The sequence below is a fragment of the Pagrus pagrus genome, assembly GCF_965226575.1.
Source record: "Pagrus pagrus genome assembly, chromosome: 8".
In the NCBI taxonomy this organism is placed as follows: domain Eukaryota; kingdom Metazoa; phylum Chordata; class Actinopteri; order Spariformes; family Sparidae; genus Pagrus; species Pagrus pagrus.
In genome coordinates this window covers 7974021-8117352 of record NC_140192.1, presented here as the reverse complement: position 1 = coordinate 8117352, position 143332 = coordinate 7974021, and the positions used below count along the sequence as shown (strand labels likewise).

Here is a 143332-nt window from a genome sequence, read left to right as displayed (position 1 = left end):
TGTGTGGCCATAGTGTCTTAACGTTTGCCTCTCCTCTTTCTCTTCTTCTGCAGGCAGGAACCTGGACAAAGACATTCTGCAGGAACAGTTCATCTCTTCAGTGATGCAAGGAGCAGAGAGAAATTAGCCACAAGCGCTTCTCTCCTCTTTTTTTTAGAGAAAACTGTTGATTCCTGAGAAAAAAGCTGTATCTTTGGCCTTCCACAGGTCTGGGACTGTGTTTCAGACGTTCACCCCTCTCCTACGTGACCGTGAGGTACATCAGAGGATGGCTGAAGTTACATTAGTGATAAATACAGTAGTTTCAAATTGTGATCATCCAATACTTCCTGCTTTAACAACCTACAGTATCTGTGTCTTAGACTGGTCACTTATCCTGCTTACAACCTCTAATATATGTGACCACACCGAGATGCGACAAAGGGAGAGAGTTTTCATCAATGACAATGTTTTTCTTATAAAGACAGCTTTGTTAAAACTGCAGTTTTTTGAAGGTTGGCATTGTTGGAAGTTGCAAATACTGTATCAAGTGTGGTACATTGTAAATGAAGTAGCCTTGCTTATGTTTCTGGCTTTTACCTTCCTGTTTTTCTTTTTAAATTATTCAAAATAAAGTCGTTCTTCTTTCTGAACATCTGCGACTGCTCTGGTATACCTAAACAAAACAAATGTTTTCAACCATTCCTAAATACGGCTAGTTGTAGGTGACAACGACAGACTGTTAACATGACAACAGGGTCAGAGTGCCTTTGTGTTGAAGTGGTAAGTTCACTATGATACTCAACAGAGTGTGAAGGTCCTCCAAGAGCATTAACATCTCAGATTTTATTGTTATGAGACACATACAGAGTTTAACCTCTGCATCCAGTCAGCAGGCCGTGATTGTGATAAAGTGTGATAACTTGAATATTGTGTGTAAAGTAAAATTTCCTTTAAAATTTACAAGAATTTACCTTGACAACAAACATAGTTAAGTCAACGAAAAAGTAAAGCAGCATAATTAGAAACCAGACAACTGACAACAAAATATTATAAAGACAAAATGTATTACTGAAAGAGCTGTACATCATTAAAGTGGCTGTTTGTTCATGAACATTTTGCTAGTCTTATGCAAACCCATACTACAGATCCAACATGTAAACTGGCTGATTCCTTTTATATATATTAAGTTTTCTACTACTTTTGTCAATTTACTACAATTTACAACTACTTTGTTTAATTTCAAAGGGGCTCTATTTAACAATTTGTGGCAATTTTCATGTTTTAATCACTTTTATTGGCCATATGTGAGCAGTTTGCGGCATTACATGAAGAAAGAGACCTCCTGTGTCTCTGGGTCGTCTATACAAGCCTGAGGACGATTGTTCAGTGCTGCTGGATTTCTTTGTGAAGGACTCGGGTTGGATTTTCTTTTAAATGTATTTTTTAATCATCTACTTGTGTGTCATCTATTTTTCCTCATTTCAAAACACTGACTTTTGAATTAAATCACTTATAAAAAAATATGGAAAAACTACAGTTATCTCACACCAGTGCCTCTGTTTCACTTAGGATTGCATTTAGGACTAAATGCAGATGTTTTGCAGCTGTGTGAGGTGTTGGTGCTCAGTTCAGTTTGTGCCTGTAATACTTGACAGCAGCCATTCCATATTCTAGTGGGCTATTTGCTGCTTCAGCCTCTATTGCTACAGTAGTGTGAGAACCATCTCTCACACACTCACTCAGTCAGGTGACGAAATAGGTGGAGTTTTCCCAACTTGGTCATTTGCAATGGAGATAGTTTAGCAGCACGGTTTTGTCACATATCCGCTGCTGGACGGGTTTGCTTTGAGGATGGCTCTGCTTATTCATCCCGGTCGTAAAGCCGAGCTGAGCCCCGCAGCCCAGGGCGCACCGTGCAGCTGAGCCGTTTCCTACTCGATTCTGATGCTGATGGCCTCGTTAAGGCGACTATTACCTCTTTTCTCTGCTGGCTGCGGGGAGCCCGACCACGGCCATTTTCATGGTCACGCCACCCGCAGGCATCCAGAGGTGGCAACCTAAACGAACCCGCGGGGGATCGAAGGGGGAAACACTTTAGTTCTTATCACGGGCTAGGCGTGGTGTTAAAGTTCCCAAGAACACCTCACCCCCCACTGTGCTGCTGTACGATCTGTAATGTCAGATGAGTCAAAACTTTAATCTTTAAAGATTTATGTTGGTTGCACGCACACATGTAAGACACCGGGCAGTGCCAACACCAGCCTCACATACATGCGCATACAGGGTTCACTGCACACTGAACACTGTGAATGTGTTCAGTGCTGCAGGGGATCAAAAAAGTGATCCGGTAAAATATCACGTTAGTGTTTTTGATCGTGTTTAGAGTTCATCAGTGGATGTCTTACTGCAGATGTATCAGCTTTGAACCAAAGTTTTCAGTTTATCTTCATTATTTTGAAGATTTTGTTTTATTTGATGCAATTTTAAGTTGACACTCACTCAAACCGTCTGACAATTAAAATGAAAGCTTTGCCATATTTCCAAAATACAGCAAATTATAAACCTAAACCTATAAATTCGGCTGTATTTGCATGAATAGGCCGTGCGCACTTCAGGACTCTCCAAAACCCCCCCACCTGTGTGCTTGCCTTCTCTGGCTCCCCGCGGTGAGGGGCCAATCTGATAGGTCCACAGGGTTAATGGGACTGGCCTTCAGGGTAGCAGCCTTCCAGCATATAAAGCCCCTGCCTTCATTTCAACAGCAAACAAGGTTTACGAAGAACCAGCGGCTAGATGCGCTTTTACGCTTGAATCGGGGCCTTTGGGTTTTTACGCACGGCGAACCATTAATGTCTCTTTGGCACAGTTGAGTTTTTTTACGCGTTTTTGAACATCCAGCGTGTGACTATGACTCTCTCCAGTGAATTTGAAGCCTCGCAGCACGCCGCCTTGCCTCTAGACGAGCATGAGATTGACATAGTGGGCGAGGATGAGCCGACACACGGGCGTTTGTATCGAAATGAGTGCTCGTCGGACCACGGCTCCTCGGCAGAATCCGGCGCTGAGTTTGACTCTTCAGAGCCGGACTCCTCGGGGGAAAGTGAGAACAGCTTCTGCGCAGACGCAACGCCGTCCAGGAAGGTCCAGAGCAGCTCGGTGAAGCCTCCCTACTCCTACATCGCCCTCATCACCATGGCCATCCTGCAGAGCCCGCTGAAGAAGCTGACGCTGAGTGGCATCTGTGACTTCATCAGCAACAAGTTTCCCTACTACAGAGACAAGTTCCCCGCTTGGCAGAACTCCATCAGGCACAACCTCTCCCTCAACGACTGCTTCATTAAGATCCCGAGGGAGCCTGGGAACCCGGGCAAAGGTAACTACTGGTCCCTGGACCCTGCCTCTGAGGACATGTTCGACAACGGCAGCTTCCTCCGGCGAAGGAAGCGCTTCAAGAGGAACCACCCCGAGCTCGCCAAAGACGGACTTATGTTTTATTCCAACTTGAACTGCTACCGGCCGTACGGGCAACCATACTGCGTCCAGGGCCAGGTGAGCCCCCCGCCCGCTGCTCCTATCCGGTACATGCCCCTGCAGGAGGGCATCATGATGCCTCCCTCTTCCTATCACCTCCTGCCACAAACTCTGAGCAGTCACGGGAAGTGCAGTGGGCCTAAAGACTTCAGAGAACACGCTGAGCCAAAGCCGGGTGCGCAGGCGAAGTGCTCGTTCAGCATTGACAGCATCATGAGCAAACCTTCTCCCATCACCCCACAGAACCCAAACCATCAGCAGAGCCGCCACAGCGCTCTCGGGTACGGTCACCTCATGTCGGGCCCCGCTGCCTGTTTGGTTCCGACGCTCCTGCAGGCTCCCAGGACTCCCTTCTGCCCTCCTGCCCTGCTGAGCACCGCTCCTTTACTAAACGAGCATCTCAGACTGTCTTACCCTCACTGAAGAAACTTTAGTGTCATGTTCGATGTGAAGACCCACGTTGGTGTAGCCCATTTCTTACAGAAATGTTTTAATTGCATGATATTTATGTGCGTTGACATTCAGAGTTCTGTCTTAAAAAAGAAAAGAGTGTAAATAAGATGAGTGGAATAATATATATTTGTGGAAGTTGCTGCGGTGGAGACTCGTTGGTGGATGTGTTTTTGTTTTTAATTAACGTGCTAAAATAAATGTCTCGAAAAATATCTGTGGGGTCTGAATCTCTTCATTTGTTCTGTTAGAGCAGTTTCATCTTCTGAGTGTTCGCCTGATTTTTGAGCTCCTTTTTCTATCTTGAGATGATGCTTCTGCAGATTAAACGGACAGTTTAGTTTAAACAAAAATCAGAGTTAGAAAAGTTTAATATCTCAACTTTATAATCAAACTTCAGTTAATATAAGCCTCTTTCCTCCTAGTCAAATATGGGCATAAACTCACTTGTACTGTCATTTAAAAAACACGACTTTAATGTGCAAACAGCAGATGTTTATTGGATAAGGATGATACCAACTCTAAACTTAAAGTAATATGATAAATGTGACTGTTTTATTGATTTTTAAAAGAATAAACTTACGCATTTTTACTTCCTTATCATAGTATTGTATTATTATCCTTACCAATTAATTTGATATTCATTTACAAGACAAAATTTAAAATAAGAAGACCTACACATATCTTTTCATCAGAGTAACGAAGTTTTTACTTCATTTTAACACACACATCTGCACTTTATACTCCTAACTTTGGTTTGAATGCATTTGAGGGGAATTATCGATGATTTACGAAGTTTCACCAACACAAAATGTCGATATTTGACGTCCTGAGCGCGAGATTCAACAATCGCGTCTCTCTGGTGCGTTCACGAACAGCTCGGACAAATCCAACTCACTCTACATTTTTGAATCATATTAATATGACGTGAGGTTCAGTAGCTTTGCACATAAATGACCCATAGAAATGTCCTTCAGAGGGATACTTCTTACTTTTAGAGTACATTTCAGAGCCTGTACTTTCTCCCTTTTACTCGAGTAAAACAGTTGAATCAGCACTTATACTTCCACTCGAGTAGGCTACATAATGTGTACTTTTGCCACCTCTGCTGTTCATTTAGATTATTTAAATTCGTTTTGTAGTGGGATCAAAAATCACAGCCTTTTTCTTTTAATTGCAGGAGAGAGTTCAGTTCTGTCTCCTGGCCTCAAGGTCGCACTGTTTACCAAAATATTGGAGCAGACCTTGATTCGGACAGATCCCGACGTCCATGTGAGGACCTTCCTGACGAGATAATAATTGCAGTGGCACAGATTTAAAAGCTTGAGTATAAATATGCTGAAAAACTGCAGATTATGTAGAGAGATCCTGAAACAAATATGGTACAACAGTAAAAGAAGAAACTTTACTATCCCTGAATGAAGTTCTGCTGTCACCCCCCTCTTATAAACCTCTCTAAGAGACTACAGCCGCTCTCATGCCTTCATACAGTCAGTGTGTGCAGCACAGACACAGGCAGTGTCCGGTTGCAGGCCGGTCCCGACACAATTCCCCTCTGCCATCAGTCAAAGGTCTATTTTTGGCCGGAGGCTCAGCTGATTGTGGGCCTTGAAGACTCTGGCCCTCCCTGATTTTTTTTTTTTTTCCTTAGTAGTAGTCAGTTGTTCGGGCTTATTAGGAAAAAGAGGGAGTTGTCTAGCAGCAGAGGAGAGTTTTGCTGAATGAGGGATGAAGCTCTCCAGGCTGTGACATTTTAACTTTAACTCATTGCGGCCAGCTGATCTCTGTGTGGGGCTGCTGTCACTGCTCTCCTCCTCAGCCCTACAGCCACAGACCCGCTCCATCTCTGGGCTCGGTTTCCCTCTGTGGACCACCACCAGGAGCAAAACTCCCCTCAACTAACTCTTTGCGCGGCAGTCCTCCGCGTTGGGTCCAGACGAGGAGGATGGAGACGAGCCCCATCCCGGTGGTGACGGTCCAAACCGCCCCCTTTGACGACCAGCGGCCCGGCACCAGCGGGCTGCGGAGGAAGACGGCGGTGTTCGAGGGGAAGAAGAACTACCTGCAGAACTACATCCAGAGCCTGCTGTCCTCCATCGACCTGCGGGACCGGCAGGGCTGCACCATGGTGGTGGGCAGCGACGGCCGCTACTTCAGCCGGACTGCCACCGAGGTGATAGTGCAGATGGCAGCTGCCAACGGGGTAAGAAGGGAGGGGGCGAGCACCAGACTTTATGTTCCACTGAAAACATTCATAAGATTGATATTTCTGTCATTTTTGAGATTTTAGTTGCTTGTCAATGCAGTAGAGACATTTATATAAACCTGCCAAGAGTTTTACCTACAAAATTAATCACATTTTGGATTCAGGATGTTAGTCTGTCTGTGTTGTAGCCCTGTGGTTCCCAATCTGGAGGTCAAGACCCCCCACAAGGGGTCGCAACATGAATCCAAAGGGTCACAAAATAATTACCAGTGTCGAAAATAATAATAAAGAAACTCCTGCCGCTCAAAGTTATGTTTGTTTCGCAAACTTTAATTCAAAGTTTTTGCTTTGTTTTTTGTAAAATGAGTGTAGCTTTAAATTTGGTCTGTAAAGCGATTAAAATGAAAATCTGAGAAGTGCAAAAACAACTCGATAAGAGTCACAAGAAAACTCAAGTGTAACTTTTAAAGTAATTCCAGAGAAAGATAGTTGATTGTTGAGTCTCATTCCCAGATTGTCCAAAACCAGTGACAAAGACCTAATTTGGTTTTTGAGGATCAGTGCATGAGACTGGCGTACCCCGCCACTCGCCCAATGTTAGCTTGGATTGACTCCAGCCTCCCACGACCCTGTGGAGGATAAGTGGGTTCACAGATGATGGATGGATGGGTGGGAAGAGACTCAATGATCATTTATCTTTCTGCAGAAACTTACATATTGTTGCTTTAATGGGTCACATGAGTTTTCTCCTGGCAAAATGTTCAATCAGAATTGTTATAGACATTTGTTGGCCCACGTTTGTTAAGCATTACAATCCTGTCTGACATCACTTGAAGTTCATGCAATTCCTCCTCATGCGGTCTCAAACATGAATGTTTCATCTTAGATGAAAGTGCTAATCTGTGATATTAACGCATCCAAACCTGTCACCCGTCCAAAGTGAGTCTTTAAGCGTCATCAGCAGATAAATGAAAAGAGGACGACAGGGTGAGAGAGACAGGCAGGAGTGAAAAATCCCCCCAGCTCGTTTTGAAACGCTTGCTCGGAGATCTCTGTGATTAGTTTGGACGGGCTCCAAAGGAAAATCTGAAGGGAATATAATTTGTTTTTGAGATCAGTCTGTTTTTTTTTTCTGCTGGCCCTGCCAAATGTCTCTTGATGTCGGCCTTATCAGCACTTCCATCCATCCTGCTCTATTTTCCTGCCTACGTTTGTCCCCCCCCCCACACACACTCGCTCTTTCAACCTCTCCTGGGCCAAACCTTATGCACTGGGGATCCCCTGTCAAATGGCCCTGAACCAAAAGTCAGCATAGTGGCAACACTTGGAGTGATTAATATCCTTCTTACTCTAATAATGTAACAATCTTAACACAGAGGGAAGTAACAGATTGTGTTATACACATAAGCAGACTTAATGTATTTGTATTTTATTAGATTTCTGAGGGTTTTCCCTCACTTTCCTCGTCTGTCTTTAATGCAACGTTGCCGGATGTTAGGAGGATACACTGACGTCAGGAGAATAAATTCCTCTCCAGTGAGCACACTTTTATTTAGAATAGCTGATATGCAGGGGAATTATGGGATGCTGGTGGCATTACCGCTTTAAAAGTAGCGTAGAAATTATAAATAGAGAGTGCAGCTCTGTTATTTAGGCATCCTCTTGGGGCAGATCGTTTGCCGTTTTAAGCTGGCTGTCAATTAGTCACCTGAAGAATGATGAGGCGCTTTGGGCCAGTGCTGCTTTCAGGGCCACTTAGATTTATGGACTCTTGAACTTTTTAAGGGTTTATTTCAGATTTTGTGTCACATCGAGCTCAAGAAACATACCTGATGTTACTTTTTTAGCTGAACCTTTCCCATATATGGTCACTTTTTCACACCGCAAAGCCTTATTTCATGTTTACAAAGCATCTGGAAACATCCAAGGCAGACACAAAAAAGAACGCAGCCTTAAAGTTTCATCTTATACGAACACTTTATCCTTGATTCATGCACAACTGACATTGCATCCGTGCTGTGCAGATTGGTCGTCTGGTAATCGGCCACAATGGCCTCCTGTCCACGCCTGCTGTTTCCTGCATCATCAGGAAGATCAAGGCCATAGGCGGGATCATCCTCACAGCCAGCCACAACCCCGGAGGCCCTGGTGGAGACTTTGGGATCAAGTTCAACGTGGCAAATGGAGGTGAACGCTGAGAAAGATCTGATTTTTCCAGTCGCCGCTTCCTCATGAGAATGTTTTAAGTCAAAGGGAAGTGTTTGAAACCATTTTAATGTGTGTCTTTGTGTATGTGGCAGGCCCGTCTCCGGACACAGTGATGGAGAGGATCCACCAGGTGAGCCGGACGCTGGAGGAGTATGCCATCTGCCCCGATCTCCGCATCGACCTGTCCAGGCTGGGAAGACAAGAATTTGACCTGGAGAACAAGTTCAAACCTTTCAGAGGTACAATACTGAGTCACTTACTCGTCTGTCACCAGTAAGTGCTCTGCACATTAAGACAAAAGTGACTTATATATATTTTGAGTTGGGTTTAATAAGTGTCATATTACTAGTACACTAGTACTACACACTTACTAATGCCTTATAGGTCAGTTATAAGCCATTAATAAGACTATCTTGGGTTGCCAGTTTGTTAAAAATTCCCCTTATGTCTTCTCTGGAGGCACAAAAGCAGTTGCATGACCCTTCTCTCTTTAGTGCACAAATGCAAACAAACAAAGAAGTGTCAAATAACAGTTTTATTACGTGCTAATCGTCTTCTGTCTGTGTTTCCAGTTGAGATCGTAGACTCAGTTGAGGTGTATCTACAAATGCTGCGAAACATCTTCGACTTCAGTGCCATTAAAAGTCTTCTCACGGGACCAGATCAGCTCAAGATACACATAGATGCCATGAATGGAGGTGAGATAATTCATCATCGATCTCATACAGCACCCTGAGGTGCTGTTTATGTCACTGGAGATAAAGCAGGTATGTTTTTCTACTCTTCTCCTTTCCTCTACACACCTCTCCTCGTGCTGTGTTGCAGTGATGGGCCTGTATGTGCGCCGGATCCTGTGTGATGAGTTGGGAGCTCCTGCTAACTCTGCTGTCAACTGTGTCCCCCTGGAGGACTTCGGAGGCCGACCTCCAGAGCCCAACCTGACCTACGCCACCTCTGTGGTGGATGCCATGAAAGGAGGTGACTTTGGCTTTGGAGCAGCATTTGATGCGGATGGGGTAAGACATCTGATGTATAGAATAAATATTGAAAATTGACATTTTTTTCTTATGTGGCGTGGTTTGAAGTCGGTGAAGTGATTTTGTCGAACGCCTCTCAATCACCACTGTCCGACACAAAACTCTCAAAGCTTTAATGCTGCATTTGTGGCCCCACCACTTGTTGTAATGCTGTAAAGTAATCTGACCTAAAATAATGTGTTTTTTTACCAGTCACTACTCAATCCATATGATTTAGACTCCACCCATAGATACCAGAAAGAGCCTGATGTATTTTTCATTTGTTTTTTTTTTTATCGTCGATAGCAGGAAGAAAAGGCAATGTGGGGATGAATTATACCGTGTCCATGATGATCCAACAAGCAGCTCACTTTTTCCAAGTTGTCATCCAATAGTCATTTCTACTGTATACACACACGCACACAGACACTCACACACACACACCCTTTGCGAACTAAATTAGCTTCGCATCAGGAGAATTATGTCACATCTGCTCTGTTTCTCCCACCAGGATTGGTATCTTCACAATCATTAGCACCAGCAATCTCACCGAGTGAACGTTTCTTTTTTCGGGGGTTGCTGTTACGTAATACGGCAACCAATATCTTCCAAACTCCAAACAGTAATTTTGCCTGTTGTACTGTTTTCAGGATCGCTACATGATCCTCGGAGAAAACGGCTTCTTTGTGAGCCCGTCAGACTCAGTGGCCATCATGGCTGCCAACCTCTCAGCCATCCCCTACTTCAGACAGCAGGGAGTCAGGGGCTTCGCCAGGAGCATGGCCACGAGCACCGCCCTCGACAGGTACATAACACACTTCTACACACATACTGTACACACTCAGTAGATCTAAAAAGGGTTTTGCCTTCTCTAGTCACACAACCTCAACCTCTGTCCCACCAACTCCTGCAGCAGCCCAATCTCTGGAGAGGGGCGCCACTCTCATATGGAGACTCACCCACTATGAATAAGAGTGTGAGGTCACATACGCACAACCCCCACACACAAATTTACTCACCGCCTATAAATATTGTCCGTTATGTAAGATGAGAGCCGAGCAGAGGGTGCTGAGTGAGAGGATGTGATCACAGCTAAAGTCATCCCCATTAACATTGTTCCAGCAGGAGGGATCCCGGCACTGCACCCCACTGAGGCTTCAATGGAAATGTGTCATTTAATACAATGAGGGAACCAGAAAAGATCAACTAAAGTTAGTTCAGATTGTATTTCAACAGATGATTGTCTTCAGCAAATGAATGGATGGGGCTTGGTCCGTACAGAAGTTCGGCCCAGATTAACTGGTAGTGTGAGGGGCGTACAGATCCAGCCTTAAATCTCTTGACCTGCTCACATACTTATTGGGGCCGATAACTATCAAACGAGCCACACACAGTAAACAGTCTAGCCCTTGAGGCTAACGTTAGCCATCATATCGCTGTTGAGATATTAAAACTCCGGTTCTCGCTGAAGAATAGACAATGTTGACCGCGTCCCTCCAAACATTTCCTCATCCAGACTTGTGTTTTCTGCTTTTGTCTTTTAACACTGCGTGTATTTACGTTACTGCAGCAAGTTGTTGCGCCACAGTCTCCATTTTGTTTACGTCTGCTTCCCCATGAGATCATTGAAGGGGTGCATCACACCCTCTGGCACGATAATCGTAGGATTTTAAAACTCCTGTAGTGTGATCCCGGCCTAAAATGACAGTTTTATAGTATTTTATAGTATTTCTAATTATTCTGAAATCTCGGTTTTCTTCATCCTTGGCATTATATGAGCAAGACAGTATAAGAATGTCACTCTATTTCCTGTATTGGCATTGAACACTGCCAGAAAACACACAATATATCATTAACCAAAATACTTCCATATGAACAGGATTCATAGGTCGCTGTATACAGAAAATGCCTGTCTGTCTTTGTGTCCACATGCGTGAATGTGTGTGTGAGTGAGTGTGTGCATTAGTAAGTGTTAGCACTGGCAGACGTGAAGGAAGTGACCTCACTGACAACCCCCGATCTCTCTGGGTTTCACAGTTACAAAGGAAAAGTGATGCTTAGATATATGAAGTGGGATGTTACATCACAGGATTATTAGTCGTCTTTGTTAGTGCAGGGACTCCTACACACACTCAGGCGTGCACGCACAACCGATACAAACACACATATCATTCGGACACTGTTTTGTGTTGTTGCACTGCTCTTCGCCCGAGGCCGTGTCTTATGATGTTGAACCGTAATGATAACACTGAAAGAGCTGCTTGAAAGTGTTACGCACACACACCGACTGAGCCCTGAGACACAAACGTTCAATGACCCACTGTAGCCCTGAGCTATAGACCTCTCATGCAGCACACACACTCACACACACTGTGCTCTTCTTATTACTTACTACTAAAGATATCTCCTCCATCTCTCTTTGTCTATTTTCTCAGCGTTTGCCTTTTTTTGTATTGATGATGATAGCCTAAATTTAATTTCCTGGAACTCGGTTGTGCAATCTGATGAGAAGTAGAATTACCTTACAGTATGATGTCTATTACAGATAATACCCAAACTACAGATAATATCATGCTCTGGGCTTTCTGACAAGCGGAAATAAATTGCATTATAGATGATGTCCTTTTTTTCCCAGTTAAACTTAATCTCACCAGCGTACTCTAGGGTATGTGGTTTTATGCAAAGCACACCTCATCTCTGAGCGCTCGCTGATCATTTACTGACTACATTCACATTCACAAAATAAACCGGTTTTGCAGTTATCCCGAAAAAGGCAATATTACTACTAAGCTGCTGACATGACTAATGAAAAAGAACATTCCTCTAATATTGATTTTTACACGCAGGCTTACATATCAGTTACGCTCAGCCTTCATTTGTTCAACCACCTTTTTGAAAAGTTCGACATCTCATATTTGTCCATATCTGTTGATAACCAAGTCTTTCATAATGTTTTAAAGTAGGTGTGCGTCTTCTTTTGACCAGAAATGTAGGCTTTTCTCTTGTGAATGCATCTCTACCCCAGCCTTTCAAACTGTTTGCTGGGCAAGACTGTTTCAAAACCCTGAACACTACTGGTATGTCTCACATGTCTTAATCAGAAAATGCTACTTTCAGAATAATAATGAGTAATGAAATAGAAAACTAGTATGCATGGACACGGGAACTACATGAATCTCGAATGACTACTTGTGATCGGATCTCACTTCTGCTCTATATGCAAAAAAACACTTACATCACAGGGACAAATGGACGTGATTGTTTAAATTTAATTAAATAATTTAATTTGCCGAATTACCAAGTAGGCCCAAATAATGAAGAATTCGTCATAGTCATCATTTCAAAAGGTTTATAAAGTGTATCCTAACTCAACAACTCACAAAATTGAGCGATTTTATAAGGGAGTCTGGTGAATTTCTTTTTTCCTCTTCATCTACTTTCTGATCTGGACTGTTGGTGTTTACCATCTGCTGTAGTGCAAAACAACCCTCTTCATCTCAAACTGTGACTGACTTCATGTAAATGTAGTCACTGACATAGCTGCAGGGCAGGGTCACTTTGTTCAACTCTTAGCTTCATAACTGCCACTTCAGTTCCTAACGTAGCATACATATCTGCATGTCTCTGACAATCTCCAGGAAGTGTTGAAGTACTCAGCAGTGTGGTGCTGGACCCTGGAGTCGGCCCAACTGAAGACCTTTTTAGGAGAGCGAGTGGCCCGTGTGTGTGTGTGACTGTGCGCTGAGTGTTTAGACTGAGCGACCCTCCCTGCTGTGTGTTTATGCGTAGTCAAGCAAACTGTGTTATAAAAGCCTTGATAAATGTGACGGTGTGTATACTGTACGTGGATGTGTGCGTCCAGAGGGAATACGGGAAAACAACACAGAGAACGAGAATGTTTTTGTGTTTGGATGAGCAAATGTTTTGCTGTGCAGGATGGACAGGAGGAGTTACAGGTGTTACATATTTTATTCTTTATTCTTTTACTCTTACTGAGTTGCCTGAGTGTCTTTGGGCTGATGTAGGGAGGGAGGGAGGGGTGGGAGGAAGAGAAGGAGGGAGGGAGATTTTGGTAAAGGAAACATCTGCCTCTCCTTTAACCGTTCCAAGGATGGGAGGATGTAGGGAGAACGAGGGCTGAGCCGCTGCTGTGCCTGTTACCAGGATCAAGTCCAAGTTCTTGTACTGAATTTTTGATTAGCGCTGCAGAGCAGAGGGGTCAAATGTTTAATGTTGTGCTGCGGCCGGACTGTTGTGCTGGTTACTAGGATGACCGAGGCAATCAGAGGACTGTATTGTGTCTCTCACAGCCGCCAGTGCTTGAGCCCTTTTAATAGACGATGTGCTACTACCACAGGGTGAAGGGATTTTTATGGATTCATTTTCATCCTGTTTGAGCATCGTGGCATTTGTGTCATGTTTGTCACGATGTTTGTTTCGAGAGAGGAAAAAGAGAAATAAACCATTAAACGACAAACACAATAGATTGGCACAGATGTAGGAGGTTTTAAGTCAAAAAGAGGGTCAGTTTGGGCTGATTTGGCAGGCAGGAGGCATCGTGCTTTTACACAGCAGCAGTTCCCAGCACTTTTTGTCTAATGTGCCCCCACAGCCATTTGACCTTGTTTTTATCAACCATTTTTCATGCCTCTACGGTGGAAATAGCCAAGGCATTGTGTTTTTCAGTTTGTGCATCCATCCATTCGTCCATCACGATATTGGAACGTGATTACTAGTACCTGCAACAAAAACTGACATTTAAAACGAATACTCAGCTACTCGAGTGCCCATCCGTAATATAGTTTTTATACTTGGTTAGGTATTTTCTTGGTCTGGACTCAACACTGTGCCTGATCCCTACAACACCATACCGGACCAGTTTTGGTAGGGCTGGATTTGTGTTCCCATGTAGAGTTATCAAAGTTTAGCTATTTGAAAAAATGACAGCAATGCCTTGAAAAAGCTACTAAGAAAAACTGTGAAATGCTGTCATCAGGCTCAAATCTTGTATTATACACCAATATTTTGTTAGGGAGCGAGACACAGGAGGTAGCCAAGTCAAACACTGGCATGACACGCACACTTTTCCCCCTGATATAATTTTATAAGACGGTAAATATGTTTTTGACACAGCTTTGGAATGGGCTTTGAACTGCTGTCAGAAAAGTATTTTGATACTGATTCAACAAAAAAATGTATGAAACAACTCTGACCATTTACAGAAATCATCTCAACTTTGATCAAGTATTTTCAGTGTTGGACACTATGGCAACCACTTCAAGGTATTAAACTTCTGTGTTGTCCACTGAGGGTCAAGAAGAACTCACATTTCAAGCCCGAGTAAAGCCCCAACATGCTGTGCTTTTTGTCTAAATGCCAGTCTAAAGCTTTTAAATCCAGGCTGAGCTCTTTTTCTGAAGGGGAGGTGAGGAAAGTGCGCACTGGATGCTATGTTTGGGTAAAATATCGAGCAAGGGCCGATAGCTGGCAATATTTCACTCCCTAGATGTAGAGGGACCTCATCCTTCACAGGATCCACTGATGCAGGAAGGAGATATACAAAGATAGAGACAGTGTGAAAACAAAGGAGATGTTGCTTGATACGCGTGTATTCATTCAGTCAGTGAAGCGTGTGTGTGTCGGTTTGTGTGTATGTGTGTAATCCTGAGCTTTGAGCCCAAAATGTGTGAGGATGATGGAAGGTAGATGAGTAACATAGCTGAGCCTGATTATGAAATCTCTGTCTGCCCCTTCACCTAATGGGAGCAAAGCATCCAAATCATTCTCATGACGAAGCTTTTCTACGTCTGTTCAGTTTCACTTCATCTGGCAGACAAGTCATTTCTTTAGTAGCCTTGTCTCTCTATATTCTTTTTTATTCTTATTCTTTATTTTTGTGCATATATATCAAATAAAACAAAAGAGAAGAAAATATGCAATAACATAAAAAGTGCACAGTTAGGACAAAAGCAACCCTGAGGGCTTGAAAACGGATCCCACCTAACACTGAAATTACAGACAGCTGTATACTCGCCACAAATTTACAAACAGACAAATATATTTAAAATATCTAAAAGCAGCCCATTCGCCAGGTTGACATTTGTAGGAAACGTGATATATCACCTTCATATTATATGCTCATTAGCCACCTTTCACATCAGGACGTGGAGCGGAGGGTGGTGGTGTTATTACGGGCCAACAAGGCGACCAAAATCGGCTCTTTATTCACGGGAAATAGGACCATCTCCATCCGTGATCGTGCTGATGTAAACCGTCGTTCTAAACCAAACCATGATGTTTTCCCAAGTGAAAATGTTTTTTGTGCGTAAACCAAACCAGAGCAAAAGTTTTCACAGGAGAGAAATAGAAAATTGAACGTAAGCAAATGTAAAGTTGCAACATAAAGAAGCGTTCATTTTTAACTTATCTGTAGTTTTGCAGAAACGTACTTAGCTAACAATATTCTGGCGATTGGGTTGCTTAAAGAGTGAGTACCCTGATAGCTCACCTGGTAGAGTGTGCACTCCATGTACTTTCTCCTGGCTGTCCTATCACAATAAAAGGCCAAATGTTTAAAAAATAAAATATCTAATATCTAAAAAAGATAAAAAAACAAAAACTATTTCTAGACAAAAAACACTTGAAGTAAATGAATAATATTAATAAAAATGATAATACAGAAACTCAACGGAAAGTATTAATACAAATTTCACATGTTGTAAAGTTGCATGACTAAAATATATCTGATTTAAAAAGTCAATGCTGCTGTTGAATTTTTTGCCTTCAACCTGAACTGTACATGATAAAGGCACTTGACCACATGTGCCCTCTTTGCAACAATTCTGCCTGTTTCTAGTGTGAGAAAATGGACATTGATACGCTGTCTTACAGTCGAGAGGTCACACCTACACACGGGGGGATTACAGCTCTAAATAGAAACCTTCCAAGTTCATTCCTCGTGGCTCCACTCACACTCATCTGCCAATTTATTTTTTTATTTTTTTGCTTTGGCAACGCCTGTGGAGAGAGAGGCTGCATCCACTGAGCCTGGCTGGTCTGAGACAGTGTACTGTATCTGTTTAAATATGCATGTATTTGTGGATAGTGTGAGGAAAAATGCTTTATTTCTGAATGCGTTCGAGGAATGTCATGTCATTAGCGTAGAGAAGGCCATGCGGAAATTTCTTGTTGTTTGTTTGCTCTTTTCTCAGAGTTTGCATCTGTGCATAAAAGCAATGTACTGTATGTGTGTATTTCCCTCCCCCCTGGGTTTATGCTGTTGTTCAGTTCAAGCTCAGCTGGTGCAATCACCAAACTTGAGAAAACACGATCCTCACTCTTCTCACACTGTTTGGTCCCTACATTTCTGCCACATTGTTTGAAACTGAGCCCCGCTAGGGTCAGTTTCAGTGCTTATGTTGGCCGCGGACGTGCCGTCTAAAACGTCAAAAGCTCGTCAGAGGGCCGGAGTTTCTGTTTTCTTTGTGGAATGCCAGGCTTTCCGTTCCAGCTCTCGCTTCCCCAGAGGGGAATAAAGCTGGTTACTCTTATTTGGTAATTTATCCCATCCTCGTGTAAACAACTACACTGGGTACAGTGGAGTTTATTTATGTGCGTGATGATTGTGTGGATGTGTACCACCACTTAAATAGTCCTGAAGCCCACCCATATCCGGATGTATTGCAATATGAATCCCTGCAGCATCCCACGGCAAAAGTATTTGAGCTTGACAGTTTTACATGTTTGTTTCTTCAGGAGCAACAACTGGTTTGTAGCCTTGAATATTCTGTCCATCAGTTTAGCCGAGTCCTGGGAATGTGTTTACATCTTGTGGCGGTTACTGAGGAGGTGTGGATGATGTGGTTGAGCAGTGATCCTCGGGGAATGGGAAGGACACTGGGCAGCTATCTGTGTTGTAAACTAAATATCTCCGCATGCTGGCATTGGGATGGTAAAACAGTACAATATTATGATATTTTGTCGCCACAAACATGGCTGGGGATGTCCCGACTTCCCCTCGAAAATATCCGGTTCTTGTCATCACAAACATTTTCCTGGCGAGTCCTTAAAAATATCCAGTGGTGTCACACTTACAAATGTTGAAACATACAAATAATGTGGTCACTGGCTTGGCAGTAACTCCACTACCACTCCCTCCACCTCCAGATATGAACAGTCATAAACATGTAATGTAATATTTCATGTTTTGTGGAAATGTCAATATGGTACACGGCCTATGAAACAAATGTGAATGTATCGGTGGTTTGTAGAAATGTTAACCGCCAACATTTTATCCTGGCGAGTGGGCAGGTCAGGGATTAACTCATTGTTTAAGTAAAAAGCTGTGAACGTACAGAGTTATTTTGGCCATCTGATTGATTTAGGTCCCATATACACTCTCCTTTAAGCTTTGATTTGGTCTCCACCACGCCCTGACGGAAATATATGGCTCTTTACAGCTGCTAAATGCTGCGATATGTTCACCAGCTAATCGCTAACTTTGTTCGTCCTACTACTACTGCTGGAAATTATTCTATGAGAGCGCTGAGAGTGAACCCAAACAGTTGCAGGACATAAAACCAAACAATGAGCTGAAAGTTGATTAAATGTTGCATACAGTGGGTTCAAGGCTATGAGTGAGGCTTTTCACATTTAAGTGATCATTTGATGAAAGTATTGATTATAGAGCTTTTAAAGTTACTGGCTCTAAAAAGCTTTTATAAATATACGTTTTATACTTCCACATGTTTATTAAAACCGACAGTTTCCAGAAGCAAAAATGAGGACATGACCTTACTGTCCTTAATGCTGAATACAAGCTCGTCCACGAGGCTTTGACGCCGTGCCAATGGCTGACTCATATGTCACTGCTGAATGTAAATCGTTATGCTCATGATAACCTATTACGGACTGAAAACTCCTTCTGAGTTGATGCTCGGGGAACAGAGGCTAGCTAAAAGAGAAGTTGGGACTCAGTGCCAGGATCTGATTATTTGAATTACAGCTGATTTTGTTTGTTGATCAGGTTTCACCTCATTTTCATGCTTTACTCTCCTTTTTGTCCAAACGTGTATCCCGTTTCTAAAAACACACTGTGATTCCATCACATTCAGCCAGCTACAGTACGTTTCTGCACTGAAAAGTTTAATCAGGCTTCTTCTTTGCTCTTTTCCCCTCTAGTCTGTTTCCATGCGCTCCCTCTCCTCCCACACATTGTACTGTCAGCACCTTTATCCCTCCCCGGGACCCCAGCATACACATATATTCACCTACAGTATATCCACACACATACATACCCTCCTCTCCTCCTCTCCCGTGTGAGCACATGGCTGAGGTTCAAAGCAAACATCAGCATAACAGTTAACCCACTTTGTTCTTGCTGCCTTTGCCTTATTAAGTTATTGGATGAGCTGCCGGCAGATTACGCCTGTCATACTGCATTTGGTTTGCTTTACTTCAAAGGTCATAGGGTTTTTTTTCTTTTATATCAGAACTAGGAAACGCTGGCATAGATTTTAGCGAGAGATTGTGTGTTTGTGGGTGTAAAGTAATATCTTTGTTTTTGTTTCTTGTCTTTCTCTGTATACGTTTGTAGGGTAGCCAAAGCCATGAAACTGGCGCTGTATGAGACTCCGACAGGCTGGAGGTACTTTGGGAACCTGATGGATTCTGGGCGTTGTTCCCTCTGCGGGGAGGAGAGCTTTGGGACAGGTACAGTCTATTATGTGACAGCACACTCACTCACAAATCCAGACAACACAGATTTGTGGATGCTGAATGTCATTTATACAGATGAATACTGATACAAGGCAGGTGCGAAAGAGAAGGTCACAAATTTGAATCCCTGGACCGACTTGGAAAATGTGAGTGGGTGTGAGAAATCCCCTCCCCTCAGCAGCAACTGTTGTTGAGGTGCTCGCAAACAAGGCCACCGCTAGAAGAAGGCGCTGACCAGCTGCTGCTAACTGTGAAAATGCACCAGGGAGCTGCTCAAATGCTCACACAGCAAGTCCGACTCCCCTCACAGTTGAAGGGAAATTTCAATTTATTACAAATTTGGCCATAATTTGGGAAGTTTGGTGATTATACGTTGATGTTGGTTATGATAACACTGTACTCAGCAAAGTAATTTCATACGAATGGGAACACGGTGACGTCACTATAATGAAGTCCAGTGGGGCAAGAAACACAAGCGACAGGTTGTAACCAGGTGTTCACACGGCTGCATTCGTAGGTTTGTTTAAAGCTCCAGCAAACTTTCATTTTTTTGTTGATTTTGGCGCCCCCTGTGGACAAAAATGATACATATTACATACATATTTTTAATACCATTATCTTATTTAAACGCAGTGGTTTGCAGGATGCATGATTATAGAAATAGAGAATCTTCTTGCTGATGGTCTCATTGCCAAGTCAGTCCTACAGAGACATCAGTATTAAAGGGTAACTCCGCCAATTTTACACATTAAAGTGTGTTTACAAGTCTTGGAGAGTATTACTGTAAATGTAAAAAAGTAGTATAAAGAATTTTGTGGCTCCAGAGGAAGCTGCATGTAATCTGCCTCCAGTGATGTCAGTAGCTTCGTTGCATTATGGGTAATGTAGGCACCAGGTTCTGAGATGTAGTCCACTGGTCTTTTGCACTCCTGTAATACTGTTGGAGTCATTGTGGACTTTTCAAAAACAAATGATAAAGATCAACACAGCAAAACCAGAGATGTCACCGTCTTTATTTCCACACATACTTCTTTTTTTTCAAAACCTGTTGCCTACGTTACCCACAATCCAACTTAGCCACTGAGTGTCATCACTGGAGGCAATCGATCAGATTACATGCAGCTTCCTCTGGAGCCACAGTAGTGCTCCCCAAGACAAAACACACACATAATTGGTGGATATACCCTTTTAATTAAGACTGTTTTATTGCTAGATAAAACTCCATGTAGTACATTTAAGGTACTGTGAGACAATGAAATATGATCCTGAAAGCCCAGTTGAAGAGTAGATTCATGAGTTGGAAAGCTTATCGCATGCCAAAATACTGCACAGCGGCTCGAATAAAGAATTTTACAACTCTGTAAAGTCGTTAAGGTGGAAACAATTTTGTCTTTCAGGAATGTGGCCAACAAAGTGCATTGCATTGCAGGAAAAGTTGAACCAGATTCAAGTTTTTGCTTGTCTCATTGAAAATTTACCTCAAAAGCTTCATAATCTGTCCAACATATGACGCTCTCTATCTTTATGGGCTCTTGAACCAGGAAGTCTTCCTATAAACTGTGATGGACCTTTACAACAAATTGTTTATGTAAAAATTATTATAATGTCAGTAACTACTTCTGTTTTATTTCCACTATAAGTTTGACACAATCAGGGTTTGTTTAAAACCTGTATTATTGTTTGAAGACTTGTGTTTCCTGCCTTGTTCGACTTCTTACCAAGTTTGCCAGATCTCAGTAATTAAGATCTGAGCAATGTTATCATTACTAATAGAAAAGATGACTCAAACTTCAAAAATAACATCCAAGTGTTTATGAAATCACCATTTCCATTTAAAGTTGAAAAATTTGCTTTGATTTTCCCGTCCGCCTCTCTTCCACACGCTCAGCAGCCCGTTCCAGGTCTCGACTTGTGAGCAGAGCATCCTGACTGCCTGTAGCTGCAGTCAGAGACGTGTAATAGATGTGAGGGCTGTGACCCTGACTGCATGTGTAAATAATCCTCATTCTTCTGCTATAAAAGGAGACAGGGGCTCCCTGAATCACTGCAACATGCAGACAGGCCTCCAGTGGCAATGTTTTCTATAAATGCAAACGCAGTCACACGCGGTCAGAAAATATAAACAACGTGCATGAACAAATAATGCCCTCCCTCTACGTCCTCCTCTCCATTTGCCTTGTCTCTTCATCTTTGGACAGCTCTGGCTTAGTTTTATCTCGCTCTTTTTCTTTTGTTCTCCTCCTTTGTTGCAGTCTTTATTTTAATTGGAGATGATATCTGACTTTTGAAAACACGAAACACAGGAAACAGGGTAGAAAAAAGGTCGACGTGAGAGGGAAAATGTTAGCAGGCGTGAACAGAAGAGCGGAGGGAGTTTGCAGAGTCCAAAATGTGAGAAGTATTGACGAGGAGGAGAGAAATGGAAGAAGCAGAGACTCAGAGAGCACAGAGGACTATGGGAGCTCACTCGTTGTCTACCCATGTAAGGCCAAAAGCTCAGAGAGAGCCCTCAGTAGTAAATCATCCGAGCTGTACGCCACTCCTGCTCTTAATACACTTACTTAGACAAACACAGCATGAACTATTGCAAGTGTTCATTTTGCCCGTTCTGTCCAAACTTAAAGCTAGCACATTATTAAAAAACAGGTATTTTCTGCTTATTATTATGTGTAAAATATGTTTTTGTGACGTTTCCTAAAGGCGACAACAGGTTAGAGCGGCAGAGTTGAGACGCTGTAATTACGAAATATTTTGCAGTGTGGATCTAAAAGGTCTGATTGCGCTTCGGTGGTATAATAATTAGATTTGTGCGTTCTACTAGGTGACCCCTCTGTCTCTTTATGTGCCAGAGAGCGAGACAGACGAAGACAGACGGGACAGTGAGACAGGGATTAAATAATAACAACTGCCAGTTTCCTAACAGCTGTATACTGCCAGAGCCGCACACAGAGCTTGGAAGTTAATGTCTTGTTTCCAGTGTTTGCGTATGCTATAAAATAGACATAATGACCCCATCATGTTTCTCTCATAAAAATAAATGTATGTGTAACTCAGAGCAGTTGAGTCCATTTTCTTGCCCAAAGCTCCGCCATGGAAACATTACTAACACAATCAATCTTGTTAAAATGTCAAAGCGTCCCCTTAACAGATACCTTTACCGTGCAGCTGTTTTCGAGAACAGACTGATCGCTCCCAAGTGAAGGAGACTGATCAAGTGTGTAAACTGCTCCGCTGTTTGTGCGTATGTGTGTGTTTTTTTTAAGGGTGGGGAGCAGAAGACATTCGTTGTGTGGGGATGTTTGGTGTGTCTCCAATCCCGAGTACACTCCCTGACCTTCTGTTATGCACGGCAGAGTTAAATAATTAACTTAATTTCAGTTCAAACTGAACTTTTCTGTATGTTGCAACTTTACATTTGTTTAGGTTGAATTTTCCTGTTCCTCTCTTGTAATAATGCTGTACTTATGTCCCTGGTTAGGTTTAGGCACGAAAACCACTTGGTAAGAATCATGGGTTAGCCTAAAGTATCTGTTTGGACACCACAAAAACAGCTGGAAACGCCACTGGTCTCCTTAAAAATATCCAGTGGTGTGACTCAAACTGCAGTTGACAATTTTCAATGGAAATGAAAACACTGGTGGCGCTGAATCGAACTGAGTCAAGCCAAGTCAGCACATGTGGATGAAAAAGAGCTAACAGTGGAGTGATGTTGTGGTGATATGTTCTCTCTCATCACCCCAGATCAGTTCTACAAGGTTTGTGACGATTATGAGAGTTGAACTTGTGTTTTCTTTCTCCTCCAGGATCGGACCACATTCGTGAGAAAGATGGCTTGTGGTCCGTGTTGGTGTGGTTGTCCGTCATGGCCGCCAGGAAACAGGGCGTGGAGCAGATCGTCAGGGAACACTGGGCCAAGTTTGGACGAAACTACTTCTGCAGGTAAAACGTCTAAATGACCTCTTTGAAAATGGAACCATGCTTTCACGATGGGTTTGCCTGTTTTTGTGCTCATTTGTCTCTTTATTGGTTTATTCTTGTTTCAATCAAGGAGCCATTTTCCTCCTTTGAATCATTGTATCTTGGATATATTTAAATCTACAACCCTCGAGATTGGCTTCACGATTCTGTTTTCCCAAAAGTCTCGATCCCTTGTATCCCTACCGAAGCCAAATATGTCTCCCAGGCCTTCACCTTCGTCCATCTCCCCTTCAGTCATCCTCACTGGTTGTCACTTGTTCTTATTTTAACCTCTCCCCTGTGAGAGGCACAGATAGTTACTGCAGTCAATGTTCCCACTGACAGTTGCTGCAGCTTTTCATGTTCCCACAGAGAGGTTTCCTAATAGGATGCAGATTTCCCACAAACATGTACATGGAGAGAACTTACAGCACAGGCCAAGGACCAGAACCCAAAACAGTCTGAAGACATAAACATCTGTCATCGTTTTGAGGAAATTCAACCAATCATCCTGACAAACCTCGTGTTTCGCAGCGAAGGACCATTTAAAGCACCATTTTAATATCATAAACTGGCTCTAGTTTTTGCCAAAAAGCAAAATGTAGGTTTATCTCTGTTGTGTTTGAACATGGTTACCCTATCTTCGTATGTGTGTGAGTATGGTGGGTGTGCACGTTTCTAACTCGGCAGTTATTGTGTCTCACAGATTTGACTACGAAGGCCTGGACCCCCGCGCAGCCTTCTACCTGATGAGGGATCTGGAGGCCGTTATCTCAGACAAAGCGTTTACCAGCCAGAAGTTTGCCGTAGGGGACCACATATACAGCGTGGAGAGGACCGACAACTTTGAGTACATCGACCCCGTGGATGGAACGGTGGCTCGAAACCAGGTAAGTCTCAGTAATGTACTTTTATATATAAGTAATATAAAAGGATCTGAACTCCAGATGGACCTCAGCAAGATTGGCCCTAAAGAAATGAGACCTGAAACATCTCTTTCAAAGCCCTCAGTTAGTTTGACGCTACATATTTAACTCGAAACCCAGCACCTGCTGTCTCCCACGTAGAGGACGAGACGTTCCTTCAAGGTCCCATGGAAAAGCAATGGGAAGCAGCTGTACACTGCTCTTCTACGGTGGTGGTTAACTAGACATTTGCTTGTCGAAGCTTGTTTGTGATGAAGTGTGGAACGGGCTTATTGCTGCCCCTTGTGGCTGTTGGGGGAATAAACATCCACTATAACTACAGATGTACCTGTGTTTGTGTTTGTGATCATCTCGATTAACATGCAGCGAGTGTTACTCATGTTCTCAGGTCAGACCAGGTCCTTGGGTTTTCACTTCAGCCCGACATACACACAAACTCACACCGACACTTTCGTACACATGCGCTCGCTCATCTGCCTCTTGCGAGCGAGACCACCCACCTAGCTTCAATGTTGTCTCATTCGAGAGGTTCCACGTTTGGCCATGACATGTCTATCTTCCATCTTCACACCATAAACACATGCATACACACACATGACATGCAGCACACATATCTCGACACACCACCGATAACTCCCTCGGTCAGTATACCCTCCCTGTCCTCTACCTCCCTCACTCCTTTCCTCCCCCTCAATCTCTGTGAGGTTTACCCAGCTGACTCCCTCTGTTCTGCCCAGAAATGTGTGTAAACTCGTCCCTGGCGTCGACACTTCTTTGCCTCTGCCCCGCCTAACAACACACACACGCACACACACTCTGCATTTCTGTGTAAACTTTGTGTCAGTCCAGTTGTCCACGCGTGAACACATGCGTGTCTACACGTGTTATCCTGCACTTGTGTGTTCGCCGGCAAGGTGGTGCCCCACGATTTGTCCGTCAGCCTCACCTTATATACCTTAAGGTCTCGCCGTCCCGCCTGTGACTTACTCCGGCGTGTTGCCATGGTTACAGCAGCTCCACAGCTAGTTATTCAGTCACCCCAGAATGTGATTTAACCTCACTGGCAAATCCTCAGCATCCCAGTCGCCCCCAGTGTGTGTTATTACAGCACACATTCCTCCCAGGACAGAATTATATCAGCTGTCGTCTCACTTGCGGTCTCTCCACTGCAAGTGTGTTTGAAGGGGGAAAAGTTGGCACACACACACACACACGCAAACACACACACACACACACACACACAAGACAGAGTACGGGGGATTTACGCAGCAGAGGCATGTCAGCCTTTTGTAGTCGACTACTGAATTCATTCTGCGTCGTCTGCATATCTCAGACAGCGGATAGACGAATAGATATGTAGGCGAATAGAAAATTTCCATTGAGGCTACATACAGAACATGTTTTTCAGCTTTCCTGACCATTAAAGAAAATATCCTTTTTTTTTGCAGTCCATAGCTTACAGAAGTTAAATGTCCCCTATGTTTTTTTGATGGTGTCATGTTGACATAAACATAAATACACAATATAAATGTTGTTAAAATGGTAGCTTCCATGGTTGCAAACATTACTAAGAAGAAGAATCAGAGGCTAAGTGAGATCTGCTAAGCTAGATGCCCTTAGCGAGAGTTAAGCCAAGTTTTTTTTTCACTATCATGACTGAATAACTGCGGCTTCATTTAGTCATGCGGGATAACTAACTAACTAAGTTAGTTAGTTTAGCTCCTTAAAATATATATTTTTTATTTGCAGACAACAGCTAGGGGAACAACAAGATACTTTCGCCGGCTAAGCTGGCTGTTTTCTGGTTCAGCTAGAGACCATTACTGTGTAATGGGGATACAATTATTTAATCAGGTCGCTTTTCTAGACTTTCCAAATGTTAACAGACCGAATTAATAAAATTATGACAGTGAAGCAAGTCATTTTGCAGGACCTGTGACACAAAGTGTATCCGCAGTTTTTACAGGCTTTTACAATGTCAGCTTATGGGAAGAAGTAATTTTGGGCCCCAGTGCGTCATGTGACGCTCCAATAACACAATGTTAAACTGGCTTCAAAGTCCAGCTCTCTTCATGGGGTCTTCGTATGCAATGTTAGCTAGCTTTTTGTATCCAGAACACAGTAGACTAAATCAACTTCAAAGCCAGGGTGCAGTTAGCTATTGAGATGAGGCTTCTTGTTCAATTTTTGTATTTGGCTACAAATTCTAGTGTCTTTCAAAGAAATTATACAAATATGCTATCCTAATTTTTATTTAGGAAAATAGTTAAGTCAAGTTTGGGCCTTATTCGGTTCAGACCAAAAACATAGCTATGTGTTTCGCCTTGGTATCGCTAGATAGACAGCGACAGACAGACACACTGTGGCTGGTATGCGCCCCACTTAAGGCTCGTAAGCTTTGCAGCCGACATTGTTTTTTAACAGGCATTAGTCAGCCTCCTGATAACTGCTACTCTATTGTTAGAGATGAGCTGACACACTCACAAAAAGAAAGACAGACAGACAGAGAGGCGGACGGACATCTCTTATTATCGCTGTCTCTCCTCACCCGGAGACCCTCACCCTTTGACGTGTTATGCTCCGGAGCCAAAGTCAGATTAGGAGGAAGGCGAGAGGACCAGAGTGACTTTAGTTATATTACCACAGTCTATAAAGGATGGAGCCCCAGTTTAACAGCTATTGGTCTGAGATGGGTTACTGGGCAGGGCACCCACTTGACTTTTTACTCCTATGATAGTGAGTGTTTTGACAGCACTGCTTTGGACAATTACAGTAGAGTCAGTTAGGGTAATGGCATGACATCGTTTCATTAAAACACCACTGGGACGTTTTTCTTATTCATGCTCCTCTGTTTCTCTTCAAAACATATTGCTGTCTTCCCCCTGAGCTTGACTTTTGCTCTAATGGGATAAGGGAAGAGGCGCTGTGGAATTTGGGACAGATAAGAGTCATCACGCAGACATTAGTCAAAGAGTCTTATCTTCCTTACGTCAGCCAGCCAGAGTTGTAGTCGGTTACCCCAATGCACCAATATCCTGTTATTCCCGAACATGTTGAGGTTAAGTTCAAAGAGTTTAAAGTAAAAAAAATTTGATGTTTTTTGGCTGTGGCTTTGGTTTGAAATTGTTTCCCATAGTCAGAATCTTAAGGGAGATGTGGAAGTGCTAACCCTACAAGCTACTGCACAAAATGGTCCGCAAAAGTGTCATCCTCCTTAATTTACTCAGGGCTGAAGTTCATAAAACTAATTGGAATATTACTTAAGTAATGGAGTACCGGTAGTTATGACCTTGTGTAACTTCATAGATATGGAGGATGTAAGCATGTAGTACATTGCAAAGGCATCCCAGTTCAACAAAGTATCAGCCTAACACACATTGATGGTGACATCTAGTGGATGTTTGCGCTTACTGCACATTTCTGCAGATTTTTTAGTCTTTACTGTCTCCATAACCTTTCCTGTTTTATACTGCCAGGATTGCTAATTTGCATGATCGGAAAATGATGAATAATTGAGTTCCGTCTTTAAATTATAGGAGTAGATAAACTTTTAACAGCTAATAATCTGACACTGAAAGATTCAATATTAAATGATGAAGCTCAGCATGGGTTTTTATGTTGTATGTAGAATGGAGTTGTAAATGTAATTTAGTATGCAGAGCGCTAATAGGATTATTCTAGCTGAAAATTTTCATTCCAACTTTTAGTCATTTTGATAATTCATCAGGCAGATGTGTGAAACTTTTGCTGGTTAAAGGCGGCAGAGGAGTTTTTCTTCATTGCAAATTATTATAAACATAATGTTTTTCAGCTGTTTGTGATGGTAATTATTACATTTTAAGGCCTTCTTTTTGTCAAAGAGAAAGTAAATCAAGTGTCAAGTTGATTTCATTTATATAGCACTTTAAAAAGCAAACAGGTTTGGCACCAAAGTGCTTCACAAAAACAGACATATGTATATACTTAAAGGCAAAAAGACACGTACGTATGTGTATGGTAAGGCAAGATTAACCATAAAACCATGAAGGTGCATAGCAAATGTTAAGAAAATACTGCAAGATTAAAACAAAACAATTTAACTATAATATAAAACCAATGGATGTGAAAAAATATAAATACATGAAATACAATTAACAGCCAGAGAATGAAAGTGAGTCTTGAGGTGCATCTTAAAAGCATCAACAGACTCTAACGGTAACGGCCTCTTTTAGGAAACACAAAACAAATAGTTAAATTGATAATAAAAGCTTGGTTCGTCTGTCTTCAGGGTTTAAGGATCGTCTTCAATGATGCGGCCCGCCTGGTGTTTCGTATGAGCGGGAGTGGTGGAGGGATGGGCGCTACCATCCGGATTTATGCCGAGAGCTTCGAGAGAGACCCTGAGAGACACAACAGAGAGACACAGGTAGAGTATATATCTGATCTGTGTGTGTGTGTGTGTGTGTGTGTGTGTGTGTGTGTGTGTGTCACATGGGGTTCTGTCATTTTTACAATGTTATGACCTGAAATATTGTTCACTCATCCAAAATGAACCTGATACGCAGCATTCAACCAGTTTAGTCCCCAGATAAAACAGATGTTAAATCTTTATTGACTCAAATCAGACGACAGCAGCAGTAATGATGTGACGGTGCTGTCTCCTCAGATTCGGTGGAATATACAGATTTAGATTTAGATTGTGGTTTGTATTAGACTGAAAAACAAGGAGAAAGGTGATCTTTGCATCTACAGGAGCAGCATCTACTGTGATAGTAAGATTCATGATCATGCAATATTGATGTGTAATGCAGCTTTATGTGGCTCTATTGAAATGGACTGACCTGTAGACTTTGAAGTGATTGGCAGCAATAGCTTCTCGTGTTGTTTTGGATGTTGGAATAGTGTACTTTAACCACAGCCAGGGGCTGTAAAGCTGCAGTCACGATTGCTAGACAAGCCTCATTTAGGTTTGGCAACCTGACCATATGACTGACGCACCAAACAGTGTCACAGAAATGCTGACATGAGCATCAATTATAGGATGTGAGCATTACCGGTCAGTATGAGCTATGATTTAAAGTGTATCCAGGTGCAAGAATCTGAACTTAAATGACCTAATTTGTTATCTATGTAATGAATGAAGACCAAACTGATAGTACAAATTAGACCCCCAAAGTGGGTTCATTCATCAAGTATGTTTAACACTGTCACTATGTTTTCCTTGTCCTTTTTGTGTGACCTACATGTATTATATTGGATCGTAAATTAAATTCCTCATCATTCTGCACCTTACCCGACACACATAAATTATCAGACATGATGTACATGACTTGACGACATGCTGCACATTCTTTCATACTCGCCTCCTTCAGACAACAGAGAAGCCACAGGCTGTGTGTATTCAGCCTACGAGACACCATTTGAATCTTAATTTTCAGCTTTTCTTTTTTACATTGCAGTTGTGTTCCCTTAATGTACACGGTACCATAACATAAAACACCTGAGTCACATTTAATCATTCAGCACCATCTTGTCATGAAGCAACTCAGCATTTCCTCATAGCTCATTGCTTTATCACTCCACTGTTCCTGTTGTTGAGATGTTATCAATGAATGAATCAATAACAAGTAACAATAACTGGCTACAAACTAGGCTAAGGGCGCATGTCCTGCACGTCCATGTTGACGCCATTTTTCAGGACTTGTTTGACATTGGCGAAACTAGGTAATCAGATCTGGAATTGGCTTTCAGTTTACCTGCACAGTGTTCTTACTCACACAATATCTACAGTGTCTGCGCTGCCATGCACAACAAAACAAGGACCAGGTCGATGTCTGCTCGAAAATGTGCTTAACAACTGTAATTTAGTGTGAGACCCTCAGTGTTAAGGTCTCATTGTTAAGTAATGATTAAGCCGTGCTGTGGGTGCTTAAAGTATAAACAAACGCATATTTAAAGATAATGTTAGAATTTTTGCAAAATAACAACTACGTTAGATTAAATGTGAAGATGGACAAAGGCGCAAAATAATACAAACAATACGCAGAAGCAGTACAAAAGAAAACACACAGAACAGAGACAATACCAAAAAAACTGCTAACCTCAGCTAACTTCTTCCAAACTAACCGTCCATCCTATTACAAATGAATGATTAACCCAATGACCTCAACTGATAGGAGCTCACGGTGACGCTGCAGGTTTACAGGGTCACGAACAGTAAAGATTTATGAAATGTTGCTATGTCCTATAAGAGTTTTGCTGTCCAATCCTTCAAGGTACAATGTGTAAGAAGTGGCCACCTGTTGAATTCAGGGGCTGCGTATGACTAGAGTAACCGCTACCTGCTGCTAACTGTAGCTGCAGTTAGCTAGCTCGCTCAGTACGCATGCAGGCAGTGGGAGCTCGGAGCACCAGCGAAGCGTTGGTGTTGTTGAGTTATAATATCGGACAATAGAGTGGTGTAGGGATGACGTATTTTTGTAGGCTTACACGGAAGTTAGCATCGCCATGGTCATTTAGCCACTTGTTAGCAACCGCCGTTTTAAAGATATGTTAGCACTTTATAATTCAAATGTGGGACATTTAATGATGTATTTTATGCCATACAACAAAATGTGTACACATATTAAGCCTGTGTTAACCACAGATCTTAACTTCAGGTCTTTAACTGAATACTCATTCAAAAAACTCATTGACTTTGAGACAAGGGGGCTGGAAGTGCAAAAATGCTAACTGCTTGCTACACCACTCTATAGCCACAAGCGGTACATAGTTGTATTACAAGACAGGACGGACCAGGACTAGCTGGTTAGCATGCTAACTTCAGTAGATATCTCTGCAAAACAATACATAGACATCTCTGACATAATGTCGCCATTGTTTCTTCACATCCTGTTGATAACTTTTGTTACTTTTTGAATGATAAGACTAAAATTATGACATATTGCACCTCAAAATTAAAATTTTCCCTCCCACATGACTTGAAACATTTGCACTCATTTGTGAGTTTTCATTGCTGAAATGCTCTGTGATGTGTTCCTCACTGCAGGTGGTGCTGGGTCCTCTCATCGCCATCGCTCTGAAGATCTCCAACATCCACGAGAGGACAGGACGCCGTGGCCCCAACGTCATCACATGAGCAACCGGGAAAAGACATGCAGGCACACACATGCATCTACCTGCTCACATCGAGAAAAATACCTTTTTTTCCTGTGCTTTTCTTTCCTTGTCTGTAGCTTCATTCCCATTTTTCCATTCTTCCTTAAATGATGACTAAACTGAGGGTGCTTTATCTCTTTAAAAAGGAAAATGAATGTTGCACGCTGTTCTCAGAATTGTTTATCGACCACTGTTATCTGTCGTCTTTCGGAAAACTTCAAATATTCAGTGTCTAAACCAGGAAGGCTATTTAATTACTATTGTAAACAGCAAAAATATGAATGTGCAGACTGACTGTTAATGTTTGTGCCTTGCTTTTATCCAGACGTTTCGACTGAGGGAGCCTAAAGAGTCATTTTTGAATTCACCGTGCCTGTTTTTGTATAACAGTGCAGTCACTCCTCATATTGCTTGTACCCGCTCTCTTATATATGTCACAGTGTTTTTCTTTTTCATTTCATGCAGAAGTAATCCAACTCTTGTCTAAATGTAAAATAAAACAGGCGTTGCATCACAACTAATATATCAGTGAACTGAATTTCAATTAGCGTTCATGCATATCTCAACTCGTGTTTACCCAAGAAATGTAAAATAACAAAACAGCAAGTCACAGGTAATGAAAAAGGAAATATATACTTTAGAATCGTTAACTGATTGGGCTTTTCCTTTTTAGTTTGTCAGTTTAGGCCTTTCGGGATACAACTATATTTGAATATATTATTTCTTTTTTTTTTAAATCCAAATAAACTTTGTTTTGTGTGTAGTGCTTGCCTTCTTTAATTGAATCGGACAGGTCTAATGGGGACAAATAAAAAATACATCAGCGAGAGATATGCTGCCCTTAGGCATTTTTGGATTTTAATTAAACAAAATTCTTCATAATTAAGAGCACCGTGTTGTGCTGATGCTATATATCACGCGGTGATTGAACGTCCTCGAGGAGAAAAGGAGGCTTTTGTTTGCCGAGCACAGCACCTGCTTTTGAACCGAGCGCGAAATGTGTCGGAGCTGTTGTGTTGAGATAAGAAATGAAGAGGGTTGATCTTTATACGGCCTGAATGAGACACGCAGTGCAGGAACTCGTAAACATGCTGATTGCCGTCATTATGAGTTGAGGATATGCCAGTGGATATCCGAAAGGATGTGTTCACTCAGTCAGCCAGACGTAACCTGTCAGCTCTTACAGGTTATTGCCCCTATCCAACTGTTTTATAATGTCAGGGGTTATTTCTGAGGTTGGATGAGGATCAATGCAGTTTATCACCTCTGAGTTTGTCGCTGAGAAGACAGTTTAGCTTTTAGCTGGAATTGCTCATGTGTCAGGGAGAAGTATCTAATAGGTGGGGGGCGTGATTAGATGAATACATTTCATGGTATCCAGCCTTCAAGGACAAGCTGCAAAGTTGCAGAACATTGTTGCTCCACCGGCGTCTTTATCGTGGTGAACTTTTCAACTGAACTAGGAGTGCTTGGGAGAGCACTCATTATGTATTAAAACAGTTTGTTAGGACAAGTCATGATGCCATACACAGAAAGCATGTGCAAATACAGACTGTCAAGACTTTGCCTCACAGGTCAGAGACATTATCAGCCTTAGTAAGGACCAACCAACAAAAACATTATATATGCCAAGATAATCCATCCGCCTGACACGTTGACATATCAAGATGCCAATTACACAGGTGTGCCATGGGCTGGTCACAATAAAGGTCAATCCAAAGTTTTATCTTGAAGAAAAGACATTTATTAGGCCCTGAACTATGGATTTCACATGACTGGGGCCAAAGATATGCATCATTTGCATCAGCTGTCTGGGTTTGGTTGGTCTCAGGCAATCTTACAGGTGAAGCAGCCAGATGTGGAGGCCCTGGGCTGGCGTGGTTACACGTGGTCTTAGATTGTGAGGCCGGTTACTGCCTCAAAACAACATCCGAGATGGCTTGTTTGAGTGAAGCATTCAGTTCACATGCAACAGATCTGCTGAACATTCCTGCAAACCAGTATGCCAAAAGCACACGCCCTCAAAACTTGTTTTGTGACAGAACTTCACATTTTAAAGTGGCCTTTTATTGCGACCAGCCACAGGCATACCTGTGCTCCACACGTGTTCTTCAGCACCTTGATATGCCACACCTGTCAGGTGGATGGATTATCTTGGCAACGGCGAGAGGACGTCACTAATATGGATTTTTAAGCAATTTAAGAGAAATAGGCCTTTGTGTGCATAGAAAGAGTCTCACATCGTTTGATTCAGCCCATAAAAACAAAAGTCCAGAATTTATAGTTATTTTTAGCGTGTATGACCAAACTGTCTGAGTGAGGGAACATCCGTTGCTTCCCTCTTTCATCTCTTAATTTGACTTCAGCTTATTTGATTTTGTGTAACGAAGTTTCATTATTGTTGCAGCATGATCTAGAGATCTTATTGTCATAAATATAGTCATTCAGTAGTTTAGAAAATACAATTTTGAGAGTTGGCTCAGCCTACTTTGAAATTACATCAGGCTGTCTGGTAAGACTCAATTATGAAAGGTGCTTCCCTAAAATGTCTTGAAGCGTATGCAAAGACATCTTCATGATTTGTGAAGTCAAACAAGTCTGCCAGTGGTTGGCTCTGTATTGAGAAATAAACATTTTGAACACAGGGACTACAATACAACAACATGATATTTTTATTCCATAACACAAATCACGCCAGGACAGGGGTAACATCATTCCCTCCCATAAAAACAGTTGTATTATTCCAGTAAACATACAGTGAGTGTTTGGAGCTACAGTGCAGGTAAAAGCGTGTTGTTTGTCAGCTCAGACATCCATCGATCCGACTGGATTAACTCTATTTTCATCTTAAACTTGCCGCTCATCCGTGCTTTGGGAAAGAGACAAAAACCTTTTGAGCCGCATCAACATAAAACAGTTTAACTCAACAGGCTGTAGCGCTTTAAAGACCCTCTGGACTGAAACAGGCCTGTTAACATTGGGTCAGCACAGACATCAGAGTTCAGAGGCTGAGCACTGGGATGTCAGCACGTCTCCAAGGTCAATTCATTTGGTAGCTGAGCGATCCAACCACATTTGGAGGCATCTACCATTCTTCTGGAGCTTTCTCTCTCAGAGTGATCTCCATCCAATCCATTCTCTCTGGGCCAGTTAGGCAAAAAAAAAAAAAGGTTTTGCCCTTCAGTGTGCAGACAAGACCTCTGCATCCACCTCCCCCTGCTGAACACGCTCTACCTGACTGTACCTAGGAGGCTGCTCCCAGCTCCATGTGCAGTCTGGAGCCTCTGAGCTGTCCTGGCTGTACAGAGGAGGAGCGAGGCTCATCACCACTTCCACCTCGTCAACCACCACCACAAACTCAGGGGCCGAATCAGGACACATCCAATCGCCTTGGGACTCCTCGTACGATGGAGGGAAGGAGCTTTGTCTGCAGAGGAAAAGACATATAAAACATTAGGGGCACTAGTTTAGATTATTACGTTCATTTTACCAGGATGATGTTCACTGATTCACAGATAAAACCTAGAAATTGATTATTTTCCTTGTCAATCAATAGGCAGTTTTTTCCACTGTTGTTATCATTTCTCTTCAGTGGTCACATGCGGTCTTACCTTTCAATAGTGTAGACCTGGATGTGCCGTTCATGTTCTCCTCTGTGGTACATCTTGCTCCTCATGCTGTGGCAGATGGTCCAGAAGACTCCGATGATCACGGCCAAGAAGCCGGACACGATCATGATGTAGGCTGGGATGAGCCTCCAAGTGTACCCGTACTCCGTCTGCAGGGACACCAGGTAGGCCCCGCCACAGGTCAGCACAAATCCCACTGCAGGCACGACCATATGGGCCACGGAGCACAGCTGCTTCTTCACATTCATGGTCATTTCACTCACTTGTTGCTTCTTTATCTGACTTTCCAGTTGCTTTTTTCTTCTTTTCCTGTCCTCTGACGGAGAGAAGTACCTTCCCAAGTCGTGATGACACTGGTATCAGGCAGGAGGAATTTAAGGAGTCCTGTGGTTTTGATCTCTTTAAGTAGCTGCTCTGTGACAATTTTACTCTTGCCTAAACATAAATAAATCCTCTTACCAGGTTTGAGGGTGAACAAATGCTGCTGCAGTTGAAGGTGTGTGAGTCTGTGAAAATGTCTTTGCCTCCTCAGACATAAGAGGAGGCGGCTGGGATGTTCCCGCCCTCCTGGTTGTATATTAATACAAGTTAATTAATCTGGTCAGAAGGAAGAAAGAGGGCGTGGAGTGAGACAAAACCACAGTCCAAGAAAACACCTCGGGCTAACATGACTATATGTAAAAATCATAACAGAGAGGTGTGGGCTCCAAGTCTCAACATATTGTTTAGTTTGTCTGATATTGGGCTTGATTTTTATTCTAAATTAATAATTTTTACCCTATATGTTTAGCAGATGCTGTTTTTACCTTCAGTAGAGGTAGTATAGTAGTTGTACTTGGAGTAAAGTGAATAAAATATTAATTTGGTAAAAGTAAAACTCACCCAGATGAATAGTACTTGATTAAAAGTCTCATACTATTTGATGTTAAATGTACTAGTAGTACTAGTATGAGTAGTATCAATAGTACGTGTAGGCCATAAGTAAATTATATACATATTTACATGTATGTATATATTTTTTACTATGGGTCGGCTGATAATCAATCTGGCTGAATTCTGATCTGATATTCTGCATTTTTCTCGTTTGATTCAATTTGATAAAATTTACTGTATTTATTCAAACTATCATTTTATTTCAACCTTAACCTGGTGAAAAGGTCTAAACCGCCACTATTTTATAGTTTAACAACAGCAAAAGTCTGAACTCTGACTCTTGTAGGCAACAAAAAAGACCCACAATCATGTGATATTTCTGGTTTGCTGTGATCTTTGTAAATCCTTTGCACATATTGCCTTTAATCTATACCAGGACACCTTTTAAAATGAATGTAAATATTATGCAAGGCTGATGAAATACCTGTCAAGTTCAGCATTTGACCTCACTTAACCCTCCAACGTGGTCCCTAAAGTGTTATTTCCAAGTTTACCTGCTCTTGATCAAATTGCATGCTCTCTGCCGCGCCTTTATTGACTGTTTAAAACATACAACTGTTTACCTATACAAATGTTATTTCTGGAGCAATTATATTATGTTGATAGATTTAAAATAGCCTCAGTTATTCAGACCAAATCTGTTACCAGATAGTGGCACTATTACAGAACACCTCCTGTACTTACAGCAGAACACTGGACCCTGGACTCCTTCTACCTTTCAAGAAATGAACTAATGCAGTCGTATTTTAAGAGATTTTCCGGTAAGCGATGACTTCATGTCTATGTAGGGAAATAGATTTGATGATTTGACAGATGCGTCTTAGTTATCACAAACAGATACACGGCTGCCAGTGACCCTGGAGTGTGGGACAGACTGTGCTGATTAAATGTTTCAGTATTGCACAACATTTTATTTTTTTTTGACACAGCACAGCGCAGAAGTCACGAGGCTACTCCTCTATAAAACTGTTTTCATTGAGCTGGAAACTGGCTCACATGAACACAGCATGACAGAGGACAAATAGCAAACACAATTTACAGCATCAACTGAGCAAAATGCTCGTAATTGGCTGCATATTGTTTAATTTTTGTGTAATTCGATACAAGCATTTGTTTCTTTTTAAAGCTTTTCCTTGTTTTGTTCTCCTTCTCATATATGAGATTAGGTAAATCCCATCCGATGAATGATATCCTTAAATTCTCTGTGTGTACTTCAGCCTTGATGCTTGTCACAAACTGCAATGTTCAGACTTCTTTTACAGTGAAAATATGACTCGCTTCTGACATAAAGCTGAATGATAAACTGTGCAGTAAGCCAGCCGCACCTGGAACAAGGTCAGGTGCTCAAAACACCAATCCTATTTTCCTATTGAGGTCAGTGAAGGTTTTTGCATACTTTTACATGCACATCAAACACTCTAGGTTCAATGTGGGAAAAAAACGACTGCGCAACTCTTTTGTGCAATTGTTTTATGGATTACTCAGTAAATATACTAAAATTTGAGTTTTGCAGAGATGGATTCTATAGAAACAATCTTGGAACAAGTGAAGACAAACTCTTGAGGAAATATATATAGGGAAAACGACTGTTGACTGCGTGTGTGTGACTTTACTTCCTCTTCCAACAAACGGTCTCTTCCATGCACCTTCCTCTTTCCTCGATCAGAGGCATCATTATAAGTCATTGCCTGATAAAACCATTTGTTATGAATGGCTCAGCAGGCTATATCTGGATGTCGCAACAGTATGAATGAACCCTGTCCACGCCCCCCTCAACGCTTGCTTGGAATGCAGCACAGTCATGAGAGCTGTTATTGGCACTCTGAGAAATGGTTTTATGAATCTTATCAATCTTATCAGTGTGGAGTTAATCCCCTGAGTTCTAGATATTGCACCACGACGATGTTTTTCGACAGGTTTACACACCCCTGTGTCTGATGCACACGTCAGATACAGTATTAGCTTCTCGATAGGCGGGAATTACCAACAAATGACGGTTAATAGATTTGTGATCTTTGTGGATGATCTACACATTCAGCACTCTGATGCCGTATGCTCCCTGAGATGTCAAACTGTGATACTTTCAACAGTCCAGGTACTTTACTCTGTTGTGAAAAAAAACTACATCCCAAAAGATTTCTGACAACTCTATCGTGTTATAAATCATCCGGCACGAACGAGCTGACCTGTTGGAAGAATAAACCCCTGAAAAACAGGAGAATGACTCCACAATCTGCTGCACATACAGAGGAATAATCAGAGCCAAGTGTTCACCTGTGCCGCGGTGTAATTTTCATCTGGGAATGCTTTATTGCTCGTGGGGATTTCACTGTCTGTGTCATTATAACAGATCCACTGTAGGAAAAAAAAAAAAATCAGATTTCAAAGCGTTTTTTCCTCTGCAGGCTCGTTTTATTTGTATAACATCACTGTATGCGGTTGTGTGTTTTGGGGCCATGTTGGAGGGAGCTGTCGTTGGTCTGGTATGCATCTGTTTGGCACACTGCTGAAAAGTGGGGATGAAGAGGAGAAATAAAGGCGTCTCATTTTGAAGGTCTCTATTATGAACAGATCAGTTGACATTATCTCTGGTATTAGCAGAGCATTACAGCCGCTCTGCACAGTGGCTAGAAGATAACAGAGGCTGTTTTACACACGTTCAGTCAGCTTTAATTGAAACAATACTTAGCGGAAATTACAAGAAAACATATGGTATGTTCTCAGTAATAGGATCCAGGCATGCAGCTACAGGGAACTCAAAAACTATTTGAGCATTTACAGACTTGTAGAGGCCGGCTGATTTTCATGCTTGGCGCTGCTTCATGTTTTCTCCACTGTAAGGGCACCCTGGCAAGCACTATATCATGTTTTATCTACCATAGGAGGCATCCAATAGGGCACTTTTGCTGCGCTCCCCCCCACAATTTCTGTACCTTGGTACCACTGAGTCCACCAGTGATGCCCAGTCTAGGCCTGGTCAGGGACAATTGTTGAATATTGCTCCCAAACTCTCATTTTCTGTCCACTCTCTATACCGCTTACTCGATTATTAAAATGTATTAAAGAATAAAGAAAGTTGAATGGAGTGAATGCAGTTTTGTTCTCAGCATTGAGATAGACTATTTAAAACATTCAAAAGCTACAAGTCTTTCTAGAAACAGTACCCCCTTTTACTTAAAGTGATCTACAAAAAAAAAAAAACAACAGTTTTTATCTCTGAAATCTGTTCTCAGTGTGTCCTTTTCTAATTTGGGTGTACTGACCCTTTAGATTGGATGTATTCAGATCATTTGCTGAGGTAAAAGAGGCGTTACTGCAAGATTTAGATATCTCCCTACAAGTAAAAGTCATGCATACACACTGACCGTTATAGCTTATTGAGTTTTCACTTGTAAATAACTGATACATTCAATGTGCAGTCTATTACACATGCAGTCTGTATACCCTTAAATTAAGCTCGCTCTTGCACACACACACACACACACGCACACACAAACACACACGCCCTCTCTTAGACCTCATTATTGAGTGATAATTATAGACAGAGTGAGACAGAGAGCCATTAGTTGTGAGGGACGGAGTGAAGGGCCGGTTATTAATCAGCTGGACTCTGATGAGGACCTGCCATCCCCTCCGTCATTAATACACATCAGGGTCGGACTGCACACTCAGCAGTACACAAGTTCACCACATCTGAAGACACACTGAGCAGGCGGATGTCAGTTATTAGATTGTGTATATGAGCATGTAATCATTTGCAGCAGTAGTACCATGACAGGTCCAGTGGGGGTGATGTTGCATTATTTTCTTTCACCGGTGCCCGCAGCTTCTGAGCAAGAGCCCTGCAGCACAGCTCGGTAAAAACAATGTGAAACTGGAAGATTTAAGATGCCTAACTAAAAACAATCACTCCTCTTCTACCACAGCGGGTCCAGTGGGTTCATCATGTGGAGTAAAAGTGTCTCTGAGACACACATGTAACTCTAATGGGATCCATTTGGAGGCAGGGGGGAAGCTTCCAAGCCTGCCTGGTTTCGATAACCGTGATGCTCTGGTTCACTTGGGATTTTGTGGTTGAAATTTTTCCCCATTTTGTCACAGATTATAAATCTCCTCAGCTCCAACATCTTTATACGGTAAAATCAGTCACTTACGCGCCAGATGAGGTGTTATTTTTATTATTTTGGGGACGATATTAAAGATAAAAGTGATATATTAAATGTGAGCTATGTATGTTGAAAGGGAAAGTGATCTTAAAAGCTGGTCATAAAGAACAGAAAGATAGAAGGGGAAGTAAAAGTTAAGTAGGCCAGAAGGAGGGGAGGGAAGGAAGGTTTTAAACTTTTCAAACTTTTTCATTCTCTCGTCTCTTCGTCTCCAAGTGGCTCTCTTACCGCTCTTTCCATGTCCGTCTTCTGGTCTTTCATGTGCCCTCGCCTGTAGTGTTCCACTGCTCTTCCCTGTAGTAGCTGTATAAACCCTCGCAGTTGTCTGGACTAGCCGAGGCAGGAGGGGATCAATGAGGAGATCGATAGGGTCCCTGGGAGTCCTAATAGCCCTGTTACTGCTCCCTGACTCCCTGCCTGGCTGCCTGATATAGCAGCACACTAGGGGTGGGGAGGCAGTGTGTGTGCGTCTGTATTGGTGTGTGTGTGTCATCCAAATCCTGTCTACAACCCCCTGCTGAGTCTGTACTTACACTTCAGTCATGATACAGCACAACAAGTTCAGTAATTGCACCCATCGAAGGAGTTGATGGCTGAGGATGTGTTCACTTTCAGGAAGTACAAGAAGAAGGTCCTGCAAAACAACAATGATTCATGAGTGTCACTGAAAGGAGGAATCATTAACACAACAAACATTTGTACTGAGGTACCTCTACTTTACTTAAAGAGGCACTGCACTAATTTTACAAGCCCTGTGTCCCCAGGAATTCACTTCATACTTGACATTTCTGCAACTCAAGCAGACCACCGATACGATTTGTTTGTGTCATATGTAACACATTGAAGTTTCTAAAATACATATCATATCATGTTCACGTTACACGTTAATGACCTGACCATCAAATCAGGAGATGGAGGCGATTTCCAGCCATGTTTGTGCCGACTAAACCGGATGCTTTTAACAAGGCCTCAAGGTTGGCAGACTTGCCAGCCTTGAGGCCTCAAAAATATGGATTCGAAACCAAAGACGGCTTCTAGGGGTCTTACCCTAGCTTCCTGTATTCTGGTGACATTTAAAGAATGAAAATAACAAACATGATCAGTAAAATGCAACGGCGAAATAGACGTGGCACAATTTGCATCGCCTTTCCTTCAAAACTTAACATAATAAATGGAAATTCATCTCTCCAGGGCGTCTGAAGTTTGTTTAAAAATCCTTTCTCCTTTATTTCTCTTAGCATCTCTCACTCACTGAGGAGGACGAGGCGCAACAGTACAGCAGGCTACACTCTGCAGTGCCAGAAACAGGCTGTGATAACCAAAAGGGGGAAAAATAAAGCAAAAAAAAAAAGAAATTTTATAAATTTGGAGAGATACAGGAGAATTGGCAATGAAAAATGATAGTCTCACAGGAAAATCTGGCAGGTACGACCTTGGAACATCTCCCAACGTGTTTGTGGTGACGAATGCAGGTATTTTAAACCAAAATATGAACTTTTCCTGACCCTAACCAAGTCCCTAAACCTAACCAGACTATAAGCACAGTGTTGAGGCATCATAAAATTGAAAAATGAACCTAAAGAAAAGCAAAGCTGCGACATAAAGAAATGTTAATGTTCTGGCAACTGGATTGGGTATCTTTATTTCACTTTAATCATACTGTAGCTGTAAAATGCAGATTGTAGACAGTGTAACATTTAAATACGTTGGCGTTGGATGTAGAAAAAAATGTTGTCACTGTTCAGCCTGCGAAAACAGTTGTAGCCTATAAAGTCTTCTGTGGCTCTGAAGGGACCTTAGTGTCTGAAGTCTGAGAAAATAACATGGAGTGTGAAAGAAGTGGGTGTTTACAAGTCAGGGAGGGTCTAATGAAAGATGGTATGCAGTTGCATTATGGGTTACAGGATGCAGTGTTTATGGAGGATTATGTAATGGATTAAGTCTCTGAATATCTTGGCCGCTGCTGCGTTAATTGGGATAATTTTCACCTTTTTTTTGTTACATTTTACTAAATGTGCGTCTGGTTTACATCTGTGGGCTGCATGTGGGTTCTTTACCGTCTTCAGGTGGGTGAGTGGTGAAATTATTTTGTTACATGTTGTTGTTTACTGCATACTCTTAATAATAATCTTATTGTAATGAAAATATATAAAATTGGAGTATATCAAATAATCTACTTTATACATTTCAGAAGGAAATATTGTACTTCTTACTTCGCTATATGTATCTGATAATATCTACTCATTGCAATAAAATAAAAAGTGTCTTTCAAATCATATAATCATACATGGTACATCCATACATTGTTACAGATTAAACTACTCAGTGGGATTAAAGTGATAATCCAATATTTTATATACTGACACTTATACACACACCTTCATGAAGGTTTTGATATTTAGTTTTTGTTGAAACTGTCGGAAAAAGGTGTTAATTCAATATGTGTTGATTTGGGAGGCTGCCATTTGAAATGTATTGGATTATACTGCAAGGTGTTTCTATTATTTAGTCACTGATATAAATGGAAATATTAAAAACACAAGACTTTTACTTGACTTTTATTTATAATGGAGCATTTCAGCATTGTGTTGCACTCCACTCCACGCAAGGCATACATAAATAACATTTATCTAATGTGTCTGACATGGCTTTTGCAGAAAAAAAGATTTTTAAAACATCATTACAATCCTTAAAGTGGCACCTATACGTTGACAATAGACAACTGATTCTGGCAGAGATATGTTAAATTGATTAATCTGTTTATGTGCCTGTGACAAGGATCAAAGATATATAGTTGAACGCAGTGGTCTGACTTAGCTTATTTTATGTACTGTGTTGCTTTGCTATTGTATTTGATCAAACAAATCTACCCAATGGTGAGATCTCACCACTGGTATGGACTGGCTAGATTACTTACCTGGTCCAACAATACATTAGTGAAGGTGTTGGCATTTTAAATGAATGAGATGTATACTCTTTGAAATAACATCACACACTGAGCGCAGAGAAACTTTCCACGTCCGGCTATAAACGTGAGAACAGCCTTCTATTATGGAACTCTGCACATACATCATTCTACATATCGAAGCTCAAACACTCAAACTGTATGAACAAAGAGAAAAATACATTTTTCTCTGGAGGAGGACTTTAAGTCAAGGGCTTGAATTCAACTAACACCCCTGGCTGATGACACATTTCCATCGCATTGATGCCCGCAGCTCCACCTGGTGTGCATTTGCCACTACTGAGGGTTGACGAGAACAAAGAAACTCAACGTATGTCTGATATTACAGGGAAGAATTTGTGCAAAACTTCTCCACAAAACTCCCAGAGAAATTTCTGATTTGTAGCTGAGATGATGAAGCCTACCGCATCGCTTGTGTCATTCAGCCCTTGTCTGCTACCCCCCTCTGAGCCTGCATTGATATTTACACCACGATACAGTGCAGGTTCTCTCAGTGTGCCCACTCGAAAATGAGTTGTGAAGAAGTACAATATATCAGGACTGCCAAAGCTTGCCGCTATCCGAACACCCCGCTGATTTCCCAGATTATCAGGCTTCACACTGGCTCCTCAGTTGTGGTAATAAACATGTGTAATGGAGGTTTGTTGTTGGTGAGAAAAGGAGCAACAACAAAGTGTGTCCAACTTAGGTGATTTTTTGCAGTCTGAATTTCAGGATCTTATTTGTACCAATTAGATCAAAAACCAGGAACAATGAGGGTTTAGTTTTGGAAGCAGATGTCTTTGCTGTCGGGTCATCGCTGGGTTTCCCTCAAACATCCAAAACAGATGGGTGAGCATGAAGAGGAGCCAGCAGGGAAGAGTTTTACAAAATGTGGGCTTTGCACTCAAATCCTTTAGCACATTTACAGTTGAGGTGTGGTTACAGGGAACAAAACCTTGGTGTGTTTCCACTCCAGCACTGCAGAGACGATGTTATCATTTCCAATCATTCAGGCATCAGTACGTCTAATTCAACGTAGAGATTATATGCGTCGTAGATCTACAAGGAATGCCCATGCCCTCATCAGACAATATGCCTCTGCAGCTCATTTTAACTCCCCACAAATACGCCTGTGATCCCAGCCATACACCACATACATCACATAGTGTGGATGTGAGGATGTAAAGTTCAAAGATCCGCAGTGGAGTCATGTTGAAGGCAGATGTTGCGCTATATATCAAGAGTTCCCGCATTACGTTCCTCCTGGGTAAGATGATAAGATGATAAGGCCAGGGCCGTCCTGCATGGGCCGGGGGGGAGAGGTAATAATCGCAGCGTATAATTCAGGGTAATGAAGGCTCCGCCACTAGATCAGCCATAAAGAATGATAGGGGAGGCAGACGGGGAGCCGCTCACGCGTTTGACCTCCACTGGCATCCCTCCACCTCCTATAAATTTGCGCTGTGGTCTGACTCTAGGCGAAGGGGAAGACGGGGAGGAGGGAGACGGGAAGGAAGGAGATGGACAGATGTGGAAAAGGAGGAGATGAGAGACAGAGTTAAAGATGCGTGTGATTTAGAGGTCAAATCACAGATCTTTGGAGAGATATACTGTACTTCTCTGTAGCTCTCTGAGATTCCTGGACCCGGAACAGTGCTCCGTAACGTGCGAGAGGAGAGAACAGATGCAAAGAAGAGCCTCTTTGTTTAATTTCTTGAGATTGCAGCACTGTGAGGCTCCTGTCAGCTGTGAGTGACATATGAAAACATCACTAAAATAAACGGTGGCATCGATTACCATCAAACAAGGAAACGTTGTGCCATCGCTCACACAAACCCTCTCTCCCACTCAGCGCTTCCCTCCCTCACCGCTTTCCCTCCCGTTCATCGGTATGCAGGCGGTGTGGCGGTGTACTGTGGGCAGACTGGGCCGCGTTGCTCTCCTCTACATGTCTGCTAAATGACAGTAATTATTTTCCTGGGCTGCAGGCGACTCATGCATGTTTTATTTCCACCTCCACCTCCCCCATCTGCCTGCATGGCGATGCATGGCACACACTGGTGAGATGGAAAAAAAATACAGCAAAGCATTTTATTTCTCTCCATACCTTCCTATGGGTCCCCACTGGGTTCTCCAGCCTCGGTTCCTTTACTGAGGGGCCCCGGTCTTTTATGGTACCAGAGGGGTTTTTTGCAGGGACTGACAGATGCTGTTAGGCTGGTCTCATGATGGTCTAGACGCAGATAAAGATACCTAATGGTGGTTCGGGTACACCGACTGCAGTTGTAAGCATTTTGCCACAAAATGGCGACCGTGTTTCAATTCAGCTCCAGGTGTCACTTGGGGTTCGGGTCGACATCCATCAGCGCAGTTTCTCTTCATTTCACCCAACCTACAGCAACTCCTCCGCTCAGACAGAACGGTCAACCGCAAACTAAAACTAAAGAAGCCAACGCCCGTCAGAACTCCAGGTTGCCTGATGAATGCATCCTATTAAATCCAGAGAAGGTTGTGTCTTTTTCTCTCCCCCTCCCCTTCATGGCACCGTGTTGTGTGTCACGCCGTCCTGTGACATGCAGCTCGTTTGGTGCGACTCAGGGGATCTCTAATACCCCTGCAGCTTTCATAATGAACATGTGGCTTCACTCTCTTGGGCACAATTTAGCGTAATTCATAAGCAGAGGACGGGGCATTAGCCAGATGGTGCTGTGGGTGGCATCCTTTCTCTGGCCATCCATTAGAACTGCGTCGGTGACAAAATTCCAGTGTGTGGAGACAGACAAGGTATCCGCTTTCAACATCCATTCAATTGTTTATGTGTGTGTGTGTGTGTGAGAGAGGGTGAGTAGTGAGGGTGTTATAAGTGGGTGACTGGGATCTATGTGGCTCAGGTTTTCTCAGGGGACACGAGTAAAGTTAGAGAAGTAAAAAAACATGAATAAATGTAGATGGGATGAACATTTTTAGAAATATACGTGCAGTGGCCGAGCTAAGGATGATTTAAAATGATAAAGCGTGCCTTAGGGAATTGAAAGTTGGGAGTTTGAAGAAAACAATTTATACTAGATTTATTGAGGATTTAATTTATCTCAATATGTCCAACCTAAATCAATTATACTTATTTTGGGATTGCTTTACGTCATATTCATTGAGCCCTGTACATCCTTGGTTATTTTTGATTGTTTGGAGGACACTTTAATCCTCATTACAAGCAAACATTGATGATGGGACTGATATTAGCCAGAAATCAGATTCTAAAAGTTGCATTAATCAATATTTTCATATGAAAAATGGGACAAATTTGTGTTTGTAATGTGAAAGGGTTGCTTGTAGTGATGAATCAGGAGATAATTATCACCCAACTGCAAAGGGAAAGAAGGAGAAGCAGTATAAAGAGCTACAAGTCTGCATAGAGAGGAGGTAGGGGATGATTGGTTGGATTAAACAAACCCAGGACTTTCATTCAGGAGGCCAGAGTGAAACCAGAAGTCAGCTGTGAGTTCTTTAATTTATATAACGTAACTCAGGTAACGTATGAACAATGTATGTTTAACCCAAACCAAGATGTTTTCCTAAACCTAACCAAACTCTGAGTGTACAATGAAGGTCCAATGGGCCTGTTGCTGGTACGCTGTAACGGCCATGTTGTTTTGAAAATGGTGTTATGTGATGTTTTGGGAGTCACTGGCAATCGACCTATTCAGTCATTTTGGTATGAGAATGACTGGTATTGAAGTAGCAGAGCATTGTGGATGGGCCTGGGTGGATAGCTGGACCATGTCCAGGATGTAGGATGGGCCTGAGCCATTCACAGCAGTACCAGCGACTTGAATTGGATTCGAGCAGCCACTGGCAGTAAGTGCACAGTGCAGAGGTGTGGTGTGGAGTGGACAGACAGAGCCAGTGATGGGCACAGTGCAGCCAGATAATTCTCACAGACCAGAACTACAGGAAGGAGGATAATGAAGATAGTTGTGGCTCAAAAACACAACTCCAGAGTGGCAAAATAGAGAAAAGTATTATCACTGTTAATACGGGTTTGGACACTGGGAAGCAACAAGTTCACCTGGTTTCCAAAAGTGGTTACAGTGATGTCTGTGACACACTTCCCCCAAGGGGAAAATATCCGTAGAGAGACAAGGTGACTTTCACTTACCTGGATGTCTTTGTGATAAAGGAACCACAATTGTTTCCTTTTGATTATAAACTCTGATGATATCCATCCAGCTATCCTTTCTTTCTTTCTTTCTTTCTTTCTTTCTTTCTTTCTTTACTTTCTTTCTGGTTTTCACAGGGCAGAGACAGTAATATGTTTCTGTTTCTGTTTGTAGATATGACACTAAACAACTTGCAAATAGAAACAGCATCAAAAAGAGAAGGGCTGATGAATAAAAAAATCAAACGTTTATATGAGCCAAAGATTTTTAAAGGCACCAATTATTTCAGTCTGCTCATGACTTGAGAGTGGTACCTACAAACACACACACACACACACACACACACACACACACACACACACACTTAGGAATGAATATCAGTAACAGACTCAAATGCATGTGTACACTCACACACACACACACACACACACACACACACACACACACACACACACATACATTCTGATCAGCAACTCAGCCTTGCGTGGCTCTCACTTCGTCAGTGGAGGTGTCAGGGTCCCCATGGCAACTGTATAATGGGGCAGGCCTAATTCAATCCCAGGGGCGAATGGTGGGTCTGGCGGAGCCGCAGAGGGAGAATTGGTCTGGGTCTGAAACCTACTCAAGTCAGAGCCGATGTGTTGTAGCTGCCGCATGCTCAGTCACCGAAGAGAAAACATTCTGTCTCCACTCAAACCCAACTTTCGCATCCACTCTTAATCTCTTCTTTTGGCATAAGTCCTCTCCGCTCTCCTCCTCCTTTGACTCGCCGTCTCTGATTATGCTCCTCCTCGAACCTCGCTCTTACTTATTCACCCACTTTTTCAGTAACTATTTTCTCTCTTCATGACTGCACTTCCTTGCCTTTCTTCCTTCCTCCTCACTCCCCTCCTTCTATCTCTCTCACTTTGGTCTCTGTTCGATCAATACCTCATACACTCTCCCTTCTCTCTCTCCCTTCTCTCCCTCTCTCTCTGACATTCAGACTCAGGAACCTGATAGGATTTCATTAGTACCTCTGGATCTTGTTGTATTATTGTTATCCCTCCCTGAAGAAGACAGGGATTAGCGCTGGGGCTGGAGACAACTTAAAGTAATAAGCCCGGCGCCAACAGTCCACAATCACACATACACAGATACGGCATACACACACACACACACACTCGTACACCCACAAAAGGTGAGCAGGGAAGAGGAGATCCACATGCAAACAGGAGGAGGCAGCCAGCACACTATTCCCGTATTGTTATTACCGTACCAAACCAATCACACAGCTTCATACATGCAGCCTAGTGAGAGCGGGGCTCGCAGCTTGTTAGGGAGGGAACAGGGGGAGAATGATGCGTAACTCCTGTCACTGGTTCTGCATATAGAAAGGCCTGGGACTGGCCTGGGGCTATCAGTGTTTGCAGATGGGGGAGGGGAGGAAGGAAGTGGGTAGATTTGCATCCCTTTGACTCTATATCTCTAAGCACCAGAGGAAGAGGAAGAGGAAGAGCGAGAGGAGAGGCTGTGTGAAAACACCAGAAATTATACTGAGAAAACTGTTGGTCGGTTGGTAGCTGTTGCTGATTGGTGCCGTCGAGCTCCACTCATGCAAGCATTTAATCCAATCTGATTTACATATTGTAGTGTTCGCCACAGTTGCACTTGACATAAAGTGTTTTCCACTGATACAAGCCCGGCCACACTCACGAGAGAGGGGGAGAGAGAGACGATGTAGAGCCGAGGCTGCACTGTTCACACAACCATGCACAGGCTCAGAGATTGGCCATTACATTGACTTGAATAGATTTCTTGTGTGCATGAATAGCCCAGTGAGAAGAAAAAAAAAAGACTGTGTTTCCTCTCCATGGGTTCATATTGATATTCATAGTGGCTCTCCACACCGAGAGCACAAATGTCACTGAAAACGGCCTTGATATATGCTCTCATTCTCTCCTCTTCCTGTCGCTCCATCCCTCTTTCTCTCTGTCTCTCTTCCCCCTTCTTTGTTCCCGTTCGCCGGACGCACGGTGCCTGCTGCTGCCGGAAAGGGGGAAAAAAAGCGGACTGGATGATGGAGCGAGTGGGGGACATCACGCTGTTACTCATTTAGGCTTTTAATCAACCAGCGATGGAATGTTAAAGCTATCTCTTCCCATGAAGCCTGCTAACCTTGACTATGGTGTTGTTTATTCCTGCAGTGCGGCCCCAGAGCCCGTGCACGCTGCACACACTATTAAATGTCACATCACCTGGAATTTGGAAGCTCTGTTTGGTTCTGAAGGCTATTCTGCGAGCATAAAGGAATGTGGAGATGGCATGAAGTCATTTTCAGCCCAAATTTCACATCTGTGGTGTCTGTATCAGTGCCTGCAACATTTTTGTCATTCCTATACTACAGAATATTGAATTTAAAAGCACTGCAGGCGACACGTCTTCTTATATGTGTGTTTTACATCTATGAAACATATTACAAGAGGGAAAGGGGAGTCAAGTGGGTTTTTCCTCCATTTCTCAGCATCCATTGTGACATTATAAACACTGGCTGACAGATTTAGAATCTTTGGACAGGCATCCGGCACAGTGTTGGCAATAACAATGAGAGATGAAGTGAAAGTATTTTTGGGTGGGAGCAGTCTGGTCGCAGGTGTGTAAATCTCTGTGTATTTGTTAATTGTCCTTGGAAACCAGATGACAGCACTGTTGGCTCAGGTTTCTCGCTCGGGCTGGGAAGTAGGCACAATATGGGGGTACAACCCAGTGGCAGAATAAAGGTTGGCAGTGCAGGTTTAATTAACTTTATGTTGTGACAACACTGTGCTTATAGTCTGGTTAGGTGTAGGCAGTGTTGTAGTCAAGACCACCTAAACCGAGACAAGTCGTGACCAAGAGCAGAGTGTATGGAAACCAAGTCATGACCAAGACCAGAGTGTATCGAGACCAAGACAATGCCAAGACTTTAAGGGGTTGAGCGCGAGATCAATCACGAGTACTACAACACAAGGTTTCAGATCTACCACTTAGTTAACATTAGAAAAAAAAAAATGTTTTGACTTACTTGATCCTGCTGCAAACTGTCCCAACGTCTCATCAGATATATCCAGTTGTGTTGCCACAAACATGGCTAGAAAATATCCAGAAGTCTCATTTAAAATACATATCCATGAATAAGCTTTGTCTTTCTCTGGCTGTTTGTCACACCATAAACCATGCCAGTACCTGCCAGTAGTTGCTCAAAGGACACTGATTGGTTCAACACCTATGCGCTCAACCACATGTGCTTTGCTGGAAGATTAAAGATGAAATCAGGAGCATATGTGATCTTGCGAATCCAGCTGCCTCGGAAGGTAAGGATAATAAGAAAGTCCATTTATTTGTCAGTATTCACAAAACTGTGACATTCTGACATTCACACCGGAAGATCTTCAAATCTGAGCACTAACAACAACCTATTTGGTCTAAGTCGTTTTTGAAACAGAATGAAAACCCTTATCATGCGGGAGGCATGAGTGCAATTCAGCTAAAATGATATGCATAAAACAAACACCAGATGAGGCCCTGCAGAGTAGCTGCATATTTCATGGAAGAGCTTCCCCGATCTGGTGGTAGTTCAAATGACATTTGGCTGACTTGTTATACATAGCTCAATATCTTCCAATAGCTTACAATGATTACCGATATTGGAACCAATAAAACATTTGTGGGCCAGAAATTGTGAAAGAATAAAATTAAATGATGTGTGTAACTTTGTTCTAACATTTTATGTCCCTCCAAGGCTCGTTCCGCTCTGCCTGAAAACGGCGAGAATGTCAAAAGAGGCAAAAAAGATGGCACCACAGTGTGTGCTCAGGGTGTAAGTTATGGCCGTAACTTTCTCACTCTGTCAGGCGCTTTAACCGTCTGTCCTGGAGGACACATTAACTCAGTATCCTTAAATAAAGTCCTTTAAATAAAGCTGGGGGAGTTAAATAATGAGAAAGCTGCTCCCACTGTCCTTTCTGCTTTTAAATGAACCTCTGCCTTTCTTATTAATGTCCCCTTATCGCTCATCACGGCCACTGACCCGCTGCTGTAACCCCTTTCCACTCAACCACATGAGAAGCTCCGGCAAGTGGTCGCCGCAGAAGTAATTGAGGGCAATTTTCAAATTAAAATTTAAACCCCTCGTCCATCTTCATGCGGTGGGAGGGAGCGGAGGAGAGGGGTTTCGGGGCTGATGACTTGATCAGCTTTTGCGAGCTGGGCAGGTACTCAGGCTGGGCGAGGTGGGATGATGAACGAGGGGCATTAATCTCTGTGACAGAGAGAGAGGAGTTAGCAGCGGTGATAGCAGCGCTAACGGCTTTAATTAGCATTTAATCAGACGCCTCGGGGCCGATGGAGGGGGAGAGAGGAGATCAAACTCCAACGGCCTTCTGTAAGAAGACGAGGAAAGGAAGACAGTCCCTGTGGTAGCTGGGCTGATGCTGCAGGCTGTGTTGAAGAACACATGCCTATGATCCTTTTTTTGTACTGCCGTAATGATAGCAAGCTCGATGCACCACAAAGGCCCTGAACCTTTTGCAGAAAGCTGTAGTGTTAAAAGAACATAGGCTGCACTCTCAGATACTGTAAATGTTCAGGCTGTGGGCTTTTCCTGGATAGTTCGACTCCATGGGTACTGGAAAGATCATCGGCGGGCTTATTATTTGCAGACAGGGGCGATTAAGGAATATTCAAAGACCCCTGACAATGAATATGCGTTGGACCCCAGATATACTGTTGATTCTAGAGTTGCAAAGTGGGAGCTCCATGCAAAGTTTAACCAAATTTTGAGGAAAAAGGAAATGCAAAGAATTATCACTGATATGATTATTATGAGTTGGTTTGTCAAGATAGAAGATTCTCCAATCGGTTGCCAGTAAAAGATCGTAGAAAATAGTGCAACAAGATATGAGGTGTGTAATAAATGTACAGTATTTATCATTTTTTAGAAACACACAAACTAGGTTTGACTCCTTGTACGCTAACAAACAGCATTCTGATGTATCTGTTCCTCCAGGTGTGCGAAGACTGAGCGGAGGGCAGTGGATATGGCATCCTCCGTGGATCTTTAGGCTCTAAAAGCATACTGGTGATGGGGATGTTGTCTTTGATGTGCCGGAGAACCAGTTTCAAGGAGCATTTACTGTAGCAGAGAAAAATTCAACGCTCAGCTTGAATTTCTGTTGCATGCAGTGTGCCACTCATAAATGCTAATGGCGAGTGGAAACTAAATAAAACTGATGGCCACAGCTGTGGCAGGGAAAAAGAAATGTGTTCACCTTTTCAACAAGGTTCGTAGTGAAGTGGTTTGTGAGTAACGTAGAGAGTGCTGAGGAAAAAACATGATTTGTTGAAAACATGGTATTATCCAGGAGCCTTCGAGACATTCTCAAATAATACAAATTTACTGTGGAGGACAAATACCTAAAGCACAACTCTATGTATAGCAGCTCATCTGGTTGGAGACGTCCTCTAACATAGGGATAAAACACAAGATATACCACATTTTGCTTTTGCAGCATTCGCCTGCCACTATAATCTATGTCTTACGCAGCACATTTGAAACTCAGAACCACTTTGCTTTTACTTTGACTTAAAAATATGCTCCCTATAGGTGAAACTATAAAGAATAATAGATCTATACTTCTACAACAAAATGTCAGGGCCTTGATGTGCTGTGAAGCCTTGGCGCAGTGAGGGTGTGTATGTGTGTGATGGTGAAAAAGAGAGGCAGTGAATGCTCCAGATAGGAGTTTTGATGGTGACGGTGAGGAAGAGGGCTTTTGGCATGAAAGGGGCCAGTGTGTGATCATGATGTCATTAGGAGTATACAGTGAGACAGACTGGAGGAGGCTGCTGTACCGTGCTGCACCCAAGGGACGTCATTACCAACTGGAACTGAGCAGGGACCTGAGCACAGGTCAGACACACAGGAAGTGGTCTCGCACACACACACGAACAAGTGTACGCTTACTTGCCTGGTTACACACACACACTTTCTCACAGGCATGCATCCATCACATAACGAATGGACAGCTCTGTCTGGCCTCTGACAGCGGACGGGCGCTTTTGTTGCTAAACCTGACGAATTCCTCAATATCTAAGTGGACACCTCTATGGACAAATGTGCCTCATTAATGAGCGCGCACAGATGGACAACACACACAAACACAGAGACGCGGACTGAGAGCTCGTGCTGTGCTAAGTTGCGGTGTGTATACCGGTGTAGCCGTCTGCGCTTCATTACTGTTCACACACAGACAGTTGCAGTGTTTTTGTGTCAATGTTTAATGAGGGGCTGGGAGTCTGGGGACCTTACTGCTGTCAGGAGCTCCTGTAGTCTGGAGCTACCACCTGTTCCCATTCGCTCCCTAAAGGCCTTAACACACACACACACACTCGCAGGAAGACAGACACAGAGGCATGCAAACAAGAAGGAGCACACACAAAAACATGTCTATACAAACACACACACATACCTGACAAACTACATACACTGATTTAGTCATCCTGTGGCACCACTGTCAGTGTTGGATGCATGTAAACAGGTTATTGTGGTTGGCTGAGCCTGGCTGCCTGACAGAAGCTACAAAGACCATGGGAATATCAATTGATACATTTCATATTCCTCGTCAGCTCGCCCGAGACGACAGCGTGAAAGCTGCTGCCAGCGAGAGTGATCCCTCTCTGCCTTTTTCTGACACCGCCGTTTGATGGAGATCTGAACCGTCCCGACTGATCGGCGCTGGCTGATACGCCGTCCGACACGAGCGTCTTCGAGCTCACAGGCAGCGTCCCAACACGATCCGCGACAGAGACAGGGATATGTTTCCTGTGTCGGGCCGGGAAAGAAAAAGAGAAACAGAAAAAGCAGAGGACATGGATATACATTTCAAAAAACTAACTTTTATTAAAACAAAAAACAAAAACAAAAAAATCAATTATTGACTCATTAACAAGATTATAAAACAGTGATTTAGTTACATAAATAAATTGATATCGGTGTATCAAATCTTAATTTCATAAGCATGTATACATGGGTCATTGTAATAAATAAAATGGGAGAGCAGAAGATTCCTACACAAACAAAAATAAAACAAAAAAAAATAAAATAAAACAGCTAGAAAGACTCAGAGGAAATTGTTTCTGAAGAGAACAAGAGACACTGGACAACGTATTTTTTTCACCAAACACACGTGAGGAATTGCTTTGTTAAAGCATGAGTTACACAGCCATTCACTTACTAATTAAGGACACTAAAGCTGGGACCAAGGTGGGTTGTCTCTCACCTCTTAGAACGCGTTTGGTTGTTAGATAGATCTCCTGTTTGGTTACTTTAAAGCGTTAAGACAAGGCAAGAGAAAAGGCTGCTTTTATCTTTAATAAACGAACACAAGATAGAAAAAAGATGCACAGAGAAAAAGAAAAAAAGTCGGACATGTAAAGACGGTAAAAAAAAAGGCAAGTGATGATAGGACAGCTGAACATTGCGGAGGAGACACTGGAAATTCTGCGGTGAATAAACGGGAGGCTCATTTTTTAATCTCAATGTGAGTCTTGATGAGTTGCACAATTATGAAGTTACTGTGACAAGGGTTACATTACTGCAAAATGAGGCAGACTTCAGCCAAAAGATGTCCTTAAATGCATGTAAGGCTGGACACAAAATACATGATTTTTAACCAGATTTGTCCCCAATTAGCTCCGGTATAAAGCACATTATAGTTATTTTTCCCCATAGGATCCTATGGGAAACTAGGCTAGTGCAACAGCTGACATGCATAATTAAGTACTTTAAGAAATCCTGTATTGTGTTTTTTCAAACATTTATTGACCAATTGCCTGAAGTAGTCTACCTCCATCCCCCTCTTATGCTGTAGTCAGCAGGAATGAACAAAAACAAACGTTTTCCCCATCACAATTGACTCATTTCTGACCGGATCCAGCGTCTCGAGAATGAACACATGACGGCCTTGTGCGTCCCAAAAAAAGCCATCGACAAAGGTCAGTCTAGTCCTTCTGATATGTTCTGTTTTTCAACAAAAGGAAGGAAAAAAAAAATCTCTGAAGACAAAAGAGAGAAGGAGAGCAAAGAGAAGAAAGAGCAAACTACAGCGGCTTCAAGTATTTCACATTACATAGAATACTCTGTATAAATTAGTTAACATATACTTTCAGATCCTCCATATTCAGACATATACTATGGCATATATACAGAGTACAATAAATGCTCGCTCATGTTGTGTGTTGTGTTTTTGTCTTTTTTCTTCCTGTCGTCAGTCGTTCATTTGTTCCGCCTTTTTGTTCCTGTGTTTGTGAAATCCCTGAGAACGTTCTGGTTGACAATTACTGAAGGTTCCACACAATGAACTATAACAGTAGAAAGTCTAATTTCTATGATTCACATGCACAGAGGGAAATGACACTGGCCTAGTCTGAAAAATACCATACAATGGTGGCTGTAGAGATGAGAGGGGGGGTGGGGGGAGGGGGGGGTGACTGACATACTGACACACCTTCCAGAGTGTGTGTTCGGGCCAATTTCAGGGGGGGTGGGTGTGTGTGTAAGTACCGATGCCAGGGCAGTGACGTACAGCAGAGCCGAGCGCAGAAACACCTCAGCAGGAATCTGACTCCACATCTCCTCATAACCTTGGTCTCGCTGTTTAATTAACACTGGCAGCTATCGTAGATGATAAATATCATGATAGCCAAGTAAAAAAGGAAAAATGGGAGCAGGTTCAATACCGTATCATGAGGTAGTCGTCTCCCTCCGGGTATCTACTTCAACTAGAAAACTCAACAGTTATTTAGTTCAAAATCACAGCTGTACTACATTACATTAATGAAACAATAATACTCATTATCTTTGTCTAATGTGCCATCACTGGAGCGCCTGCACGCTGTCCTCTGTCTACAAACAGGTACTCATTATGGAGGTGGGGGAGATTACAACGATAACAACAACACGAGTTAGCTAAGAGCATTGTTGTGTGTAATGACGCTAATGCCTGGGACCCAGAGAAAACTAATGGCTGCTCAAGTGCTGCTGCTGCTGCTGCTACTGCTGTGTCTAAAGAAATGCTGATGGCGGCTTTCTGTCAGTGCTAACCCAAGCTGTGCCGAGCCGAGCTAAGCTGTGCAGTGCTGCCCAGCGCCCGCCGGTGAGGGCCTGGGCAGAGGGAGGTGCTCTGTGTGGTTTAAAGCCTTAGTTTCTCTTTGAGGATGCCGAGACGTTGTTTTTTTTCTTTTTTTTTTTTTTTCTTTTTCTTTCTTCTTATTGTGTTTCTGTTTTTACACGAGCGCTATTGTAGAAGGGCTTCAGCCACTTGACAACATATAACCCAATATACACTGAAAAAGGGAAAAAAGATGCTTTAAATCATAAAAATAAAAAAGGAACCAAAAAAAAAAAAAAAAGCCATTTCACTTTTCATTTTTCCTCTCGCACACATGTAGAGAAATACGCACATTCACAACATGACAAATTTCCTCTCTTCTGAAAAATAAAAACACTTCTGTACACGTAGTAGTAATAATATTATAATTAATAATAATAGTAATAATGTTTATAACAATAACAACAGCAAGAACAATAATACCGCGTGTGGCTCTGTTGATTTTTTTGTCATCTTTTCCTTTCTCTTTTTGCTTCATTCTACAAGTCACATCCCTCTTTTTACTTGTCTATTTTATAAGTCCAAAAGAAGTTCAAAAGGCAGACTCAAGTTAATAGAAAAGTACTAGAGCGGGAGGGGAGCCTTTGGCGCCCCCTGGCCTCACCCTCAGCCGAACCTCTCCCTCACCAGCATCATTAGTTTCTTTTTGCCCTTGTAGATCTGTTTCAGGTTGTCTATGAACTGGGTGAACTGAATGTGTCCGTCGTGCGCCATCATGAAAGTCTCCCGGGCCTTCCCCAGGAACTCGATGAACTCGCTGTAGTGCCGCGGGCTGATGTGTGTGAGCCGCGAGTGCGTGGTGTTGATGTAGGCCCCGATGGTTGCGTCCAGCAGCTGCCTGAGCGGCGCCTTGTCCAGGGACATCAGCTTCCCAGAGTTCCTGCGGCTGTGCAGTGCCGACACCATACCCGGCGTGGTCAGCGTGCACCTCCGCAAAATGTCAGAGAGCACCGTGGCGCACTTCACGCTCTTCACCACCAGGGGGATGACGGCGGCAAGCTCGTTTTTCCCCAGCGAGTGGCTGAGCGCGCAGGCCCACAGCACGTCATTGATGGCCGGGTGAGTGTCCTGGTTGTAACTGAGGTTCAGGTGAGCCATGGCCGACGTCGCCAGCTTATACGCCCTCAGCGGGTAACCGCGGTGTTCCATGTAGCGTGCTATAGTGAACAGCTGCGTGTAGCTCATTCCTGTCGCCGCTGCGTCCAGTACAATCTGGTAGGCTGTCTCGAAGGCAATGTGGTCCTTTTCACAGAGTGTGAGAGCGGAGAGGGCGCAGTTCTGGGGGTCCTTCATGGCACACTGCAGGGCGAGGGTGCGGGCGGATGAAGCCAGGTTCTCCTGCTGATGGCAGTCCAGGTGGAGGCGTACGATAGTGCTGTTCGACATGACAGTGGTGGCCACGATACTTGTGGCTTCCGTGGGGGTGAAGAGGGTGAACCAGCTCTGCATAATGCTGTCCAGGGCGTAGACACCTGGAAGACAGAATGACGAGAAAAGTGAGAAGATAAAGCGGTTCGATCCGGTTCATCTTGAAACGACAGAAACAATTCAGAGGGCCAGGCGCACTTACCCACTTCAGTGGCACATGTGACTAACCAGCGAACCATCTCTCTCCTTCTCCAGTTTAATGTGGACAGAGTTATTCTCATCACCTGAGGAAGATGGGAAAGAAAAAGAGGGGGGATGAAGGGTGAGCTTTAGAGGAAATACTTAAAAACATTATTGTTTAAAGGTGTAGGATTAAGAAACATGGCATAGGACCGCCAGATTCCCCTAAATCCTACATAGTTTTTCATTAAAACTGCGCAAGGACACTGAAATGTGTCTACCATTCCCATTAAAAGCCAGTTTTAAATATTTTTGTTACCGACTTCAACCGTAATGTTGAAGGAATGTACTGGCAAAGATCAAAGATACTCGAACCTTCTTTCTGTTTCTGTTCACTTCACATTTGTACTTTTATAACTGGCTGAGGGACACGGCTGCTGTGAGCATGACTTCAAAATAAATACTTGAATAATGAAACGTATGGGGACATTGTAAAGAATGCAGTCGGTCAAAAGTCAGCTTGGTTTGCGACAGCAGAGCAGGCCTTTCCAGAAATGTTGAAGGCGAAAGAATGAATCAACTTAACTATCATAGTTCTTTACAATCAGCAATACAGCAAAAGGAACATTTTGCATTACAGTGTTTTTACTGTGACACAAAAAGAAGTAAATTAATAATTACTTCAACATTTTTGAGGCAAAATAAACTTGTTTCCTGAAATACATTCAATTGCAGACAGAAACTGATACTGTTGGATCTGTAACAGTATGGTAGACAACTCATGAGTGTCATGAGGTCTTCCAAAAATAAAATTTTATGAACACCAGAATAAAGTTATCCACAGAGCCAACACATCTCGACATAACTCAACCATCATGGCGTTTACTGTAGATTTCATCTTCCGGAGCTTTAAGATTTTACTGTAGAAAACTGATTAAATATCTTGTGACAGACAGATAATACATCAGGATGCATTTTAAGAATTTAAAGGAGCTTTACGGCCGTTTCAAATAAAAATTGTGGCCTTACAATGGCTTGATATGAGTAGAATAATCACATCACAACATTTTTAACAAAGGAACGTTATGGAAATGTGTCTCCCGGCTCAAATTGTGATTCTGCCGGCCTGATTAACACGCACAAACATTTACGACCTGTCCTGACAACCTTCTTAAAGACGAGACAACAAATACACAGCGGTGCCCATTTTGACAAAGGGCGTGGGCGTGTTTGCGCACCTGCAGTCCCAGCTCCAGAGAGACTTTGAGAAGTGTGATGTCAGGCAGGCTGTCCATCAGCGTGGCGATCTTGAACGCATCTTGCGCCAGTTTGAAGATGTGAGACGAGGAGTGAATGTTTTTCTGAATGGACTCCAGGACCGTCTCCAGCCTCCGACTGTCACCTGGAAAGGGAGTCGGACACAGGGATGCTTTAGGATGAAGGTAGAGATTACTGCTTCGCTTACTTGTATATGTGTGTGAGAGTCTGTTCCATCATGAGGCTATCGACTTGTCATACATATCTTCTGGTTTTACTGATATGGACATATGGACATGATCTCGGACAGACAATAACTGGACTGCAGTAAATTGTCAGTTAAGTAATGAATGACTGTACTCTTGTGCCAAACGTTTAATATTTATCTAAGTGCATTTTCTTTTAACAGGACCTCAGAGTCCATTTCATTTATTGTTTTGGTTGTGTGTTTTTATTTTGTTTATTTATTTTCTTCACATTCCAATAACAGTGTCTGATTAGGATTAAGAATTAAACGTTGCTCTTTGAAAGGGTTTACCTGCATTGTTATGCTTTAATTATAATTCAATAGAATCGTGCTGTTGATCACAATTATTACCAGAGCTGCAACAATAAATTGATCAACCTCAACTTAAAAAGCTTGTACAGACTGGATAATTGGATTGGATAATATCTATTCAAAGGTTTTAATGTTGTCCTTTAATATTTTGTTTTTCTCTCTGTGTTTTATATTTCCTGTTTATTGTTCTTGAACTCGCAGATTTTATTTAGTTTTATTTCTCTATGATTCGCTGTCGTTATTGTTTGGTCCTGTATTCTGTGAGGCACCTCGTAAGGCTCTATAGAAATAAAGTTTATTGTTATTAGTTATAAGTTGTTAGCTATTACATTAATAGTCCAACCATTTGACGATCAATTTATAATTTTTCATATTTTTTTTAAAGGAAAAACTAAGATAAAACTTCTCTGATTTCAGCTTTGTGTGATTCGAACACCAATTTACATTTTTTTTTAACCATTTTCTGCCATTTTTTGACCAAACAACTTATCGATTAATCGAGTATAAATAATTGACAGGATGATCAACAATGAAGTATAGCTTCATGTGATACTGTTGTGTGAAAGTCAAAATAAACGCCAGGCTATCTGTAATTTTAGAGTAAATGACACCAGAACCTTTGTAACGACAACAGTTTTGGTGACGAGTACCATGTCTTGTTTGAATGTAAGATTGGAAGTATAATGGAGTAAGGTACCTGCCTTTATGTATTATGTAAACCATCCATGTAAGTTAAAATTAATTTTGTTATTACAAAAAGATAAGCCAAAAGTTATTTATAATCTGGGAGTTGTTTTTAAGAATGTTCTCCTATACTTTTTGTATTTCAGCCACGCCGTGTGCTTTGTTTTGTCATTATTGCATTGTTCTGTTTATGCTCCATATCACGTGATCACGATCGTGATCATCCTGAGCCACATAAGTAAACAAAATGAAAATAATTGTGACCTGCCGCCCTGCTTATTACAGTGTCAATATATGATCCAAGACTGTTTTCTGTGTGTCATGCGTGCTCTGTGAATATATCAGCACCTTTGGCAGCAGTGAGCATGGTGGAGGCCAGCTCACACTGCTGAGACTCTATGTGGCTCAGGGTGAACCAGCGCGGGTAGCGGTTGGGCACCACCGACACGATGTGGTGGGGTCGTGACAGGTCGCCGGACGAGGCCGTCGACTCCAAAACGGGCAACCTGACGGAGAGACAGACACAGAAAATGGGATTTAAGCAACGCTATCATGCAGCTTGATTAAAATTTACTCCAATTTTTAGAACGCTTCAAATAATGATCTGTGTTTTAAAGGGATTTGGGGGATAAGGAAGACAGAGAAATTGAGAGAAAGATAATAAGAGAGGCAGAGAGAGAAACCAAACGTCCACAGATCATCAAAATCACAGCGAAATCACTTCTGTCCTCGTACAGTAACAAGCAGACACACAGACGGACAGAAAAAGTCTTCATTATGATGGTCTGAAAGTGACTTCAAAATGAAAATGACTTTAGTGATCACAGGGGGATTACAGTTAGCCTATCCCTGCAATTTACATCCAACCTAGTATTTAATCACCTAGAAACCAAGGTATAATTAGTATTTTCTTCACTCTAATTGGTCATAATGAAGTCGGAGCCGCGCAACACCTGCTAGCGGATGAAGGAGCTGCGCTACTTTCTCTCTCTCATTATAATAACACTGACAGGGCCAAGTCGTCTCCGGCACCACCACCAGCAGCACCACCACCATTACCACTGTGGCCGGCTCATCTCCTATTCTGCTTCACTTCTTCTTCCCTCTGCTCCCACCTCAGTTTCAAAGGTCTTCTTTTCCTTCAGAAGGCAGCACAACCTGGCCTTCTCTCAGCCAATCACAAAGCTAATTGAGTCCACGGGGAAATTAAGGAATTCACCTTCCAGCCCCATAAGGCTGGACACACATCAAACAAATACCGACACACATGAATGAAAGGAGTCGGCACGCTCAGATAGTCACACACACACCTGCCCTTTTGAAAACACATCAAAGCAGCCCAGTAAAAAGCAATGTGATGCTAAATGCCAGTTTCAATTTCAGAGCAAAGTGCATGTGATACTGTTGCCACCTGAGTGAAGGCATGCACAAAAACAGCCTCTTCCTCGCTCGTTTTATTTATTTATTTATTTTTTAAGCCGAAGAGGGCACAAGCGGGGCCTCGTCTCTCGGAAGAGAGGAGGTGACAAAAACCCCAGAGTGTGAACACTGACACTTGGTGTAAAACGGAGAAGTTCGTAGAAGCCCTAGCAACAGCCGGGTTCGCTCCGCACACACATCTAAAGAGCTGCTAAAAGCTTCCACCACACTGGGCCCTTCTGGAAGATTCCTGGGGTGTAGCAAAGCAAAAAAAAAAGAAAAAAAAAAGAGAGCCCTGGGTAAAGATGGAGGCCTCATCAACATTCCTGTCTTTGTTTGGTTTTCACCAGAGAGCCAGAGGCCTCCATTGGATAGGAGCTTGAGAGGCCTGGCCTGCTGAAAAATAACCTCCTCGAAACGATGGGAGGAAAATCCATACTGGGCTATTGTTCAATGGGAAACACAAAAAAAAAAAAAAAATGAGAAAAATCCTAATGGAGTGCTCTGAAGCATTCAATCCGAGCACGAGTACAGTGCATTTCCTGCAACGGGTGCGTTCTCATCCATCACCTTGTAAACTATCGCGAAAACAGAGCACGTGGGTAATAAACACGATCATCTCCTCTTCGCGGTGGCACTACACCAACTCGCAACGTGATGTCAACGTTGCGCTTAAAATATCAAATTAAACTCATATTTCTTAACAGCAGCGCCGCGGCTGAAAATAAACGCGCGTCATCAATGATATACAGTATAAAAACGCTAACAGAGTGAGCTGGAAGAGGCCATCAATCCCCGTGTGAGGCAGCGAGGGGGTGGGTGGGGAGGCAGCTTGGGTGTCAAACGGGTCCTGTGGCACTGTAGCACCCTGTCACATCTGAACGGGACACAGCAATACTTGTCGCCACAGAAATATCCAAGGCCGACTGTGTGGAGGGAGTCTGACAGGCACCCTCAAATTCACATATACGGAGATGCAAGAGAAGAGAAGGCGGAGGGGAAAGACGTTGATAAAAAGCAGTCCAGTCGGGTTTTACCTAAATCCTGAGGCCCTGCGGGTTTCTGGTCAGCATCACCACTACTGACCTCTCTACCTCGTGCTCCTTTTCCCCCTGCGACTGTAAACACCCTTCACTTTCATAATCCATCAACCTCATCTATCAACCGAGTGTCACATCCGCTGGAAGACCTCCACTCCAAACACAAACTCAAAGTTTGGAAGCTCTTAATAACGCCTGAGAGGAGGGATCAAGTCGAAAAGTGACCCGAAGCGTAACCCCGAATGTTAGTCCGCGCCTCTAAAGTGCCTCGGATGCTCGAACTGACGTCTACTTTGGGTGAAGCACCGTTTCCCAGATTATTGCGTCTTCTCTGTCAGGTGAACTCAAAACTCTCACTCTCTCAGTTATCCAGTAAAATCGAGTCATTTTAGCTTGACTTCTGCATTTCAGTAGTTTGAAACAAGTTTTAAGAGCACCAAAGGTTGTAGGATTTTCAGAGTCAGAGGTACATGTGATCATTCAGTTGAAAGAAAACATGAACACACACATTAAGCTACATACACGACAGTATTTCTCTTCTGCAGTACACGTTAAGAATGGAGCTTGTTCGATGTGAAACAGTTTGGTTCGGTTCAGGCACCAAAAGAAGAAAATCATGGAGTTCTACGCGACAAAGTCCACATAAGGACGAGGACCGGGTGGTGGATGGGTCAAACACAGGACTACAACCGTGTTATGTTTCCCGCGTGGAGCCGAGTAATTTTAACACAAACCAGGATTTATTTCTCTTTCCCAGCATTCTTAAAAACATACTGTATATATCCCGCGACTGTCACAAGAAACGGAAACATGAATTCACAGTACGAAGAACCACTCACACTGCATTCATCTGTACACTAATTAGGCAGAGTTAGCATGTTCTGGCCCGAGAAGACAGCCACCACCGCAGCTCTGTCTACTCTCTGGTGTTTATGTTGATGGTGACGTAGTTTTCATCACTTGCATATATACATGAAACGAGACACTGATGCTCCAATGCTAATAATTGTAGAAGAAGTCATAATAACACATAAATCACTGACATTGTGTCATCATGCTCATCATCGGGTAATCAGAAAGCATTTCAATTTGATGCGAAGCTGGTGGTTACTCACGAAATGAAGTCATTGTACTTCATTTATCTTAATCATTGTGTTGCCAGCAGCTCTCCTGTCTGTGTGAATGTTTCAGTCCTGTCCTGTTTATTCGGTTAATGATATGTGTTATGATGTAAGTCATTATATTGTGTGTCTTTTTATGTCACACGTTAAAATGTGAGCTGTTATGAGGCACCGTCACAAATGTAAAGCTTGTTGTGGACGCTGGAGGAGCAGCTGCTGAAATGCTTTAGCTAATAATCCAGAACACGGATGATTTGTGTTCAAACTTCATGCTACGTTTTGCCAAGACTTCATTCTATAGAACTAGGAAATATTGTATTTTTAGTACACTACATTTATTTGACAGCTATAGTTACTTGTCAGATTAGAGAAGCATAGAGTCAATTAGCTTCACCTCAACCAGCTACAACATTAAAATGCAGCTACATGTTAGGCATCACCAATGACGCAAAAACATAATTATATATCACTCTCAGGGGCAATCATGAGTACTTTTACTTTAATTTAATGCAGGACTTTTACTTATAATGGAGTAATTTTAGCGGTGTTTACTTTTACCGAGGTAAACAATCTGAATATTTCCTCCAGGTTTCATATACGTGACTTCCTTCTCCTCAGCACAGTCCATATCACTTACAAACTAGCATAACCCATTTCAAAACTAACACAACTGTCTGTTAAACTGTTTTCATTCATATTTTTCCAGGTTGTTTTTCAAGACACATTCTTCTTCTAATTGCATGCTTGGCTAATGAAACAGATTCCGACTCTGATGATCACATGATGGAAATGTTTTCACCGGGGGTGTCAGGCGGCGCAGAGCTAAACAGTTGGGCCAAACTTTAGGTGCAACTGTGACTCGTGTCATTGGTTTATCATTGTCACAGTTTAGCCTCAAACGGCAGACACACAGCGATATATATTCGGAGATTATGGATTATGCAGGGGATCAAAAGGTTGTGGATTACAGCGAGGATCTGCATTCATTAGCATTGGAAGACTCCTATCTCATATGGAAATCTCATATGATAACAGACGGCTGGGATTTGTCTCTTTGGCTTTCCAAAGAGTTGCGATAAGGACGGTCTCTGGAGAGGTTTCTTCCTCTTCTTCGTCTTCTTCTTCTTCTTCTGTGGCTGCAGTCAGGATTCTGGGCAGCCTGTGAACCAGTAGGCAGCTCCACTGTTTTTGTGTTGGCCGCTCACACCAAGCCATCGCGCGGCATATGCTGCTCTCGCACGCTTTAATTAACCTCGTGCGCGACGCATAAACACACACATGCGCGGGCATTAAAACACTCTGCTGCTACGTCGACTGGTTATGCATTCGTGCACGGAGGCAGTCTGACTTCTTCTCGCATTAAAATAAAAGCTGCTTTGAGAGCAACTGTGAAGGAGGAGACAAATAAGGAAGGCGAGGGGAGAGTGAAAAAGTGTGTGTGTGTGTGTAAATGAGCGAGAGAGCTAGACTTTCTCTCCCTCCTTGTATCAATGATAGCGTTATAATGGGTCCATTAAAATAGCCCTGGTTCCTTTACCACCTCCTCTATATTTAACTGTCCGCCGTCCCGTGGGAGCAGGGAGGTATATGCTATCATATTACACTACGCTACATTACACACATTCATTATGTGCTGAGTAGACACCCCTGGCTCCCAGGAGCACCCATAAGTGGCCATATTATTCTAAATCGCCGGTTTCACACCACAGCAGCAAGGATGGAGGAGGTGAGGGGAGGATATGGGGAAGGTGGCGAGGATGGGGAGGGGAGTGGCTGACTCAGGGGGGACAGGTTTGGGTTTTCGAGGCAAGGAGGGGACAATCTGCGCAGCGGTCGGGTGTGCAGCCATGACACCGCACAGCCGCTGCATGAGGAAGCAAACTGTGTTGTTTTGGTTTTGTGAGCGCGTTATTTCACTTCCTGACGCCTCCTGACTGGTTAACTGGAGGAAAAGTGCGAATGCTTGTTGTCCTTTTGTTCCGTTTGTCCGACTGCGACACACAACACAACTCAAATCGTTCACTAATCATCTGCCAGTTTTTCGCAGCGATGGACTCCGAGAAGCCTCGCTTTGTAGAAACACAACAAACATCTTCCCCACGCTGCCCTCTCCCTGTTGGCCCTGCATGTGTGTGTGTGTGTGTATGTGTGTGTTTGAGAGTGTGCGCTTCCTCCTCATTACAGCCACACTAATTACACTCTCATTAATGTAATTAATATTCACTGATCCCGCTCCCACTAGTCACAACATCAAAACACAGCAGCGCAGACTGATTAACACACATACACATGTACACATTGTCCACAGATGAATACACACAGGGGCTTAATATAGAGAGATCACATGAAAAAAACACACAGTCAGACCCAGAACAGACCCCAAATAACCACAGACAAAACGCTCTACATCTTCACCGTCCTTGTATCTCTAATCAAAATCCCCCTCGTGCCAAAAACACACAATCCTGTAATGTTTTTACAGTTCTGGGGTTTGGAAACTGGGCAAATTTGAATGCAGTGAGCTTGACTGAAACATGCAAAACAAGCGATGCAAAGTCTCTTTACGGTCAGATGAGCCTGGATAAGTCTACAATAAAGTTTCAGTCTCCGCTTTAAAAAAAACATCTTGCGAGTGGCCACCCTCTATTTAAGAGTTTTCCATTGCAATCTTTTAAAAGCCTCCATTAGCCCAAACTTTCTAATCCAAGGATCTGCGTTTAATTCTACAAATGAAAATCAATAAAATGTGATTTACAGGGTTTTGACATGATTACAGGCGCACACACACACACACAAGCACACAAGCACACACACACACGCACACACTTAGAGACCTACCGCATGGCTCTCAGTGCAATTTTGTACGCCAGTTCAGCGTCGTGAGGTAGGAGAGAGGTAAAGAGATAGCGGGCGAAGGTGTGCATGGGGACACTCTCTCTGTGGACGATCTCTCCGAGGCCGGAGTACGGACCAGCTGCACAGAAAACACACAAAAGGAGGTTGTTTTCAGTGATGGAACAACAAAGAAATTCATAAAGCAATTATCTGTCTCACCGGGTCAATAAATGTAATGGCACGGCATTGAAATGGATGATATGTACAGTATAAATAGACAACAACGAATGTACATTTTTATTGTGTTGTATATTGAGTTGTGCGTTTTCTACAGCACACTGTGGAGTGACTTATCCTCCTACCCAGGAAGAGACAAAGCCACGCGGCATTGAAAAAAACTGTGACGTCAGCAACCATATGGTCGTGTGTGCAGACTTGGCCTCGCGCTCTCTCCCTTCCCTGCCCCCATCCCTTCCTGCACTTCCCCTCGTCTCTGGTGGGTTATTTTAAACCCCAACAGGCTCCTAAGCCACAGACCACATCACACAGTGGCGCGGCAGCAGCCTCTTGGGGGCCCGCTGAGGCCTCGGAGCCTGGTGCTCTATTAGTAACGGAGCCAGAGGTGGGTGGTCGCGCCGGGGGCCGAGGCAGGGCTTGGGTTTTGGGTGGGGACTGGAGTGGAGATTGACTAGGCATCCTCCTCCTCCTCCTCCTCCTGCCTTTCCCATAACCAAACCTCATTCTGCTCCAGCCCCAGTCCTGTAAATGTACACACTGTTGTGTGTGCACGCATGTGTGTGCTGATACAATACCCCTGGTGTTACTGTGTAAAGAGCTCATTTTGGTCTGGCCCAGGGCAGCTCAGCCTCTATTTGCACCACAAAATGAAAGGATAATAAATAGTGAGGCAGAGTCCAATGTGTTTTTTCCTGTTTTAGCAAGAATGTGTAGGTTCTTGGTGCGTGGGAGCGAGAGAGAAGAAAGAGAGGAAGAGTTTCTATATGTGTTGAGACTGTAGTGACTGTAGACGTAGTGAAATAAAGGGACAATGAGGGTGAAATGTTATCCGTTAGCTCTCTCACCCTCTAGCAGAAAGACTGCCTGTTTACGGAAGATTTTGACCAAGGAGTCGTCCAGTTCCACTTCCTGCAGCTTGGCCAATAGCTGCTCTTCGTTGCGACACACCTTCTCTTGAGCGTACAGCCCGTCGGGCATCACCCGCTGCTGGCCTAAGCCGACGAGGGCCGTCTCCACTGCCAGCGCCACGTACGATTCACCGTCTCCTAACAATCGCTGCACAGGCATTCGCTGGAGCTCTGCTCGACTTACGACACTGGAGCAGTCTGCTGAGGAGAGAAAAAAGGAGGGTAAGACGAGGAGAAAGGGAGCTTGGCATGAAGTGGTAGTCAATGTCTGTGTTATTCTCTGAGGTTTTCGGACACTAGATGAGCCTGTCTCCTATGGAAAACCACTGCGTCAGTCACACAGTAGAGGTCTGAACCCAGCAACCATCCAAAATAAAGATCAACGCCTCAGGAGCATTCCTCGGCTCACTTCTCTACCTCAGAGGAGAGGGCTATTTCTGTGAGCAGAGGAGGCGATGAGGGACAAGAGCGATCGCGGAGCGTAGGAGAGGAGAATTGGAAAAGCATGAGAGGAGGCATGATAAGATAAGACAAAGAGACTGGAGGTGAAACTCCACTTAAACGACACTTTCTAACATCTGCGATCTAATGAAATGTGAAAGAAATCAAAACTATATCATATTACGTGGCTGCAAAGACAAAGAATGCGAGTGAAAATCATGCACTTTGTCATCCCATAGTAAAAATCCAACACTGGGAATAACACAGCATGTTGAAAAATCTAAATTTCATGTTTGTATTCTTCATGATTATAGCCCTGTTTGTATAATTCTATAATTACAGTATTGTTTTTTAAGTGGTAGCTATGTTACCCATGTAAACAGTATGTTATTATACAGAATACGCACATAAATATCATATGTAAATCATATAGTACAAGTATATGGCAGGCACAAAACACTCAGAATGACCTTTTTGGACTTCTTGTTTCATGTGTTTCCATAGAAGCGGAGCTATATTTAAGTATATATCTGTGAATTTGTTTGATTTGGGATGCCGGGTTCTGTCAGTCAGCAGCACCTGAGAGGTCTAAGCAGGTGTTGGAGCCCTCCTCCCCCACTCGTCCCGACTCTGTCAGGGTGCTGAACAGGGTACCGATAGGATCCAGGGGGTGTCCCACCCAGCCCTCCATGTTGGTTATGGAGGTATGGCCTTTATGGAGCAACTCTGAGACAAAAGAGAGCAGATAAAGACACGATGTTAAAACCATGTACTTCTTTCACCAGTTCTTAAATCAAGGATGCAGGATGGTGGTGTTTGTATAATGAGTGAATGTGCTTGTTTATATTCTGACGATAAAGTAAAACTTAGAAGAAAAAACGTGCTTCACCTTTCTTGTGTCGGCGGAAGTGCTCCAGTTGCCTCTGCTGTTGCCGTCGTAACGTGTTCACCACGGCGATGGCCAGTCGGAGGGCTTCTCTTGGGTAACCGTGCGAACGCAGGGCGTCCACCCTGGCACAGGCCGTCGGGACGTGTTCTGTTAAAGACGAAGAAAAACCCACTCTTAGTCCAACTTGGACACGTCCGCTCACAGACACACACACACACACACCCTCCATGCATGCACACTCACCGTGCCACAGTGGCCAGCCGCGTGCGTCAAAGAGGGAGCCCTCCTGGTTGTCATGGTAACAGTAGTTGGCATAGAGGTCACTGGCGATAATGTGCTGGAGGTGTCGGTCCTGCCAGTGCAGGTCGCAGGCCTCGATGGCCCGTGTGAACACAGTCCTGTGGGGGCGCATCTCTGCGGAGGGAGGAGGAGGAGGAGGAGGAGGTGTGAGAGGATTTAAAATCACCTTCATGTGGTGAGAAGAAGTCAAGATTATTTATACAGCACATTTCATACAACTCAAGGCTCCGTGTGCTTCAAAACAAAAAGCAAGAAAGTACAAATTAGACAAAGATTATACGAGACAAAAACATTCAAAAACATTTAATCATGTATTATTCTTATTATTAAAAAGTGAGGAGTAATTATAAGAATACTGATTATAAAATAGTGATGTCAATGTCACAGGAAGGAGCTCAGCTATTCATAGATTTAAAAACAATAAGACAATCAATTGTTTGCTTTAGAAGGCTGGTATGGCCAAATGCACAGTGTGACTAGGTTGCTCTTTTTGTTTTAAATGCCCTTGTATTTCGCTGTCTATTAATAACATAACATGTTAATTTTTGCCACATTAGCATAATTGCTATAAACAAACATCAACCATCACCTACACAACTTGCAAGATTGGCAGCCTGTACCAGCTTCTACCCTGCAGAAAAATCTGCTGGAGAGCAACTGTTTTCAGCTAAACCGCACAAAAGCTTTGAGATTGAGTGGACTACTTGGAGAAAATCACTTCCAACAAGATGATTGTTTTTTTTTTTGAGCAGGTTTAGTGAAGCAAAACAAAAACAAAAACAAGCGGGCAGATGCTTCAGACCAACAGTGATGTTTTCCCCGTGCGGAGAAAGATGTTGTGCTGTAGCGCGACATACATTATTGCAAGTAAACATGTTATTGACTGATACACAAAACTTGTCAATCGCTGACCTTGGTTGCCATGGGCACCCTGAGGAAGTGAGTGGGTGAGGTTGGGCAGCTCGTTGCCGTGGTTACCGTCCTCCCAGGGGCAGACGTCCACGCTGGTCCATCTGCGCAGCTGGCGCAGCCACGATGACTTCTGCTCTGGTTTGCAGTGGGGGTTCAGTACGATGCACATCCACAGAGCACCTGGACACACACACACACACACACAAGCACGCACACACTTCAGTCAGCTGCCCTACTTCCCAATGCGTGACAATGACGTAAGCAATGAGTCACACAGGCAGGTACACAGCGAGGTTTAAAATATCCTAAATACAGTTATCATGAAAGCTGGAGGCCGTTTTCAAAGACGTGCAGCATTCATAACATTGTTTCTTTTTTCTTTTAGCGCATGTTTTGTATGCTGCCGCCATCTTGCACTGGAATACGAAACTCTGAAAACACAGAACTTAACTAGTCCCGAGGCAACGCTGACTGCACACACATCATTTTGGAGTAAATTGGAACAAACAGAATATGAAAAGTGGCTACGTCTCTGGGGACGCAAGCACATTCAGGGATTTTACTCTCAAGACTGCCGGAGATATATAGACTCCAGTGTGTGCGTGTGGGTGTGTGCGACTGTGTTGTACGTACGCATGTGTGTAGAGGCAGAGAGAGTTTGGGAGAAGGACGAAGACAAGGACGGAGACAGAACATGAAGAGAGAAAAAGAATACAAAAGGTGCAGAACAGAGGGGGAGCGGGGAAAAAAAAGGGGGGAAATGAAACGGGAGCGGAGATGATTTGGACGAGGAGACATGGGTGAGGACAAGTGAATGAGGCATGGCTTTGTGTCTGGAGGAGAGGAGTAGCTGCGGCTCAAAGAGGAGAAAGACAAAAGAGGGGGAGAGAAAGAGAGAGGGAGTGAGTGAGAGAGAGAGAGAGCAGCGCCGAGAGGCAGCATTCACCACACATCAGGGGGAGTGATAAGGACTTGGGAAGAAGGGTTTGAAGTGTGGACTTCAAAGAGACCGTGCACACACACTTCCAAAAATACGTGGGATTGAAACAGATGAGATCACTGCGCTGTCCTCGCAAAGTGCAGAACAAGACCAAAGGGAGAAAAGGAACATCATCATCAACAGCGGCAGCAGCATCAACGGAGACATTAGAGGGAAAACAACAAGGACGGGAGACAACGCGACTGCTGTCCTGGTGACGGGCGTGTTGGTTTTGTGGTTTGTGAGGAAGTGTTTTGCTGTAGGTACAGTACATCTGTCAAAGAGAACTACACACCGTATCAAAACCGAACGACTGCAATGGCGGGCAGCACTCTGTCACATCAACTAAATATATAATGCGAAGTGTTTGAAAACATTACGCAGGTCGTAATATTTGGGGTTTTGTGCTGCATTAAACGGCTTATAATCCACAAAGACGCTCTCGCTGAAGCTGCCAAACTTGCATTCACAGTGAGAGGGAGAGACTGGGCTGTCAGTGACGAGTGTGTGTGTGAGAGTGTGAGAGTGTGTGTGTGTGTGTGTGGGCTGTCTTGGACAACAAAGGACAAATAAACACACAGGAAAAAAAAGATATTGCGCGTGCCTTTGTGTCAATGTCTGGGTTCAATCGACCACCTTGCTAAATCTGTCTGTGCCTGTGCATACTGGGTGTGAGAGGTGTGTGTAGGACAGTCAGTGTGTGTGTGTGTGTGTGTGTGTGGTGTGTTTTTCCTCCTCACCTAGCTCGTCCCAGAGCTGTCTGTACTTGTCGGTCATGGTGGTGCCCTGCTGTCTCCACAGAGCCAGCCGAGGGTCGGCCATGAACTGTTCTGTGATCAGTGTTAACATCCTCGCTCCGTTGGAGTCACGCATCTTCAGCATCTCCCTCACCTACAGGAGGAGGAGAGGAGGAGACAGGGGGGACGGTTACGTACACGCCCGCACACGCGTGGAGTTTATACAAACAGATTTGCAGAGGACGAACACACACGACGACGCAACAAACAGTTCTCAGACACATAACCGCACACACAAAATAAATGACAGATACACGAGAGAAAAGCATGTATGAGGCGAAGTGAGCCATTTTGCTTTTGTACATCCTCGTCATCTTATGTATCTTTTTAGTTTGGTTTTAGATATTCGCACAGCTTAATTAAACAACTTTTCAAGCACTTTCAAGGAACTTAAAAACAAAAACTTTCTGATTATCGTAGCCTTAATCATCACATCTAAATTGTCACTATAGATGCAATCGCAGAAAATAAAGTTTAAAGAATTCCTTTATGCCCGAAGCAATCAATGTATATTGTCACTTTGTTTATTTCACTGGCTGTTCATCGCGTGTTTTGATCATTATTTAAATCTTTTTCTGATTCTGACGCCAGGAGGCAACAAACAAATATGCTGACGGTATCCTTTCTTTTGAAATATGAACAGATTTTTGGTTTACGTGAGTTATTGTGCCGATGAAACGCCAGATCATGTTGAGATTCAAGTGTTTTTCAGCAGATTTCTCATCTTGAAAACGAATCGGTTAAACTTAAGCATTTTCCAAACTTTCAGGACCTTGTAGGAGCCCTGTCTGTATTTTCTAATGTTTTATATTCATTGATGCTTTCATCATAAATGTAGAAATAGAGGTATTTTTCGAGAAGACTACTTCATACTGCATCTTTTCTTTTCTACTGTGCGCACTGTGTTGATCCGAGTGAGGAGCTACTGCACACAGTTGTCCTCACAGGGCGGAATAAAGTTGAACTGAATTGAAAAGAAGAAACGTCTTCAAAAATAAACCCTGGTTATGTGAACGCACAGCTCCAGACACACGTCAGACAGCACTGTCTAACAATTTTTTGACACAAGATACTTCAAAAAGGACAGACCCACATCGCCCTTGCTCGGTTTATATACTGTATATTTTACAGGTGCTGCATGTCTGTGGACTAATCACAGGGTCAATGATCCAGACTGGGCCGTGGTCTAACATTTAACTTTTACCTGTTAGTGGTACAAACTACTCGAACTATTAATATTAACTCAAATCCGTCCTGTCCTTGCTTGCTCCCCAATGTCGCTGGGAGCACTTACTACGGTCGAGCACCACTCAACCTGTTTTACGCTGCCCAACTGAAACCTTAAGCGATATTCTTCAAGGTCACAAGACATATCCATTCACTTAAAACACAAACGGAGGGCAACATTGCGCTTTAAGGCTAAATATGTTCAGTATTTACTTCTTTTGGGAATAAACATTTGTCAGCGTTTGATGTGGGTATTTAAAAAAAGAGAAAATCTGAACTTAAAAACGATACAAATACAAAGAATACAAAATGCGTGTGCTCATAAATGCGTGCCGTGTTTAAATACTCCCCGGTTTTTCATCTCAGGTGCACGAACAACAGCTGCATTTTCTTTCTTATTTTCTCTTTTTCTTACTCGCAAGAGGGACTCGTTTTGTGTAAACTACGCTGGTCAGCATCTTCTGGCAACAGGAAACGCAGCCTCTCTTGGATGCATGCGTGGGGATATAAAATCCAGGTGAACGCTGCTTTTATACCGATCTCCTACTTCAGAGGATTCTCTGTATTTTTTAAGTGAAAATCCGTGAAAACTGTCTCTCAACTGTACTACAAACACAAGCAAAAAACCCTGAGATTCACGGACGCGTGCACACAAAAGCACACAAATCTTTTCTGTTTAATACACACACAGGAACACTTCTACACAAATGCTCGTACAGTACGTGTGTGTTTGCCGTTCGAGGGCGGCTGTATGCATGTATACATGACTCTCAACGTAGGTGTGCGAGTGGACAGGCATATATGTGGCTGTCAGTAGGCGTGTGTGTGCTGAAAAGGATAAAATGGGCATTAAAGAGCACGAAGCCGAGAGACATTTAAAAAGCCGGGGCGGGGTGGATGATAATGGCCTTTGCTCGCTGTCTTTGCATAGCACACAACACATTAACGCTAGCCTAGCTCCGCCGTCGTAACACCAGGCAACAGTGAGAACCACACATCTCACACGCAATCGTTTCATCGCGTACACGGTGCAGTATGTAGCGCAAGCTTTTCGTCTTCCTCCACCTCTTCCCCTCTCTTCATCTTACATTTCCTTTATGCAATCAGCTCCAGCTAAAAGGAAGCATGCCTTTTAATGTAAGTTGTTTTGTCTGGGAGTACTTTGAACGCAGATGACCTCTTTTTCAGAGAGAGGGCGAATCAGAGCGAGACCGCATATGCTGCAGATAGTCGAGAGAGTACGGTATGCGTTGTATGTGCGTTGCTATGTTCTGTATGTGGGTAAACACGTGTCGCTGCCTCCTAACCTTGCTGAAGAGCAGGTTGAGTTGCTTGCCCGAGCCGTGGTATCCTCCCTGGGACAGGAAGAGCTTGACTTGCTCCTGAACCTGCTCCTCGTCCAGATGCCAGCAGTTCTCGTCGTCCACGCTGGCTCCTGCTGTGGGGTCCGGGGCCCCTACACACACAAACATACGGACACATACAGTTATGTTATATGTGTATCAGGCCACTGTATTTCCATTAATTCATTATCTGTTCCTGGTGTCACTGTGACCTATGTACATCCTATTGTTATGAACTATAATTTAAACCTCATTCTAACTTTTTTTTAAATGACCTACCATTAACCCTAAATGGGTGAAAAAGAACAGCAGCAAAATGACTTATTCTCAGAGAATTGAAGTCTTTTTTCTGCACCTGTGAGGACATTTATTTGTGTCCTCAGACGCTTATTAATACAAGAACACGAGCAAATACACTGGCACTGTTTGGGGGCAGAGAGATAAAAAAGGAGAACCAAAACAATTAAACGATTTGTTTGTTTGCAAGAGAAAATTAATGTATTTCAATAATCAACTAATTGTTTTAGTCGTTTTTTTTAGGAATCATTCTCCAGCTCCAGCCTCTCAGTCACGAGGATGCGCTTACTGTTTTGTCCAATGTGACAGTGAACTAAATATCTTGGGGTTTTGGACTGGACAAAGCAAGCAACATAACAAAACATAAAGACATCACGATGGCCATATTTCACAATTTCTGACATTTTATGAGATTATTAGAGCACGAGTTGCAAGCTTACTACCGCACACAGTCTAATTTGCAAAAACACATTCATTTGCCTGATACAGGTCTAGTGCCGGGACGTTAGACGGTGTGTTTGCTTGCAACTCGCGGTCTATTCATCCCTCTCCTAAGCAACTGTCTCATGAAATATACATAAAAGTACTTTATTAGAATTATTAGAGAAAATGACAAAATAATGAGAGCATAATCATTAATCTAATTGAAAAAAAAAAAGTTAGTTGCAGCCCAAATATAGTGTTTCCTCTGAAACAGTCACTAGGTGCAGCAACATGCTACATTTACAAACGATGTTAGTGTTTTTAGCATTGAATAAATGGTTTTAAGCTCATTATGATAATCCTAATAAGTGGGGACATTTTTAGAAACAAACAGCAGAAGCTTCTCTGTCATTTTATCATAACACTTATGATGAAATACAGGCTGCAATCACTGTTTGATATCACTAACGTTTATGCTGCATACTCTCATGTAGTCTACCTCCTTTCACTGATACCATCTTCAGTTATTTTAAACAAATGATCCACTAAAAAGCACTACTGTAAGCAATGTCCCTTTAAACGTTTAATTTAATAACTGACACGCTTTATTGCTGCTTCAACAACACAACAACACATTGATTTTGTAATCCTACATTATGATGACGGTACAGTGGGCCTGCTCGTAACTCCTTTAAACTGCGAGGATAAGCACCGATTCTGATAAAGAGTAAAAGTAAATCCATACGAGCGCGCGCCTGAAAACTGACGCTTGGTTACATTAACTGCAAGGGAGTAATTCAGTTATATGCTTTAATCCAAATCAGGTGTTTTAGTTTTATAGAATTATTGACGGAAGGGCGACAAATCAATACGCTTCTTCATCACAGCACTCTCTACCAAGATCTCCCTCATTCTCTGAGTTGCTTATTTATGTTTTGTCCTCCATTCCCATAAGTTTCCATCTCTCGTCTGACCCTTTTCATCTGTTTCTCTTCAATTTCCAAAGTGTCCTGAACACCTCTATTTCATACTTCCCCCTTTTTGAATAACTCATGCTTTTTCATGGCGTTCCCTGTTGTATCTGGTTTCTCCGCTCTCTGTTGTTTGCCCTTCAGTTCCTCCCTCTTTTATTAAGGTAAGGAGCGAGTACAGTATCGATAACAAGAGATATGCACCTTTCTGCATCTCTCTGCTAACCTCTTTGTCTCTGTCTCTGTATCGTTCTCTCCCCCTCAGCGGTAAATAACGGGTCTATAGTGTTGATTAGAGGCGCACAGTCTCTCCTTTACTGTCTGGATCTCACTAATGAGTAACATTGATCCTGCCACGCTTTACCTTCATCGCACAGTCAATACACGCATGCATGTCCAGGCAGGAACACACACAAACACAACTGCATGATCACTTGGTCAGAAACACACACACACACACACACACACACGTTTCCTCACCATGGACCTGGTTGATCTCCGAGTTCTGCGACAGAATCTCGTCGGCCAGTTTCTGCGCGGTAGGCAACACTTCGGTGTGGTGGACTGAAATCAGATACTGGACAAACTTCTGCAGCTGGTCTCTGCTCATCTGGAACAGGGTTTCCGAGATGGGCAGGTGCAGTTTGACCTGCTCAGGCTTCCGTACTCTGTAAAGTGACAGCGCCACTACATGGGCGCAGTAGAAGATGTCTTTGTTGCCGCAGGTGCATGTTACCGCCGTGATCTTGCAGCGGTCGAAGCTGACGCTGACGCTGCAGACGAGCTCCGGGGATGAGGGCGTGGCGGGGTCCGTCACTGTGCCGCTGAGATGGAAACCTGAAAAAATGAGAAAGGGAAAAGAGAATTAGTTTTTTAAGAAAGACATTTTAAAAATAATTTTACAAGGTATGCAAAGGTATCTTTCTTTCCGTCATTACTTTAGATTTTAAAACAATTAGCACATTACCAGAGTAACTGTTGACTGTATTCTCTTTAAACATCCATGACTAGCTACTGTTAGCTTGTTAGCTCAGTTAGCCATGCAGCTAGGGGGACAAGTGGGGGAGTGTTGGTGTTTACACTGCTAGCACAGGAGCTTTTGACCGCTTTAAAAAAAAAAAGAGGTTTTCAGGCTCGGGGCTAGCTGGTTAGCATGCTAACTTCAGTAGTTGCAATACAAGTACATAGACGTCTTTAACATATTCAAAACATTAACAAAAACTATCAACAGAATGTGAAGCAAAAACAGTTTTGACTCTTGTTTTCAACTATTATTCTTACATATTGCACCATCAACCATTGAATCATTTAGCAAACAGAAATGCCAAAACTTCACTGGTTCAAGCTCTTTAAAACCACAAATTCACTGCTTTGCTTTGTCTTAAATGATAGTTAAATGAATTTCAGATGTAGCCCTGTATAAAACTTTTTCCTGACATTTCATAGAACAAAAGATGAACTGATTTATCAAGAAACTGATCCTCAGGCTAATATGATGAAAATAACTGTTGGTTTCAGTCCTAAATGACTAAATTCCTTTGTTTTACTCATCTTGTAATAAACCAATCCAGCTATTTTTAGTTATTAAGTTTCACTCTGAGCCACTCTGATTGTTTGGATAGGGAGTTTGATCAGTCGTGATCAAGTAAGACCAAGATTAGTTCAGGCATCTATCATCTCCGATCAGAATCAACAATTGGACAACGTATTGAAGATGCCCTTTAGTAAATGACATGATTGAGTTTATCTCTTTAAGAAAGAAGGCACTCAAGACGGAGTTGGAACAATTATATGAAACAGACTCAGTTGGCCACAGTCACCTGCCAAAGGCCCCATGTTCTCTTATCACGAGAGCATGATCAGGACCAGCTGTTCTGACTCTGAGCAGGAGTAAATGAGCCTGACAGAAATCTAGATGCAGGAACTCAGATTGAAGAGGAATTGAGAAAAGAGTAGGAGGAAGTGAGCAGTGAGCAGCGGCTGTTACGGCATGAATTATACAGCCTCGTGTTTGAATATAATGTTTGATCTTATCCTGACTGCGCTATCCGGAGGCGCGGCTAGTCATTATGCGAGGATGAATATGAATGAGCAGGGCGGGGTCCCCGGCAGTGGCCTAAAACACACACTGATGAGCATATGAAAGAGACGCACATGTACGCACACAAGGCGCCGCAGCGTGAGGTCATGCATTTATTAATAATGGGAGTGGTTAGGAGAGACAGAGAGTAGCTTATGAATGCATTGATGTGCTCAGGAGAGATCTCTGAAACGCATGCGGACCAGTCAAAGACATACATCTCTTAAATATGTTTATCAAAGGGCTGAGCACTTGCATCGCTGTGATATCAAGCATGTATTAACGCGGATATCAAAGCGGTTTCTGGGCCTCCATATTAGGTAGGGAGGGAGGGGCGGGGGTTGAATATTTCATAGGGTACAGAGGGGTGAGGGGTACACAAGCGAGCTGAAGAGAGGTCAAAGTAGCTTTATGTCCTCCTCGAGGGTTAAGAATGCAGGTGAATGAGAAGGAAAAGAAAGAGGGAAGTAAAAAGGGTCACAACCCTTGCCTAAAGAGTAAGCTATGCCCTCAGGAGGGATACAAAAATAAATCACGCTGCTTATATTTCTCCTTTGCAAGTTTAAACAGCCTATGCGCGAGCTCGACCGAGGCCCAATATTCCAAAAAGGCTCCATTATTAAGGATGTTGCAAACCTGGTGAACTGCAAGAGCATCAAAACAGAAATAGCAATGTTTTGTTATTGTATTGTAGAACTAAGAAGTGTTGGCTGCAAATGTCTAACAGTGCAGAACTGCAGAACATTGCCATGGAGATATGCTTTTTCCATTCGGAAAGCCAGCTGGCAGAGGAAGTGCATGTTCGTTAACAATATCCACAGAAGAGGGGTGTGGATCGAATATGGCAGCCACTCGCATCTGCAGTGATCAAAGCCTATACGTCTACAGCTGCGAGAGAGGCAGAGAGACATACTGAGTCACTCTTAAACGAGACAAAAAGGTTTACATGCTGCAGCTGGTTGTCGAAAAAGGAGAGCTCACTTATTTAGCTGTGTAACAACATGCAAATGAGCAATGGCTTTTAATACTTGCCGATACGTTTCGTGTGTGTGTGTGTGTGTGTGTGTGTGTGTGTGTGTGTGTGTGTGTGTGTGACACGAGCTTATGTTTCAAGAGTGGCCCCTGGTCCAGAGAGGGGAGAGAAAAAGAGAACATCAAAAACATGTGGGGCTGAGAGAGCTCAAAGAAAAATCAACCTCTGATACAAACACACACTCTCTTACGCGCGCACACACACACACACAAACACACACACACATATCAGAACGTCGTAAAAGCAGCAAATGTTTTCTTTTTTCCCACAGGGAAGATTAACAGGGATACTTTTTTAAAATTCAAAACACATGGAGTATGAAAAACTAAATAGCGATAAAAGACTTGTCCTTGTTTGAAAAAAAAAAAAAAAAAAAAAAAACCTCTGTTGTGTTTCCTTTTTGCTTTAATGGACACTCTCACTCTCTCGCCTTCCAAGCCCTTTTCATGCGTCCCTCCCTCCGTCCACATTCCCACAGCTCTTTCGCTCTCGCTCTCTGACAGATGGGTAGGTAATGAGTTTCGCCTTTCCCCGTCCAATCGTCTGGGCACCAAAAACTGCCCCCCACGCCAAAAATGCCCTTTTAATTTAGCCAAGCACTGAGTACAGGGATATTACTGTTTAGGTGCACACACACACACACACAAGCACACACTGCACACACACATACCTCCCATGACTCCTGGTTGGGTGGGTATGAAACCTTCAATGTCTCATGTGCTAGCTATTAAAGAGCCTGGTTTCCCCCTCACCCAGTCCACCCAGCTCCCCTCCCCTAGTGGTGCTCAGGGCTCTTTTCTGTGCATGTTCAAGAGGCCAGGGTTGGCTTTCAAAGTAACCATGGCGGCCATTTTTAGAACAAGGCCTCTGTGAGGTTGCCCTAGAAACCCCTTCTGACCGCCCTGGTGAAATCACACTTGGCCCGGAGAGCTGTGGAAGGCAAGCGCGAACAGTGTGTGAAAGAGTGAGTGAGAATTAGTGTATGTATATATATGTTCGGATCCCACAAAGGCCTGCGGACCACCCACACTCTTTGGGGGACCCACATCAAAGCATTCCCCCAAATAGCCCTTCGCTCCATCTTTCCCTCTGGTTTTTAAGTTGTATGAGTGCCGATAAGCCAGCGTGCGCTCTCTTGACCAGCTCGGACCACTTCTGTCCATTCAGACAACGAGAGGCCTCTGAAATACCGGACTCCTGCTCTTATTTCAGCGAGGAGAGGCGCAGAGTAAGACCAGCAGCTCCTTCAACATACATCTGCTGTGACGGAAGAATACCGCCTTTATACGCTCCCTATAAAACAGGATTTAGCTTCCCACATGAAGGCAGGCGGCCGGTATCGAGGCCGGGCCCTCGAAGGTTTGCTTGCCTAAGCACAAAAGCGCTCAATGTTCCAAAATCACTGGGGCAAATTAGATTGAGCAACATACATATATTTCCGCAATCAAATTAAGATTCCAAGTCAACGGAGAAAATTCAGGCCCAGCAGTGGGAAGGTCATTACGTTTATTGGCTGAATTGGTTCATGAGTGACTGTCACCTAAATCTAATATGGCACCATGCAGTTCAGACAGCGCACATTGAATTTGTGTGTGGGTTCGTGTGTGTGTGTGTGTGTGTGAGAAAGAGAGATTCTGAATACATGATTGATTTCAGTGCGAGAACTGGGATGAAACAAATGGGCGAGTGTGAAAGCAAGTCAACAAAAGCAAAAGAGGAGAAAGCAGAAAGATATTTAGGGCCCATTCGCCCGCGCCGATTCACTTTAGCCTCGCACATTAATCAAATTACCTCATAAGCTGCCGGCAAACAAAGAAGCAACACCTAAATCCGACTAGAGCTGACCCAGAGGGGGCCACCTGCAGTAGCTTTAACACGGGACTCTTCTCTATGCAGACCAAAGATAGCCTCCCCGAGACCTCACTGAGAAAAGGGCTACTGGACTGGAATCCAATCCGTTTGGTCGGATTGAACCGAGAGGCCCCGCTGAAAGGAGATCTGAACCACAACTGAAGAAAAGCAAGGCCCCGCAGCAGGTCGAGGCAGGGTCGGGGAATTGTTGGGCGACCCCCACCTCCGACGCTTCCCCCCTGTCCCACCCACAGCTAAAGGAGCATTTCCTTCATAGCGGCTCCTTGAACTCGCCCAATTAATAAGGCTGCAAAGGTAAATACAAGGCCTTTCAGCGTCGTAGAGGGGTAGGTCTGTGCGAGTAACAATGAGAACATGCGTGTGTGGTCCTATAAGGAAGCACCCATACAGAGACTATAAACAGAGATCAATGCTATTCTGCAGGAGACCTTGCTCCAGGCGTGTGTGTGCATGTGTGTGTGTGTCCTAAGTGTGGGACGGGCTGGAATAACACAGCTGAGCTCCAGGGGCGGCCATATTTATGCCTTAAACCCTCTGGTAGACCAAAAAGCCTTTTTTCTCCCCCGGTGTGTTTTCATCCACACATACGTGCACGTGTATAATCTCACAGTCTATCTAGCGCCTATCCCGACGGACACAAATGAGCAATACATTAACGTTTTGAGATATTCTATGAATTTCAATGCTTTTACTTCCACCCGAGATTTGTGACAGCAAAATCTGCATGCTAATCACAGGAACGGGAGGGAAAGAATATCGGCGTGTGCTTCTGTGTGTGTGTGTGTGTGTGTGTGTGTGTGTGTGTGTGCGTGCGTGTGCAGTGACGGCTGTCTGGGTGATTGGAGTTGTCATCAGCTGGCGGTTGAAATGACAGTCGACTACTGGGCTGCTGCCACTTTGTTGCCATGCGGTACATCAGGAATGACTTGCAATTTTCTAACTATCACTTTCAAAATGGATTCTAATTTTGCTGGATCGGGGCTGTCAGGCGGAGCTGGTGTTACTGCTCTGCTGACTGATCCCAACGGTTGGCGTTCAGAGGGCTGACCAGTACAGAAAAGACAGTGAAGCCTCTGTTCAGGGACGTGATCGACACAAGACAAAAAGGATAAAGTGATGTGAAAATGGGTTCTGTTAGTAATAGATGGAACACCCGGCGCGCAAAAACTGAAAATCAGGGGGAATGGGTCTCTTCTGTCAAATGAATAGTTTTGGGAAATCAAGTTTCACATTCTTGCTGACAGTTAGATGAGAGGATTGACACCAATGTCTGGAGCCAGAGGCTGGTTAGCTTAGCTTAGCACACAGGCTGGGAAGAAAGGGAAGCAGCTAGCCTGACTCTGCCCAAAGGTGACAAAATCCTACAACCAGCAGCTCTAATACATCATATCTCAGTTCAATCCGTACAAAGTAAACTGTAGAAAAGTTGTGGTTTTACAGGGGGTTATGTGCAGGACTGTTTTAGGACAGAACTGCGACTTCCTTTTTTCCTGCCTGTAGGTAAACAGTGTAACCTTCTGACAGAGCTAAGCTAAGCTAAGCGGCTGCTGGAAATAGCTTCATATGTACTGCACAAATAAAAGTGTCAGCAATCTTCTCTTTCTCTTGAAACTTTCAAGAAGAAAGATACAATCTTCCAAAATGTCAAACAATTCTTTTAAAATCAGATTACAATATTTTTTAACATGGCTAAAGACCTCAATGTACTAGATACCTTCATTTTAAAATAATATATTAAGTTACAGTATTACTGTCTGTGTAGAGTAATACGTGACTTATGACACTACGTTTTAGTAAATAACCTATATAGAACAATTAAATAGCCTAGATCTTTAAAAAAAACAAAAAAACAAATTGCCTTGGACACAGGGATGAGCAGGCAGACAAAGGATCAAAGTCTGATATATTATGTGATAGGAATAAATATTTTTGATTGTAGGCTTAGTCATATGAAACACAATAGACCTATACTTTCTATAATGTAGCCTATGATGACATGACAAGACAAAAAAAATGCTTTCTATGCAATTTAAATGTGAAAGTGTAAATTTCACATAAAGAAATGTTCATTCATAAGTGAATTAAGCCACTTTCACAAATGTTCAGTTCACAATTGACATTATTCTATTTTAACATGTTGAAATTTTAGCTCACTTCACATGTAAAGATGCAAGTTTTTATATGATTTCGTTTGTCGTGTTTTGTTCCCACATGTGCAACCTATTATCCAGTTCTGAAGTCACATGTGAAAGAGTACATTTTCATTTAATAAGTGAAAAAAGCCAATCAATTACTTGTGAAAATGTCCAGATTACAACACATGTAACAACATTATTTTCTTTTAACGTGTTACAATTTTAGTTCACATGTGAAAAGGCAAATTCCACATAATTTTCGCTGTATTAATGTGAATTTCCAACAAAGCAGGCTATGTTTGTCAATGTTAACTATTAAACACCTTAGTGTAAAATTACTATAGGTGTAATTTAATAATGGCACCTGCAGGGTATTGGGTGAACTGTCCCATTAGCTGCTATTCGAACAAATTCCTGTCACTGGAGAAGTCAGTAGCCTGCTAATTCCGTCTCCTGGCTGTACATTAACTATACATTATCCCAATCCATGTGCAAGGTTCATTAGTGTGAATGAAATTACAGCTGGCTAGAAAGCTGGAAATGAATGTGTGTAATTAGCAGAGGTCTGTCCCAGTAGAGCCACGCAAGCTATAGACAGAGGTAATGGGATCCATTGGAAAGTCATTGTCTGCTTCTTCAGGGTTTGAGTATCTTTCTAATGACAAACCTATACAGTCGAGACATTATAGTGTCCTTTTCCCTGTGAAGGAGGGGAGTATGGGTCGGTCGAGAAACTGCACAGGAAAAGAAATAAACAAAGAATACGGCGATATGTTTCATTGGTTTTTGAATGTGTGTTTGTGAGGCGGAGGCTGTGTTCGTGAGACCTTCCGCATAATTTGCATGCAGAAAGTGAGCCAAAATGACATTTGCTGTGCCTGTCAGAATTGATTACAGATGCGTTTCTCGTGCTTAATTTGAACTTTGCCCTATAAATCCTTTTGTGATTAATCTTTTTGATAAAGCGGCACTCAAAAATGTGTCTCGACATCAAAGCCCGAAACACAAAAAAAAAAAGGACAAAAAGAAAACAGAACAAAAGTGTAGAAAAACGATTCTGTAAAGCACATCACACAGACATGAAGCAACTACTGTGGAAAGCAACATGGCTGAAAGTGAAGGGAATTAATTTGCATATGAAAATAGCTGGCCACTCACAGCACTGGACTGGAAACTACAGCATGACTGCGTGTGCACATGTGCGAGTATGTGTGCGTTTTTAGGTCCACTTGTCCATGCCAGGAAATAACCTTACACTCTTATACCCTTCCCATTTCGTTTGGAAAGTCACCCGACACACTCCACCACACACACACACTCACACACACACACACACACACATATATACAACCCCACCCTTTGACACACACTCATGATGCCTTCATGCATGCACGCATACTGGCTTCAGTGACTCCCTGCAGTCAACCTCCTTCTGCTCACAAACAGCCCCACCTCTTTCCTTTTTCTCTCTCCAATAACTGACTCCTCCCCTGTTCCTCCCTCCCATGACACACACACACACACACACACACACACACACACACACACACACACACACGCACGCACACACAGAATTTTGCCTAGCCCTAAGCTGACCCGTTGTGTGTGTACTGACGTCACACACTAGACAAGGGGAGGCATCATTCCAGACAGACACACACACGTGCACACCCACACACACACACACACACATACACACAGGCCCCAGCCGAGGGGGAAGCTGCATTCCAGCACAGGCACACAGACACACAAACACACATCACCACGCCTGGCGGTGGGAAGCATGGGGAGCGCTCAGCTGTAGCGGGGAGGTGGGGAAGAGGGCCAGGGGAGGCGGAGGGAGGGAGGGTGGGGGGGAGTTTTCAGCGGAGGGAGGAGGGAGCCATGGCTCTGAGCCAGTGTTCCTCTGAGCTCAGCACTTCCCCTTTCAGCTCCAGCCAGCCGCCAGTTTGCGTAACGCAGCCCATGCAGCCCTGCCGGCTCGTGCTTAACCCCTTCCTTCCTGGAGTCACTGAGGTCACACCCGCTGTTCTCTGCCACATCCTGGCGTAAACCCTCCCCCTGCCCTACATCCCCCCCCCCCTCAACATCCCCCGGCTCAGGCTGTCCCATTATAGCACGGAGCACACTGGCCCAAGACTCATACTTCCACATTATCACCTGACACGGATGGAAGCAGAAACACACACACGTGCACAAAACACACACAAACACCATGGAGAGATGATGCACTCACCAGGAAGTAGGTTAACCTTTTGCATGCCACGTTCTTACAGTATATCTTTGCCTTACCTATGAATTAGAATGAACATGAGACTGAGTAAATGTCTAAATAGGTAGGTAGCCTGCCTTAGACTGACATGGATTTTCCAGCTTCAACTCTCTTTGAAGACAAAAACACTGCAATACAAATACACACCCATTAATTAGCGATTACCAAGCAATTATCATGGCCACAGAAAAACTAACCACCTTGTGACAGATTTGTTTGTATTATGAAATCACAAAGAACAAAGCATGTGTAATGAGGCGAGTAAGGTATGTGTGTCTATTCAGCTGTATGTCCATTGACCTTCCAACAGCTTATGTAGGCCAAAGTGTCCACTCTACCCACAGAGATGTGAGGCCTCGTACATCAGACGTGGCGCCTTCCCCCCTAAAAACCCCGATGAAAAGTGTCACAGCTCACACTAACCACTGCAGACACAGTCCACGGCGGAGGGATGGGCAGAGCGGGGGGGGTGGGAGTGAAGGAGGGAGGAGGGGGAGGTACTCTCACATTTAATATCACTTGACACGCGTCATCCAGCATCTCTCAAACAGCCGCTGAGCCTGTGTCAAAGCTGCGGCTTCGTCGTAGAAGCTGCACATGCGCACGCAAGGGCGCACCTTGTTCACGCACACACACACACACAAATACAAAACAAAGGCAACCCGAAGACAAATATCTCAGCCACCTGGCGCCGTGATCGACGGGCTGCTGCACAGAACGGGAATAACCGGGATGAAGACAAGTGAGGGAAAGAGGAGAGAGGGGGGGAGGAGGAGGAGGAGGAGGGGGGCAAGAGAAAGGTTGACTATGTCTCAGCTGAATCGCGGTGGTCGATTCTCTTGCCTGCGGGCTATTCCTGTAAATATTGACGTTGATGTTAGGACCACTCTCTTAAGGATAAGCTATAAAGCAAGGGGGTTAGATTTACTCCGTGCAAACTATAAGCATCTGAAATCACATGCTACGCTTGGCCTTCTCGGAGCGCGTTCAGGGGGAACAGCGAGAGACTTTCAGGGTAAAGAACTGTGACCGCACGAGGGGTCTCAGCTCTCCCGGTAGGTCCACAGCACACTCCTCTCCCTCTCTTGATGGTTTAGGTTTCAGCTCTCAAAGCTAAAAGCAGGCAGCTGACATCAAAACCTTCAGAGAGACCCCCATTTCCCAGAAAACAGCTCTTGTTTCATGTAAATAGCTGCCTTTCGTGGCTACATTGAGATAAATTGCACCCTGCTGGACAAGAGGGAGACAATGTTCACCCTGGAGCCTCTTTTGTTGACATCTGTGCGCGTTGCCATGACGACACGTGTCCGACCGGTGAGAGCGCATACGTACGCGCGCGCGTGTGTGTGTGTTTGCATTCACGGGTTGTATTTGTGGCCTTGCATACGTGTTGGCAAACACAGGCGAGGACGCAGGGGGAAGCGGGCAGGTCCGCACACATTGAAACGAAAACACAAATACCCCCTCTCATTCTTTCTCAAAACGCACAGGAGCTTGCGAGGAACAACACAGGAGCGTGACCAAAACTCTGAATCAGGTTAGCCTTGCTTCCAACTACCACATCCTCGTGGGAGGCTGCAGGCGGAGAAGTTTATTACTAATCGTCCTCACGTTAAAAAGGGCAAAACTAATCCAACTATGACAACACATTTTCCAGAGGCCCTCCGGAGTATTGTATGTGTCCGGTCAGCTGGGAATTAATCTGCTGGAGGAACGCAATGATGCTTGAATTCATTTTAATACAAGTGGGTTAAAGATGCCAGTCCTCCTATGGGACCACCATTGCTCCACGGACTGTAGTCCCCATCCATCTAACTTTGTGCAGGAATTACTGGGATTGTCTGAGCACTCACAGCACCTCGGCAATGTTTGATAAAATTTGCTCAAATTAGAAATTTTCATAGACGACAGAAGAATAATCATATCCGTGTGCAATTACGCCGATTATGTCTCTTCGGAGACTTGTGAAGTGAAGGACTATGTCACCTCTGAGACCACAGGAAACAAAGGCCAACTGCTTTGTTTATATTCCACCACGTGTCTGTACTTTGAGGTCCTCATTATGTTCATTTGGGATGCCAGTGTGCTGAAGGAGGACAGGGGGGTTCACTGGGGGATTAAGACGGGAGGGGGGCACGACTGAGGGGGTACACACCCAGTGCCATGGCAACCGTAAAAGAGGTTGAGAGTGCATATTAATCATAAAGAATATGTGTGCATGTGTGTGTGTGAGAGAGAATCCCCTCCTGTGGGCAAGTCAGCATTCACCCATGAAGTAGGTCAGTGAAATTTGCCCAAATTAGGTCAATGGCAGTCAATGGGTGCCATCCTGGACAAGAGAAAGAATAAAGAGGAAAAAGAGACAGATAGAAAGTCCATAAGGTTAGGAGAGCAGAACCAAGCCGCTTACTACATCTTAGCTTTAACACTTAGTTAATTACTGTTGCGCTGGTCCATGTAAAACACACACACACACACACACACACACGCTCCAAACACACCAAAAAAGCCTCAGAGAGAGGAACCAAAGCTCCCCCCAAAGCGGAGAGAGTTCTTTACAACTTCAAGCCATCACTTTTTTCTCCACTCAAACATCCCCAGTATCAGAATCAGTGCGCATCAAAAAGCCAGTTTTGACTGAAAACGCTTTTGATAAGCAGTCCGATTCGGTTACGGCGCTTAGGTCTGATTATTTAGCAACCCTCCTCTCCTCCCCTCCCTCCCTCCCTCCACCCCCCTCTAGCTGTGTGGATGGTAGCTCCTTTGTCATCCGCCTCTTGTTTCAACTAGCTCCTTCCCTCCCCATTTTTGAAGAATCCACATCGGGAAGAGAGGTTGTTGTGCGTTGTTGCCAATAAACGGCGGAACACAGGAACCTTTGAAGTCCGTGGCACGATGTGATTTGCTTTCATCGTCCCGCATCTGTCAGTCAGCGAGAGAAAAACGTGACTCCAGAAAGGGAAAACTTTTTGCTGCTTTTTCCTCCCCAATTTCCCTCTTTGCACATACACATGCACACGCAACCAAAACAAAACAACAAAAAAAATGACAACAAAGGCAGCCAGAACCACAAAGGCTGTATTGGGCATTAGACAGACAGGGAGTGGGCTGAATAATAATCTGCGCGGAGTTGCGAGGTGTTCCAGAAGATTCTGATGTCGCTTCAACTGGTGCAGACTGACTCTGCTTCTTTCTGCCCGGGCTTCCTTGGCCCACTTCCACACAAAGGGAGGTGTGTGTGTGAGTGTGTGTGCATCCCACTATAGCTGTGGGGTGCTCTCTGAACTTTATTCTGTCAGCCCTCTGTCGCTCATCTCACTGCAGTTGGGTGTCAGAGAGGAGGAAGAGCATTGACAGGTGTCTTCTGTGGGCAACGTCTGTTTGGAGGAGTGATGGCGGAACCTGGGCCTGCACCTAATCACACAAGCCTGCAGCCTTGCTCTGACAGCCACAGAGGGTTGGGGATGGGGGTGGGGGGCAGGGGGGGGACAAAGGCTCCTTTCCCTGGGCAGCGATCAAACTCGAGCCCCTGGCTTGCCTGGAGATGTGACAAGGCCCACTTCCCCTTTGGTTCCTTTTTCCCCATCCTCGCCCTGCTGCCAATCATGTGTCAGATGCTTCACGCTCTCGCACGATGCACTGAGCGTATGTGTTTGCGCTCAGGCTGAGCCTGTCTACACAAGTTAAAGAGATGTACAGAAACGAGAGTGGAGGAGACAAAGGGACGCACGTGGACGCAAAGAGCTTCACAGGAAGCGTTGAGCCAGAAACGAACAAATGTACAAGCTAAACGTGGCTCGGAGTGAAGCGAGCCACAATGAGTTACAGTGACTAACGTTACTAGCCAGAGAGAGAAAGATGCCTGGCTAGGGAGGCTGGGTATAGGAGCCAGAGAACTGAACTGCAGCCAACCTGGATGAGGCCTCAGTCCAGATAAGTTGGGACAGTACCAGGGGCCCAGCTACAGCCCGTCAGAGCTGGGAGGAGGAGGGGGGGCAAGTGAATTAGCAAGAAATACAGAGTGAAAAAAAAACAGAAAAAGAGAAAGAGAGAGGGCAGGCAAAACAGAGAGAGAAAGAGAGAGAGGGGTTTTGAGGCTTTTCAGCTCCGAAGTGGGATGGAGGGGGGATGGTTGGAGGGAACTGCTGAGAGTCAGGCAGAGCTGGAGCCGAGGCTCAGAGGCAGGGCCAGGGCTGAGCTGGGGCTGCTGAGAGAGGAGCCAGGGCTGTAGGCCAGAGGAAGGAGGGAGGGAGAGAGAGGGGCTGAGAATAGGAGGAGGCAGTGGCAGAGCTGAGGCTGGGGCCGGGGCCAGAGCCAGGGGCCCCAGCTTTAGATTTAGTCAGCTGTTCCCCTGGCCAGCAGCTGGAAGGGAGAGGAAGGGAGGGGAGGCAGCAGGGGAAAGACAGCGCAGAGACTTCAGGGGGAGAATTTTAACGGAGAAACGGAAAAGTGAGAGGAGATGGAGACGAGTAAAGAAGGAAAAAAATAGCTCAGCGATAGAGAAGGGAGAGAACGAGGAGAGCAGGGGGAGAGGGTGGTGTTGGAGGTTTGGAAAGAGGACAGTGGAAAAGCCATTAGATTCCTATGAGAGAGAAAACAGCGCTGAGAGCAGACAGACTGACAGAAGGTGGTTAAGGCTCACTGGCTTCGCAACCACTCTTCCCTTCCTCCCTCTCTGGTCCTCCTGCTCCCTCATTCCTCTCTTCCCTCCCTCCATCCTCCTCCTCTCCTTCCGTCACTGGTGCACAATTCTCTGGCTACCTCCGTCTCAACCAGTTGTGCTTCGGCAACAGCCCCGCTATTCATTACGCACGACCTGCAGGCATGACCCTAAACACACACCGAGATCCCAAACAGGTGCCCCACACACATACATACACACACCACAGCAGCAAAGGGATCACACATGACTGGAGGGGGGGGGATACGCAGGCAGTGTGGACAGAAGGGCTGAAGTGAGAAGAGAGACCTCTCTGTGGCTGCCTGAGAAGCACTGCAGGAGGAACAACAAGGAAAGAGGGATGGAGAGAAGAGAAAACATTGAAAGGAGGAGAGAAAAAACGATGTAATTAAAGCAGAGCGCGTACACGCTTTGTTTCCATAAAAGTGGCAAAATGAGATTTGGAGTAGGGGAGCGAGGGGCGAGGGTTTGCCACGGGGCAAGCAGCCACTGCTAGCAAAGCACTTTATGGCCTATTATATTCCATTCAGATGGACCAGGCGTCTGGGATAAAAGCATTTAGTCTGTGCGTTAGTGAGTGACTCAGCACTCGGAGCCTTCACAGGTGGACCCCCTCATAACTACACAATGCATATCAATGAAGTGGCTTGCTCTATGCATATGGATCACTCACTCCCACACCTATGCCTCTGGTTTTTTTTTTCCTTCCCCTCCACCTACGCCACCTTTTTCCTCCTCAACCTTTCACATCTCCTTGTGGAGACACTCTCTGTTGTTTACTCTCTTTTCAGCCGGATTGAAGTAATTCCATCGGCTCTTTTTATATAAAAGGCTTTATCATGAGTAGTAGTGTCCAATTGGGCAGGCAATAAGAGAGAATGGATGGGAGCCGTGTGCTCCGAAAATAAAAAAAAAAGCTTGACAAATGAAACCCTTCGCGCATTTCTTGCATCACATTTTTTACTCGGCTTTTCCTAAAAATTAGGGGGGAAGACATGTCTGTGCACGGCTGGAGCACCCACCCACCCACCTCTCCTCCTCTCGTTCCCTCTCATTTAGTGTCGAGATGGTAGACAGCCCCCCCTTTCCCTCTATTGCTTTCTCTCCATCACTCTCTTGTCTCCCTTCACCGATCTGCCCTTTCCTCTCCGTTCTACCTCTACGCCTCACTATCCCCTTCTCTCTTCCCCTTGGTGGTGGTTAATGGCACAGGGATCCAGCGTGGAATATAGATCAGCGCGAGATGGATGGGGCACCAGGAGCTCCGGCCAGTCCCGTAGGTCCCAGACCAAAGATTAACTAAATATTAGCTGACAGGAAGAGAGAGAGCGAGAGGCAGGGACACAGCTGCAGCTGCTGGTGCCACTGCCGGCAGAACAAACGACAGAGATTGTTTTTAACCCCCTTTGCTCTCGGGAGGGACGCACGCGATAAACACACGAGCGATGCAAAAAATACACACAAACGGGGTATACATGCTGCCACGCGTACGCACATGCTATCAGAGGCACCCTGGGAGAAGGAGTCCACTAATCACATTCTCTCCCACCCCCCCCCCACCCCCCTCTCTGCCCTGCCAAGGCGGATGGCGAGGGGGGAAAAAGAGGAATAAATCTTTATTAGGCGATGTGTCCCTGCTTTATCGATCGCTTCGCTCCTTCCCTTGCCTCCTCCCTCTCAACCCCCCCTCTCTTTCTCTCCCCTCCTTTTGTTATTTTAGGCGTGTGTCTGCCATCCAGTCCAATTGAGTCAGGCTGTACATCAGAGAGGACCATTACCCATGTCTCCCTGGGCTGGGCTGGCTGTCACTGGCTGCGAGGGGGGCAGGAGGTGAGGTGATGTAGCCACCCAGGAGGGACAGCTAGCCAGCTAACAGCTAGCCAGACAGACAGGCAGCCAGATAGTAGGTTTTGGGCAAGAATGCAGACAGACAAGGGCGGAAGACAGTCAACAACGCCAAGTGACAACAATGGTGGATTTAGATTTTACCTCCACTCAAGTCCTGCCTGGTGCTACGAGCACGGCGTAGCAGACACAACCTTATCTATGGTGCTAAATTCTCACTCGCTGCTAACCAAGAGAAAAAAGGGTCACAGCTTTTTTCTGCCAAATGTTTACAGCGAAGAATCTACGGCACGTTACCCACAAGAACACTGTAAAAACAAAGGGCTGGGTATGGTTTCAAATCTTTCATCACTAATTCTGATAACCCAAAGTAATACTTTTTCAGTGCCTTAGAAATAAGAACAAAAAAAAATTCCGTTTATTAAAACTGAAGAAGTCAATCAATTTTGTCTAAACAAAAGCAACCGTACAAGGACTTTGTCTGGATAAAACAGCCTATTTTTTGGGCCTTTTGTGGCTTTAATACGTAGGACAGCTTAGAGAGATGACAAGAAGTCAGATGAGAGACAGGGAGTGTTGTGGCACCCCGGTAGCATCATCCGTCCTCTCTCTCATCCCTTTTCCTGTAAAGTCTCCCAACCAGTAAAGTCATGAAATGGCTGAAAAAAACAAAAATCAAACGAGGGGGCATTCAGCAAAGGCCCACTGAAGAGAGAACACAGCCTCTGTACATGGACCACATACTTAAATCAGGAACTATCTAATCAAAGAATAAGTAAATAAGATTATGATTCTGACCACAGCTTCTTCAGTACATCACTGAAATGACAAATATATCTAAAGTAATAAAACCAGATGAATTGTTGAAGGGCATGGCATGCTGAACCCTGAAAAGGTCACAGGATTGCCCTCAAGGCCTGGAAAATATCAGGGTGAGGATCATTTAAAAACTTCAGAGAAGGACACCACAGTGAATAAGCCGAGTCCTGTTCCTCTCCTAATTCCAGGCGGAGGTAAACAGAGAGCTTCTAAATGTAGAAACAGTGATAGCCTCTGAGGTCTGGATGCAGACTGCTAGCACTGAGCAAAGAGAACAGGAGCTAGCTAGCCGGCTAGCCTTTCCTTTGGGAGTTTCGACACAGGAAACACTATGGAAACATGCTGTATCTAGATAGGGGCAGTGTAAATAAGATATGAGTTTCTATTGCCTGGCTTGGGAAATGAAAATGGTAAATTGAGAAGGGGAGAAAGAGAGACCATGAGAGCTTATAAACACAGGGAAGGAATGCACACAAAAAAGGAGGAGGATAGGCACAGGTATGGAGAGATTAGGGGTAGAAGAGCCAGAAAATAAGACGAGGGGAAGATGAAGGGCAGGAATGAGATAAGAAAAAAAAACGAAGCAAGTAAGGAAATGAACATGAAAGAAAAAGAATGAACCCCTTCAAGACAAAACTATTTCGAAGGGCAAACTAAATTCCATACTCAGTTGAAAGCCTTCCTATCCTTCCCCTTGAATCTCGCTCATTCTTTTTCTTGTCTGTCTCTAATGCCTGGAGAGCCTTTCTAGCTCTATTCAGCTCCACCACAGAGCAGTGAATGCATGTCTCACATGCCACACAGCCACGACATCGTTGGACCAGGCACAGCCAGAGGCACCTCGCACTCTCAGGGCCTCCTCCTCCGCATAGCTCACACAGCACTTGAGCCTGCCGGGCAAGGAGAGAGAAGGGGGTAAACTCCCCCTCTCTATCTGGCTCGGATTCCCGATTGTTCCACAAAAGGACAAAAAAAAAAAACTGGGCAGTCTCGAATCTCTCTCTCAGCCGGGCATCTCTCATGTGAGAAATTGCTTATTGGAACATGCAAAGGACACATTCAATCAAGCAGGCAGTCTTTTCCTTTGGTGAGGTGCTGTTTATTGGAAAACAATAACGTTAGCATTGGCCCGTCTTTCAAGCAGAGCAATCGGCCACAGGAGGAACAATCTGACCAGATTGACCTTTGACTTTAGTAAATCCCTTGGGGTCAAGTGAGGAGGTCAACACTGGGCCAGCTCAATTCTGGGGGAGGGACAAGTCGATGAGTGAACACCTCTGTCTGTCTGTGTGTATGTGTGTGTGTGTGCAATCGGGGTCAGCGGCAGGTAAACCCTCATCCTCTGCTGTTGTTTATTCTAAGGCGCCTAGTCGCTGGCACCGCGAGGCAAGTGTGTGTCTCAAAAGCATGTGTGCAAGCAAGTGTGTGTGCGTGCAAGAGTGGAAACGGGATAGGGTGAGAATGATGACAGACGGGAATGTCATCCACCCTCTTATCATTTACATGCCTCACCTTTATTCAGGCTGACACACACAGCCATAAACACGCTCGCTGAGCCATTAACACACAAAGTCCTACACGCACATGCACGTATTCACACACAGAGAAAAACGTGCCTCTACAAACAAGCCCGTGGAAGTATTTGTTGGGGAACATTTTTGCCCAGGAAGCAGTACTCCAACCTCAACCCAACAGTCATTTACAAAAACAGCAAGAGACAACGTTAGACACAACACATCTCTGTGGCCTTGGTGGCCTCTTTTCAGCAAGCAAAAGCGTACGGTGAAAGTTGGTTTCATGTAGACGATGCATTACAGGCCGAAGTCGAGATGGTCTTTGCTCTATCCTTAAATTTTGTCTGGGATGGATCAAAATATTGCCCTTAATCTGGGACAAGAGCAGGTAACTTTCTCAGTAACAAAATATACAGTGGTGTGATGCACACACAGACACACACACAGAGAAAGAGAGAGAGAAACACAGTCACACACATACTCAAATCGTTTGTAGCCTTTGGGCTGATCCAAAGCTGTTTGGCTTCTGGGGAGAAACAGCTGTTGACCAAAGTGCACAGAGAGGCTCTGTCCTGTGGCAACAGTGAAAGCATGTGTAGTCTTTAACACGTATTCTCATACTTATGGAGTAAATATGCACGCACACTACACATACATTGAACCTTCCACTGCAGTGAGCAGAGTCTTGGACTGCTTTGTGCTTATTTCAGCAGCCCATTGGTGCAAAGAGGAATTCATTAAAAAGAAAAAAGAGTGAAAGGGAGCATCAGATAGGAGAACGCTGAGTGCTGCATTCCCCTGTTGTTATTATTGCCAAATCGAAGAGAGAAGGGCGGCTGGTAATAAAAGTCATTAAATGAAATAGAAAAAACGGCTTTTAATAGGGCCTTGTCGTTGTGGATTTAGTAGCCTTTCTATCGCCTGCTCCCTCTGCTCCGCTCACTGTGCTCACGGTGAAGAGAGGGGCAGGAGCTCTGTGGAAGGAGCACTGGATTCCTAGACAGAGTCAGCCAGCCGAGGAGCTGTGCTGACGCACACCCAGCAGCCACAGTCTGGGACAGGAGACAAGTCAAACTGGAACGGGGACTGGGGCAGACGTTAGACAGCTCATGCTGGAACTTTATTACTTTAGCCGGTTTATTTTAACAGAGACGATGCAGGCCAATCTTGTACATTGAGTGTCTCTGAAAATGAGCCAGTATTAGCGTGCAGGGTAATTTTGAAATGTGGTCTTTGGGTAACTTGGTAATGGGCCTGAGAGTGTGGCAGACGCACGGTGGCTAGGGCTGGAACTGGGAACGGTGATTTAAGAGGGGCAGAGAGGAAACGGCTATGTCTGGGACCAAGAATGGGACCGGGAGGGAGGCTGGCTCCAGTCAGGTGGAGGGACTGGTAATAAGGCAGACCAAGCTAACTTGAGATGGCAGAGGGGCGGTCTAATGGTATGGTCCTACAGGAGAACGTTATGGCTGGGTGCAGAAGCTGGAACATGGCTGGCTAGAGGAAGTTATGGTCTGTGGTGGGAATGATCTATCTAGAGGCACATCTGGGTCTGGGAATGGTGGAAGTTAGAGTTTGGAGTTGGGGATGTGAGAATCATTGGACCTTCTGGAAACTTCTGCTGTTCTGGGAACGTGACAAAGCTAGCAGAAGAACCAGCGGTCATTCATCACTCTATGAACACAGCACTGTCGAGGTTTGCTTTATGGGTTCAATCCTGAAGAGGGCCACCCAGACTGAAACTGGCTCCGGCTGACTGTCTGCAAGTGATCGAAGGCGGAAATTGAGCTTGTGCTGAAACTCATTACGAGGAGAATGAAAGTAATTATCGCGTAAACACATTTCAGATTTACAGTTCACGTGGAAGATATTCTCCCTAACGAATGATTAACAAACACCTCATTACCTGGGCGATCTGTAAATCCAGCTATCGATCGTGGGACTGAACTGAAAACGTTAAAAATAGAGACGAAAGCTAACGTGTTTCCACTACGCGACAGCTGAAATGTATCCTATCTTACTTTTCCATTCAATGAACATAATGGGACAAAGGCCTGGAATCTGCTTCTCTCAGAGACACACAGTCAGAAACAGAGAGGGAGAAAAAGAGAGAGAGGAAGCACTTTCCCCAAAGACTCAATGTCTCTTCACATGGATGCGGTTGCTGCCCCTCTCTCTCTCCCCCTTGGACAGCCATTTGTTTACACTAGCTCTAGGCTCAGCCATGTTTCCATGACGATACAAGCCCAGGGATAGTCAGTCACATGGCTGGGGGTAGACCTGAGGCACCGGATCCAGGATCGCTGCTCCCCAAACGGTCTCACCTTCGAGCGAGTTGGAAAACAGCAAGACCGGCTTTAATGTTTACTTTGATCCTCAGAAAGAGCCTCACCGAGAAAACATGAAACATTCTTCAATAGTCCTGAGTCATATTGTGTCTGCATCTCTTTAAGCCCTGAGTCACAAGTTGAGTCTCTCTTTACAACACTGGTTTCACGCAGAAGAACAGCATATTCGGAAGCGTTCTGTCTTTGGTGGCAGGCATGTGGGCTCATTCTCGACGGGCATTGTAAAAAAATAAAGGAACTCTCTAACCTAACAGGAAAATAAAACCAGATCCACCCACATGAAAAGAAACGGCCCACACACAAACAAAAAGAACAAGCCCCTCAACCACCAAAAACCCAGCTCAGCCTGATAAGCGTCTCGCAGACAACACGCTCATGCAAGATTCACGTTTGGCATCTTAAATTCTGCACCTCCGTGGACAAAATGCTTGAAATGTCTATGTGGGTCCTCGAGAAGCCCTTTGTAAAGCCCTGTGAATTCTTAGTTCAAAAAAAGTGCAGAGCACAAAAATGTGTGTGTGTGCGCGAGTGTGTTCTTGCACAAACATGCTCGGTGTTACTCCACCTTTGTAAGAGGTACAGATTTCTCCTTGGCATTCGGCTTACGGCTTTGTCGCACAAACAATAACCTGCTAGTGTGCGCAAATATTCTTTGTTGTTTTATCAGCCTCTTTGTTTTGTGGGTGTTGTCTTGTGTCTGTGTGTTGTATTGTTGTAAATTATGTCCGATATTGCCACGATACTGCCTGAATGCTAAGCACACATGTGATTTAAAGTCAACAGGAAGAGACAGGTGGATTTACAGCTCCTCCGTTCGCACACCTAAAGTGTGCCTTTTAGGAGCTTAACGTAGAGTCTTGTCTTGTGATTTTCACCATCTGCGTTACAAAAAAAAGTGAGCGGGGTAACAAAAAACGAGGGGAACCTCCAGCCCGGTTGTTATTTCGACGTTTCGTTGACATCATGATAAAAAGAGGGTGGGAGAGAGAGAGAGAGTAGATGACGCAGAAACCTAATTAAGATTCTCCAGAGCGTGAACAAATTAACCTGAGTTATGAGCATGCAGAAGCGCAAGACAGACACACACGTATGCACGCACACACATACCGATTCGTCTCCGAAATAGGTGGAGCAGAGGAGGATGACATTCACACTCAAACAGGCATGACTGCCATGGACATTCAGTGATATTTTAGACGGGCGAAAGCAAAATTATTATAGGCTATCTGGTCCAACAACACCACCATGGAAAATACACCAAAATAGGCTACGGGATATGCATATCTACTTTCATTCTGCTTGAATTTAAAACAGCCTCCACAACGTGTCCAGCTCATCACTCTGATTTGGGGCAGCTGCATGATAAAATGACATGCAGCTTCATGTGAACAATTTGCCTAACAAGGAGAGCTGGATAAATAGGCTGTAGCATGTAGCTTACGCTAATGACATTGCAGAGAGCGACATATGCCGGGCATCAGTATGTCACTCCAGGGGGACATGGGGTTTACGGTAACAGGATAGTAAGAGTGAGGTGGTGTGTGTGTGGTGGTGGTGTTGGTGGGGGTGATGTTGTTTTTTTACCTCCTGGCACAAAGCCCTGGAGGCAGACAGGGAGGGGTGGGAGTTAGAAATACAGGGGTCAAAGGGAGGAGGAGGAGGAGGACAGTGCATGACAGAAATGAATGAGAGGAGAGGGGGTGAACTTGACCCAGACTGGAGGACTAAAACAGGAAGGAGGGTAATGAAGTGCAAACATGCTTTGTCATGCCATGTTAGAGCCATAGGATTAGAATTCTATAATTAGAGGACGGGGCTCCATAATACTAGCCTTCCTTTCAGCATGATGAGCTGCCGAGTCTAAATTACACAAGGGGGCCGCAGAACAGATGCTGTGATCAGAACAGGCAGCTCTGGAAGTTTTCTATACCGGTAAATGATGCTCAGTTACTGCACTGCATGGTCTGATTGAGAGAGCTAAAGAAAATGTGAAACTTCGGTGAGATCTACTGATATTCCTGTGATCAGCTCGCGACAATGTCATTTCCCCGACAGACAGCGGTTGTTATGGGACTGTTCTCCGGAGCGACATGCATATTTCATTCCATTCATTTGCAGTTTTTTTGATGTATTATTACACACGGAGCCTTTTCTCGAGCAGGTTGAGGGTTAGGTATGTGTTCCACTAGATGGTCAGCGGCTGACAAATTCATCACTAATCCGACAGAAGAAAGGGTGCGAGAGAAGGGCTGGAGCTGGGCTGTTATAACACCGCTATAACAGGAGGAGCAGTGGACTGCTAGATAACACTTGCATTCGTATATGAATATTTATCTGGAAGGCTGGCATTGGAACAGATGAGCTCGCATGGGAGAGAGAACAACCCATCCATCTCACTCTCGCCCCTTCTCTGCGCTTCATTCTTTACTTTCATACATCCCCTTCTCTGGCAATCACCATTTCAATGCCTCTTTCCTCTTTTGCATTTCCACCCACTTTTTCCCTCTAGGCTTCCCCTTCTTTTTCTTGATATCACCCGATCTATTGCTCTTCCCCTTAAACGCCATCCCCCTATCCGTTCTCTCTCTGCAGCACTGATGTATGGAGAGAGATGGAGCAAAAAAGGGAAAAAAAGCGTGTGATTAATGTCTTTGAGAAAAAGATAAATAATCACAGGAGACTGGGGGCTGGTAGTTGGCCTTAGGGGAGTAAATATGGAGAGTTTTATAGCTGCTCACTTGGGAGAGAGAGGGGAGGTGGAGGAGGAGACGAGAGGGGGAGGAGAGGAATACGGCGACAGCAGATCCATTCAAGTATATTAGCTTTCCCCCCCATACACAATAACCTCCGCATCTATTCTATTGCTCTACTGTCTTTCATCATCACCACTGAATCCCATCCCACTGACAGCACACACATGAGAAGCCACACAAAGCCACGCACGCTTGTGTGCACGCACAAACACACCCTCACAACCACCCTGCACTTTTTTTTTTTATCCAGGCCAGACCCACTGTATGTGTTTGATGGGCCAATACATGTGGTGTGTGATGTGGCTGACAGCCCCCTCCCATGCTGCCCTGCTTTTAAGCCCTCATCCTCCAGTGGCTGCCTGTCCCCTGGAGTAGATTGCATCTTTTATTTATCATTTTCCCTTCCTTCGCTTTATCTACCCCAGCTCAGAAAAAAAACAAAAAATTCTGGGGCGAAAATTGCAATCAGCATAACATGCCCTCCTCCTGCTGTGTACTCGCCTGTCATCCTCCACTCTCTATGAGCATGCAGGATGAGACTGACAGCCCGTGTAGACGAGGACACACACATGCACACACAGATGCACGCACAACCCCCCTCTGTGTTTATCAAACCCCCACACATACTCTCTTCTCTCTTTCTGTCTTTCACACGCGCACAAAAAACACAAGCGTTGGCCAAAGAAGATGACCCCGTTGCCCTCTTTGTCACTCCTTCTTACTATTTTCCGCACACATCTCCTCAGTGACGCCTCGCACCGCTCTGTGCTGAGTGCCGAGCTTCCTAAAGCCCCAAAAGAGTGAGCGCATAAATGAGTCTAATGCTGGGGAATCTGGTAAACAGGCCAGAGAGGGAGGGAGAGCTGCCTGCCTGTCTGCCTGCTCCATGGCTACTATTGTGCACTGCACATTCTCTGAGCCCACAAGAGCTGAAGCCATCTCCACACAGATTCTTTGGAGGGATAGTAAGCCAAGAAGTGAGCGAGGGAGAGGGAGCAAAGGGGGGAGGAGAGATGGAAGAGGGTGAGGGAGGGAGGGAGGGAGGGAGGAAGAAGATCATGCATAAAATCTTGTTTGCAGAATGCATTAAGATTCAGATGAACTGGGGGGGTTAATGGGATTAGAATCCTGAACCGTTTCCAAGGGTGGGGAGTCGGATTGACAGCTGAGTCTATTGCACTGACGATTGCAGTGAAATATTGTTGTACTGGCAAAGGCAGCCAGCCAGGCAGGCAAGGCAGGCAGGCAGGCAGGGGGTTGCTGAGCCTACAGCACCTCTGTTTACTCCGAGCATTACCACTAATAATGCAGCAGAGAGGAGGGAGAGAGAGAGAAAAAAAAGCATTTCTGCTTTTACCAGCTGCATATAGCCTGGGCTTTAACTGAATATTGGAGAGGCAGCCAGCAAAAGCTTCAGTCTGTCTCACAAAGGTGTTTGGCAAACAAAATAGAAGCACTGTGGCTTTAAATCGCCGTCCCTCCCACCCTTTCTAAATATCGTCTATTTAGCCAGCGGTGAAAAGATATAGGGGGCTTTTGTCTGCGTACCCATTGGTGGGGGCATGGAGAGCTGGAAAGACATAAAAATAGGAACAAAGTGCTAAGCTTCCAATTGGGATGGCTCTGGGCAATTCAATGCGCGCAGCTCAGTGGGCAAAAACAAGGAGAAGTGGGCTACTATTACGGGCTTATCTGAAAATAGGCTATTCTCACACAGCTATAGGGTAGACTGGTGTGGAAATACCCTGCATTGTTTATAATACACACGGCTATGGGAGGCAAACACAAGCCCTTTAAAAAGTCTGGCACGGTTCCATAGAAAAAGGGCAGACGCTGCGAGTTAGGTGTTTTGTTTATTATACGCTGTTTTCCTGCGTTATTGTAACGTTATAGTCCACTCACCGACTTGCAATACGTTGTCCACCCAGCCACCCTCTAGCAGAGTGACACCCCGTAGGAAAGGCAGCTGGGTCTCGTCATTATTGTCCCCGCTAGTTCCACTTTCCTCTCCTCCGGCGTTGAAAGAGGAATACATACAGATCTCCTTCTCGCTTCTCGGGAATGACCAGTATACGATCCTCCGCTGGACGGGTTCCGGGATCCTCTCGAACCGCTCCTCCACCCTCTGAAACGGCCACTTCTCCGCGACTCTGCGCGCCGCGATGTCGAGCAACGACTCGGGGTTGTGCGTTTTTCCATTCCCCGACCCTCCCGGAGCGGACCCCGCGCCGCCACACAGGACTCCTCCAGCCCGCTGCCCCTGCCTGCACGCCGGGTTGTAGCCGGGCCTGCAGCAGAGCCGCTTGGCTGGGGGCTGCTGGACTCGCTCGGCCATGATCGCACCGCTTCCAACCTGAAGCGCAGTTCCTCTCCGATCATATAAACGGGATAAGGAAGAGAAAAGGGCAATCTCGCACCGATTGTTTGCCGTACATGGAGAGACTGCCCTTATTTGGAAAGGTGGGCGGCGCTTGCGAGTTCCGTGAAGTCCTTTGTGTTGTCAAAGTAACCGGGATGGGCGGGATCCTGGAGCGCTGCCAGCGCACGAGTGGCGCTATAAAAGGAACTGGAGGCGGAATTCCCGAACGTCGGCAAATCCTTTGTGAAGCCGTGCGGGAGCGCGAGGGCGGAGCCCCGGCGGCCGACGGCCTTTGAAGTTTCCTTCTTATTTGAGTTTAAAGGCGGGGACTTAATCCAGGGGCGGTCCCGCAGTTTCCCACAGGGGTAAAAGGGGGCAAGAACACTGACTCTTTTCCTTTGGAGCCTGTGCTACCACCCCGGGCTCCAGCTTCTTCAATAACAACGTGATGGTTGTTTTTCGATTCTTTAGAGACAGAAAGGGCGTGGGAGGGGAATGTAAAGATACGGAGCTGGACATGCTTGTCCTCTGTAGTCACTAATCAGTCACTCCAGTCAGCTGTTTGGCATGGGCTTACTGTGCTGCAGCCCCATATAGACATTTAATCACAAGCACACTTTGAAAGACATGCTTTCTCTCTCTCAATTCAATTCAAAGTAGCTTTACTGGCATGGGAAACAGACGTTCACATTCCCAACGCAGGTTTGAAATAAATTAAAACAACAAAAATGTACGGAAACAGAAATATTATAACTTTTGCGGAAAGCTACATAGGCCTATAGAATAGTTATATAGCCTACTACACACACACAAAGAATATCTTTACTTTTAAACAGTTGCTTTTCAACAGCTGCTACACAGATTTTACAGTAGTGTGGAAAACACTTGTAGAGTAGTTGTTGATGAAGGTTCTCAGTCATCCACGTCATGGTAATTCTAAGTGCTGTATCATAGGCAACTGGACTCTCAGTTTCTTGGAGACGTTTCACCTTTCATCCAAGATGTTTCTTCACTTTTAGCTGGAGGGGAGTTAGTTAGTCCAGTTTCCTATGATACAGCACTTTGAAACTTGTCGGCTTGGCGCCTGCTATAGCTAGGGTAGAAGTTTCCATAGGTCTGAGAAAATAACTCTGATGATGTCATCAGGGTTATCTTGTATAGAGAGGCAAAGTGATGGAGTTGGTGACTGTTAAACGAGACATCACTTACAGTAGGCGACTGTTGTGTGCCTTTATAATCAGGTATTTTCGCATTCTTTTATTTCATTAGTTTTATAACAAACTGCAACTTTCTGGAGATGAAAAGTTATCTTTAAAATTCCAACATCATATGTATAATTCATGGCACAAGCAAACAGGATCAACAAATTATTTGGCGGTTGCTGTTCAATACCATACTTTTTTTTTTTTCTGAAATAAGGCCTGGTGGTCCACCGGAGGAGGCGTGGCTTTGCCTCTCAATTGGGACAATAAAATTTTAAACAGAGCGCCTGTTACAAACCAGGGATGTGGAGTTTGAAATGCATTTACCACCCATAAAGGCCCTTCAGTGCCATAAAGTTGTGTTATGTGAAGTCTAGGATCCTGTGTTTTTGATGCCTCACCCATACTAGTGGCTTTAGATCGAGATATGTGGGCCTCTGCTCCATTGATTCTCACCATTAATTTTTAAGCGTTTTTAGTCTCTCACAAGTCTCTATCAACTTTATGAAAGCGCAACACTAAACTTCTGTAATACCCCCTTTAACAACTCTGGGTCTACTCATGTTCTCTACTCTTTTACTCCTTGCAGTAGTTGAGTCTATCAAAAGCAAAATCAAAGGATGTTGAAAATTCCTCAAGGTCTGGCCAGACGAGCGGTTTTTCTTGTAACCATTATGACACACACCACTAGTGGAGCTGGTTAACTATAAATTGTGGTGCAGTCATTTTATGGTCCTCCTCCCTGTCTGTTGATAATGTTAGTTCCATAGCTGTGTCCTGAAAAGGGGGCCTACTTCTGTAGGAGTAAAATAGTCATCAGGGGTTTAGGGTGCGGCTTCATTGCCCACCCCCTGGGTTCTCTCCGCCTGGGGAGACATGTAGCAGAAGCAAATAATTATACGCATGTAACAAAAAAGCCACCAGATTGTGGATATTTTTCTAAATTGTCTATAAAACTTAGCCAAAACTATGCTGGTAAACCAGAATGTGTGTTTGCAATGTGCATGTCTGCATGTGTTCCCAGCTGCCCCTCTCCTTCCTCTGTGAGTAGGTCTAAAAGGCTGGCCTTTGAACTGCTCTGAAAGTGATCCATGCCGTATGGACAGAGCAGATGTGGCCTAACCTGATTTGGTTTCAATACTTCCCCACAGGAAGTTCACAAAGCCAGCAGGTCCTCCTTTGTTATGTTAGTCATCTTTCTCAGAAGGCCAGTGGAGCCTTTTGCGTTTTCACAGTTTTTTTTTGCCTCATTGTTAGCTTTATTCCTAGCAGTTCCACACATGATCAGAAGTTTCAGCTATGTCATCTGATTCTGTATCCAATAACACGGTGGCAGACATGACTTTACAGCATATTAATGGAATACATATTCAATATTTTTTCTGTATAAACAGACAAGAGAGAGCAATAGGCTCCAAATAAGTCAAATGATGCCATACACAAATGTTACTAAGATATGCTAAAGAATAGGGTTAACAGTATGTTTAAAAATAATGTTACCACCTTTCTGAATTTATTATATTTAGTATGTAGGCTTCTGCATGTTTATTTTTGTATGGTTTAATACATTTCCTGGATGTTCTTAAAAACCTCTGCTTTGTTCCTTTCAACAGATTTATTGTAGGGATGCTAATGAGCATAATGCTTCATAAAAGCTCTTAATTATCTAAGTAGATTTCTGTACTGCCACTGTACATTTACACAAATTGTTGGCTAAAATGTTACAGCAAAAGCACTGTATTATCGACTGCTTATTTCAAGTTTGTGTTTCCAGGAGAGAGGACAAGCAAAAATGGGCAACCATAGTCAGTAAAAAGGCAATAGTCTTTCCAAAGTCACAAAAAGAGAGCTTTATTTGGATTTCAGTAGCCTACCCTGTATTTTGACGGGTGAGGCTAAAAGACTACATTTCCCATGGTTGAGAATACACGTCAGGTCCAATCACGAGCAAGCACTAAGAAGGGTCCACACCACTTCCTGAAACAGGGAGGAGCTGGTACTTATTATCGTGTATATAAATCTCGGCACTTTGGTAAGTTTATTTAATGCATTTTTACCACCACTTATCATTATGAAACTATGTAATCGCTGTTTAATCGCATGCACACTCATCTTTGTCGCGCTGTTTAGCCGAAAGTCAGTGCTCTGGCTACTTAAAGTTAGGCCGTTATGGATGGGCGGGTTAGCTAGCGTTGCTAACGTCAGTAAAAATATAAGTCTCCCATCCAAATCTCAGAAATTCAGACCTTATCTTAGTGGCGGACAATGTAAATTTGTTTTCTTAGCTTGTTTGTACAAGGCTGTAGCCAGAGTACATGGTTTATAACGGGTTTTCTCTGAATACAGCTAACATATGCTCGTTAGCTGCTACTCGGGTTGATGCTAGTTAGCCGGTGGTCATTAGCAGTTTTATGAGGGGCCGTTTCAGATAGCAGTAACTCACATTAAATGGCTTGATAAAAGCATATTCATGACTCGAATTTTAATGGCAGTGAGGCCAGTGGGTTACATTGCGATAACGATGGGTTATGGAGTGAAAACCTCGAGCAAAATGTAATCTAAGCTTGCTATGTCAAATGATTAGTCAGGCCACTTGGTACGTACCTGCTAGCTATCTTTATGGTTATATACCAGGTCAGTTAATGTGTGACTATAATCACTGGACTTGTGACCATATATCTAGATATTTATTGCGTTTCATCTGACATTGAAATGCTGGTTGAGACAATATTGTGACCCATTGAGCAGATTAGTTACTGAGTCAGGTGAGTTTCCAGATTGACCTCTTAAATGCTTGAAATACAGCTCACAATGACTCCAGTAATGGCTGCAAATGTTCTCTTAAAAGTTATTTAAGTTAGATGTCTAGTTCTTGAATGAGTGACAACAACTTCAGTACTGGACACCCTATTACCCGGATGACAGAACAACTACTATATCTATTTCACTGCCTATTTTTAACACCACCTGACCCTCACCATGTAGTCCAATGTCATGGGCATCAACATAGATTTACTGAAAACAAGAAATCCTGAAGAATATCATTTTGGATTGGACATCTGATATCACCTTGCCAACTCTCAGTGATTTTGCTGTGTTGTCAAATACAGCAAAATAACCCTAACCCTATAAAGTTGCTATATGTAGTAATATATAATTAATAATGCTTTCTTTAATATCTCTAGGAGTAAATTAGGCCATTGAGGGCGATGTTGCAAATATATATTATTGGATTCTTTCTTTTAAGATTTGTTTTTGTGTCATTTTCACTTCACCTACATAGGAATCGAGGGAAGTGAAAGAGAGAGTGTTATGAAAGGCAAAAATGTGCATCAATATGAGAAAGTACTTCATTGAGTACTCAGGGATTTTCCTACCATTACAAGGCTTATGTGCAACACCCAAACTAATTTGGTCACCACCTGAAGTGAATGTAAAACGAACAAGGAGAGAATCAAAACCATCTTAAATGGTTTAAGTCACTCCCCAATGAACTTCTTTGGCAAGTTTTATCATTAAGCTTATTGAGTGTTGATTATCTATTATGTGCTCTAGCTATTCCAACTTCTGTACACATAATACTATATTAATAATAATGGTCTAAAAGGATTTCAGATCCCAGCCAAATACGGGTACCTAAACCTTCCACAAACAAATAGAAAATACTGGTATTTGCTAATTATCCAGAAAGGTTATGTAAATGTTTCAAGGCTAGGACTAATTAATATGTGGAAGAACCTCACATACCTTTATCAACTTGCTTCTTTGTGCATCACTATTAATATGCATCAATGTGAGAAGTTACCTTGTTGGGTGTTCAGGGTTTTCCCGACCATTATTAGCAGTATATGGCTTAGGTTGTTTTTTATAAGTTGTTTGGGTCTTTTTGAGTGTTTATAATTTATTATATTATAGTTATATAGTTTTTGTACATAGATATGGTAATAGTAATGGTGTAAAATGATTTGAAATCGCACCTTTTATTTAAAAACTAACATTTTCTCAGTGGAAGACACCAAAATCGTTGCCAAATACAGGCATCTAAGCCTCCTACAAACCCTGTGAAAACACTGGTATTTGCTTATTATCCAGAAAGGTTGTGTATATGGTTCAAGTTTAGAAGTAATTAATAGGTGGAAGAACCTCACGTACCTTTGTCAGCTTGCTATATAATATAACACATATGTATTGTATTATATTATATACGGTATAAAAGAGCAGCCTCACATCTGCATCAGCAGCTTCTCAGGTACAACAGGTGGACCATAAATGTACTATGACTATATTATTGACAGGTTGGTTATGAAATTGCATACACTGTGAAAGTAGAAATATGTATCCTTAACACCTACACACCCACTCCTATTATCATTATTGTTAGAGGGGACTTTCGTTATTGTTATAATTGTTTTTTTTTTCTTCATATCACACTGCTCTGGATATTCACTGATCCCTCTCCTGGTATCCTTTCTCAGGTTTGACTGAGCCTCATCGTCGCTGAACAGGATGATTGACGTTCGGGCATGGGCAGAGTATGTGGTGGAGTGGGCTGCCAAAGACCCCTACGGTTTCCTCACCACTGTCATACTGGCTCTCACACCTCTCTTCATTGCCAGTGCACTGCTGTCCTGGAAACTAGCCAAGATGATCGAGGCACGTGACCGGGAACAGAAGAAAAAGCAGAAACGGCAGGAGAACATAGCCAAGGCCAAGAGGACCAAGAAAGACTGAGCCTGTGAGGGTAGAACGAGGGCATAAGAAAAGAGGAGCAAACACCAAGCTCGCAGCCCTCCTTATTCCAAATAATGACACGGTGCCCTTCCTTGTCCCAGCCCTACTGTCAGCACAGGGCTACAACGCCTCATGTCCGGGGTTGGATGAGGGACACTGGCCCCACAGGCGTTAACAGTGCTGAGACGGACAGTACTGCCTGGAGGAAGCTCGTCCCAGTGGGACTTTGGTCAGCAAGAGCACAGTGGTCATCTGTATAATTTTTTTATACAGAGATCCGCTGATAATATTGCGCAGCTGTTGCAACACCTTGCATTCCATTGTTAGCATCCATGTTCTGCTGAATTGACGATGTAATGAGCATACTGGAACTTTTTTCGAGTCACTTTCAAAATATCCAAAATACTACTTTCTAATCAATAAAGTTTTCATGGTTGATAAGAAAAATCTAATTTCCTCTGTGTGGATTTAATATAAGAATGGAAGAAATGCAGCAAGTGCTTTTAATACAGTCAGTGTAAAAAGTATTCATCCCCTGTGACACTGAACCAGTGAGCATGTAATTAGGCTTCAATGCACTGACTCTAATGTCAAAGAGAAAACGATAAGGGTGTGACAAGTGAAGTTAGGTTAAATACTTCTGCGTTCGCACGGTTGGTTATTCAGTTTGTTAAAAGAACAAAAGTACAGTATGAAGACTGGAACATCCTAACAGACAGAAGAAGGATAAAAGACAAAATCTAAGGCGCTGAATATCCCTCGCCGTACAGGAAGGTCAAACAGAAAAACTATTTACAACTGTAAAAGACCAACTTGCTGCCAAAGGCGGCATTAAATATTGACTTGAAGGGAGTCAACCAGGATTGTTTTGGCCAGGTTTTATTGCTCTGCAGGCAATTATTTTGTGTTTTATATAACGTATGTTCATCTATTTGCAAAGATTTTTGTTCAGTTTGTTCATCGTTTTTGTTTATTAGTACTAAAAACTAATTACATTCACTGTAACTCAGTGTGAAATAATAAAACATTCAAAAGTCCCGTGGGATCATGAATACTTTTTATAAAGGTACGGTGATTCTAGGCACTTGTGAACTTGTAAAGGATCAGTTGGAACATTTTAAATACGGGTTTCTGCATATTCCTTTCCCCTTTTCTTTCACTTAAAGTTTTTATTAATACCTTGGTTCAGCGTACTTTCATCTCTTCGAAAATCACACTGAGCAGTGATACCATGTTCTAGCTGCAGTATCCTACTTCACGCTTCTCTTTGAGCAATGATCAAACCCTGCTGAACTTTGTTCAGCAACTGCACTCTGACCTCAAGTGAAAGAACTTCTGACTGGGGATCAATACGCTCTAACATTATTCATTAATTTGACTGTTCTTCATTTGATTTCGCAGCACATACCACCATCAAAAAGACAAAAACACTAACACTATTTCATGTAACTGCAGCTTCATGGCACCATCCTAGCTGATTTCAGAATTTCATGATTAAACATGCTTTTCCACATGCTCCTTCAACAAATCCTATTTATCACTGAGGGACATTTAACATTACTGCATAGTTTCTTTGGTTATAGCTGAATACTGGAGCGCTGTTCTTCTGATCAGCTTGAATGTGACAACATTTAGTCAGTATCAGTTTATTCAATTAAAATAGTCACAATTTATTTGAAATTCTTTTTTACATTATCACTTAAACATGACACAGAGTATTTATAGACTCCTGGAAGTACAACCATTTTCAGTTTATAAACAGACCTTTCAGCTACATTGACTCATTGTGGTCTCTTCTGGTCAGCTTCCAGAGGACTGATGGTTATTGTCTTGTGTATATAATACACGGAGGGACTGGAAAAATAGAAACCCTTGTATAATGTAATACTGTCCAATAAAACAGCCTTGAACCAAATACTTCCTCAGTTGTTGACTTGGATTGCATTAAACTGAAAGGTTCTTCTAACATTAAATTCAAAGTTTCAACTTAAAGTGAATATCAGTTTCACACTGGTAGTATTTATTGCAGGGCTTTTCTAAAAGATATCACATTGTATAGCAGTCTGAGTGTATGTGAATGTCTCTGTCTATTTCTTGGGATTGGGCATCCAGGAGCCAGGCTCGAACGTGTCTCCAGAGCTGGAGGGGTCCTCGCTGATCTCCTGTTTCCCGAAGCTGGTGCTGGATGCGTGGCCCTTGGCCAACGTCTTTGCAGGAGTGGCCACCAGCCCTTCCTGGTACTCCTTGGTCTGTAGGGCCAGGTCTCTTTCCTCCACCTCCTTGGCCTTCAGTTTGATCTGCTCCCTGTAGGACTCATTCTTCAGCAACTCCTATAAAATACACAGGCGGACATACGTTTCTATTCAGGGCTTCTGCAGTGCTCACAAAATTAAATTGAAGACCTTTTTAATACCACATAGAATGATATTATATTTTAATGGTCGTACCAGTCAAAGAAAAATGGAAAACCAGTAGGAAGGCCTGGAATTATTCATTAAGTATCTGAATTTATCGACACTCATATCACCCTTTTGTCAGTACTTCCAAGCTATATATATATAACAAGAATTCATAGTAACATAATGAATCAATTAACATGATCTGTGCCCAGATAAGAGGCAGGAGATTGATGGTTGGATCAACCAACTAACTTACAATTAACGTTTTTGCTAAAATCTACGCTTCCCTATTGGCTGGTGCCTAGTGGCTAGCAGTGTTTGCTACAAGTTTGTTGGCACCGACAGAAAGTCCACAAAAAAGGCTTGAACAGCCTCGAGAAACCGAATTCCTGTAGATACTCTGATATTATATGCTGTAGTCTCCGTATATGAATACTGGGCTTAAGGGGTGAGTGACATGGAAGTCCTCTACCTTGTTATACGTAATTTAAAGGGGCTCTGTGGAGCTCGATTGTGCTGGAAGCCAGTAGACCCCATTTCTAAAATAACACCTACTATTGCGTGTTACTGCCTGAAACTAAGAGATGTTGTGTTTTCATTAATTTACCGCCATGTTTCTACAGCCCAGAACAGACAAACTGAACACTGGTGCTAGAGAGGCCTTCGTTTTTTCAGTGACCACTATAGGTGAGGTTGAGACGAGAGGTGTTCAGTTGGTTGCAATTTAAAACCTCACAGCGAAATGCTGCACATTGGGCCTTTAAGGGACACCTACCACAGTATAAACAGTATGACGAATTCACTTAATTAAATGTCATTTGCTCTGCACTGCCAGACATCTTCTACCAAGGTTCTGAGGTGTTGGAAATGTTGAGGTGGCAGTTTCCTAAAGATTTGAGAAAATTGAGTACGACTACAAGATTACTTACTGGAACCTCCGAACTTTCCTGCAAAAACTGAACCAGTAATAATTCCTCCCCTTTAATCAATAGCCTCTGTTTTGTCTTGGAGCAAAGCACAAAAAGCCAACTGCTCACAAGTCAAAAGCAGAGGAGACATGAAGTTGCACTGGGCAGCTTCCAGGAACAAATGTGTTTATCTGTCGAGTATGAAGAAGGGCATTTACTAGAAAAAGAACGAGCGTGTTCAGGTAACCAATACTGGTCCAATAAACCCTGGTTAAAAATGTGGTGCTTGGAACGGGTTGTTAAACTAACATGGCAGGAGGCATTCGCAGTATAAACAACCATTCCAACTCATGGAAACAATTAGAAGCTGAACGAAGTCCACCAGTGGAATAGTTACCCACTTGAGCCACAGCTAGTGAGTCCAGTGATGTTAGCCTCTCCCCCTAGCATGGGAAACCAAAAAGGGAAGGACTGGGCATAATGCTGTTGTGTGCTGGCAGGACTGAAGGACTGGAAAAGAGAGGGGAGAGCTGTGGCCAAAAAGCCCCACTTTGAGGAGGGGGGGACAAACATACTGAGCTGCTTTTCCAGCCTGTTAATGACAGGATTTAATCCAATCAATTTATGTCGGCTTGGACCGGGAAGAGAGGGAGCGTGACAAGGGGTAGGGTAATGTGCTGGGAGTGAAGCCTTGGCCACATCAACACTGTCCAGCTGTCGATGGCAGCTATTGGGCAGACGCAAGGCAGAAAATTGGAAGAGAATGTTCTGGCAATGGAGGCAGGGGATGGCATTGGCCACTGGCAGGGAGAGAGGACAGAGAGATAGAAAGAGTGCCTGGTTATTGGCCTTCCAAGGGATTTCCTATAGACCCACATTTCGTCGGCCAAATAATTTCCAGCATTCTCACATTTAAAGAGCAATAAACCCAGTGAGAGGTACACGAGGGGAAAAACTGCACTCCTTCACCATTCCCATCTCGGAGACTGCCAGAAATAAAACACAAAAAAGCCGAGATGCAGGCTTTTGCTCGGAAAAAAAGAAAGTAAACTAGGACATGGTGTCAGTGAGCCCCTTGTTCAGAGGCTGTCTTTGCTCGCCGTCTCGCCATCAATGCACTTCAGCTGCTGTTTATTTTAACACCTGTCCCCCAAAGTTCCTGGATTCAGTTCGAAACTGTAAGATAAAAACAAATCAAAGCCTTTCCTTCTCCATCTTTGCTTCTTTGCCTCCCTTGTAACCAGTCCCCCAGAGTCCAACCATCAGCACAGCAGGGAGGCTAGAGAGAGAGTGAGAGAGGGAGGGAGGGGAGGGGGGGGTAGACGTACCTCGACGGAGGGGGGCTCCTTCCGTCTGCCTCGGATCCATGCTGGAGGAGTAGGAGAGAGGAGGTGAAAAAAGAGGAGAGTGAGAACACCCACACAAACATACGCTGCACTAACAAAACCTGCAGTCATATTTAAAGGCTGCAGCTTCGGTATGGCATCACTGAGTTTCAGGGCACTACAGCAGCTCGGTGCACCTACTGAGTAACCGCGCTGGTTGGGAAAATGTATCCAGGGTTTTGGGTTTGTTTTGTTTCATTTCACCCAGCGAACTACAGGGAAACATGCAGCATGGTAACACATCCAACACACGATGAAGTCAAAACACCGATAGCGCTTTAGTCTAAGCAGAGCAGGGCCACTGAGTGCTGTGTCTCAGAAGAGGAAGTGTGGATGTGCTCTGATCTTCGGATTTGAAAGTACACACTCTGTCATTCTCCATCAGTACCTCTGTCCTTCTTTCTCCTCCTGAGTAGAACTGTGTCTGTCTGTCATCTCTCTTCTTCTTCTTCTTTTTTTTTTTTCGCTCTTTAAGGAGCTCTATTTTGGCTGAGCTGGCTGCACAGCAGAGCAGGTTAAAGGGAGCCAGAAAGAGAGAGCGGGAGGGAGAGATTTTCTAACTCTTCCTCTAGCTAGCGCAGGGATTCTGGGCCTCTTTTATCCCTTTCTTATTTGCATCCTGATGAAAATGCATGAGGGATGGGGCGAAGCAGGATGAGGGGTTTAAGGTGGATAAAGCCAGTCTGAGACAGAGGGAACAGTTTGTATCCAGTTGTAAGAAATTTGAAACACTATTTTATGGTACGGTTGTATAACACCAGCAGAAGGCGTCTTTGATAACTCATGAATACGCTTTTCCCAACCCCCATCTCGCAGTATGATAAAAAAAAAAAAAAGAAAATCAATGGATTAGCCTAGGCCCCGATAGATGCTGCCATGAATTTGTTATATTTGTGCAGCACTTTGTGTACTCTGCCGGGTAGCTCTTTTGTTAACATTGTCATTTATCTCTGATAGTGATACTTAAAGTAACAGTGATGGTGCAGTCCAGACTTACCGTCCCACTCCATCGGTATGCTGCCTTCTATATATTCATATTCTGTAGGATTGGCTGTCTCTACCATCCGCTTGGCACGGACGACCCTCCCTGGAAGAAAAAAAAAAAAAAACAGACAGCGAGAGGTAGTGTGAGTGAGATGGAGATGCTCAACAATGATGCATAGAAAAACGCAAAGGAATACAAACAAACACAAAGAAGGCGCAGACACAATGCTCTCAGTCAGACAGACGCACAGACGCAGACAGACGCACAGACACACAAATACACAGAGGGATGACAGCACTGTGACAGGCCATGGATGATTACCTCGTGGCCCTCGGGCCCTTCTCCTCAGATCTCGCTGAGTGGCTCCAAATCTGGGCTAAGCCTTTATGCAAATCAGCCTCCCTTTAACCCAACCAACCACAGCCCCCCTCGCTGACAACCTCTTCCAATCACAGCGCTCCGGCTAACAATGCCCTCCAAAATCAACATCAAGCCGAGCAGGAGACAAAAGAGGTCAGATATCACAGAGAACAGGAGAGGCACGAGCTGCGCGGAATATTAAGTGCTCCTTTCCCTATCTGTATACAGCACGACGCTCGCTAGCAGCAAGGCCACCGCCAATTATTTTGGTCGAATCTGCTGATTAGACAAGTTTGGCTGGCACACAATGACATGGAGACGGAGGTAGAGGAGGAGGAGGAGGGAGGGGAGGAAGGGGGGACAATGGAGGGAGATAGAAACAGAATAAGAGAGAGCAAGTGAATTAAAAAAGAGCCGGTTGTGTCTTTGTGTGGTGCTACCGAGCTCCATACAGCGCTAGCTAATAACAGGTGCTGCGTTTCCATAGTTTCTCCTCGCAGGTAGCCGGATGTCCATCCATCGCTCCCATCCCCTCTGAGAAATGATGAGGCAAGGAAGGAGGAGGTAGAGGGAGAGAGGGAGAGAGAGAGAGAGGAAGAGAGAGAGAGAGAGTGATGATGCATGGCAAACATGGCTAGGAGGAGAGAAATGGATGGGCAAGGAAAACAACACGCTCCAAAACACAGACAATCTGTCAGGATTCCATCACCGTTTCTCCGCAGCTGACTGGACATGGACAAATGGAGGCAAGCACCTCCATGCACACCGCAGACTGATGGCCTTAATGTTTACTTCAGCCATGACAGATAGCTATGGCAGGGCGATGGATGAATGATGGCACTCAAAAGTGGTGGAGAGGAGCCTCTGCTTGTGCCTTCTTCATAAAAGTATTTATGTTCCGTTTTATTCTATTTCTTGGAAAAAAAAAAAGAAATCACGCATATGCTGTTCTGTAATTATGCCTTATGAGGATGATTCCTTTCCATACTTTATCCAGCCTATATAGTAATCAGGTCAGCTAATTAGGCTAGTATTGCTTTGGTTCTGCTTTGGTTCCCACTAGATTGTCACTATAGGGCCTCACAGGCTCCAGTTCTGCAGCTTTACTTTTCTTATATCCAGGTCTGACGAGAAAAAAAAACAAAACACTGCAAGTCTCTCACCTTATCTGCAAAACTAGCCCGGCAGTGTGTAAAGTACATTCTATGATCCCCAGCATTTGTTTACATGTATGCCTTAAAACGTCTTCTGAGAAACAGTTTCCTCGAAAAACCCCACGATAGCAGAACAAAAACAACTGCCGGTAAACAAAAGGCTGTGTTCTCCAGGCAATACTAACAAATACATTTAACAGGTATGCTAATTATAAACAGATCCTATCCATATTTGCATTGGGTGTGGGTGGCAGCACACTGAAATGGCACAATTACGACACAGTCCCCACAAGCAATGTGCTTAGCTGCAGCTAATGCCTAACTAATAAGCATAGAGAGAGGCACCCACTTCTTCTGTCTCTATCTCTCTCCGCTAGGTTGCATCTCCCCCTCTGCTCTCTGTCACACTCCAACATGGCTCTCCTCTTGTCTTGTTGCTTTTGCAGCATGACTAAACCCCTTCCACCACGGCTTTTATCCTTGGATTTGAATAACAAATACAGTATGTACATATATTTATGAAACACGGCTGATCCTCCCACCACATACACATTGGGAGGAGGCTTGTCAGTCTGATTGGGGGGTATCTCGCTCTCTTGGTAATATCTGATCTGGGACAACTGCGAAAAAAAATAAAACACAGGCCGAGGCTATATGCTATTCTGCAACGAAAGTTCAAAGGAAATGCAGAAATACTATAAAACAAATCTAATTACCTCACAGGAGCATATACAAGAATAAGGAAAGAATAAATACACATCATTAAGAATGTAAAACAGCAAACTTTCTTGTGGACGTTGGGTTTATTTATAAGAATATAATCACTGCGTATAGCCCCACTCCTAATGTAATCTAGCATAACAGAATTGACCGGCCTGGCATGGTATTTGCATACTGATGTCTCTTCTTAAGGGGCCGCCTGCAACTAACGATTACTGTCATTGCCAATTATTCTACAGAAGTTTTTCAAATTGTTCAAATCAAACAACCCACCAAGTACCAATATATTCTACTTTCAATTTAATTGATTTAAAATGTAGTCCATCAGCAGAGCTCAAAACGATGTCTTAAAATTGCTTACTTTGTCAGACCAATTAAAAAAATAATCATCACAATTTCCCAGAGCCCAAAGTGACATCTTCAAATGGCTTCTTTTGTCCAACCACAAGTCCAAAACCCAAAGACTCTTCATTTACTGTCATTAATGACAAAGCAAAACAGCAAATCCTCATATTTAGGAAACTAGAACATCACATTTCTTACATTTTAGCTTGAAAAATGACCCAAAAGGATCAACCAATTATCATAATAGTTGGAAATTAAGTGTCTTTCAAACGAATGATGGATTTATCGGCAACTTTATAGTAACCATCATTAAATAATGGTAAATTTATAGTCAATTAAACTTTAGTTAATAGTTTTTTCACTGTTAACAAAGAAGAAAATCCTCAAAACTATGTATCAAGTATGTCAAAGTAGTAATACACATCAGTTGCAACTTTACAGTAAACAATTGCTAAATAAATGGTTTATAAACAGTGCAATAACTTATAACTAAAGTTTATCAACTATAAATTTACCATGTATTAATGATGGTTATTAAAAAGTTCTACGGATTAATCAACTAATCTGAGTTGCTCAAGTGGCCAACAGTTGAAAGAAACCTAAAAGGTAAGTTGCTTTTTTTTACAATGCTGTAAAATAGAAAAAGGAAGAAATTGTACGTTATTATGATGTTTAAAAGCTTTGCAAACATAGGAAGGGCATTAAAAAACAAACAAAAAAAAAACACAAAGGACATCTAACCATTTATATGAAGGTTGGCCAACTTTTTCTTCTGGATGGACCAAAACAGAAACATAATGTTGGGCCACGAGCAATAGGCAAACACTTGTGTGTACTGTATTGTATTACTAAGATGCAAAAAATGGTGTAGAGTGTCACAAAGTTGTCTTCCTTACATGAAATGGAAGAATGTGAATAAATCGTCTCAGTAAGAGGATTTTAACCCAGCAAATATTTTGTATCTTTACTTGAAAAATAATGAAGATCAGTCAATTATAAAGCCACTATTTCATTTTTCTGATGATTGACTGGCTTCATATTGTCCATAATTTAGAATCTCTGACACTGACAGCCATCAAAATAGGTGTAAGCTATCAGACCTGCAACCTCCCTCTCCCCTACAGAGAGCGAGAGAGAGAGAGAGAGATGTATGAAAGGTGTTAGGAGCTCTCGATCTCAGCAGGCCCCCTTGTGACAGGTCTGCCTTCTCATCACTCACTAGGGGAAACCTACTTACCAGTCAAATACACACACTCATACACACGCACAGACGCGCGCGCACTGGCTACAGAGCAGGCAGATTAACCTGAGGGACAGGAGCGAGGACGCTGCCTCTCACCGTGAAGGACAAACGCAGCGCGGCGTTGGAGAGGGGGAGGGGCCAGCGGCAGGAGGAATGAAATCCCTACGCATAAATATTCATGAGCCATCTCACCTGTCTGAGCGCGACTCATCTGTGAGCCTAGCTGTGGAACCGGAGGGGGAGGGGAGAGGAAGAGGGAGGAAGGGAGGAGACACGGGGAGGCAGGATGGGTGAGGGGTTGCCGTGGCAGCCAGATCGAGAGCCAATCAAACAGCAGGTACGCCTATCCTTCCCGTTCCTTAGAATAAGACGTGATGCGCTCAGAGGGCTGCTCTTTGAACCCTGAACGCACCCCGCTAAACTCCATCACCTGCTTCAACACACACACACACACACACACACACACACACACACACACACACACACACACACACACACATACACACCCCAACTTCACACATCAGCTCCCAGGTGAGTACTGCTGGGGGGGTGACCTGAGAGGTTTTTCACCTCCACAATGTCATTCAGGGTGTCTTGGGCTGTCTCTCTAGCGGTGTGCACTCTGTCTTTGATTACAGATGCAAAGATGTCAGGGGAACACTCTTGGATTGGCAACATCCGGGTATGGAGAGCCCAATAAAACTCAGATAAAGCAAAACAGAATGAACTCTGCATCAGACTCCCAACTAGCGGACCTGTATCTGGTGCTCCTCGTCATCAACACTGACACCTATCCCGAGAAACACTGCGTTCACTTGTCTTTCACCTACAGCCGCACAATTCGTCGAAATATCAGCAAAGTGCAATGTTCAAATAGCAAGAAGCTGCCATTGTTTGATAAAGGTCATATGAGTGACAAAACAGCCTTATAATGAAGCACGGCAGTGCTGCAGAGATGCCCTGGGCTACAAATCTTGTTCTCCAGATTGTCTGATTCGAACCCCCGACAAATGACTCATCAGCATGATTTTTAATAGCTTCTCAGTGAAAATGATAATTATGATGCAAAAATGATCATCCCCACTAATGATAGTGATCATATCATAATCGCAATATCTGTCAAAATAACAACAATATCTTTCTTTTTTTTTGCCATATCATGCAGCTCTAATTGAACCACTTACAACCAGGGCTGGGTGATAGATCAATATTATATTGCTACCACGATATGAGACTACATAATGTGTTGATGTCCTGATATGGCTAAGTGTTGTCCCTTCCTGGGCTTTTGGTTAGTGCTTTTGAAGAGTACATATATTGTGTATTGCGATACAGCCTGCAATATTATTTCAAGGGCATATTTCCGGTATACCACCGTAAACCCTCCTACTCCAGTTCTGCCTCTCAATAGACAGCAGAGAGAGCAGCTGTCTCAGGCTTCATGGTTGTGCGAGGTGAAGCAGCGACTTTAAGGCCTGACGCTGTGTTGGAACAAAAAGCTGTCCGAACACAGCGAAGGCCATCAGCCTGGTTTGAGCCCAGTTTATTCCTCTCCAGCTGAGCTGTGCGCTGCAGAGGGACGGTGGGGACCAGCACGTGCATGGTAATGGACAGCTTTATGAAGATGGAGTGATCCGATAAGCATCAGTGATACAAGGACAACCAGGTACCAATACTGACTCTCCTTCTCTCTCTCCCTCCAATCTCTTTCCCTGGAAAAAAAAAAAAAAAAAAACATGGAGGGGATGTGTGAGGCCTGTAACCATGGTTACCCATTAGCCCTGAGCCTAGTGACGCGGGATGAGGTTTAGAGGGAAAAGGCCAGCCGTTGTTTTGCATCAGTCCTGCTGGGAGGAGGAGCTTACAGGCGTAAAGTAGGCCTGCTGCTGCTGCTGTACATTTTTTTTTAAATTCAGCCCTCATTCTGTTTGTCCCTGTTGCTGTCGATCCCGCCGAGGCTTGAGCGACTCACGGCAGAACAGAGGAGAATAATTCATATAAAAGTAATAACATGCTGGAAAGAATACTCTGATTTCCCTTGTGTGTTGCTTTTAACCAAGTGCGGGCTTACTTGAGGGTGGAAGGGATGCTTTAGCCCCCTTCCACTTAAGACCACCCATCCTCTTGAAGTCTCTTCCCTGCCCTGATGGGTTATAGAAAAGGTCCGTGGCGAGCCAGGAAGTCGGCGTCCTTTGTGAGGCTGTGGAGCGGTGTGTGTGGACACCCCTCCTTCCTCCCCGGCTCCTCCGAGGCCCGTGCAGCCTGTGATGTCCATACACCGAGCTGTCCACCCCTTTCTATTCACCTCCATCACTCTCATCCAACCCCCTTCCTTTTCCTCCCAATGCACCTCCAGTTCCCCCCCACTCTCTCTCTCCATTAACCTACCTCCACCTTCTATCTCTCCCCCTCTATCTGTCTGCCTGTTCCACCCACTCATTTCACCCTCTTTCTGTCAGAAACCCTCCTTTCACTTTCACTCTCTCCATTCTTCCCCCACTCTATAATTTCACCCCATATGTCAGCATCCCCCTTGTTCTTTGTCACTCACTTTCTATACCCCACCTTCTTCTCCACCCTCCGTGAGTCTCCCTCGGCCTTATCTTTCCTCCCTTACCCCTAGCCTGATTTCTCTCTCTGCCTGTCTGCTTTATTAAAATATTCTGAATTGAATAAGCAGCGGCGGGCTCCAGGAGATGTCTGCATGTGTGTCGGTCTGTCTGTCAGTCTTTCTGGCTGAGTTTCTGACAGACAAGGAGCCCCGAGGTGTCAAAACATCTCGCTGGCCATCTGACCAGAGAGAGACGTGAACGCATTGGACAGTGAATCACGTCCGGGCGAAATGGCAAAAAAAAAAAAAAAGTATTTGATTAATCATTAACTGTCTGCAAATGCTCGCCAAACTGCAAATCAGTTTGGAGGTGGTACAAACAATCACATTCATGTAAAATTTGTAGGTTACGCAGCGCTTAATAGACCTGCAAACGCTTAAACTGCTGATACTGGAGCTAGGCCCATTTGTAATGTTCCACCATAAGAAATAAATGTGCCTGTTTCTCATTTTCAGCATCTATCTTTTCAAATGCCTTTTTAATGAAGTAGTTAAGCCACTCCATGATGTTCCACCGTGTACACATACAAACACACACTTGGCAAACACTATACAGCAAGATGAGTTAAACCCACTTGGTTTCCCTATAATGATTAAACAACCTTCATTCAAACCCCATGCACAGCAAAGCCGCTGATCAATTAACATGATTTACTGTAACGGCTCCGGACATAACCGTTCCATGGTAAACACTGACTTGGTGTCCTACTGTAGGATAGACCTTCCTTCATCACACCCTGGGGATGACTTGTGGCAGAATAAACAGCCATTTGGACCCTCGTCTCTCTCCGCTGCGACTCTTTCCATGGAAATATGCGGCTTGAATCAACGCTCTGATGACACACAGCCATCTGTTGTTGTGTTAAGTGTGTTTGGGCATGAAGTGGAGAGAAAACACACAATCGCAGAATTTTTTTTTTTTTCCTTTTTTAAAAAACACAAAGAAGATACAAATGTGCGTGCACACTCACACACACACACACACCACACAGTGTGTAGACGTGATGCCACGCAAACATGTACACAATTGGAGATGAACACACTGGCACAACGACGCACACACACACCTCCTCCCTCTGTCCCCAGAGTCACCCATCCTGAAATAGCAGAACTGAGGCCTTTTCAGTTTTTCACTTCATAGAACAGAGCTGGGGAATCAAATAAATAATAGACAAAGAGAAGAGGGATAGTGATAGGACGACAAGTCAATGCATCTTTTCTCTGCAACAGTGTGGCACACCTCTGAAGAACCTCTGAATCCCTTCCATTCTCCACACGGTGGAGAGGACCAATAGATTAAAACTGCATGGCACACACTGCTTAAATGAATAGCGCTAAAAATACATCCTTTTCACTGAGACATGAAAGGAAACTGCCTTTCCCCTGTCCAGTATTGAGCAGCCATTGATTCCAAGACAAAGGCTACACCTCCTCAAAGAGGTAAGAAAAATAGCAATCATACAGGCAATTATTTTCAAATGTGCCTGCAGCGGCCGATAATGTCAGCGCGCCTCTCTTCCTAAATAAAGGGAGGGAAGGCAGGCGTCAAAGCTGCAGGCCCACTGCCCAAGACGAATGAGCCCATCCGCAGAATGCTTTGCTTTCATCCGGGCAGCATGACACGGCGCCCCATGCAGTGTGAGGCAGAGCTGGGGCCTCGGGGACAGACGCATACAGAAAGAGAGAAGAATATAGATTCTCTATTGAGCTCTATGGAGCCAACACCAAGGCAAAGACCTTCTAAAGACCAGTGGCCAGATTGCCAGTGGCTTTCTCTTGTAGCCCTGCCATAGATAACAATCACTGGGGCTCCACAGCCTATAGCGCAGTTCTCTCTATGGGGCGGCAGCACACAGTAGGCCTCTTTTAGCTGGACCTTTTCTAAAGACAGAGACAGAGGCAGACATTCTCCCTCTCTAGGCGTGTACTTCAGACTCAGGCCTTTTCATTTTGATGTGCAGCAGCATCTGAGGAGAGGGGGATAGAAAGCTCTCTGCTGGGTCTAGCCCTCCACACACTGCTGAACTCCTCTGTTGTGAATAGAAATCTTCACTGGACTGAGCTTCAAAGGAGGAAAATCAAGAGGCAGCGGTGAAGGGGAGGCGCCAGGGAAGGAAGGACTAACTGGAGGCAAATAAAGAGGTCAACCTGAGGAGAAATCTGGACAGTTGTTGAGACAAGATAGGACGTATTCACGCACAAAAAAAGAAAAGGAGTAGCTCGCTTTTATTTTTCTGTCTTAGCAGCCATTAACGTACCTCGTACACAGCCGACCACACGCGGAATTGCTTACGCCCCAGTTTTCTAAAGTTAACAGACTGAGAGAGGTAGAAAATGGGAGCAGCAAAGCATGGATAAAGGTAGAGAGGGATAGACCGAACGCTAGGGATGGACAAATGAATACACGAAGTAGGCAGGAAGAGAGCGAGAGGAAGAGGAGAGAGACTCCTCACCTCCTTCAACCACTACTCTTGCGCTGCAGTGGAAAGCCCTGCGGTCCATGCCTTAAGGCCCTGAGCCCACGCTTGGCCTATCAGTTTAAGATCAAAAAGAGCTCGCTTTAGCAAGACATATGGACTGAATAATGCATCTGCTTTATTTCCACAAGGCTGGACGGGTAGAGTGGCAGAAGAAAAGAGAGCGAGGCAAATGTGCGTTCCATTTATTTCTATTTGTTTATTATGACTGTATATGAGTCGGTGTGTGTGTGTGTGTGCGTCTGTGTGCCTGTTAGGTCTTTATGAGTGTGTTTGTTCGGAGCCAGTGTTTCCACAGGCCAACTAGCCTCTGCACAGTGTCAGTCACTGTGATTGGACAGTGAATACGCTAGCCTGTAGCGTGCTAGAAAATGGGCTTGTGTGATGTCTCATTTGAATAGTCTGACAGCCAGGGGTGGAGGAGCAGCCTTGTAATGAATTATAAATACGAGGTGGGCGCAAGTTTTCCCTGCAAACTGCTGAGAAAAGGTGAAGCTCAAAGTCAAGTTCAGTCAGATAGAGAAAGCAGGCTCGCGGCCTGCTGGAGGTCGGTTCCTCTCCAGCAAAACAAAAACACAAAACAGCTTGGGTTTGTCCTCTGAGGAAAGGACCGCTGACTGTATGCACTGTAAGATTTCTATTTAGCCTATGCAAAGTCAGAGAAAGATTTAATCTTTATATAACGTGGCACCAAGAGAGGGAGACAAACAAAAGCATATGTAGATGGGACACGATTATTCCCAGATAACTGCTGTGTTGTGCAGTTCTCAGATTAGACAAATATGGTTTCTGGGATGGGAGTCATAGCGCTGTAAGCAACAATTATTTTCATTATGGATTATTTTCTTGATTAATTAATTTATTGTCCAATAGAAATGCTCATTTAACTGTCAGAGAGAGTAAAGACACCAGAAAATAAATAACTTTCAAAAAGGTTAAAGCAGAAAAGGCTGAAATTAAAGAGAAAAAAAAATTACTCAAAATAGCAATTGATTAACTGATCAATCATTCGATCAAACTCAAGTGGACTCTAAGGTGTAATATCTTCGGCAAATATCATGAAGCATAACCCCTTTGTTACTAACAAGCCTGAATCCATGACTGGTTAACCAGCAGTATCATGTCTGGAGCAGGCAAAGGTCGTGCTCTTGGACCTGTGACCCCTGACCCGCGGCCTATAGTCTGGGTAGGACCCCTGCTGATGATGATTTATGTTGTTAAGGGGAAGGGAAAGTGAGATTTCTGGCCTGGATTCTGCTAACGAGTTAAAGTAGGAATGATGTGACTTACACACACTATGCTTCCCTCAAAACAAGCGTATGTGCAGGTCTGTGTATGACACAAAAATCGCAGGAATTTTCCACAATTTGTTTTTGTTATCATCTAATCAATGCAACAGTCAGTATCTCCTTCTGGGAAGTAAGGCTCCTGTGCCAGGAAGCCACCAAACCTCCACTCTCCGTGCTGAGATGAGTCATCATAATGGCCTCAGCATCTCCCCGTCCTAGACACACTTCTTTAAGAGAGGACAACTGGACAAGGACTCACAGTAAAGCCTGAGCATCGATTCGTGTCCTTGGCTTTCTAACAGTCATGGATGGTGTGAAGGACACCACTGGCGTTGCACCATGGATTAGCCCGATGACACACTTCTGCTGCTTGGCTTGAGCATTACATACTGTGGCACTGCCATGTCTCAGTAGGGATATGTGACCTCCTTCTAAATCCTCACCACAGACATGTCATCATTTCATCTTCAACAGTGGAGGACTCTTTCCTCTTTGAAGGCCGGTGACAGTGGAGCTGCCATCGCCTTTGCCCCCCCGCCCCCAGAATGAGCAAGATCCCACCTGCAGTGAGCTGAGAAGTCTTGTTAAAAACACTAAAAGAGGGAAAGCTCTTACTGAAGTGGTTGCTCCATCTAGTGGCCAGCTTTTCACACTACATGGGTGAAAGGGTAAGGGTAAAAGTCATAACAGCACATTGAAGAAGAGAGTGGTAACATAACATAAAACACAAAGCTAGCTTCTTTTCCACCAGAGTACAGTATCCGTTGCTAGCTATACAAAAACACTGGGGAATAAGAGGTAGGCGTGTCTTGGAGAAAACAACCATGGCCTGTACAAACAGAGGACTGTCAGTGGCAGACGAAATCTAAATTAAGTTTAATCCCTGCTTTCGGAGCCATCTTCATTATCTTCACCTGCGGGGATCAAGGTTTTAAACACATTAGCTAATTTTAGCTCAACAAGGCTTAACTTACCTGTCCATGTCTTCTGGTCTGGGACAGAGTAATATTTATTCCCCAAATGATCCGTCCCGACGTGTTCGCGCACTATTCCAAACGTACGCCGCAGAACCCCGGCGATTCTGCTCATTTTTACAGGATAACCCGAAGGTTTTGAGTTGTGTGTGGTCTCCCCTGTTAGCTGCCTGCCCTCTCACTGGGCTGTTTATGCAAGTGTTCGTGGGTTGGGAGGAGAGTCAATAAACCGTTCTGTGATTGGACGGCTATACTTGACCAGCCAATCATCGCGCTCGTAATAGAATGGGATACGACGTTCCAACATGGCGGCTCTTTGTATTGAACTGCTGCGAAGCCAGTTGAAATAAGTGTAAAATAAACAATAAATTATCAACATAGGGAACCTTAATAAGATTTAAATAGCACATTAAGCTATCACGGAGCTTGAGGTATGATACCATGCCTTGTTGGACGCCCAAACGTTCAGTATGGATTAAAAACTTTCTTCAATGTAGGTAACATGCTAGCCTTTGAGCTAGGTTAGCTAACGGTAGCATAGATTACATACTAGCCCTGCTCTTAAAAAACTGGGATTGGTGTTTTTTCAGGATTGAAGCAATGTTGGGGTTTTTGACAGCGAGGCAGGCTGGTCTGGATGACCCTCTGCGACTTAGACGTGCAGAGTCAACGAGAAGGTGAGAGAGGTGTTCATACATTAACGAAATACTCGGAGAGCTCGTAAATATAAAATGTCAGTATATGGAGTCATTTAAGGATCTATCAGGTTGTTCCATCTACAGATTAATACAAAAAGATAAAGAAAGAGAACAGTTGGTATGTCTAAATATTTGAGAAGCTTTTACTTGCCAACACTTGTAAATTTCACTCAATAAATTCTGTTTGTGATAATCCAAACATCAAAATTGGTCCACAATTAATTTGCTATGCATTGGCTAACTGAGTTAAATAAGTCATATAATGGTTTAAATGTTTTCATTATTTTGTCACATACAGTATGCATTTGTCATCTCTTCCCTTTGCCTCACCGTTTTCACTATTATCTTATTTTGAAAATCTCCCTGGGCTTCAAAGTTCTGATATGAATGAATGAAATGTCCATTGATGGATCGGTATTCCTCTCTCTGCTCCACAGGGTCCTCAGTTTGACGCTGAACCCTGACAGAGATGTGGACAGAGTCCACGGAAATGGCGTCAACGCCATTGACATTGATGCAGTAGAGGGCAGATAGTAAGTTTACGTAGCCCTTATTTACCATTTCTGATATACAGTGAAACAGTTTTCACCCTATCCATACATATTTCTGTGACAAGTTTTCATACTGGCATTCATACATGGCAAAGAAATTGGAAGCAATGTTGGAGGAAGTAGTGCAAGTGCACTGTGATGTCAACCCTCTCTGTTGTTTAGCATGTTGTCTGGTGGAGCAGACGGTGTAATCGTCGTCTATGACCTGGAGAACTTCAGTGGGAAACCACAGTACACCTGCAAGGCAGTTTGCACAGTCGGCAGGCGAGTCTTACTCCATTTACTCATTCTGTCCACTGGAGGGTAGCACTGCATCAAGTTCTCACAGTTCTATGTCCTTAAAAACTTTTTCAGAGTCATGTCCTTAAGACCACATACTTTACATACAAGTGAAATGACCTGAATCGGAAGGTTTATTCCCTCAGTTACTTAAGTCTGTTTTTTTTTTTTGTTTGTTATGGTGATGTGAAAAGATCCTGCTGAATCTTGTTGTGTACACTATGGCTCTGACTCTGATGGCGATCTAATTTGTGGCAGTGTGACCTCAGCCAGAACAAATAATCTGATATCATTAGATACTGCTGTTCCTCTATGAAACATCTGTCATGACAGCATGCACCGTTATGGCTGCACACGGCAACAGCAGAGCAATTGAATATAGCTTTATTGTCCACAAATGGCAGATTAATTTTTTATGCGCTGGTGCACTATTGTATTTTTTTTGTTTTGAACATGAATGAGGGTCGCACATCACAAAAGAAATTAAGCAAGAATCTGTGTCTATGAATGTGTGTCACATCTAGTCACATTTTATGATTTGTTTTTTGTTTTCTTTTATTCAGGTCAAGTCGACATGTGCACAAATTCAGTGTGGAGACAGTCCAGTGGTATCCTTATGACACTGGCATGTTTGTCTCCAGTTCCTTTGACAAGACCATGAAAGTCTGGGACACCGAGACACTGAAGGTAAAGCACAATGTTACATCATGTTAAATGTTACATACTTTGACTTATTCGTGTATTAGGTACACCTGTAGAATTAGTTCCCCTGTGTGCAAAATGCCAGTTGGGATGGACAAAACCAGAAAGACCTTTCAATATAATAGTGTCCAGGATAAACTTAGTTATAATGGAGCTGAATCAACATATAGAATTATACCATGTCACAACTAAACAGGTACTTTGGTCCATATTGGAGAATAGTTTATTAAGCGACTGGCTGACATTTGTTTTCTCATAGCTCCACCGCCCTTTCTCTCTTTTTGCTCTTTTCACTATCTCTACCCGTCTCTTTCTTATTTTCTGCTTCATGCTCTCTACCTTTCTATGCCACCTAGTCCCATATGGCAGGCCCTGAGCTGTGCTAGAGTTACACTGGCACCGCGGTTACCTCAAAAGGTCAGGGAGGGGACAGAAAAGAACCAGCCGCCCTTTCATTTGTTTTACTCTTTGTGACTCTCTGTCCCACAGAAACACACACACACACACACACACACAACAACACACACACACACACACACACACACACACACACACACACACATACCTGTTACATTATTTATCGAGGTTGTGTATTTCCACATTATTGTGTGCTTTGCATTGGCGTGCACATAGTGTATTTACATATTAGGTATTTCTATGCAAACAGAGCCTTCTCTGTGTGTGTGTGGTTGTGTGTCCATTGGCTGAGGCCATGCTGGTGCTGGCACTCGCTGACAGATGGGGCACAGAGAGGCTTTTTATATTTGCTGAAGAATTTGCATTGTAACCGCCGCTGCTCGGGTGAGCTGCCTTCTGAGCTCTGAGCTGTTGCCCCCTCTCTCACTCACTGCTCACTTTTTTATTTTTTACCTAATTTTTACCTAATTCACCCCTTCCATGCACTTTGCTGAATTTATATTACAGTAAAATTTAAGGCTGCAGCTTCATTTAAGGTCATGCTTGTATATTTTATCATAAAATTAAAATGTTCATTTGGCTTACATGCACAAGTATACATAACACTAATTATACAGAAAATATCTAGCGTACTGACCCTCTTTGTCTGTCCATCTCCCCGCTTTCTTCAGCCTGCTGAAGTCTTTGAGTTTGAGGGCAATGTCTACAGCCACCACCTGTCCCCCATCGCAAGGAAGCACAGTCTCATTGCAGGTGTGTGAATGCAGCCACAGTTTTTTGCTGATCTCTGAATAAACCAGCTGGACTTAACATTTCTTTCATTGCATGCTAGAAAGCACCGAAAATAAGACAAAAATGTCATTAGTTACCCCGTTTGTCAGTTTGTTTCTCCAAGCAGTGCTCCCCAGGCAGCACACCACAGACACCGCCCCGGTTTTGTACCCTTTGTACTCCAGTTTTTACCCCGGGTTATAAAGTGACATGTACCTGGAGGGGACAGAATAGGGCCAGAAGCTGGGTACAAATGGATTCAGGTTCAGAGTCAGATTTCTGTAGAGAAAAAAAACCATAGGAATCTGGGTGGGATGTCACCATGCCACCAGGCTGGACCAACAGGTTACTCGAGCCTGCTGGGTATGTGCTCATAGATGTGTGCACAGGTGCTCCCTGTTACTTACACACTGTCTTTGACACACCTATTTCTAAGCTTGGGACAATCACAGTGTCTGTTTTTTTTTATGCTTCCTTCACTCTCAGAGGTGTTACATGTGCTCATTAAACAAGTTGCGTACACCCCTAGAGTTTTCTGTTTTAACCAGCAAGACACTCTTCAGGGAATCTGTTCCTGAAAAGCACCTGTAGCTCATTAATACTGCATAATTTGGGCTATTTAGATTTTAATGACATCCAGATTATCTTCTTTGCTCTGTTAAATTTCACCAACAACCTTGTCCTCCTTCTCCTTTTGTATACATGCTGGGTGTGTTGACTCATGTTTATCAGAAGACAGTATCAGCGAGTTTTCATATTTACCACACCTTTTCTGTGAGAACCTGTTTGTCACCTTGAGGAACACCTTTCCCTTGTACACACGCTGTCACAGATTATACCCACATGTTTATTAACATCTGTAAAACGTTTGCAGTATTGATAAGTAGTAATGTAATCATAAAACTGTAAGATTTAATTGCATTTTTAACTTTTAAGAATCCTTGTAATTCCCCCTTTTTAGTGTTTTAAACAAAAAAATAACGGCAGGCTTTTGAGTCTCCCTCAACTGTTTCTTTGTCTCTGCGGTTTCAGTCGGCACCAAAAACCCTAAAATCCAGCTGTGTGACCTGAAGTCTGGTTCACGGATTCATGTTCTTCAGGGTTAGTGGCCTGGCGCACAAATACACACACTTACTTTCCTGGTGTTTTTTCTCACGCACATAAATAATAACTATCCCCCTCCAGGTCACAGAGCAGAGGTCCTGGCTGTGCGATGGTCGCCCAGATACGAACACATCTTAGCCACCGCCAGGTAGGCACCGTTAACTGGAGATTAACCCTCTGAAACCATCAGCTAGTTTGCCCTCAGAGCCCACTTCAGTGAATAATGCCAGGTACAGGACAATCCCCACCATGCTGTGTCCCAGCAGTTCTTGTCATCTCAGTTCCTGCCCATCTGGCCGCATCGCAACCCTGAGTCAAGGATAATGTCACCACATCACATGCTAACTGCAGCACTCTGGTAGCCCTGTCAGTAAAGCATATGGTAGATACAGTCCCCACCTGTTTTATGCTACATTAGACATGCTAATTAACCAATTGGGATCAGTGTGCTGTTGTCTCTGTGGACTGTAAGTGATTTTGAAAACAACTGGCACTGAGAGGCGCTCAGATATTCTATTACAGCGCGGCATGTAAATTCCCAGTAGAAAACTGACCTTTTGAAAACAAACACTGGCTTCCAACACTCGTGTCTATCAAGTTTATTAGTCTGAGCATGTATTGTGCCTAACAATCTCTATACAGGGTTGCAGCGATATAGCGTAAAATATTAGTGTTATTAAAAATGTCTATATATATTTATAAGTTTCATGTCTGTCAGGACATAATATTTACCGTAATTATAATTGTTTGTTTAACCAAAAAAACGTGTGTTTTCTTTAAGGTTCATTGTAACAGATAACAATACTAATGGTAATCATATTGTAAAAAATCTGTTGCAACCCTATCTCTATATTGCACTTGGTTGAACTTGTGCTTATTTTCTATGGTTTAGAAGATTATATTTAAATTAACCAGGAGAGTGTAAAATAATGCATTCCCTCCTTTTCCTTTTAAGTGCAGACAGCAAAGTGAAAGTATGGGATGTGCGTCGGGCTTCCGGTAGTCTCCTCACTCTGGACCAGCATAATGGAGACAAGACAAAAGCCTCCTCTGAGGCAGGTACTGTTACCTCTCCCCTTCTCTTTCTTATGCTGTGTGTTTTTCCTCATTCAGCCTTAGTTAGCTGTGCTCTCAGTAGATACATTTTGCTCTTATATAGAGATTAAAAGTACAGAAGGTGATGCAGTGCATCACCCTGTCTTATATTTACTCTTCCTCAACCATGATAATCTACCAATTACTGTTCAAGATGTCGATTAAGAAACCCCACACGATAGCATTTACACTACACTTGTGCTGCATAGACATACTACATGCATACAACAGGAGCTGTGGTGCGCTTAAGCCCAAAAACGTCTTGAATTACAATTTGAATAAACTGTGAGGAATTAAGAACAAGTTTTCTAGTAACTGATGCTTCTAATGAAACATTTTGGAAGATGAAAATTAAGTAATATGCCTCCTCGGCATTTCCTCCCTTTGAATGTGATGTAAATGAACTTTCAAGTCATACAGGTAAACATAACGAGCAGCTCTCTGGAGGAGAGGTGAACATTCTGCATGTACAGTATCTGTTTTTCTCGCCTGAGGTCCTGTTTGTGTACGAGCAAAGGAGGGCATTGTCTAGAAGAAACCAGTTTCCTGTTTTGTTTTTCGAGTCGTTGATTGATTAGTATGAGAAGTGATTTGATAAAAGATGTGCTGTTGGTTCTTGATAAAGATGAAAGAGGAAAACAATGACAAATGGATGTCACCATGTTTTTACCTGTGTTTAACCAGTGAACACAGCTCATAATGGCAGAGCGAACGGCCTGTGCTTTACGGGTGATGGCCTCTACCTCCTCACGACTGGAACTGATGACCGTATGAGACTATGGAATAGTGCCACGGGGGAAAACACACTGGTAAGGTTTGTGCATGCATGTGTGTATGTGTGAGAAAGAGAGTGTAAATGCTTTGTCCTCATAACCTACCTGGATTGACACTTTGGATTTTGCAAATGTGGCAGCTGCACCTCATTTGCCCTTCCCAGGCGCTTCCTAGATACCCAAAATGTCCTACGTGATACCCTTCAGTCTGGTTTTGATCTCTGAAACGCAGGCTCAGCCCAGCTGTCTTTCCTGGATCCCAGTGCTCATTTTGACACCTGTTTTTAATTTGATAGTACCACTCAGCACTGGTTCTGGACGTCCCTGTATATCAGCAATATGAGACAGTATTACATGTGGAGTTTCACAAGTTTAATCTTTGCTCCTGTTTCAGTGCAATTTATACATGTGCACACTCATATGATGTTCTGTAGAAACACAACCTTACAGTCGACAGGCAGGCTGTCGAACCAAAACACGAGTTATGTAAGGCAAAGCGCCACATATAGCTGAAGAGTTTGATTAATTTTATAACAAAATATTGATCGATATTAGTTTAATGTGTTTTGGAAGAAACAAGTTATTCTTGGCAGTTGTGGCCAGTCTCTGTTGTGTCTCTCAAGAAAGCCAGAAACAAACAAGCACCATAGATTATGACATCCTTAATCTTAAGTTCACTTTCATTACTAGCAAATTAGGTCACAGTGTCTTGTCCTCAGGGCTACCTAAAAGCTTTAAAGTCTGAGCTGATACAAAATGCTGCTGCACGGGTTCTAACTGGGACAGGAATCCAACCCGATCAACCCAGTTGAGTAAGATAAATCTTTACACAGCCCTCCAGTGATTGGTTGCTAGACATGACATTTTTACAACATGGCATGACATTTTTATTATTTCTCAGCGTCCATCATTCAGTGTAACTGAGGCCATCTTAGTACTGCATATAAAAGAGAGATTGAAATTTCTCAGATATGTATGAAAATTGTCTGCAAATTGAGTTATTTTTTTGGTTATTTTACCAAAAAAAAAAAAAGTCTTGAATTTGGTTCAGAATTGTTAAGTATGATTACTTTCCCTCAATTGTTGTCGGTTTTCAGAGGCACAGGAGAATTATTATTAACATAATATTAACATATTACTGTCTAAAACTTTTCAATTTGGGACGCAACTAAGCAAAACAGATGGAGCTAGTAAAATAATGATTGTGTCAGGAATATTGAAGTGGGAGAAAGTAGTATGTTAACAAGTGATACAGGAATTAATGGTTAACAATGACAAGCACCAGCCAACAAGCTGCCACTGTTAACTAAATTCGACAGCCTCGTTTACATCACTCCTCTCACAGACTCTTCAGGACACACTCTTTGAATATTTTAGTTTTTGGTGATGATAATAGAAAAGAGGTGACAGTAAGTCTCACACTGAACCCTTTCAAATTGTTTTTTTTTGTCCAGACTGGACCAACAGGATGTCTTTACAGCATTGGGTCTCCATAAAATAATGGAACATTTGTATATCCAACGCCCTACACAACACCACACCACAGGAACATAAGCTTACCCTAAAGCCATGGCAAAGAAAGCCATGCTATTAGTCGTACCCGCTCTCACAGTCTCCTGTTCTAATTTCCTGCTCTGCTGGCTCATACTGCAGTTGCCACGGTGGGCTTTTTTCCATTGTCATGCTAGCTCAAGACAACGAATGACTCAAAGGATAGATGACATTCTCCTGGGCGAAGATAGGAGTGGGATTGTGGGGGTTTCTGCTGCACAAGAACGTTACCTAATTCAAATCTTTAAACAGGTTTCATGGTGTAACGTAGACATGAATTGAGCCTCATAAATCTACAACATCAAGGTGACGAAATGTGCTTGTTTGTACCTGTTTGTCTTCATTTTGAGGTCTCTGCAAGTCCTGGAGAAGGCTTTGAACAGGTTTGAATAACCTGAGAGGTGTTTCATTCTGTCATTCTGATTTAGAAGCCTTCAAATGGTGGTTTTATTTTTTGGCTGTCCTTTTCAGGTGAAAAATAAGGCATCCCGTTGAGCTTTTGACCTCTATATTCCACTGATTTCAAAATGGCTGTAACAGGTCAGGAAATGCAGCAACGCCTCAGCAAAAGCCTGGTAGAAGAAGGCTGAAAACGTGTGAACAAGGATATACACATACAAGATTAAAAATATTTTAAAAATTGCCTTTTGCAAATGTTTATAAGGAGGAAAGGATGAGGAAAATGCACAGAACACAATGTGTTTTGAAAGGGGAACATGTTTTTCATGTTTGTCTAGTGGGTATTTTTTGATGCACTTAATGGCTGGCTTGTAACAAAAAGTTATGAAAAATAAATTAAAAAGATTGATAATTATCCATAAAACCAACACACATTGTTTGGTGTCATAAGTGGTTTATATCTGGACATATGCACACATGTATACACACACACATCTGAACCTTATGTGCCTTCACTGTTTGTCTCTCAGGTAAATTACGGGAAGGTCTGCAACGAGAGTCGTAAAAGGCTCCAGTTCACAGTGTCACGCGGCTGCAGCCCGGAGTTTGTGTTCGTGCCATGCGGCAGCTCGGTCGCCGTGTATGCCCTCCACACGGGAGAGCTGGTCACGATGCTCAGGGGCCACTACAACAACGTCGACTGCTGCGAGTTCCACACGGACTACCAGGTGAGACGCACTGTCCCAGGGTGGTGGCTGTTCCCCCACATCCGGCCAAGATACCCATCTATCTGCAGAGCTGCCTTTGTTTGTGTTTCCATCCAACTAGGTATTTGTGTTTGCTCTGCCAGTCAGGTCTAGCTGGTCTGAAGAGAATTTAGGTCACTTTCTTTCTGCCCATCGTCTCTTTAATTTATCTCTTCATGGTGTTGTCACTGCAGTAAGAGCCATTAGACATTGGCAACCATCATGGGAGTCTCAAATGAGCCACTTCCCTGGACAGATAACAGGGTCAAGTCAACATTTCCCAAGCTATATTGAGCTACTATAAATGCAAATACAGTCACACCCAAGTGAATGCTCCCAGCCTAAATGTCAGCTGTGGCTCTGTTATTTTCAGGAGTCACATGGTGAAGGTTTAAGTGTAATGCCATCTCCTTTAGCAGAGTCAAATATACTCTATGTGCTACTTTAGTTTCATCATTATTGTAGCATTGCATGTGCTTTTTGCCATGTGACGATTGATGGATGTCAGAAAGAAAATGGCTATCATTAAGATGTTATTAAGAGTGTCTCCCTGTGATGCAAAACAGCAACATAACAAATGTACACTCAGCCGCAAACATGAGGTTCAGCACTGCGAGATTAGAGTATCACAGGTGCAGATCCTGTTGACATAACAAGTTAAACATGTAAGATAAACATGCAAACAAAAACCAAATGTACAAGCAATAAAAGCTCTGTGTATGTAAGTGGCAGATGATGTGTGACAAAATACCGACAAATCTATCTGAGGATAAAGGGAGTTGACTTTGGCAAACAGATGAGATCAGCCTAAATTTTCCAAGTTTCCTCGCAGGTAACAAACAGAGGAACACAGCCTTTTCTAACAATATCTTTAAAAATAACAAGTACGTTTGATGTTTTAAGTAGCGGAAGACAAAACAAAGCCTAGGGCTTTCTTTTTTTTTAAAAAGCTGATTCAATATGCACTATTCTCCTGCCCATATTTGATGATTCCAATATCAATACACAGATTTTAACAAGGTACTTACTAAACAAACCTGCCAATCCCACAAATGGCCAAATATTTACCTCACAGTAATGTCTGACTAAAACTAGTATTTGTTTTCATTCAAGCCGTTGGCAGCAATCAGTCAGCTCCTGAAGCATCTTAAAGTCCAACTATGATGCTTGTTGATCATATCATTCTTGACAATACAAAGCTGTTAGAGGTGAAATATATGAAATTCATTGCCACAAGAGCCACCTCAGACCTAAACAAATGCATGCATTGTTCACTCAGTAGAGTTGGTAGGAAAAAAAGAAAATGGTATCTGCTTACAAAGCTGTAGCTGTACTGTATGTTAAGCTATAATATGAGAGTTTCATACCAGGCTGCAATGTTGAAAATGGAGGTGGAGAGGACGGAGAGAGGCTCACGTGCACACTCGTGCACATGTGGCCAGCCTGGCTACCAAACAAAGAACAGAGAAGCTCAGATCACAACACAAGCAGAGTGAAAGTGATGTCATTTTCTGTTCCGCATGCCATTACTGTTTACGCCTTTACATAGCAGATAGTTGTCTGCTGCTGTTCAAGATCTGATATATTTAACCTGTAAAATTCTTTATTTGTTATGTATTTATCCTCACGTACCTTTTAATAACCTCATGTAATCAAAACGATTGTAGAGGGATCTCCAACCCACGCTCTCTATATTAGCCAATTCAACATCCGGTGACAAACACGGGCTTTGTATGTGTGAGACAAGAATGCAGTTCAGCTGCTTGTCACTCCAAGGAGTTCCAGGAAAGGACACCTAGTCCTATCCATGTCCGTTTCATCGGATGTAATGACACTGATCATTCCCATGGCACTGGCAATGTGTCCCATGAGTTCACTTACATTGCGCGGACCCTTTTGAGCTGATTAATTATTTTACTCCTGATCCACATCACGCTTGTTAATACGGGATTTCCCCTGGGGCTGATGTCATTGTTTGGATGTTAAGTAAGTGTTTGAACCAAAGTGTCCTTGTTCTTTGTGTGTAGGAGTTGTATAGCGGAGGTAAAGACTGTAACATCCTGGCGTGGGTTCCTGTCCTTCGTGCCGCAGATGTGGAAGAAGAGTCGAACAGTGTAAAAACGGTAGGAAACAATAAACTAAACAGATGTGTTAGGAACAATTTTAACTCTATTTCAAGTGTTTTCATTATGTTATCATTATTTTGTATTCTAATAAAAATCTCAGTGAACACAATGATTAAAGTCTGTGTCTTCTGAACTTTTATTTGGTTATTTTGTCGCCATGTCGCACATGAGATCATAGATGGGTGATGTCTCATCTTAGGAATTTAAATAATGAAACCTCATTCACTTCTACTTAGCCGTGTCTGGCCATTTCTGCATTCTCGTAATGCTTATCAAATTACAAATAGCTTCCGTTTGTGTCCAGTGTAACTAGTCGGCACAACTATTAATGGTTTCCCGCCATGTTTTTTTGTTCCCCATACATGGTTGTGATATGTCAAATGTGTGATATGTGTATGTTTTTATCATGGATCTATTTAAATAATACGACTTGATATTGAGCTGAATGTCCTTTATTCCTTACAGAGTGCTGTGGGCCAGGCTTCAGTGAACCCTGCCTTTCAGGATGCGTGGAGCAGTGATGAAGATTAACGCTGGTGTTTTGAATGCGTTTTGAAAGTAGATGTAGAGGTGTGTGTGACCATGCAAACTAGCACACATCCATCACCATTAACTTGTCAGGTCCTCGGAAACGTGGGTTCAAGGAAATGTCCCGTTTCTTTCATCATCGCTGTCAAAGACGAAGGCCTTAAAATGAAATGTGTAAATAGTTGTACGACTTTATAAATATGCACAATGTTATGAAGGTTTTTTGTACATTTGATACAGTTTTGTTTTTTTTATTTTGCTATTTTTTTTATTTGAACGTAAAGCCCACATGGTCCTTGGTATGCAAGAAGAGCTTTATGTTGCAAAGGTCCTCTACTTGATTTTTCAATAAGTCATTATCTGACATTGTGCAAATTACACTCTGTTTACTGTTTAAAGTTTTTGCGACATCAGAACGCATCTTTACTGTCATTTCACACAATAAGCTTTGTAACGTTTTGTAATACTTTGCTTAAAGGGACAGTGTGTGGTGTCAGTCTTTCAGTGTGTGTGTTGACAAGGGACTGCCCATGATCCTCACATGTGAGAAACACCCATTGTCCTCTTGACACACTTGGCATTTGTTCTGCAAGTTCTGCTGTTAGCTCTTGCTGAAACTAGCAGTGAGGAGTGATACTGAAACCTTTTTCTCCATCACCACCCCACCGTCAGTTTTACATATTCATACACCTTGGACCCACATGAGCCCCCACCCGTCTCCGCAAACCCCCACAAAACCCCCACAAATAACAAAAAGACAGTACAGTGATGAACATTGTCACCCCTTTTTATTAGACTATTACTTGTTGCCTATCACTCCAGTGACTTTGATCCATCCAGGATACTGTTTCAGATGTCTTTTTGACAAATTGCCTTAAGTGTCTTGAATTGTACAGTCTTCTTTGTCTGTCTCTTGTCTTATAATAAAAACACTGAAAATACTACTCTATCTCTTTGATTGACTTGTGTAATCATGCTGTAGTTTTAGAGACGCTGTGGAAAAAAACAGCACTTATGGTAATCACCACCTTTTTTTTGGCCTGAAACCGTTGAGCAATGACGTCGGAGGAGGATAGTTAATTGTTGAGAAGTCATTTCGATGAGCCATCACTGAAGAATGAACTTGAATCTGGCTCTGTTGGGCAGCAAACCGGCCAATCAGCGGGCGAGGAGGCTTGTCTGGACCCCGGACCACGCCCCCCGATGGCTGCCATAAGGAGCGCGCTCTGTCAGCGCGTGAACAGAGCAGGAAACACACCTGTCGAGGAGGCGCAGGTGAGCCGGGAGATTGGATACAGACACATTTGACTGCGCAAAGGGAATTTCCTTGAGTATCAGCGGCAGCAGCAGCGCTACAGGTTGGTCATTTCACTTTACTTACTGATGAAAAAACCTAAAATACCTGACGGGAAAAGTAAAGAGAGCAGCGGGGCGTCGACGCAAAAACGTGGCCACGACCGCTGAAAACATTTCCTGTCATTATGAAGGGGATGGGAGCCGCTGGACTCTTTTTTTCATCAATTGCGTCACCTGGTTCACATCAGCATGGCCCCTTGTTGAGGACTGAAAACAGCTAATATTGGATAAAAACTAGCAAAACTTATGCATTTGGATGCCTCAGGTGGTCACTAAACTTAAGTAACTTCTACATGTGCTAGAATGAACCAGTATAAATGTAATACGTCATCCACACATCCAGTAAAATGTACTCCATGTACTTTTTTCTCTGTAAATCTTGGGAGGTCGCCTTGCTGCAGACACAAAATGGCGAGGTGTGCCATGGGAGTAGCAGCCTTTACATCCCCGGCTCCAACGTTAATTGGCGTGTCAAGGCTTGCCAGGTCTTCATTAGCGTTCAGACTCCAGACCGCCATGCCTTCTCTCACGGTTCACCCAGTGACTTACCCATGCCTTGTTCAAGTTCCTGTTGACACACCTTGAAAACCTGTCACGTAGGGTTATATCCCCTGAAACCCTAACAGGCCTTGGGTTGATAGTTTTTTTTTTTTTTTTTTTTTTTTTTTTTTACTTTTTAAAAAAATATTTTACTTTTTTTTTCACTCATTTCAGTTTTTAATTTAGATTTTATTTGACTTTTGTTGTGTTTTTTGAAGTGAGTGTCTGAGAAAGAGAAGGTCCCTCTTGGCATGGTTCCCATACTTTGAGGCATCTATCATGAACCAGTCAAGCCTGTCATTGTGAAACTTACCCCACTGGAGCAAGTATGAACCCTGTGACAGTCTGCCAGCCATCAGCCCCATGTAAAGAAAGTCTTATCTATATGGTACATTTTATACAAACCATTGACTGTAGGGTCACCCATAGTGGCTGCAGCACTGTCACCAGGATCACTGGGGGAAAATTTTAGTCCCATTAACCTTCAGTTTATAAAATTGGCCAATTTACGCTGAGAGAACATTACACAGTGGGATTTGCCCTCGTCCTGTCAGCTTTTCTTTTTAGGCTACACATCAAAGAGTGTTCAACAGAGTCGGAGGACAACTTTCAAAATGTTTCACACTCGGATCACCATGACAACAGACCAACAGATAATTTCTACCGTAGCCATGTGTACATTTTCTTGAATAACTTCTACTCGCACTGTTGTTCTTTCTGAGACACTGAGTGCGACCCATTGTACTGCCCGTACACTCTTGGCTTTGTCCGCTCAGAGGGGCAGCAAAGAATGGCCCGGTGACCCTCCCCCTCCCCGCCCAATACAGTCCAGTCTTTCAGCCGCTCCAGTGTGCTGTTCAAGTACAACTACAATGACTAAATGTTTGTGATCTTATCAGATACCAGTTGTGTGGGGAACAAATGATACCAAGTGCGGTTAGTTTCAGCTGAATAGCTCAGGTCAAACTTGTTTTTGGTTGTTGGGTAGGTAGACTTCCTTTTGGGAGTTTATTGTCAAAGTGGGGGAAATGGTAGCTGTTAGCAACCTTGATAGTTCCTCAACATGAAACTTGATGTTCAGCTTTTGAATGTGTGAGAATTTCTGTAAACAAAGACCTTTTTGCCTTCCATGAACACAAATTTTGCTGACTGTTTCTTGAACTCTTGTCTAAACTGACCTTCTAAGCTTTGCTCTTCTAGGTGAATTGCGAGGATCTTGCCTAGAAGATGGAGTTTGATAGTATTAAGTCCTCAGCCGCACTCATTTATGATGAGTTCATCCAAAATGCAGGTTAGTCTCGGCACATTCAAACACATCATTTAAAACCTGACGCTGTCATCAGTTTTTGGGTTTGTTTCTGTGCATGAACCTTGTTGATCTCACCATCATGTCCACATGCTTCTGTTACAGACTGGCGGACGGAGAAATGGCCTCTCATGTCGTCTCCTCTCCCCCAATCGCTCATCATCGCCGCGTACATTTACTTCGTCACGTCGCTGGGGCCTCGGATAATGGAGAACCGCAAAGCCTTCGACCTCAAAGGACTCCTCATAGTCTACAACTTCAGTGTGGTGGCGCTCTCGCTCTACATGATCTATGAAGTGAGTTATCCTTTTTGCTTCAGCTCCTTTTTTTTTTGAAGAACAAGGCAGCGACGCATGCCATCGGCAGTCTTGTGAAATACTCATGGACTGTTTAAAACTTGACTCTGTTGCTGAGGTTGAACCAGATTGGCAGGTGTAGTCTGTATGTTGCCTCAGAACTGCATAACTTAAACATGACTAAACTTTTTTTTCTGTGATCTCCTAATTTATCAATGCACTGCATTTCCTGTTACACATGGTGCAGCTCTACTGTGTATGACAGTCAAACGTTATGTTACCAGCAACGATTCTTAAGTGTCTAAGAAAAATCAAATAAAACCAAAAAAAATTCAAGTAAAACTTTCACCTACAGATAAGTTTTTGAAGGCACAGTGGTGAATAACCACACTTTGTACTGTTCTTCTCTTCAGTTTATAATGTCAGGATGGGGAACAGGATACACGTTTCGCTGCGACCTGGTCAACTACTCCGATTCACCACAGGCTATAAGGGTAAGCCACTCATCTCCACATCTGGATGTATTGCAGCATTTAAATTTGGCACCAAAACTCCAGTATAAGATCTGGATGTCATTTTTTTTTTTTTTTTTGAACCAGCACTGAAGTGTTCTTATCTGTCCCCTCTAGATGGCAGCAACCTGCTGGCTTTACTACTTCTCAAAGTTCATTGAGATGTTGGACACGGTAAGCCACAAAATACTTGTCAGACGCGAGTTAGAAACACTTCCTTGTGTATTGTGTTGCAGTAAATCTGTCACCAAACGACAAACTGAACTAGTGTGCCTTTCCAGGTCTTCTTTGTGCTGAGGAAGAAGAATAGCCAGGTGACATTTCTTCATGTCTATCACCACTCAATCATGCCCTTCACATGGTGGTTTGGAGTTCGGTTTGCAGCAGGTAGGATTTCAGCTTCGCAGGATCAGATGTGCCACTTCAAAAACAAGTAAAAAAAAAAAGATGAAAACAAAGTGTTTCTTCCTTCTAATAAATAAAAGTGTAATGAGAGGCTTGGATATAAATTGGACAGTTTTTGCCGTGTTTTTTTTTATTTTTTTTTTTTTATAAACTGCAAGCAATATTAGTTTCTTTTTAACATTTTGTGGCTATTGTTAATGATGCACTCCCTTTTTTATTTTTTTCCCAGGTGGCATGGGGACATTCCACGCCATGCTTAACTGTGTCGTCCATGTTTTCATGTACACCTACTATGGCCTGACTGCCATGGGCCCTAGCTACCAGAAGTTCCTGTGGTGGAAGAAATACCTCACTACCATTCAGCTGGTATGTAGAGTGTTAAATTTTATATATTATTTTTTTATCTTATGTCCTCAAAGTGTACTTGACGAAGACCTGTAGTGAATCCTGGCAATAGAATCGACCTTTCTCTTCCTTGTTGCTTCCCAGATCCAGTTTGTCATGGTTACCAGCCACATCTGCCAGTATTTCTTCATGTCGGACTGCCCCTACCAGTTCCCGATCTTCATCTACATCATCGGTCTGTACGGCATGATTTTCCTGTTCCTCTTCCTCAACTTCTGGTACCACGCCTACACCAAGGGCAAGAGGCTGCCTAAAGTGCTGCAGGCTCAGACATGGGCACACCACTCCAACGGTGTCATGAATGGAAACGCCAGTCATGAAAAAGACGAGTGACGCAAGACTCGGCTCATCAGGAGGTTTCAGGGTTGACCTCATGTACGTAAGCAAACCACTGCAGATTAGGGTTCAACCCCAGTTTGTTTGGTCTATATTATTTTGATTGGTTTTCTACTTGCAACTGCAACAGACAATCCTTAAATTATGACCAAAGTTATATTTAAGAGGCATATTGACCCCAAACGTTGGTGTTTTTAAAAAAAATAATGTTTTGTTTGTTTACACTGAAGGTAAAGTTCCTCTATGGATGTTTGCAAATATCCCTCTTTCTGCTACAGTAAGGTTGAAGGAAAAATGTTACTTGTCAGAAATCAACTTCACTATTCACACTGAATAAGGGCTTTAAACCTGTCAGACCCTCATTGTACAGTCAAGCTGGGTCTCTTCAAAAAGGTTCTAATGCTAAGATCACGTTTTATGCTTGATTTGATCTTGTCTGAAGGCTTTTAGGAAATCCAGTTCTTTTTTTTTGTTTTGTTTTTTTTAAAGCTGCGCACTGAAAAGTTAAAGGTTGTTTATTTCACTTGACCTAAAATGATGTTGACTGTTCTGAGTCAATGTGGTGTTCAAAATACACATGTTAAATGGTTAATGCATGCAGAACAGGGTGTTTTTTAGCTGTGATCACAAATACATGCCCACCTATCTATGGTTTGAGTCACAACCACTGCTGATGGTACAGATGTTCAGTGAAAGAACTTCTCACAATGGGTTCCCCTGACTTAATAATCATCCTATGAAGCTTTGGTGTGACTGAGATAACCAGAGAGGAGGGCTGACGGCCCGATGTGGTTCTCCAGAACAGAACTAAAGTTTTGCTATTTCCTTACTGAGGCACACTGCAAAATAACAGTTTCACAGGACCGTAATATGCACAATTGCATGGAATCATTTAGCCAGCCGAAAAACACGAGCAGCCTCGCTTGCTGGCTTTTAAGTATTTCGCTTCATGTGTTGACGCTCTGTAACAGGGCCTTCAGATGGCTGGAGTCAGGCAGTGTCTTCGGACTGAGGTCTGTGGAGTAGTTTTTATATAAACCTATGATGATCTTAAGTGAAAAGTGAATGTAACACTCTGTTGCTTTTGGTGATTGAGGACACAGGATTGAGCTTGGCATGGGGGTGGAAAGAGTTCCACCTCTTTTTTTTATTCAGGTGCAAGCCCATAAACACTAAAGATTTACAGATGTTCATTTCCTTGTCAGATTCCTTATCGTTCAAGAAAGTAATACTGTAAGCAATGATGTGACATGAAATGTTTATAGTATTTTATATGTATTTATATGAAAATAAACGATCAATGTACTCTGAAGCAGTGTCATTTTGCTTTTTTATGAGTTACGGTTATTAAGTTGCTGGACAACTGGCTCTTTTTTTTTTTTTTTTCTCCTCAGTCAGGGATGACAACACAGGACAAAACGTCAGTTTATTCAATCATCAGTCTATAAAAGAAATGGATCGCCAGTTAACCCATATTTTCCTGGGTGACTATTCTCCCAGCGGCAGTCAAAATTGTGTAGTTATAGCAAGGTTTATAGGAAACCAATATTGGCTGCAAATAATCCAGTGATTATCCATCCTGGTCGCATCATTTTAGATGTTTCC

At 43.5% G+C, this 143332-nt stretch overlaps 9 protein-coding genes across 12 annotated transcripts in view; 6 read left to right on the top strand and 3 right to left on the bottom strand.

Moving 5' to 3' along the window:
• The window catches only part of cbwd (COBW domain containing), a 15487-nt gene extending 14855 nt beyond the window's left edge, over nt 1-632 (top strand). For both annotated transcript variants that reach the window (XM_084360048.1, XM_084360049.1), the window contains exon 16: nt 54-632. In XM_084360048.1, coding sequence (XP_084216174.1) covers nt 54-127 — 74 coding nt within the window. In that variant the 3' untranslated portion in view covers nt 128-632. The remainder of the gene's footprint in view (nt 1-53) is intronic.
• Nucleotides 633-2771: 2139 nt separating this feature from the next.
• foxd5 (forkhead box D5) lies at nt 2772-4149 on the top strand. Its single transcript, XM_084360237.1, has one exon. The coding sequence runs from the start codon at nt 2890-2892 to the stop codon at nt 3934-3936; it is 1047 nt and encodes a 348-aa protein (XP_084216363.1). The 5' UTR covers nt 2772-2889; the 3' UTR covers nt 3937-4149.
• A 1508-nt stretch (nt 4150-5657) lies between these two features.
• pgm5 (phosphoglucomutase 5) lies at nt 5658-31893 on the top strand. Its single transcript, XM_084359675.1, has 11 exons — nt 5658-6166; nt 8194-8356; nt 8470-8616; nt 8950-9075; nt 9203-9393; nt 10044-10198; nt 18989-19104; nt 22914-23049; nt 23774-23957; nt 28261-28398; nt 31021-31893. The coding sequence occupies exons 1-11, from the start codon at nt 5909-5911 to the stop codon at nt 31108-31110; spliced, it is 1704 nt and encodes a 567-aa protein (XP_084215801.1). The 5' UTR covers nt 5658-5908; the 3' UTR covers nt 31111-31893.
• A 1894-nt stretch (nt 31894-33787) lies between these two features.
• Nucleotides 33788-35254, bottom strand: LOC311261251 (transmembrane protein 252-like). Its single transcript, XM_084359741.1, has 2 exons — nt 34742-35254; nt 33788-34557 (listed from the first exon to the last, which is right to left on the bottom strand). Exons 1-2 carry the CDS (start codon nt 35011-35013, stop codon nt 34311-34313), a joined length of 519 nt encoding a protein of 172 aa, XP_084215867.1. The 5' UTR covers nt 35014-35254; the 3' UTR covers nt 33788-34310.
• An 18603-nt stretch (nt 35255-53857) lies between these two features.
• Nucleotides 53858-102110, bottom strand: LOC311261725 (zinc finger SWIM domain-containing protein 6-like). 2 transcript variants are annotated; one of them, XM_084360613.1, is made up of 14 exons: nt 101592-102110; nt 76818-77174; nt 74611-74759; nt 72020-72170; nt 70301-70480; nt 69332-69502; nt 69089-69235; nt 68779-68925; nt 67696-67959; nt 66617-66752; nt 60547-60704; nt 58937-59100; nt 57721-57802; nt 53858-57622 (listed from the first exon to the last, which is right to left on the bottom strand). In XM_084360613.1, the coding sequence occupies exons 1-14, from the start codon at nt 102022-102024 to the stop codon at nt 56757-56759; spliced, it is 3405 nt and encodes a 1134-aa protein (XP_084216739.1). In that variant the 5' UTR covers nt 102025-102110; the 3' UTR covers nt 53858-56756. The 2 variants fall into 2 exon arrangements, with proteins under 2 accessions (XP_084216739.1, XP_084216740.1); XM_084360614.1 differs by having other exon boundaries at nt 67696-67956.
• Nucleotides 102111-105175: 3065 nt separating this feature from the next.
• smim15 (small integral membrane protein 15) lies at nt 105176-109018 on the top strand. Its single transcript, XM_084359274.1, has 2 exons — nt 105176-105282; nt 107726-109018. The coding sequence occupies exon 2, from the start codon at nt 107757-107759 to the stop codon at nt 107979-107981; it is 225 nt and encodes a 74-aa protein (XP_084215400.1). The 5' UTR covers nt 105176-105282; nt 107726-107756; the 3' UTR covers nt 107982-109018.
• A 593-nt stretch (nt 109019-109611) lies between these two features.
• ndufaf2 (NADH:ubiquinone oxidoreductase complex assembly factor 2) lies at nt 109612-125030 on the bottom strand. The gene is made up of 4 exons (XM_084359273.1): nt 124832-125030; nt 113671-113760; nt 112617-112657; nt 109612-110311 (listed from the first exon to the last, which is right to left on the bottom strand). Exons 1-4 carry the CDS (start codon nt 124944-124946, stop codon nt 110069-110071), a joined length of 489 nt encoding a protein of 162 aa, XP_084215399.1. The 5' UTR covers nt 124947-125030; the 3' UTR covers nt 109612-110068.
• A 100-nt stretch (nt 125031-125130) lies between these two features.
• Nucleotides 125131-137515, top strand: ercc8 (excision repair cross-complementation group 8). 2 transcript variants are annotated; one of them, XM_084359880.1, is made up of 13 exons: nt 125131-125324; nt 125422-125508; nt 125967-126062; nt 126243-126344; nt 126923-127046; nt 128150-128231; nt 129282-129350; nt 129435-129501; nt 130309-130412; nt 131133-131257; nt 133702-133899; nt 135945-136040; nt 136509-137515. In XM_084359880.1, coding segments are annotated over exons 1-13 (1218 nt in total). In that variant the 5' UTR covers nt 125131-125322; the 3' UTR covers nt 136575-137515. The 2 variants fall into 2 exon arrangements, with proteins under 2 accessions (XP_084216006.1, XP_084216007.1); XM_084359881.1 differs by lacking the exon at nt 125131-125324 and having other exon boundaries at nt 125333-125508.
• A 284-nt stretch (nt 137516-137799) lies between these two features.
• elovl7a (ELOVL fatty acid elongase 7a) lies at nt 137800-143039 on the top strand. Its single transcript, XM_084359867.1, has 8 exons — nt 137800-137929; nt 139668-139758; nt 139879-140069; nt 140483-140563; nt 140699-140755; nt 140863-140968; nt 141216-141352; nt 141476-143039. Exons 2-8 carry the CDS (start codon nt 139695-139697, stop codon nt 141722-141724), a joined length of 885 nt encoding a protein of 294 aa, XP_084215993.1. The 5' UTR covers nt 137800-137929; nt 139668-139694; the 3' UTR covers nt 141725-143039.
• Nucleotides 143040-143332: the final 293 nt, after the last annotated feature.

Coding starts and splice junctions, on each gene's coding strand:
- foxd5 (XM_084360237.1), top strand. CDS start 2,890: ATGACTCTCTCCAGTGAATTTGAAGCCTCGCAGCACGCCGCCTTGCCT.
- pgm5 (XM_084359675.1), top strand. CDS start 5,909: ATGGAGACGAGCCCCATCCCGGTGGTGACGGTCCAAACCGCCCCCTTT. Junction 19,105..22,913: donor GGAGGAGAGCTTTGGGACAG/GTACAGTCTATT, acceptor TTTCTCCTCCAG/GATCGGACCACATTCGTGAG. Junction 23,958..28,260: donor GAACGGTGGCTCGAAACCAG/GTAAGTCTCAGT, acceptor GTCTGTCTTCAG/GGTTTAAGGATCGTCTTCAA.
- LOC311261251 (XM_084359741.1), bottom strand. CDS start 35,013: ATGACCATGAATGTGAAGAAGCAGCTGTGCTCCGTGGCCCATATGGTC. Junction 34,558..34,741: donor CAGGTCTACACTATTGAAAG/GTAAGACCGCAT, acceptor TTTCCTCTGCAG/ACAAAGCTCCTTCCCTCCAT.
- LOC311261725 (XM_084360613.1), bottom strand. CDS start 102,024: ATGGCCGAGCGAGTCCAGCAGCCCCCAGCCAAGCGGCTCTGCTGCAGG. Junction 69,503..70,300: donor GGGTGCCCATGGCAACCAAG/GTCAGCGATTGA, acceptor CTCCCTCCGCAG/AGATGCGCCCCCACAGGACT. Junction 57,803..58,936: donor CTCTGGAGCTGGGACTGCAG/GTGCGCAAACAC, acceptor CATCTTCCTCAG/GTGATGAGAATAACTCTGTC.
- smim15 (XM_084359274.1), top strand. CDS start 107,757: ATGATTGACGTTCGGGCATGGGCAGAGTATGTGGTGGAGTGGGCTGCC.
- ndufaf2 (XM_084359273.1), bottom strand. CDS start 124,946: ATGAGCAGAATCGCCGGGGTTCTGCGGCGTACGTTTGGAATAGTGCGC. Junction 113,761..124,831: donor AGACCAGAAGACATGGACAG/GTAAGTTAAGCC, acceptor TTTTTCTTCCAG/GGAGGGTCGTCCGTGCCAAG. Junction 112,658..113,670: donor CATACCGATGGAGTGGGACG/GTAAGTCTGGAC, acceptor CTACTCCTCCAG/CATGGATCCGAGGCAGACGG.
- ercc8 (XM_084359880.1), top strand. Junction 129,351..129,434: donor ACGGATTCATGTTCTTCAGG/GTTAGTGGCCTG, acceptor ATCCCCCTCCAG/GTCACAGAGCAGAGGTCCTG. Junction 130,413..131,132: donor AAAAGCCTCCTCTGAGGCAG/GTACTGTTACCT, acceptor GTGTTTAACCAG/TGAACACAGCTCATAATGGC.
- elovl7a (XM_084359867.1), top strand. CDS start 139,695: ATGGAGTTTGATAGTATTAAGTCCTCAGCCGCACTCATTTATGATGAG. Junction 140,756..140,862: donor TCATTGAGATGTTGGACACG/GTAAGCCACAAA, acceptor GTGCCTTTCCAG/GTCTTCTTTGTGCTGAGGAA. Junction 141,353..141,475: donor ACCTCACTACCATTCAGCTG/GTATGTAGAGTG, acceptor GTTGCTTCCCAG/ATCCAGTTTGTCATGGTTAC.